Here is a 110,967-nt window from a genome sequence, read left to right on the forward strand (position 1 = left end):
TGCTACAAGCAGGCAGTTGTCAATTGCCTTTTATCTCTATTGTGGCTTGCTTTTTTTTTGGGGGGGGGGGGGGATTTACCCACCACGGCTGCATTTCATTCGGCGTTTTGTCAGTGCTCAGTCTACAGTGATTTCTCCAGTCGAGAAGGCAGTCCCACAACCTCCAGCACGCGCATTACGCACATTGATATATATTAGCTGTGTGATGGTGTATTGCTGTGTTCTGTATTACAATCCCCGTTCGGGGCAAAACACTGGGTGTTTCTTATCACCAATTTCCAAACAATACTGAGCTGTGGGTCAAGTGACTAAAGAATATTGCGAGAGACAACCTCATCATCAAATACAAGTCTGCATCGACTGTCGTATATGCAGCAGACACTTGCGCGATGAAGACTATGGGCTTGCGTTCCACATCAGAAAAGTTATTCTGACTCCGGGCCTACTAGCTTTTTTCGAGGATTACCTTTTCTACTTTATTTCAAGTGCATAGAAGCCTCGCAAAGATCCTGCTTCACGAGCTTCGCCCTTACGTCAAACATCAAGGAAGCGAGAAGCGGAGACAAACGAAACAGATCTGGAGGTTTCAACTTCACAAGACGCTTTCATTAAACAAGAAGCAGTAAGTGTTTGCACGCAAACAATAAACAGCGACGCTCTTCGCGTGGGCATATACCAGACTACGATAGGACGATTGCGCTCCCAAGTGTCGCACCAATGTTCAAAATGCGAGAAGGTGCAGCATTGCTGAAAGAAGCACTACGTAAGCACTACGCATGTGTTCAAAAAGTCGCAACAGATCCACAGAACGGAGAGCAAAAGGCCGTGTTTCTTTTGCATCAAATAGAATGTGACGGAAGAAAGCATTCAGCGTACTCAAACGAACTTGTAAGGGGTGTGTGATATGGCACTTTCTGTCACAAAGAGGGTATACGATCATGCGCGCACTTCGAGGCTCGTGACCCTGCCAGCAAAGTGCACTCTTCAGAGGTATATAGGTTCCAGCCCAGCATCATGAGGTATGAGCAATGCCATAAACCATTTGTGCGCCTTCAATGATTAAGCAACTTGTTTTTCTGCGCGCGTTGAGTGGAGAAGCGCGCCCGAACTCGTGCTGGCGTTGCGCGCGCTGTACGGAGTGGTGGAAAAGGGCCAGGGCCGCAGCGCTCTCTTCAAAGGAGTGGCGAGAGGCATAAACTACAATCAATGAGAACATGACCTTTGAGATTGCAAACGCGCGATGCCGCACGTTTACAATTTCGAAGGCTATAAATGCAAAGGCCGTTAGAAGCGAGCGCACAGGCAAGTGCAATCTAGCCCGGCCATGACTAAACTAGAGCTATTCTATTTACAGTAACATATACAGCAACTCTAGGCTAAACTAGAGTCACTAAAATGTTTCCAGTGACTTTAGACAATGAGGTTGATGATAATAACAATGAATTGTGGTTCTGCCTAAACATGTAGCGACATCTTTTGGGATTTTTATCAAACTTTTGAAAAGCAACTTCAACCTCCGAGACCCAACAACGCACGTTTACGTATCTCGAAGGCTACATCTGCCACCTCAAAAATAAAGGAACCATTTACAATGTTGCAGCAACAAATAAAATAACAAAAGTTTCTTATCATTTATTGGAACATTTGCGCGTAGTATTTGTCTACATTATAGAGTTGTCTTCAATTTATGTAGTTGTGTCCACACTTGTTGTCAAGAAAGGTAACGCGCAAAAGTGAGGAGTAACAATACAGCATAAGCGTTCACAAAACGTATTTGTCTATCAATTCATATACACAACAACATAGAGTTTCTCAAAAATAACTAGAGGCATAGCCTCCAATATTTTCTGTGCCCGCTCGAAGGAGGCAGAGCCTCCGTCCGCGCTATCCCACCGGCTGACGCCGTTCCCCAAGAGATGGCGCCACCAGCCCTGGGGAGCGTGAAGGCAGTTCGTCTTGGATCGCCGCAGGCCGCAGTCGACGTGCGCGTTGTGTTCCCGCGATTGAAGAACTTGTGCGTGTTCTCGTGATTCCATGGCCTACTGCTGTGTTCCAAAGTGCAAATCTGATGCGAAACGTAAGGTACCGGGGATTTCGTTTCATGAAATTCCTAGTGACAGTGAAGCGAGGGCAGCCTGGTTGAAAGCCATCGCTAGGAAAGACTGGATGCCGAACACGACATCACGCTACTCCGTTGTGTGCAGCCGACATTTTCTCCTGACGGACTACATAGAAGGATGTAAAACTCGAAGACTCAAGAGGAGTGCAACTGCCAGCGTGTTCGACGACTACCCGGAGTACATGCAGCCGAAGCCGAAGAAACCGCGGAGTGATGCGGCTGCGAGGAAACGAGCGCTTGCTACTGACAACGCTGCTGCGCGGCCTCTCGAGACAAGGACTGCAACAGGCCTTTTTGTTGGAGCCGATGAAGACACCGTGCCTGCGGATGGACTTACCTCAAGTTTTAGCTCTCCGGGTCTCGCAGAAGTTCCGTGATTCACCGTACCACTACAAGTTGAGGTGGATGCTCCTTCTGAACCTACCTCAAAGCACGAAGCCACCCAGGTAGATGTTCGCAGTAGTATTTCTGTTTTAGAACGTCAGAAATTCAGACGAAAGGAGCGCGATTTAAAGACGCAAATACAACGGCTTCGTCAAACAATTGACAAATATAAAGAAGAACTGAAGCAATTAAAAGAAGATTGCAATTTGACTGCTTTTGCCAAGGTAGTTGAAGCTGCGCGAGAAAAGCACGTAGGAGCCTGCATCTTCGTTGACCAGGTGAACAATTTCGCCAAAATCAGACCTACTTACTCCGAGGTTACTGTTCGTAATTACATTGTGTTGAGAAATTTGTCAACAAAGGCCTATGAATTTATAGGAACTAGAAAATCCTATAGGAACTAGAAAATCTGAGCCCCCAGCAAGCGAAAGTGTGTTCTCTGGTTGTTGACGAAATGAGAATACGGCAACGCCTGCAATACAACAAGCAGAGAGATGTCTTCATTGGAGAGGTGGACTTGGGTAAGGATTGTGGAACACCAACAAAAGGGGAACCAGTTCTAGCAAATTCACTGTTGTGTTTTATTTTGTCAGGGCTCTATGTGCGCATTTCCCGTGGGGTATTTTTTCAACAAGAACTGCACTGGACAGCAACTGTTCATGCTGATGAAATATGTGCTAAAAGAAGTGGAGACAGCTGGCTTCATTGTAATGCGCATTGTGACGGACAATCACAAAATTAATGTCCTTGCTTTGGAAATGCTTTGCAGTGGGAAACTGCAGCATTCTATAAAGCATCCCCAAGATCCCGACTGAAAGTTGTTCATCGCCTTTGATCAATGCCATCTGATAAAGAATATCAGGTCGCAGTTCCTGGCCCGAGACATGGGAAAAAACGGTGAAGTTACATCCTCTCATGTGAAGAGCCTGTACAAGATGCAAAATGCGAAAATGTTAAAAATGCGAAAAGATGCGAAACCAACCCGCAGCGTTGTGCTTCGCAACGTAATGCCGCTAAAGTAAGGAGCCGTCATGTGGTGCTGTTATGTTGCTTTCTTATATCTTTTTAAAGCGGTGAGGCAGCGACAAGTATTGTGGATTCACCTATGAAGCTCTAGGGTACCGGGGACTTAATATACTTGGGGACAAGTATGAGTTTAGCGCATCAGTTTATCGTGAACACGACGCAGCGCGTGCACAGACAACGCGATACGCAATCCGCATTCATACGCTTATGTTTACTTGTATGATGCGTTTCTACTCACGGTAATGCCTGCTGACGATGGTAAAGTTGTCCAGGATGAAAATAATGGTGCGTTTTTACATTTGCGTCGAAGATATTTATGCGTTCTGGGATGCTCACTGAGTAAGCAGAAAGACTACGCGTCGTCTGCACTCCCCAGGGCTGCCGGCGCCCCCTGTCGGCTCGTCTCGAGCTAGACGCGACGGTGCAATAAAATGGAAAGCGCGGGGATCGAGCGGGCACAGAAAGTATATAGGAGGCTATGCTAGAGGGCACTCTGACGCTGCGATCGATCTTTCCTCCGTGATGGGAATGATGGGTAATACACACATTTGCCTAGTCTTCGTACTTGCGGGCGGCGAATCGTACTTGCGGCTTCGTTTATTACTGGTTACGGTTTTGTTTTGAAAGAAAAAACAAACCCTTTTGAACTTAAGGACTTGATTCAAAATAGTAAGCTTAAAAAAATAGGGTTGTGAAGCGCGAACGGTGAACATTTGCTAATTTATGTTTTCGTGAAAACACAGCTCCAAGCCACTTGAACACACACGGAGCCAGAAGCAGGCCAGAAGTATGAATATTTAGACAAATGTGTGTACTACCCATCATTCCATGCTCACTGAAGCGCCGTGTGTTGCAACTCTCATAGACACTAGCGCCAGAATTCCCTCTAGCAAGTATTGTGGGAAACTCTATGCACAACAACACGCATAGAGGAATGAAGACACGTGGGGCCCGTCCAGTGAGCGAATGCAGAAAACCAGAGAACACAGGTGTTCCGTGAGAACACTTACTTAGTACTATTCGGCGCCGTCGACGCTTCGTTGCGTTGTCTGGTGTGGTTGGTTAAGTGCGTTTTTTCGTGGATGATTATTCCGCTGCCTACGTCTGGTACTCAGTAGTGTCGCCATTTCCTCTGTGCAGTTTTACCAACAATGTGCCTACTTTGTAAACGTACTGTCGCGTGAGGATTGTGAAAAAGTCTTGACTGTTAAAGTATGAATGCCGCACGGGTGTCTCCTCAAAAGAAAAGGAAGATGCGTTCTCCCGTTGAAGGCGAGTGGGAGAGTTCTGCAAGTAAGAAATGCAAACGTCCACGTTTTGCTGACAAGCGTCCTCAAATGGCAGAAGCTAGTCATGATCGTGACGTTACGAGCCCGAAGCCACCTCGGAAACGGAAAGGATTCAACCGGGCGAGTGAAATCGTCCAGAAGAAAAAGAAAGAAAGCCGAGATACTAGCGTTGAAGGTGCCGCCGCTGTGCAGCCGTGCAGGCGTAAGAAAAGAGTAGCCTGCCAGTCAAAAAGGCTAGCGAGAGACGACGTAGATGAGTCCCAGTTAATCGAAGAGCTTAGAAGTGGTGTCACGTCAATCTTGAGTGGCTTCGAACCAGACGGGATGGATACCGGCTCGTCTCGAGTCGCCAAGTGTCCGTCACGGGACAGCGCCAGCGGGGTTACGGAAAGCGATAAACGAAAGAAGAAAAGAAAAAAGAAGAAAAGGAAGTCGTCAGAAGAAGGTGAAACTTCGACTCGAGAAAAGCCTGATACATACTCTAAGAATATATCGTCAACTAACGAACACAAAATTATAAATCGAAATGCGAAGCAAAAGATCAAGGAACCATCGTCAGCAGAAGAAGAAGCACGAAAGTCCTTCAGTAACTTCACATTAGAAGAGATGGATGATCATGCACAAAACATTGACATTGGTTCACAGAGAAAAGTTTCACAACGACCACAAAGAGTTGGCATGTTAACCGGCCCAAGTTTGACCCCTGGGAAAGCTAAAAGTAAAAAGAGACGGGCATTTGCTCTAGCATCATCTTCTGATGTTCGCGAGTGGGCACTGTCAAAAATAAGAGCGGCGCAGTTTCGTATGCTGAATGAAGAACTCTACACGACAGCAAGTGACGACGCAGTTGAGTCGTTAAAAAGTGATCCTCAGGCATTCCAGGCTTACCATGAAGGCTTTGAGCGACAAGTATCAAAGTGGCCAGTGAATCCTGTGGATGTCATCATTGACAGCTTGCGTAGCATGTAGGTTGCATTCCACTTCCTTTATGTTGCATCTCTTGGGCTGCATTCGGTTTAGAATGACAGCGAAATATAGCTTGGGGCAAGTTTGATGTTCACTGTAGTTGTAAATAGTGTGCTAAACTCGTAACAGAGGATGTCGATTGAAGACATGCTATTGTTTGCCTTTATAGTATGTATTCACGGGACCTCATGTGTGAGAGTCGCTAGTGCAACAGTTGCCGTACTCGTGGTCATGCATGCTATCATCATCTTGGAACTACAACCAAGGTGCTTGGCTGGATGTGTTTCCCAGTCTATACACTCGCTGGGGCCACCTGTTGTTCATAGTTCGGTGAATACCTTCTATAGCCAGGGTACTTTGTTTCAAGTTTAAACATTGCTACCAGCTAATGAAATCCTGAATGACAGACATGCATTTCAATATAACCATCAGTTGGCTAACAAAAGAAATCTCAACTGAGAGTAAAAACTTTGATAGTTCCCAAGACAAGTCCCTTGTAAGAATGTTGGCTTTTAGTTTACGGGGTTTTTCTTAACATGCTGTCCATCAATTCAAACCTACATTTTTCCGTGTTCAATATCTCTTGCTAGGTATTCATAATGTCCTGGGTGAATTTTTGAACTGTTGTTTGTAGTGTTGCCAGAAAGCTTTTTAATGGTGCAGAACTGCACTTTGGTGCATGAATTAACACGTGAAATGCTCTACCAAAGTAAGCCCACAAGGCTGCATCACTTCTGATTGATTGATTTGTGGGGTTTAACGTCCCAAAACCACCATTTGATTATGAGAGACACCGTAGTGGAAGGCTCCGGAAATTTCGACCACCTGGGGTTCTTTAACGTGCACCCAAATCTGAGCACACGGGCCTACAACATTTCCGCCTCCATCGGAAATGCAGCCGCCGCTGCCGGGATTTGAACCCGCGACCTGCGGGTCAGCAGCCGAGTTCCTTAGCCACTAGACCACCGCGGCGGGGCGCTGCATCACTTCTGAATAGTAGACTTCTTACTCACACTCACACATTATTACTCACACATTTATGCCATTGTTTATCCTAAGCTAATCTGGTATATGCTTTATAAGTTAACCTAGACACCAAGTGCTTCTATAGCATGATTCTAGTGTGTTGATTGTCAAGGATGAATTCAACTTGCCACTTATATTTTAAACATGCATCATGTAGTTAAGCTAATAACACTGATTATTGTTATGATGTGTGTAAAAAGTCAGTGTTATTTAATAAACGTGCTGTCGTGAAACTAGTTGCTCATTTCAATGCTTTCTGCAGGCCGAAGTCAACTGTCATTGCTGATCTAGGCTGTGGTGAAGCAAAAATAGCTCAAGAGCTCACAAGAAACAAGGTCCATTCCTTTGATATTGTTGCTTTGAATGAACATGTCACAGTCTGTGACATGAGTAAGGTAAGTGCATTGGCATACCAACTATGCAGCAAGCAGGATCGACAGGCATTGGCCACCATGCATGTGTGAACCAGAAGTGTCCACCATGTTTAAAAAAAAATCTATAAATGAAATTTGTGATTTGGGGCATAGTCAATTTAGGGTTGTGAATCGTTCTTTGCCATCCCCATGCATTGCTTCCTGAGCACTCGTGGTGATAAGAGGAGAAAGAAAGGGATCATCTTGTACATAACTTCAATCATACTAGGTGAATTCAAAAAATTTTGTGGCGAGAGAATAATGAAGTGGCAGGTTCCAAAAGTAAGGTATTCAAAACATAGAGGTGTGTTGCAGGGTCTCTAATGTCATGAAAGCTAATGATGCCTTAATCATGATACTGCACCAACTTTTCTAAAATACTCTATCTTTAAAGAGCTTTTGCTAGCAATGTTCAATCAGCCATGTTTATTAAATGTGTTTTTAAGGATACGTTTTGGCGGCTTTTACTTTCCCAGTTCTGCAGTAGTCCAGGCTCGGCAGAAAATGCATGTATAGGGAAAGTGAGAGGGAGAATATAGAAATTTAGTCTCCCAAATAAGTGATTATACCACATTAGTAAACTTCAAGTACATAACGTTCTACAGTACAGTAAACATCATTAGTGTTCCTGTTTGTATCTATTGTGGCTGAAGATTCGTGCATTTATTATCCATCTGTGTTTGTGACAGTGTGTAAGAAATTGTTGTATGGAGTTATTGAATTTATAGAGTAGGCCTGACATGATATAAAGAACAACATATAAAACACTAAATATAATACAAGTGTAATATCTTAAGCTTTTTTTCTGTTTAACTGTAGTTAAACAAAAAGGTTTCATGTGTTAAAAGTTGGAGACTGCAAGCTGCACAGCACACAGAAAAAGCAAGTTTTATGAAAGATGCAATAGAAATGCAAAATAATTCAAGAAGGCTGCACTACTTTGAATATGCAAAAGAGCTTTTAAAAACACCTCTTAAAAATAAGCTCAATTTGATGGTTACGCATATTTGTGGCTACTGTGTAGACTTTCTTAAAGTTTTCTTGTGGTCAAGTGTGCCAAAATGCAGGTCATTAAAATACTGCTTTGTTGAATTGTTGTCACGTTAGCAAAATCGTCTTGTGCACATTCGTGTTATGAGGTTTATGCAGGTCTGTGTAATAGGTTTATGAACAACATCTGCAGGCAATCAAAATCTTTTTAATTTTGTCTTTCCAGCTTCCACTGCCCAGTCAAACTGTTGATGTTGCTGTGTTTTGCCTTTCATTGATGGGAACAAATTTGAACATGTTTGTTCTGGAGGCAAACCGCATATTAAAAAAGGGGTAAGTGCAAAGTAGTAGCTTAGTCTTGATGCTTGCATTAGTCACTCATTAATTTAGTCCGAATAGATACCTTCTGATGCAAAGCATTGCAAAAGGGGGTGGGTTAAATATAAGGCTTCATGTCAGTTTATTATTACTGGGCAACAGAAACTGATGTCAAAGTCTGTACTTGTACTGAATTAATCAAAACCGATTTCTAGCACCGAAAGATGCCGTAGACACCATGTTTGGATGAAGAATCTCGATCTCGGAGGTTGCATTTGTGGTGGTAGAATTTTAAAGTGCATCATGGATGTTGCCTTGGCCACCTCTGGCAGACAATGTGGTTGTCAAGCCACCAAGCGGATCAAGCCAAGCGACATGAAAAGTCAACATGGACACTTGGGCCATCTCAGATGGTCGGTTTGCAACATACGTTGCGGGAAGGTTCCCTCAGTTATAATGTGACTGCAAGGTATTGATGCACTGGATCCTGTAGGAGCTATGCTGGGGCTGCCGAAAATAACCCAGCAGCCAAAAAAACGTAGAATTCGATAATGGGAAAGGGGGTTGTGCAGTGTATTCGGAATCTGGTCATCATTAAAAAAAGATAATTAAAAGTAAATGTTGAAAGGCCACTAATTTTTTAATGGAGCTATGTATGATGTAATCTTCATTTTAGTGCTAAAAAGACCTTCGAGACAACAGGAGAAACACTGCTAACGACTGGTATATTTTGCAATGGGCTGAAATAAAATATTTACCACGGTGATGCACTGACAAACCCAGCGCATATCTAGACAAGACTACTTGTCAGGCTGAGGACATGGTGCATCATAAAACGATATTCTTTGTAGTTTACTGGTGAGCTTTGACATATGCAATAGTTCGATTATGCTATAAGACTCTGTACGCAAAAGGGACACAAGAAAAAAATTCACAGCATACCCATGGAGTGAATGATGAGGAGTGGGGCGAAGCTTCGGAGGGTTGTATCAGTAAACTGTGAATTGTCCGTCCGTCCGTCTGTCCGCACCTGCTGAGTCAGTCATCGAACTAGGCAGTCGTGTATTAGGACAAGCTAGGAGGGACAGACCCTTGCCATTAGGAGCTTCATCCCTAAAAAGTCAGGCCAACACAAATAATGGTGTTTGTGTGCTCCTGACTTCTCTGTTGTTTTCATGTCCTGTCTTTGAACACGAATCCCTGTGAGCTAGCCCAGCCCTCTGTTATTTCAAGACTAATATGTCCAGTGATGATTAACTTTTACCCAGCTTGACTCGGCAGGTATGTGTTGTGTCATTGATTCTAATGTGGACAACTAACTGCATTTCCTATAACCTTGTTTCTCCTCTTGCACAGTCGTAATGGCAGTGCAAATTTGTAAATATATGGCTGAATTGCTAATGTGCAATCCTTGTTTTTTCTTGCAGTGGTATCTTAAAGATTGCAGAGGTGAAGAGCAGGTTTTCAACAACTGAAGGATTTGCAAAGACCATGAAAAAGTTTGGGTTTGAACTGGCACATCTGGTAAACCTTTTTCTATACTCTTTCATTTTCTTGTCCCATTAGATTGTGTAGTCTTGTGCATGTGACATCTCCTTTAATATTTGTGAGAGGAGTAGGTACGTGTGTTGTAGCTTTGCAGTTGGGTATAATTGGCTCAAATAACAGAGGTGCTTATGCATGTGTGTTGTTTGTTATAGTGTACAGTTACAACACGTACCTCAAAAAACACTTTTTTTAACCGTCCAGCTCTTATTCCAACTGTGCATTGTAATCCCCATGTAATGCCTCAGCTTCAGGTTGTCTATTCAAGGCGTGGTCACTAGGCATGCAAGCAGAATATTTGTGCAGATGCCTGAACAGAATTACAAAAGCTTATCGAGAGGTCAAATCAAGCTATGGCAATGAAATAATAAAATGTTAGGCATCTGAAAAGTAATTTATAGGCAATGTTATGCACAATAGATGTTTGCAGAGTTTATGGAAATTTGAAGAGTATAGATAGACAAAGCAAGAAGAGAAATGTAGGTAAAAGAAATGTAAAAAATGTAGGGAGGTCAACTGGCACTGGAAACAAGGGAATTGGTTCTACAAAGAGAATGAGACAGAAGGCTAGCACTGTGTACACAAAGGAGTACTATTGGTCACTGAGGTCAAAAAATTTCTATGACATGCGCAACTTACGCACTCTAATATTCAATTAAGAAGGGTTGGTCTTTCCGACTTCAGTGCCTGCTGCTTTCCTTGACTTCCCTTTCCAATTAGTTTTGGGACACTGAAACTGCAACTGAGCACCACCAAAGCAGCTTGAAATATTTTAATGACACATGCTAAAGTAAACAAGGCTTTTAGCTGTTGTAAATGGGTCATTAGCTATCCACGGCAGTAGAATAACACCATATTAAATTTTTGTGTCAGTACTTTAAAAGGCCCACCCTCACCACCCTACGTTCAATGACAAAGGAGTGGTTCCTCCTTGCCCTTGCTACTTTTCACACTGAAGATCTATCCACTTCGCCACTTATTTCTTAAGAATGTGTGAACAATGTCAGCACTAAGCGCTCGAGCCTCAGGACTTTGCGCTGTTATCGCCGCTTGCGCAGTCATGAACACACAAAATGAGGTGAACTAAGGTGATCGTGCATGATAGTCATGCTAGACAAGGAAGAACAGTTGGGCAGATCCATGTTCACATCTGATATTTCGCGTGTATGGACCAATCGAGAGCATGTACACTATAAACGTCATAAGAATCACTCTTTGCATCACAAAGTGTGCAAGAAAGATGGGGAATTCCGGAAGAGCGCTCGTTTTTTGTGTTATGAGAGGCTGGTGGGGGGCCCTGTACTGCTGTGCCAACTGTGCCGAAGTGCACCAAATCAGATTTATTATGCCATCCTGATAATATCAACGGAAATTGCACCAAACTGCACCAAAGCTGGATTTGAGAGCGTCTATCACTGGCAACAGCCACGGCAGTGAGTCAAAACGTGTGCAGTTTGTTCTTAGGGCCAACACACTCACAACCACATACCTAGAATTATTCCACTGAATAAACAGTGGCCGTGCGTGTGTTCGAGGTAATTGACGATGCTATGCTTGGTGCTGACGCAACTGCTGTTGCTCTGGTCAGCTAAACAGCAAACACCAAAACGCGCTCTCTGCGGCCAGGGACTCGTTACGTCTATTCCGATAGGTAGCGTGTAACTGCGGCGCGGATTCATCAGCGGACGTCATCTTTTTAAACAGTGCTGGTTATAGCTTGTTAGAATAGCTGCACTGCATGTAGCTGAAGCAATTTTCACTAATAACTGCACATGTGTACCGCCAGAATGTCTGTTTCGTCTATTTCTGGACATCGCTATCTAATTTTCCTTGCTTCAAGTCTACAGAAGAACACTTGAAAGGTGGGAACACGTTGACACTTTTCCTCGAGTATAGCTTATCCATGAATATTCATCCTAAAATGCTTTTTCAGAATTCCTTCTATCAGCACATCCCCGTTCGTAATCGCTCCTCTGGTAAATGCCCCTAAAACCTACCCTTTCGAGCTCGTCAGGGCTAGGGTCCGAATTCAAAATTTCATCTCATTAATGAAAATGTCATCTGAATGAAATGAATAAAATTTCATCTCAATAATGAAAATGTCATCTCATTAATGAAAAGCATACTTCCTTGTCGGAGCTGCCGCAATTCAGTTTTAATACACACAGCTTTCTTTAGTACTTAGGCCCATCGCTGTTGGCCCTGGTGTTGAAAGGCTCACTTTGGAACAGCTATGCCATGTTACACATCTGCGCCTCACTTTCCAGGGTCAATAGCTGACAGTTAAGAAACAAAATCACATTATCTAATTCATTGCTTCACGTTTCTTCATTTTGGAGGGTTGGAGGCTGCACCGCTCGAAGGGCACAGTTGCTGGCGCTTGCTATCTTCAGGCATCCCGAGACTGCCCATAAACATTCTGGGCTATCAATGTCTGCTTCAATTTTAGGTAATTGACAATAAGAAAACCGCGTCTGCACCTGGAGTGACCATAATCTCTTCAAGCTCAAAAGATACAATTCGACGTCATTTTCGAGGAGCTTTAGCGGTGGGCTTGCCATTTCGAAGGACTACGCACTATCGCCACGCCCAAAATACTTTCTGCACGCTCAGTGTTCGATATCCGTATGGAGATTTGAATGACTAGTATCTGCACGCTCAGTGTTCGATATCCGTATGGAGATTTGAATGACTAGATACTTTCAGAACACCTCTTGTACGCCAGTGCACGTACAGCATGAATGGTGCGTACGAATGTACCTCCAAAATGCCGCGACGATGGTGTGGCCGCCTTGCCATCAAGACTAATTGCTTGCCCCCAGTAAAACTCAACCTTCTACCCACTCCCTCTGTTCCCTTGAGCAGAGCTCTCTCAGCCATGTAGCTGCTGTTGCTATAGAAGGGAGTGGAAGGTTGGTTGCTTGGTGTCCGTTTCGTCTCATTGTGGCTTCTGCTACTTGTTCAGGGATAGGGACCAGCACCTTTCGATACGTTGCAACAACTCGACTTTATGTACAGGAACCTATGTACATATTTACAAGACTCTTCACCGTTGGAACCGTCGCACGTTGCCTCGGCAGAGCCGATAGTGCAGAGCACCGTTTGCTGCGACCAGAGCGACCGTGAGAAAACGGGAGCCAGATTTTAACCCCTCGGCTGCCCCTCCCAATTCTCCTCACGGCCAACCAAAACAATTCAGTCCGTTTATTGGATATACTGAAACACACTTGTTGCAGTCCTCTCCTCTCCCTCTCTTATTCAAGCACTTGACCTCTTGGTCGGAGAGAGAGACGAAAGGACAGGCCTGCACACTACGTTCCGCGAACTGTGCGAACGCACACAATGGCGGCACCGTCCGGCTGCGGGCCCCCTGCCATTACTGCGAGATGACTACGCTGTCCAGCGTGACAGCCGTTCCGCGGACTCTAATCTAGATGGAGGGGTGCCGATACACCGGATGTCCTCATGTCGGCCGCCGGTACTTCGCTGGCCAGGGACTACCTAGCTGGTTGTCAAAAGCGGCGACCGACCACAATCTTCTTACCAGAACGGACGTCCTTACTCCGGGATTATCGTCTCCCGAGAATCGGCTCTTTGGGAAGCGCACCCTTCTGCGACAAAGAAGACTCACCCCCCTGGCCTGCGACGCCAGACCTCACAGCCCCTATATGACCCCTCCAGAAAGCAAAGCACTTTTCACACAACCTGTTTGCTTAGCGATGAAACGTCCCCCTCTATGCCACCGATTACCAAAGAGAGGGAAGACCACTCAACCCCTTGTCTATCTGGTTCCCTCTTGGCTATGTGTCTCAGTCACTTCCCACATACATGCTGAGGCCGGGAAGTAAGAGACGCTACGACCTGTTCTTGTTTACTGATTCATTTAATTTATTACTAACTGCAAACATCGTATACCCGCGTACATCAACCACTACACAAAATTATAACACATGATTTAAACACTCGCGACGTTCGACACAAGGCAGGCACACAAAGAAAGTAACTACAACAATACATGGGTATGCATATATAAAGAAAACACACGACGACATAAATGATGAAGTTATAAAACCACGCAATGTCTCAACGCGCCGCTTCCCTGCTTGCAAAGCTCGTCTAAATAGGGTGCGTAAAGTTCGTCTCACAAATGGTCCGTGTTGTCAGTCTTGATCGCCTTCGTCGTCTTCGTTGTCTCTCTCAGCGATTCCCATCTTAATCTTCTTTCATAACGTCCCGCAATCACTCGCTTCCTCGTTTCCCATCTCTAACTTTCATTCCTCGTCATATCATCTCTGCCTCAGTCATCATCTCATCGACTCTCATTGCTATCTCTTCACACCGTTATCTTCCTTTCCCATTCCGTCTCTCTACCATTTCGAGCTCATCGCATCGTATCTCCGACTCTCCTCGCATCGTCTCGTAGTCCCTTTTCGTAGGACCCGACTCCGCCCCTCCGTGGCACCTAACCAATTGCCACTGTTGACACGACACATTTCTCGGTCAGTCGGTGGGTGTCATCTTCGACGGCCGTCCCAGCGGCCCGCACCAGTGGAAACCCCTTTCCCAAGCAAAGCCAAGCAAGTAAATATGTACGAACTCAAGCCTCAGAGAGAGAGATGGGCGAGCTGTCTGAAGACATGTCAATTACGGGCGAACAATGGTCTCAATGCTCCGACAAAGAGCGTCGTCTGTAATGGCCATCGTCCGGAGTTTCCAGTAGTGTTGTCCCGAAATGTTTTAGGCCGAACCAATTGCCCCGGTTTCTGGTACCCGATGACCCGTTGTCCAGACCAAGTCTCAACGTCTCCATGCAGCTTGGTGTCTCCCGCGAAATTTTCCGCAGCTACCGCTTCTTCGTCATTCAATGCCGCGGGGGGGGGGGCATCCGCGCAGAACGGAGTAATTAGCCCTGGAGCCACGGTGGCTGACGGAAAGTCATGCCGGACCTGGCAGAGGCGCTGCAGCAGGGTCGCATTCACCGAACCAACAAAAGGTGCTGACAACAAGGCGCCGCCCGGTCCTCGTGTTTGTACTGTGGGGCCCGCGAGAACAGTAGAAATAATCCTTCCAGGTACTCCACTCCGGAATGCCTAATCGTTACCCCAAAGGTTTTCTTTTTCTTTTTTTTAATGCGTGGGTTTAAGAAACGAGCGTAAACATCTTGGAAGGACCGGGGTTCAGTCCGTGTTTGCGGGGACGTCACAATCTCTTCATCTTGCAGAAGAATTTTCCCAGCGGGGAAATTCAAACACGAGAAATGCGGGCGCATGGCGCCTTCGGGTTGCGCAGCGAAATTGAGACATTGCGGCAGTCTTAGAAGTACAATATGCGAACACAGCACACTTGTGGTTCAACTCTGGCGGCAGCGCGTCACTGAGAGGAACCACTCTGTGATTGTCGCTGAATCATCACCCACCACGAAGCACTTTGATTCCGTGCTTCTACCGTGCACAACACACTTGAAACCTTCAGAATCACCGCAGAAACTCGTGGATGACGCATGGACAAAACGCACACTGGTCACAGCTGCTCGTCGGATGGTTTAGCACGCAACGTTCAGTCATGTGTGCGGAAGCTTCACTACCATGCCAGCACATCACACACTTCGCCTGCACTGTCCACTCTCGGCACAACCAAACAGAGGATACACACATTTCAATACGCTTTCATTCCAAACATGCACAAAATTTTAAGATCTTATCGAACATCTCAAACCAAACGAAAAGCGGGATGGCGGGAGAACATAGGTCATACAGGCAGCAACACTGAATTACCCTCGCGTACCATCTCTTTCCCAGCCTCTGCTGCACCTGTCGGTGAAGGAAAGGGACCTTCAACGTGAATACCGTGTTTGGATGGGCTGAGGAAGTAGCGTATATGCTGTCCTATACAACTGTGACATTGGGCGTTGTACATCAATACCGATCACGACGCTCCCTGCCTCCTAACAAGGTGCGGCGCTTCCGTGCGGGGAGACGCCATGAACCTATTTCAATTTGAACTTTCTAAACTTTCTCGTTTCTTAAAACAGTCCCTTTTTCACCTTCCTTTCCGACAAGTGGCGAGATCTCGGTAACTTCACAATCACTGACTATATGTTCTTCCCCCATCATTAGGTGTTAATCGATTCCAGGTGGTACCACTCACTCAGTGATCAACATCAGATGCCGCAAACAACACAAAACCACAATAACCGAGTGAACTACCTGCCTCATCTCAAAACACAATCAACAAAATAAAACAAGTGTACAAGCCAAAGCAAAACAAAATAAAAAAAACTTGAACTTCGATACAAGGTCTCCACTAAAGTAACAAGCACAATGACCGAACAAAAATCATAGAACATAAAATGGCATACAACATTGCGGACTCTTATGACCCTACCCGATCTCCGAGCGCTCAGCGTCTACCTGTATGCAGACCTCTTCCCCGACTCCGAGTCCCGGACCCTGGTTGGATGGTCCGAACTTCCACCTACTCAACTCAGTCGCGGACTGGGGCATATGTGAAGCTATTTTATAAGACCACCGCTGCGCATGCCTGGATTTGCTGCGGTGTACATCGAGTGTGCTGCAGTTCCCCTTTGGCCCCACAAAAACCACCCCGTTGCGATCTAGGCATTTCTCAATCTCATCTACTCTCTCTAACGTTCGGTCTACCACCGTGTCGACCAAGACTCGGACAACTGCATCCTCAAAAAACCCATTCTCATCCAACTCCATACCTGCTACTCCTACTGGTAATGCCTCATCGTCTCGTGGGACCTTCGAGGTAGAAACCGCAGCTAAACCGTCTGTATCCGCTCCAGCAACCTCGACAGCTTTTGTTTCACCCAGTGGCACCGGCGTGCAAGCGTTCCCCCCAAACACACACTCACTCAATGGCGGAACATCCTCTTCGATCACGGAAATTACATTAACCAGATCCGCACACGGTGAACCGCGACTCGTTTTTATAGAGCTTGTTTCCTCGCGAATATTTACGACCGCGAGTGACCTCTGCGCGTTAACGTCATGAGGAGGAGTTGCGTCTAGGTTTCCAGGTTCGAATTTTCCCATCATCTCCTTCCCTTTGTGAATGCGACTGCCACACGTCCAATTCCACTTTCGTCGTCGGTACCGGTGGCATTCTCGCAAAACGTGACAAAACTTGCCACAGTTATAGCACCCGCCGGGATAAGAGAGCTGCTTCAAGGATTCCTGCCAATTCTGTTTTTTACCTTATTGCGTACTGCCAAGCTCTCCACAAATTTTTCGAGGCGGTCAAGGCGGCTACGCATCTCATGAATATCCGTGTTCTCTTCTATGTATCGAACGGGTAATGTATGGCTCCACGACACTTTCTCATTCTGTTCCTTTTTGACCGCTATGGCAATGGCCTCGTCACACGTTTTCGGGTCCCGAGAGAGAACAAATCTGCGGACCGGATCCCTCAGGCCTAATAAAAATTGCGAGAGCAATTGTTCGGCTCGAATTTCACGGCACAGTGAAACTTTCACCGGATTCTGATTATCGGGGCTTGCCAGGGTGGCAATCCCGAGCATGCGCAAGCGACTCGCAAATGCCCGCACCTCCTCATCTGCCCTCTGCCTCGCGTTTAAAAACCTTTCTATTTTAAAGATAAGTGGCTCTGTATCGAACCTCTTGAGGGCCAAATATTTGAACTGAGAAAAAGTTGCAGCCGCAGGAACGCCAGCATCCCACCAAGCAAAAACCTGCGCCACGCCTACCATTTTGCATCGTGCTATGCAGACAAGCTCACTATCCCACCATCCGCCCAAGCGACCAACCTGCTCCAAAATTTTCAAGAAAATCCCAATATCCGGACCCGTATCGCCTCCCGTAAACGATGGAACCATGCCCGCTAACATTAACGCGCTCATTTCTAGTGGGTCGTCTCTGTCGGTCATTTTGGTAGCCTGTTCATTTATTACGCCGCCTCTCCTTCCCTAGTACGAGGCTGAAATCTCGCACCGTTGCCCCAGCAGTAATCCCTCTGCTGCCACCACTTGAGACATCCCCCACTACGCCACCGATTACCAAAGAGAGGGAAGACCACTCAACCCCTTGTCTATCTGGTTCCCTCTTGGCTATGTGTCTCAATCACTTCCCACATACAGGGATTTGTGCTGGTGCCAGGAAGTAAGAGACACTACGACCTGTTCCTGTTTACTGATTAATTTAATTTATTACTAACTGCAAACATTATATACCCGCATACATCAACCACTACACAAAATTATAACACATAATTTATACACTCGCGACGTTCGACACAAGGCAGGCACATAAAGAAAGTAACTACAACAATACATGGGTATGCATATATAAAGAAAACACACGACGACATAAATGATGAAGTTATAAAACCACGCAATGTCTCAACGCGCCGCTTCCCTGCCTGCAAAGCTCGTCTAAATAGGGTGCGTAAAGTTCGTCTCACGAATGGTCCGTGTTGTCAGTCTTGATAGTCTTCGTCGTCTTCGTTGTCTCTCTCAGCGATTTCCATCTTAATCTTCTTTCATAACGTCCCGCAATCACTCGCTTCCTCGTTTCCCATCTCTAACTTCCATTCCTCGTCATATCATCTCTGCCTCAGTCATCATCTCATCGACTCTCATTGCTATCTCTTCACACCGTTATCTTCCTTTCCCATTCCGTCTCTCTACCATCTCGAGCTCATCGCACCGTATCTCCTACTCTCCTCGCATCGTCTCGTAGTCCTTTTTCGTAGGACCCGACTTCGCCCCTCCGTGGCACCTTACCGATTGCTACTGTTCACACGGCACATTTCTCGGTCAGTCAGTGTGTGTCATCTTCGACGGCCGTCCCAGCGGCCCGCACCAGTGCAAAACCCTCTCCCAAGCAAAGCCAAGCAAGTAACTATGTACAAACTCAAGCCTCAGAGAGAGAAATGGGCGAGCTGTCCGAAGACTCGTGAATTACGGGCAAACAATGGTCTCAATGCTCTGACAAAGAGCGTCGTCTGTAATGGCCATCGTCCGGAGTTTCCAGTGTTAGGCCGAAATGTTTTCGGTCGAACCGATTGCCTCGGTTTCTGGTACCTGATGACCCGTTGTCCAGACCAAGTCTCAACGTCTCCATGCAGCTTGGTGTCTCCCGCGAAATTCTCTGCAGCCGCCGCTTCTTCGTCATTCTTCGCCCTGGGGGGGGAGGGGGGGGGGCATCTGCGCAGAACGCAGTAATGAGCCCTGGAGCCACGGAGGCTGACAGAAAGTCAGGCCGGGCCCGGCAGAGGCGCTGCTGCAGGGTCGCATTCACCGAACCAACAAAAGGTGCTCTGCTGCTCCTCCATGCCACAAATCTGAAGGGTGCGCGCGGATTATTGCCACCGTACACTGTCACACTGTCTGTAGACAACAAGGCGCCGCCCGGTCCTCGTGTTTGCGCGGTGGGGCCCGCGAGAACAGTAGAGATAATCCTTCCAGGTACTCCACTTCGGAATGCCTATTCGTTACCCCGAAGGTTTTCTTTTTCTTTTTTTTAATGCGTGGGTTTAAGAAACAAGCGTAAACATCTTGGAAGGACCGGGGTTCAGTCCGTGTTTGTGGGGACGCCACAGAGAGTGCAACAGGTAGAATGGTATACAAGCTGTCTGTAATGCCTGCCGACATAGCGCACGCATCAGCAATCATGCCCTTAAAGTCAACGTTAGGTCCCCTGCCCCCCCTCTGAAAGGTTACCCTGTCTACGCCTATGCTCAACACAATGACAGCATTATTTTTCATCATCAAGTGAAATAAGGAGTGCTCCTAAGATCATTGGCTCCATGAGATCTGCAATGAATCAATATTTCTAGCTCTTCACAAGATCCTCAAAGTAATTATACATTTCCTTGAAAAATATAAATGTAACTTACTTCTCCGGTTTACTCCAGGATGTGACGTTAGCTGCTCCGGAGTGCTCCCATATTTGAAATTGCCGGCTCCAAAGTGCTCCAATATGGAAAATGTAGCTGCTTCAAAGTGCTTCAAAATTAAAGTTTTTATGCTCTAAAAATTGTTCTGAATCAGAAGACCTCGGTAGCATCACTGAAAGCATAAACAAATGATGTGTCGTGTCAAGTTATGCTAAGCAGGCTTGGCTTTTTAAATAACCATAATAAGCAGTGATTAAAAAACTGCAGCCATGTGATGTTCTTTCAGTCTCAGTTGTGCTACTTATGCAAATACTTTATTGCAGGATGAATCCAATAAGATGTTTGTATTGCTCGATTTCAAGAAGGCCAGGAGCACAACAGCACATCCACATCTTCCAACGCTCAAACTGATGCCTTGCCTCTACAAGAAGCGATGAACTGTTCATCTAGGAGGTTTGAATTTCTCACCACTGTGAGCAAAGCATAGAAAAAAACTATTTGTATTATGCACTAGCACTGCTTATGTCATTCAGTGTCAGAGTAAAAAAGGAGTCTGATGATGTGGTAAAAAAATGCTGATAATAAAAGGGAGTCCATCTCATCATCTTGTCCAGGTTTATTAACTCTGAGTGAGCAGTAGCTGAGAACACTGGCAATCATTGTGTTGCAACTTTTTCTTTGCAGTAACAAAATATATCAACAAGGTGCGAGCAATAAATCTCCACTGTGAATCACACTCGACAGATATCATGTTGCAATGTACAAAGCTAATAGTGCACCATCAAACCACACTGTATGTAAAGCAAAAACACTGCACAAAATACATGTAGCGCTTCTCAGAAATTAAAGATGAAAAACATCACATTTCTTGTTCATTATCTTTATATTTTTAGGAATAATGTACATTAATAATACACAACCACACAGTTTTGAGGGGGGCAAAATGCTTCTTTTCACAGGCCTATAGTATATATTAATGCCCATAGCTGGAGGCTACAGGTGAGCTCGCATATCTTGTATTATAAATAGGTCTGTCAGGAGTTCATGTGCCCATGGTGTAACCGAAATTCGCAATTGAAAGACGCCCTTAGCACTTCTATAATTTAACTCCTCTGCTGACTTTTTATAACAGGCATAGACTGGGATGACACAAATCACCTAAAACACCTAGACAAATTGTGCAGCCTTACATATAAAATATTCACAGCACCTATAAGCTCTCGTAGAGCATGTCAAGTCAGCTTTGAATACCTGCGATCTTTTATTAATAATTCATATATAGTTCTGTGTGCCACATATAGTGGTGACAGCAGTCACTAATCAAGCCTGGTTGACGTATCATCTTTGTGTTGTTTAATATTCTATTTGACCTTGTTTACTATTTGGCAGAGTCCTCAGAAATATGAAATTGGCTGTTATGCTTTTGCAAAGCATATTTTTTTACATTCTCACAAACTTGGAAAAAAGGCCAACTATATTTTATCCTTCCAACATAGGTCTTCCACAGCTGATTCAGTGATCTTTCATAATTGACAAAATATTTAGCGTCTCAGATGTGGGGTTGACTCTTTGCAGTAAAAAAATTATGTATTACCATATCTACTCGTACAATTTGTGCCCTCACATAGTTGCACCTAGAATATATAGGCAGTTTTACTTAAAAAGAATACACATTTGCTCGCATACTAAGCGCTCCCCGACCTGCCCGAGCCAGCTTGCTGATGCACGCACAAGGAGACTTTAGATGCTTTGGACGATTTTGAAGTGTATCACTTCCTTTCAAATTTTCTGCTTTTTAACTGGATCAAATGTATTAAAATTTGGATAATCTGAATTTTTGGTAATTTTTTGCCGCTAGGGCCTCACTATTGTGTTTGAGTTAATTGGCATCTATGAAAATTTGTACCACTATACCGTAAGGTGCATAATTTCAATTCTGCTTCAGTAGCTGTGTGCATTGATGTAGAATATAAGAAAAAATGTTAAACTGGTTGTCTTGAAATACATAGTACGTAATGGTACGTAAGTAATAAAAAGAACATGGTATAGAGATGATTAAGTTTAAAGTTAAAAAAATGGCTGAAAAGCAGTCACACTTTGTCACAAAACACTATTCAACTGTTTTGTTTAGCTACAAGCTTTGTAATCACTGCCAAAGTTAATTTTGAAATTTAGAGCCTCTCGTAATGCTTGTTTTCATTCTTTTGCGAGACACCATGCAGCTCTATCCACAAGCTATCGTCGAGTGTGGTCAACGCTTCCCAGCAAATTGACTGTAGTTTGGCCAGGATTCAATCTTAACCATTTCGGAATTTCGGCTTGGGTGATACTACCATCATCAAATGCAAGAACAATATCCAGTTTCGCAACTCTTAAAGGGGCCCTGCAACACTTTTTGAGTATGATCAGAAAACGCTACCGATTGGTAGTAGAGGCTCCCGACAACACGCAAGCCAAATATTGTAGCACCGCATGCGGCCTGGAATTCACAATAAACTATCAAAGTCAGCTCAAAATTGCTTTCTCTTCTCTCGACAAATGACGTAAGACGCTCAAAAATCGCTCGTAGAAAGCCCATCTATCAGCCATTGGCTGATTTGAACATCGAGCGCTCTGTCCTTACAGAGATCGCAGCAGGAGGCCGCGACTTGCCCTTGCTTGCGTGCACGATCACACTGAAAAATCCGCACATTCGAAAAAAAAAAGAACGAAAGTGCTCAAGGCAACGAAACACAGATGACGTATTTTTTCCAATCCTGCCATCCCTTCCTGCTTAAGTACCAGCGCTTTCGTCGGGCTGAAAGACGAGAGAATGCAATTGCAGCATGCGACAAGTCTTTGCAACTCCACTTGCACTGGACGGATTCTTAAAGTTATTGCGGCATTGAATTTGTGAGGCAGTAAGCTCTTCCAGTGAATTCATTCCATGGTTACTTGAAAAAGTGTTTCAGGGCCCCTTTAGAACTCTGAACCTAAACAAAGGGAGCAAAGACTCTGACTGTTCCCATTAACTCAACACTTACATAGGGTCATTCTTAGGCATTATTCACTGTGATTGCATCACATAAATAGTCATGTCCATTAGAGCATGCCCATTCTCACCATGCAGACGATTCGCTGCAAAGTACAATAAAAAGGCTGAGAGGTTCAACAATGAAGAGCTTGCTGGTTCAGTGTTCAGCGCCTCAGTATGTCACTGACATTTATTCACATTAAAGAGAGAACTGTGTGGGTTGTCATGAAATTTACACTTGCTGAAGACCTTCTTTGCCCCAAACTTCTAAGCGTATCGACAAGCACACCAAACACAAGGTGCACCGAAACTATGAGCTTAAAGTGTTCGAACTAGTGCATTCTGAATATTTAAGTGTGAATATAAAAGGGCACAGTGTCTTTGGACTGTTCTAGAAGTTACCTGAAAAGTTTAAATACACACCTGACGCTCGACAAGCGTTTTGCCTCATTACTGACCACTCTTGGATTCAGTTTGAGAGAGTTCCGAAAATGTCAATCTGGCGAGTGCAACTGTCGCCAACTAGCATGTGCAACACTCGACCAGGTCAACACTCAGAACTGTGGTGCACTTCCACATGTTATGCATCAAGAAGTCCATTTGAGCAGGAAACGAAGCAGCAGTGTTGCCAAACACCAATTTTTCAATGCGTGCACAGCATTCAGGAACTTGCGAGCAGCTACTGAGTAATAGTCTGATGGAGCAAACACGGCGAAAAGAAAAACGGCAGCTATCGCATCGTCATTACTTGTTGTGTTGTCTGAAGCTTGGTGATGTGAGGGAAGTCGGGGAGTCACGATGGGTCACTTTTGAAGGGGTGGTGCTCAATCATGCAAGCAAACTTCAAAATTCGTGTAAAATACCGTTCAAGGTTACTTCACTGTTGATATTTTGCTGTTGATATATGCATATTCACTGGAATCAGTCCCGCAGGCTAACTTCGCCGTGAAATTTTTCGTGCCAATACTCTTTTAACAAAATTTCTTGCATCAACATTGCTTGTATGGAAGCATAGTGTTTAACATAGTTTTGACTAGCTGCTGTGATGCCCTGATGATTGTCACTAAAAACATCACAATCTGCCTAATGCAGTTATTTTAACTTTCCCTTGCAGTAAGTGCTGTACAGGCCACTTCGCAGCTGTGTCACTCACTCACAAAACACCATGCTCGTAAACTTGTTTGTACATGCATTTAATCCAAAAGTAATGCCCACATTTCTATATAATGAATGTGGCATTGTGTACAAGATGCGACAGAAAATAAATGTGGGCCTTATGTAAGTGGCTTAAGTCTGCTTGTCAGTGGTCTGCTTGTAAGTCTGCTTGTCAGTGGTCATGCTACTTTAGCCACTGCAAATTTACTTAACTATAAGTAAGTAAACGTTTACCAAAAGAAAAGTTTGACTCACTATCATTTCATGATGTGACCTTAGTATTTTAACATTACGCATTACAAGGGGAAAACATTGTTGCAATGTAAATGCCATGCCAAAAATGCAGTGCTCAGAATTGAATGTATCCAGCATGGAAGAGTCTTCATAAGGATGTGCATTGACTGAGCACTACGGTCAATAATTTTTAATGCTTGTTGACTGGTACCATAATATATTTATGTATACTTATGCATGCATGCTTGCACAAATGAATAAACAAGTTAACCGGTTTATGCTTGATTGATATGTGGGGTTTAACGTCCCAAAACTACCATATGCTTATGAGAGACGCCGTAGTGGAGGGCTCCAGAAATTTGTACCACCTGGGGTTCTTTAACGTGCACCCAAATCTGAGCACACGGGCCTACAACATTTCCGCCGCCATTGGAAATGGAGCCGCCGCAGCCGGGTTTCGATCCTGCGACCTGCGGGTCAGCAGCCGAGTACCTTAGCCACTAGACCAATGCGGCGGGGCAACCAGGATATGCTGAATGCAAAAATAGTCTTGTTCACTGGAGTGGTAATTCAATGCAAGGAACTTAAGCACCAAGTAGCAAGATTTACTGCACACGAAGTAGTTCTTTCTGTTATTAGCATGCTTGACTGCAGTACAGGGTTGTGGTACAGCAAATTGGCTGTTATGTAGTGCATATGGGGCAGGTAGTATACAAGCCATTCATATATGTATTGTGGCAAGCAGCTTGCTCATTCTTCTTGCATGGCATGTAGTAATTGATTCAGCTCCTATGCCAAATCATACCATTTAGAGGCTAAATTTTTAATTGCTAGAATTGGATCTGTCATATATGTTATTTCCTTTTATATTTCACAAGTAATAGTGATGTTCAGAGGCCAGATAGAAGTAGCAGTCAGAATGGGCAATGTCGGTTGAGAATTTCGGTCATGTTATTTTAGTCTTCAGGAAAATGAATTCACACACAAGGAAATACAACTTAGCTATGCAGAAAAAAGATTAGTCAATGATTACATTATTGCTTAACTGTGAGTGCAGCATTGTGTTGGGACAAAGCCAACTGTGTCTAAAGTTCTGGCTTTCTGCAGAAAGCCAAAAACAGTGTAAATAATTTTTTTCTAGTAGGTCAGCACCAACTACGCCATTATTTGTCTTTCCGTGGATGAGCAAGGTACCCGCTAGACATCTGTGAAATATGAGCACTTTCTTGATGCATGTGGCTGATGATGATGAATTATGATTGAGTGCTTTGCAGTGGGTGGGAGGCATCAAACCACACACATGTTGCACTATTAGCATTGTGTGATGACTGGTTGTTATTTTACTCTTCTGCCATGCTATATTACATGGACGAATGGCCTGTGTAGGGTCTTTTGGGAAATGTCCTTAGAGAACCACCGTGACCGTGTAGTAGAATACTCAACTGCCACTCAGAGGGCCAGGTTTCAAATACCATGTTTATCAGTTACGCCACCGGCGGCAACCACAACGGCGCTCAACACAGGAAGGGGTGCCTAAGAGCTACACTCTTAAACAGAGGGTGCCCTTTCATAGATTGTTACAGGCATGAATGTCATTTTTTTTTAGACAAACTACTAGTGTGTCATTGACATATCTTCTGTGCACATATATATGGGTGCTAGTCAAATGACAATTAAAACCAGTTTGTCTTTTTAGTGCTTGGCCTATTCCATTCCAGAGACATCGAGCAAGTTCGGTGTTGCTTTGTTTTGGAGTGAGGTGCTCACAATAGTGTTTCTAACGATAATGTTGAATAGTGGAATGTTGGCATTTGGGCTATTTACACTGTAAAAGTACTCCCTGAACACATTAGGCAACACTGAAAATGTTGGAATTGTTTAGACGCATGATGCAAGGTTTGTTTCTACCACCTGGGATGCCTTGGTGAGTTCAAATATAACAGGATGGCACTCTGGCATGCTAGTACACCATTGAAATGCAGTGAATACTATAGGCAACATTGTCCTTGTGCATCCACACATATTCCATTGATTGTGAGTGTGGAAGTCTATAAACAATGTGCTTCCATTGCAGTTGGCAGGCCATCAAAATGGCACAAAGATAATTGCATTTACAATAGCAAGTTTCTAGTTTAAAGTAACATGCACTGTATTCACAAGGCATCATAGTAAGTGCAAAGAGTGTTTGCCACCTTTGGTTTACAGCTTCTTTTACTAATTCACCACATAGCCACATTTGTAAGACTTAGATTTTGTTCTTTTTAACTTGACTGGAATCTTTGCATTACATCTGCCACGGGTCTTGCAATAATCTCAATTCAAGGTTGGGAGGAAAGTTTCGTGAGAGCATACAGATATGAGATGCTTGTAGGCATGCTTGTAGCTCGCTACAAGAATGCTTTTTTAGATTTTGTATGCACGATGTTCAGAAATGTTTGAGAATGCTAGCCTGAACACTTCTGGCTGGTTCTTTTCCTGAACATGTTCTCCTAAAGTGCCCTGTATATATATATATATATTTATATTTATAATGTGATCTAATGTGTGAAGAAAAAAAAGTAGGGGAAAAGATAACTTGCCGTGGGCTGGAACTGAACCTGCGACCTTCGAATAATGTGTTCAATGCTTCAAACGAGTCATTCGAATGGGTTATTCGAACGCATTATTCGAGGGTCGCAGGTTATTTTCATCCAGTTTTCTGTCATCACATTTACATTACACTTCGGTCTAAGAACTTCCCCTATACGTTCGTTGGCATTATTGTCTGTTAGATCTCATCAATATTGTGTCAAAACACGAAAAAACGAGCCCTTAAGTATAGACTTCTTTTCCTTATATATATATATATACATATATATATATCTTGGAGGGAATGTACACAACATGATTTATCATGTAGGAGACCTCACATTAGTCAGCCTTCTAGTACATGAAGAAACACTTTGCTAGAAAGTTGATGATTTGATTTGTGGGGTTTAACTTCCCAAAACCATCATACGATTATGAGAAACACCGTAGTAGGGGGCTACGGAAATTTTGACCTCCTGTGGTTCAACCTGCACTCAAATCTCAGCACACGGGCCTGCAGCATTTTTGCCTCCAGCTGCTAGAAATTTGTTATACTCGGCTTTCAAAGGACATTTTTCAGAAATGATATATCAGCAGAGGTAGATCAGGTGAGTATAGTGTTAAAAATTCACTCACAATTTCTTTTGACAGATTACAAATAAAGATTACTGCTTGAATTTTGTGCTGTATGACTATGGCAAAGATTGTTTCTTTGGCATATAACTTTTTATTCAATTTCTTATGTTATCCAAAATGCTGTGCAATTTAAATGTGTTGTAAATAATGCAGCAATTCTAAGCAGTTCTTTATGTTTTGTGTTTTCATTGCTTTGAACGTATCACAATTTGTCTTTTGTTCAAGGCCTTTTGTTTAAGTGTGGCAAGTAAGCCTGCTTAGTCACTAGACAGAACTGTCGCAAGCAACTGTACTTTTAAACGGGAAGCGCACCTTCATTTGCAAGGCTGCAACACAATCCTTGATTGAAACACCAGACAATATTGTGCATATGCCTGCTGACGTTTAAATGTGGTGGCCAATGCCTATGTTTTGTCCAGGTTTATGGATAAGCAGTAAGATTGAAAAATTGAAGAAAATTGAAGAAATGTCTTCACTAGCAAACAGTAACGAAGAGCAGTACCATAGCACTGCTGATAAGCAATCTTCAATATTGGGCAGAGCTCCCTGGTAGACTTAACTGCATAAAGCATGGACATAGAAAGGACCGCACGAACACAGTGGAATACTTTGTCCCCGTATTTTGTGCTAAAGTCTACGGTGATGCCGAACCAACTTGCCTGAAGGTAGACCTATATAGGGATGAGCCACGCAGTGTTAAAGTTGGGTCAATTAATAATGGGGCTGTGATTGATAGGTGTCATTTTGTGTGGGCACTGTCACCGCACCGTTCAAAAGGAAAAAATTAGGAGGGCATGCTGCCAGTACCCATGTCATCTGATGCACTCGTACCCTAAATCTAATGCACTCACCAGGTAAAGCTTTCTTTTTTCTTTTCTGTTGACATAATGAATTCTATTGGCGGTAATAAATCACTTTCGTTTGATGAAAGTAAAAGCGCATGAAGTTAAAACTGGTCAAAGTAACCTCGGGTAAAAATTGCCGCAGGTTTCATGCTGCTTTTTAACAGCATTGCCCCAGAAAAAGTTCGCCATTCAGCTACGGACAGCCCCACCAGTTGCAAACTTGTGAACCGAGGCACTGTGTGCATGTGCTGGCACTCGAGGTGTTTTGTACTGTTCAAGCATCCATGAGGATGACCGTGTTTCGGCGGCGCCTCTTGATGCTCGTTGCGTTCCTCTGGAGCGAGGCCGTGGCAAAGGGAATCCAAGCGACGGTTCTGAATGAGGTGCTTTCGTAGCAGCTCCCTGTGGGTGGTACGGGCGGTGCTGCCCGGTCCTCTTGTCATTCTTCGCGAGTCAGTGACAGCTTGCGCCGGAGTGGCTGAGTGGCACCGGCCGTGGCTTCACCAGCACCGTTGGCTGCCGTCGTGGTGGCTGCGCTGCCTGTCTGTGAAGCCGTAGCTCCCGAACCGCCCAGAAGTCTGTCCTGAAGGGTGGCCACCTTGGACATCATGTGCGACAGTAACTGCCGCTCCTGCATTCACGCAGTGGCTGAATCTTATGAACTGTGCTGCAAAATGTAGTAACGTGCGAGCACAAGGAGCACATGGCATTAATGCCATTTGTAAAATTATTTCTAGTGTAGCTTCTGAGTACAACGAGAGAACTCTTTCCAAAAATTCTTCCTGGGAGCATAGATGTGTGCAAATAAGTTCTTCATTAGCGGGGCCAAGTCTTACTGTAGACTTACTGTGTATGCTACCTTACTGTTACGACGTCTTTTCTCTTTTTTTTAGCTGGTTCGAAATGTTGAAACCCAGAACCAACCACTGGTTCTAGATATGTGAGGTTTAACGTCCCAAATCCACCATATGATTATGAGAAACACCGTAGTGGAGGGCTCCAAAAATATCGATTACCTGGTGTTCGTTAACGTGCGCCCAATTTTGTGAACACGGGCCCACAGCATTTTTGCCTCCATGGAAAATACAGCTGCCACAGCGGGGATTCGATCCCGCGACCTGCGGGTCAGCAGCCGAGTGCCTCAGCCACTAGAACATCGGTTCTACACTTCACTAAATAACACCAGTGTCGATGCCCGATGCCAACTCACTGGGGCGGCCGGAATCTGCAATGTGTTAGCATTGCCTGCAAACGGTCGGCTTCTCCGCAGCGTACAGGAGCCATCTCTGATCGCGTGATGGCGATCGGCGAATAGTGGCGCTGGCACTTCAGTAGATGGAGTGAGCGGCGCCCGAAAAACAATGACGCAACTCTGCTACCTAAAGGCAGCTTCTATCTTACTGCAGCTTCCCCCTCCCATTGGTCGAGTCCGAAAAAAAAGGAAGCATCGCAATGGATGAACAAATCAAAACCGAACGGCCACATGCTCCGCACAAAGCCGGTCATTTTTCCCCTGCTTCCTGTAGTTAAGGTGAGAAGTATACAGTTACAGCCATACATCGGGTGCCCTTGGTAGCCATTATCGTTTAACCCTGCGTCGTAAAATACTATGGACCATCTCCCCGTAGGGAACCCTGATGGCATGTGGAGCACCAGTGGTGCGCATGGCGTCAACGCGTTTGAAAAGGATGTGGACGCGGGTGCTGGAAGAAGGGTTTGAAGAGAAACTCGGGGTCGAGTTTGCTCGAGTAAACGTTAGTTTGAAACGCAAATACACTGGAGGCGGGACGCGTTGAAGGCACTTGCACTCGGCTTAATTGGCTCGCGTCTCGTCGGTGCTTCCCGCGCGCCGTCTGTATTCTCGAATGCGATCTGTGTTTTTGACTAGCAACGCGTTGGTGTTGCTGGTCTTCCACTGATGACGCTTGCGCTCGGCTTCCCTGGCTCGCGCATCGTCTGTGTTCACGTCGCCATTCGCGAACGCGATCGGATTTGCCAACCCTCGCAAGGCCGGCAAAAGGTACGCGCATACTAGCGGGAAGCATTCTGCGATGGCGTCCCGCCCGACGTAGGAATCGCGCGGCAAGAAGCGGTACAGTGTACTAAAAGGTACACTCTAGGAGCCGCGCGCAGCCGCCGGCTCACGGCTTCTCGCCGACAGATGGAGAGAGGTGGCGCGGGTGGGATTATGCCCACGTGAGGAGTGAGCTCGAGCGTTGCGAGTGGTGGAGAGGGTGAAGCGAGACAGAGCGTACCGGTGGCGAGCGCAGGGCAGGCGTGGGAGAGAGACCTCGACCCCGCACTGCTAGGAGGGCGTGAGCTAGGTGCCACCGCTCCAACATCTGCGGCGAGAGGTGTGGTGTGGACGGAGGGACAGTGTTACACAGGCTAGTACACTTGTGAAACTCAAGTCAGCAGCGGTTGCAATAAAGTCAAAGTCATCCCTCCGCGCTCCCGTTCTTTTTTTACTTTGTTAGCGGGGTCGCAAAGCTTGCGTTTGCGCAACGATCAGTTTGTTTTTCCTAAAAATGTGATTCCTCTAACGTGTAACCGCATTACTCGTAAACTGTACGCAACTCAAGCCCGAAGCCAGGGGGGGGGGGGGGGGGGGGGCCTTGTGGTCCGGGCCCTCTTGAAATGTTCGTATGGAGGCGGATGTTTTACAGAAGACAGATAATAAAAATAAGTTTTTCAAGACCTTCCAGATGTCCCCCCCCCTCCCTTGAATGAAAAATCTGGCTTCGAGCCTGCCGGAGCTGATCGTGTTTTAATGTGCATTTATTGCACTTTGTCTTCCTTCTTTCCCCTCTTGTGAAACTGAGCTATGACATATTCTTTATGGAAAGCATGCACAACACAACAATTGCATTGCGATTCATTATAATCCATCCACCCAAAGTTTGTGTAGTGAAGAACCTATTTTTTAAAGTGCATACCGATTTGCATCTTAGGTGCGCTCTTAGTAAATGTCTTACCTTTGTTTTGGCGTTTTTCACAGCCGCTGGAGTGTCGGGTATGGCAAGGGTGAGGATGAACTTCACGCCAAACACTAGGTGCTGCACAAACCCACAGAAGTTGCATCACTTTAAACACACAGCAGACACATTTATCATTCCTTTTTGAGTGATGCAAAAACCAAATAATCTACAAGTGTCGAAGGCGCTCCAAGTCCGCGTTTCTGTGCCTGTGCACGTCTAGTTATTTGTAATTTGAGAAAAGATGAATATGTACAGTTAAAGCTCGATCTAGTGAAAATCTATTTGCACTAAGTCCCTGATATCACGAAGAAACTTGCATTTGTGGGTGGGCCGCCTGAGGTCTCAATGCTGTCATCAATCCCAGTTAATGAAATTAATTTGGTCATCACACACGATTTGACGAAGTGAATTTTTTTTTCCCCAGGCAGCTGCTGCTTCAAAAAGTGCCCAGCTGCTGACTCGAAGGTCACGGGATCGAATAACTGTCGCGGCACAGGCATTTTTGATGCAGGCACTAATGGTCGAGGCTCGTGTAGGTGTTTTCTACCCGTTTATATCCTGAGGTGGTCGAAATTTCAGGAGCTTACTACTACGGCGCCCCTCGTAAGATTTGTGCTGTGATGATATCACATCCAAACATCAACGTTCCCTAGTCACGGGTGTAGCTTTGTTGTGACGAGGCTGCACGCACTGCCAATGCCTGGAACAACTTACGAGGCCGTCTGTAATGCTCTTTAGTATTAGATAGTGCTAGTGGCAGTGGTGGTCGCTTTCGTCATTTCATTCTTGATGTGGCTGATTTGCTTTGATCTTCTCTTCGTAAATTTCTGAATCGACCTTCTCGCACAACCGCTGCATTCGTTCTCCGTATTTTTGCATGTCGGCCACTTGCCATGGCTTCACGTAAACCTCAACCTGGCTTGCATCGTCCGGTCGTGGAACCTGCTGTGTTAATACGTCATGGGTGGCTCCATGTCCGAGCCGTTCTCGTGGGCTTTTCACACTTGCAGATGTCTAGACTGTACAGCAGAGAATATAATTCCGAGGTAGCTTTAGGGTGTCTCTACGCAACAATTTTAAATATGGGTTTGATTGATTGATATTTGGGGTTTGACGTCCCAAAACCACCATATTATTATGAGAGACACCGTAGTGGAGGGCTCAGAAAATTTCGACCACCTGGGGTTCTTTAACGTGCACCCAAATCTGAGCACACGGGCCTACAACATTTTCGCCTCCATCAGAAATGCAGCCGCCGCAGCCGGGATTCGATTCCGCGGCGGGGCAATTTTAAATATGGGTTGACGGAAATATTATTTTCTCTGTGTCACATCTCGATTTTATGAACTTTCAGTTGTAATGAAATGTTTTGACCATTGTGATCACTTCGCTAAATCGAGTTTTAACTATATATCTTGCATCCCAGAGAAATGCAAGACCTGACCTAAAAAGTCTGAGGAACTTTTCGAGCTCCAATGTGCCCTAATTGGAGGAATATTGTGAAGCTTGTGGTGTCGCACTGACGCACCGTCGTCGAAGTTTCGACACAGAACACAGATTCGACACAGAACGACACAGAGCAAGGATACCATTTCCTACCAAATGACCTAAAGCCTGATACTGCAACCATGGGCCATGGCTGGGGCCCGAAGCTATGGTGCAACAACTGTCCTCTTTGTGTGTCAGGTGCAAAGCTTGAGAAGTTGTCTTTTTTAAGGTTATGTGCGCAGCTCCCCTCTTCCCCAAAAAACCTATATGTTCACCAGAGCGTGATCTACATCAGTCTTTGTTGATTTAGGACCATTCAGGGTCATTAATATGCTGCAAGAGGGAAGTTAACACTGCATGAATTCACAAGTTACTTATTGAAGTAACAATTGTTCATCTCATAAAATTTACATTAAACAATGAAATTAATAATTAAAAGCATTGCATGAAAATATATTGTATGTGTCATTGTGTGCTTGTGTCTGCGACAATTTTCTTGTCTACCCGTGCAAAGAATGTGTGGCCACCTGCAATAGGTATTTTTCGAGAGGAATGGAAATTATTGTTCACATCGTACCTCGAATGCAATGACGAACATGAACCGTCTGTAGTCACTCTTGAGGTTCCTCCCGAAAGTGGAGGTGAAGGCTATGAGGAACGCGTTGCTGACCACTCCACACACATTGATGAAGCCGAACAGGTGGAACCACATACCTGTGGGTACATGAGGCTCAAGTTTCTGAATGCTTCAAAGCATAGGTATGTGTTATGTAACTGCAATAGCAGCCTATTTGTGATTTTTGCGACAATGATCTCAAAGCGACAGGATCATATATCTTGGCGAGTAAATAAAAATAGCAATAAATTTGCTCAATATAATCTTCTATGCCACGTAGTGTTGATTGGCAATTACTATAGTCATTATTCAACTAAAGTTTAATACATTTTGATCAATGTTGTTAAATATTACTTCACAATAACAAAAATTATAAACTATGGCATTTTGACCAAAACCACATTTATTAGGCCAAGTACTCGGCAGCGAAGAGGCAGCCAGAGGCAGAGCACCTACACACCATAGAGTTTCCTCATTATTTTATGAAACTATGCCACACACAACCGATAATGATGATCACTACGACACACGATGACGATAAGGATGGGTAGAAAGACGAATGATTATGACTAGGATAATGCAGACATGAAGAAGCAGCGCATAACAAACGCCCACAGTACCTACCTCACATTTTTGAGCACTCGGTACGTCCAGGGTGAGATTTTAACATATGAATTTGTCCATCTGTAATATGGTACAGGGGACGTGTTTTATGTGCATGCTACCCCTGTAAGTTAGTAAAACTTGTTGGGCTATTTCGTACATGCTTACTGGAATACAAAAAAAAGATACCCCTTTTCTGTTCTGTCCCAGCTCCTTGCTTGATGGTTAGGCATCTCTTGTATATCAGTAACCCTGAACGACCGTGCAATATCATGTGACGTCGCCAAATTCACGCCGATCAGGAAAACTTGCGCACAGTGTCACTAGAAACTTGCGATAGTCTTGCTAAACAGAGGGAAGTGGACAAAACATCATTGAAAAGTCCATTGACACTTTGCAAAAATGTTAATGCGCATGCACGAGCGCATGTACAGTCTCGGCAGAAAACGATTAGCACAAGGGACTCGTGCCAGGAGCAGCGAAAATGCGGCACATGGCGTTGTTCACCAGCTCACCGACAGCGAAATGGCCAAGCACATTCCATTTTCCTAACCAGGGGTGGACGGCGGAAAGCAGCCCACCCGAAAGACCAATCCTTAAAGAAACGCTTGTCCATTGCTTATCGGTATATGCATCTCTGCACATGATTTATTTCTTTATTTCTGCGTTGAAGTTGCGAGCAACCGTATATTTATCGCAGTTGCTTCGAAAAAAGTTGTCTTTTCTTACTTCCGTCCCGCATCCCCTCATACGTGTGCGCCATGAAACTTGCTACGAGCTGTTACACATGTGTCGTATTAGATAAATCCGAAAGAATAATGCTAAAATTTGTGTGCTGTAGCGTCCAGAGTATCAAACATCCACGGTCGCTATGTAACTGCGTTTCCTAGCTCTACCTTCACAAAAGTGAAGCTTTGGTAAGGTTTTGATGTAAAATTAATGGGCGCGAAAAGAGTGTGTTTTATGGATGAATGCGCGCATGATAACGCCCCTATCGCCAAAACGCGGAAGTCATTAACGACGTCATCGAGAACCACTTCCTCATTTAAACGACTTCCTCGCTCTGCTGAAATCCTCAAAGAAGGGTTGCCTCTTGATCAGACAGCTCAACCGGGTCACCATGTCTGCTGGTCGTGGTCGTTTCTTTTGAACTGCTTCCTGCAGACTTTCACAATACATCGGAGTCCTGCCGTGACCATGCAAGCAATGTAGGCGCGCCGTACCGTACGTATTTGCTCATGCAGCTGGCGTCGCGCGATCTCTCAAAGGAGACGGGCCCACGAGGCAAACAATGGCTTTCCCCACGGAGACGCGTCAAATCGATACCTTTCTTATCGGTGCCGTCGGCTTTGTCTCAATAGCGCTGCAGAGGTCGTTACGGTGGACGGCCGAGACCTAACCGAGGGCACGCAAGCCACCCCAATGACGTTACCATGACGACTGATTAAGTTATGCCGTGCATTCTTCCTAATTATTGTTATTTTTCAGACGAATATTTTTTTTCTCTGTGCATTGCTCGTTTTCCTGTTGACTGGCCTTATGCGTATACCTCTGGAAGAACGTAGTTGCTACAGGTACTTGCGTCTACTTGCGTGGCGGCGACGCGAATATATCGCGCAATCGTGGCTATACAGGGGTGCAATTTCTACTTATTTATTTATTATGTTGCTAAATTTATACGGATTTGCGGATTCGGTGGCTCTTTATAATCGACGTTGCGTGTTTAACATTTCTTTTAGGCACGGTGTTGCTGTTGGCTCGTGGTGGTACCATGCCAATGAGATATACTATACTTACGCGAGTTGTTTAAACTCGCCGAATTGCTTTCCTATAGGGCCTGAAAACTGCGATCTGACCGTTCTATGCAAGAGTGATCCTTTTATTTCTCACCTGTCACTATGGCTAGCACATTATTACGCTGAATTCTTATGGTGTGTATTCCTTGTCTTCGCAGTGCTAAGGTAGCGGCTTTTCAAAATGCACCAACTAGCCCACAACGCTACGCTTGTAGTCTGGAGTTCGCTCGTATTAGTAGTGCATCAAATATGTGTTATTCAGGTTGCGTGTGGTTTGTTACCCGGCACATTAATCATCCAGATGTTTCAAAATTAAAAGTGAGATGTGAAACTACGCTCTGTTGCGACTGGCCCTTGCGGCACCGGATATCCGGGATGAAGACGCTGAAGCAGAAGGAAGGGAGACATGAAGAGAGTTTATTTTCATTGTAGACATTTCGAGAGCCTCCTCGAAGGCGCTGGGGGAACTCATTATATAGAGTACTTTCTCCCCAGATCCATAGATCGGGGAATGGGTCCGGACTTCGCTGTCCAATAACAAGTCTTACAGTCCTTCCTAGCGTCATCATGCCGACACCAACCTCAACATACACACATACACAACACAAACGCGCATATGGTCCAGGCGGTATACTGCCTCCTCCAGCGAAGCTTGCTTCAAGCAAGCGGGGTGCTCGGGTAGACCACCCATGCTTTCTGGGACGGCGGTCGCGGACTCGGCGTGTCCGAGGGCCATTGCATAGACATCTGGTGCTGATTTGAGCGTCGGCGGCCCATCGGCCAGAGACGCATAGCGTGGTGGTCCAACTTTCGTCTTCGGCGGAAACGCGGTGTTGTGGCCTTACGCCTCGCCCTCTCCTTCCTCTCTCTCAATCTCTCTACCTTTTAATCCTATCCTTTTAATCCCTTCTCTCTCCCCATCCCTCGTGAACTACTGTTGAGGTGTCCTACCCCTGAGAGACAGTTACGGGGCTCACTTTTCTTTTCATTTAAAATCACTCCCCCCCCCTCGCCGCGTAAAGGGGAAGTGCTCGTCGAACGCAACAGTTCACATGACGCGTCAACAATGGAGTTCGTGTATTCGTGTCAGTACATTTAAGATGTTATGAGTCACTCTTCGGCGTTTGCTGTGAAAACACATATTAAGTATAACAGGCATTGCTGTGAACATCAGCTAAACCTCGCAGTAGTGTGTGAGAAAGAGTGTTCAGAAGCGGAGCTCGAAATTGGGAAGTAGAAACAGCGCAAAAATATATACAAGGACAGAGGAAAAGACGACACCGCGCTGAAGTTGCCATTTTTCCAGGCGCCTTCTTTTCACACAGAGGCTGGTGCTCTCTTTTTTCAGAGTTGTCGGTGCCTGCTGTTTGACGTCTAATAACAGACAACATACCATCGGCCTATAGTCGGCATTAAGAACGGTGTCATAATCAAAATGTCTTACCACAAGGTGGCGCCAGCTGCCGGGGCCATGCGCCAAAGTGTGTTAACATCACACAGTGAACCACACTCGAGCACAGGAATCTCAATACCCGCGTTTATTCACGCGTGCTCAAGGTCATGACGCGCGTTGACGTAACTTCTTTCCCCCGCGCCATCCCTCCGCGTGTAGCTTCCAGCGCACCCATCAAGACGAGAGGAGGTGAGCTCCTGTGACTCCGTTCTCCGTGACGTTTTCGAGAAATTTGGCGGCACTTGATTTGCGAGGCTATAAATTCTGATACAGAGGTCATTCGATGATAACTTGGAATGTATAGAGGGAGAATCAATATAGGAAAGGTGAAGAGGTAAACTAAACTACGTCCAGCTTGCTACCCTACATATGGGGAGGGGAATCCGGGAGCAAAAGAGTTAGGGAAAAAGAGAGAGAAGGAGAGACACACTTCGCACCACACACACAGTGCACGGGTTTCACAGGTGGTCGCTCATAAATGTTGCCTTCAAGTACTGCAGGAGGACTCGTGTGGCTCTCTGCGCTGATGTTCTTCGAGACATGCTCCCAAGATCTATGCTTGATTTAAAGCAGCCGATCATCGAGACTCCTTAATGCACATTGAAGGATCCGGTGATTTTGTTCATATTGGAGCATTTACCAACTCATTCAGCCATCGCGTTGGCATGGCTGGCTCATCGAAGTGCGATAACTGCAACTGTATATGAGCTATTGACCATTCAGTTGCAAAAGTGGTTCATGGCTCATTTCATGAGCCCACCAACACGTTTACAAGTGGCCATCAAACAGGTGCATAAAATGTGTCTCACTAATTGACTGCCACAATTTCTTAGAATCTGTCAAGTACGAGTGGAATTAGAGATTTGTCGCACACTATTATTGCTTTCTCTCTTGTCCCGACATCTGCGCTGGAAGCCAAATCTGGAGGGATGGCACGGAGGAATGAAGTGACGTCACGAACATGCCATGACCTTGAGCACCTGTAATTTTTTCTTCGAACGAGCGCATGACTCTAGGTGTGATCACCAGCGAACGCTTGGGCATGTGACGGCCTCCCGCGGTGACCTCGGCAACTACACATCTCGCGATGCTCAAGTCAGCCAATGACCGTAAATTTGGGTGTATGAAATCATTTGTGGAAAATATGGTTTTTTGCTGACCCTGAAAATTAATTGGACATTCCAGGCAGCGAACTGCGCTATAATATTTAGCTCGTGTGTTCTCGAATGCTTTGACTGCTGATGGGCAATGTTTTCTGGCCATACTGAAAAAAAAATGTCGCAGGGTCTTTTCAAGGCCAAGTACGTTTCAGCACATCGTTTGACTGCCAACTCACCTATGTCATCGTCCCTGAACGGTACGGGCCTTCGGTTGAGCCATAGAAGCCTGTTGCCGTCTATTCGGAGATCGAACATGTTGTACAGGAGTGCCAGGAGGGGTGCCAGCGGGAACGAAGCTGCAAACAGCTGTCATGCAAGTAAACGTCGGGGGCAAGTGTTTACGTTTGTAGCTTTTGTTCACAAGGTCTTGTCATAGAGATATGGCATTGCAAAAAGGGAGGGTATCGGTTTAGAAAGATACGAGCGCTTGACATTTGCTTTTCGTCGTGTGAAATGTGCACAAATACTCAGGAGACGACTTTTGCGATAGTCGCGGTTGAAAACTTCTAAACACGCATACGATACTGGAAGAAAGCCTGTACAACTATTATAATCAATACCACACAAAAAATTTGCGCACTATAAATCTAAACACCTATACTTAAGAGGCGCTCGAGCATAGTGCATAATGTAGTGGTACTTCTATTATTACTTTCGAGAAACAACACTCAAAATACACCTGCTACAGTGTCTCCGTGGTCATGACAATGTTCTGCCAAACAGGATACCTCTAGGGTACAAACAAAAAGCTTGTGTTCTCCTTGGTGCATGGTAAAGAGGTAGTTATTACGAAGTCATCGTCTACGACGTCCCACACAGCCCACCGTATGTGCCACACGTAATATTCGAAGTTACGCTAGTCTATAGCCATGCGGCTCAGAGACTTCAAATCACAAAATGTGAATTTCAAAATACAAGATATATGTCGCGCAAAAATAAATGTCGCCCTTGATGAAGCGTTTTATATTGTTTAGATTGAATAAGACATATCATTTCTCTCTCTCTCTCTTATCGCCATGGAAACGCACTGCTTGTATTGTATCAGGCCACCCTTCTTTTGTAAATATATTTTCGCTCACGCTGTGAAATTACTATGACAGGGCCGAATGGCTTTACATGGTTCAATAACGGGGATGATCACTTTCAGAGAACTTGTATACATAGGTGTGTTCAGGGTTTCATATTAGGGGGGGGGGGCAAAGCTTTTACACAGCCCCCCTCTTCCCCGCCGCGTTGGTCGAGACCAATTGACAACATATGTCTCGCAATGGATAAGAAATCCACTTTTTTCTTCACATTTACATTACCATTTAATCTGTTAGCTTCTCTTTGCTTTACTTGGCATTATTGTGTGTTAGATATCATTAATATTGTGTTAAAACACGAAAAAACGAGCCCTTAAGTATACACTTCTTTCCTTTATTCATTAACGAGGGTCTCGTACTGGCAGACTTGGTGCCTTTAGGTTGTATACGAGAGACTATTGGTCAGCTGCCAGCTCGTAATAAGTTCACGTGCAACGTGACGCCAAACAGGCTCAAAGAGTGTGCTACACTCGCCGCCATGGCTACTGGTGGCGCTGACTGACACTCCCACGTTTAAATTCACATATATACCCGATAAAGTGGCTGGGGGGATAGCTGCCGTGGTAGCTCAGTGGTAGAGCATCGAACGCGTTATTCGAAAATCGCCGGTTCGGTTCCTGCCCACGGCAAGTTATCTTTTCACCCACTTTTCTTTCTTCACATTTACATTACCATTCGGTCTGATAGCTTCCCCTACACTTTCCTTGGCATTGTTGTCTGTTGGATCATATCTCTATTCTACTACTGATCTCTGCGTTCGGCACTATTATTGCTTTACATCGCACGGTGATTCCCGCAAATCTCACGCATGCAGCAAGACCTTCGTTAGTATTGCGGTGTCAAGGAAGCCCTGACAACCATCCCTGGAATGCAAAAGAAGAAAAATTTGGCCCTGAAAAAAAAAACAGCATTACTGTTTCTGCACGAGAAACACAGTGGACGCATTTACATGGATGGGTCGGTTACTTCAGCAAGCTCAACTGGCGCAGTGGTAACTCCGGAGAAATACGTCCCGATAAAGTTCAGGACATCGCATCTGACATCATCCATGGCTGTATAACTCGCCGCCATTCGTATCGCTCTGGAGTTTATAGTTGAAGAACCGGCAGCAGACATGGTCAATCTTCTCCGACTCCAAAGCAGCCCTCCAGGGCATTGCCTCACCATATTGTCATGAACCAAATGAACAGCTACTCCCTGAAATAAGACTGCTTCATCACCAGTCTATAGGGAAACAACATTACATAGCGTATCAATGGATACCGGGCCACTGCGGCATCGATGGAAACGATCATGCAGATGAAGCAGCCCGATCTGCTCGTGATGATGCCCCTTGTGCAGCTATGTCATTATCAAGAACGGACGCCGCTGCAAGGCTTTGATCACTTGCACGAGAACTGACACTCGCTCAGTGGAATTCACCGGCTTTCACCAACGTCCGCCTTCATAAATTGGACCCACACCTACAGCTCCGTCTTCCATCCTTAATAACCAGTGCTGAGGAGACACTTTTGTGCTGTCTGTGGATTGGGGTGGCCTTTACGAATGCTTATTCGTTTCGAATCGGAATGGCCAGCAGCCCGACATGCGACAACTGTGGCTGCGCGGAGACTTTCTCCCGTCTTCTCTGCGAGTGCCCTCGCTTCAGTGCGCCAAGAAAAGAACTGTCGAAAGTTTTAGATAGAGTAGACAATCGCCACTTGTCGGAAGAAAGGTTATTAGGACACTGACCGAGACCGTCCTCGGCTCGCAAGGCGTTGAGAGCGTTGTTGCGCTTGTTGCTGGCAAGTGGTCTTAGAGACAGACTGTAAGCAGCGTCGTGGATAGTCTGTTGTCCTGCGCCTTTTTTTCCTCTCCTTCATCGTCTCTTTTCTCACATCTTTTATTCCCCTTACCCCTTTTTCCGGCACAAGGTAACCAATCGGTCTGAGAACTGCCCAACCTCCCTGTCCTTCAATCCTCCTCCTCCCCTTCCTCCTCTTCCTCCTGCCGGTGCTTGGAAGTGGTTCCCAAACTGGTCTTAGGCAGGCTTCAGGAAAGGAGTCGCGTTAATATGAGTAATAAAGCGTTTTAGAACAGCATCGGAATAACCAGGCGTCACAAAATGTTGATTGTGCAACGGGTGGGTCGTCCAATGCTCCAACCCATTCCGAATGCTTGTTCTTGATCACCTATTTTAGGCATAATTCTTCATCGTCGTCAGCCACTGCATAAAAAAATCTTTTTAATTCCTAGCAAGCCTGTAGCGGATACCGCGCTTCTCCGAAGAATAATGAAGAATAGCATAGTGAATACCTGCCTACTACACAAAAATTATGATTTACGGCGTAATGGGTACCCATCAAGTGTGCTTGTAGCAGTTACCCAAGGAGTGTTTAGAAAAGGCTCTGAAAGCAACCTCTTCTACCTTGCGCTGTGACTGTGCTGCGCGTTCCACGCAGGCGTGGCGTTTTTTTAGGGGCGAAGCTTCTTATGGCGTGGCTTGGGCGGCCCTCGTTGTAGTGCGTAACCACCGGTGGCACATACCCGAAATGGCGATTTTTAGAATGTCCGCTGGATGGCGGCACTTGTATATGATGAATACATATTGAAAAGATGTGAGGTGGCTGTACTCGGACTGTTCATTAGATAGACGGACGGACGGATGAACATACAGATGGACGGACAGACTGATGGACGCATGCACATACAGAGGGGCGGACGCGCAGGCGGACGGACGGATGGATGGACGGACAGAGGGACGGCTGCACGAACAGACGCACGGACGGATGGACAGACAGGCAGACGAACGAAACAGACGGACGCATGGACGGACGGATGGACGCATTGACGGTCAAATGGACGGACGCATGGATGGACGGGAGCAAGGACGAATTGACGGACGGAAGCACAGACAGACTGACGAACGCTTCGCCCCACCAATTATCATTCACTCCGTGGATATGCTGTGATTTTTTTGTGTGTGCGAACAGTTGTCAGTGTCCATCGACCGCATTGTTTGCTGTGGCGCGCATGCACTGCTAGCAGGCTGGTTATTTTCCCTCCGGTTTCTCCGCTTGGCTTGACCTGGCCGACAGAAATCGCCCAGCGGGAGCAGCCTCCTCCGCCCACGATGCGCCCGAGCCACTCGCAAGCGGTGATCAGTGCAGCGCGAAGTGGAGGGCGTCATCCGCTGCTTGCATGACTGCATGAAACACTCAGGTGGTCGATGCGAATGTTGGTCGTGGCTGTCGTCATGACGATCCACGGCCATTCATTGATTGCTCCCCTCCCCGGCCTTCACTTGGCCTCACCAATCTCGTACCAGAGAGTGGAGAGAGGAGCTGCCGGTAATGCCAACACACCCGGACGCCGCACCACAATCACTGTTTCCAATCGAACTAAACTGGGCTCTCGAGCGAAGGGGGCAGGAATGAGCTGTGATGGCCAAGGTCTCGTAAACGTTGGAAGGCATGCCATGCCCCGGAAAATGATTATGTGCGACAGGGGTGCGCCTTGAAATTGTGTTATATATATATATATATATATATATATATATATATATAGGAAGAGAGAGGAGAGAGAGTCCAGTGTTGTGGTAACTGCACGAACGTAAACTAGTAGAAATGGGGTAACCTTGGTAGTCTTGTCTTGTACGGCGGTGTTGTAGGTAAAGGTGACGTGTGACAAAGTTTCGTCCCACTTTTTGTGCTCGACATTCACATATAGATTATCATGTCAGCTAGAGTTCTGGTAAGACGTTCCGTTTGGCTATTGCTTTGAGGGTGATGTGCAGTGGTTTTTCTGTGTACAGTGCAAGTCATATTCAGCTGGCATTTCATAAGTTTCGCAGTGAAAGCAGTCCGGCGATCGGCGATAATATCAGCTGGATCGCCATGCTGAAGAACTATGTTGTGTACAAAGAATTTGGCTTTTTCAGCCGCCATTTCCCGCTCCAAGAAGTTTGTTTCGGCGTATCTCGTTAAGTAATCAGTCGCGACAACGATCCATTTCTTGCCGAGTGAAGACGTCGGGAAGGGTACAAGAAAGTCCATTCCACCTTGTTGGAAAGGAGCTTTCACTGGGTCTATAGGTCGTAGAAGGCCCGCTGGTTTAGCACAAGGTGTTTTTCGTCTTTGAAATTCGCGGCATGTCCTAACATAGTGCCGTACTGAAGCTAATAGCTTGGACCAATAGTAAAGCAAACTTAATTTTGCAAGCGCTTGAGTCGCATCCAAATGTCCAAATGTGGGCTCATCATCACACACTCGTTATTTCTTGCCGCATAGTTTCAGAAACAATGAGGAGAACTTTTTATGGTTCATCTTAAGGTTTCTCTTCTAGATAACATTTCTTCGGAGGCATAACGATGCGAGGATTCGAGAAAGCATACGGGGTATTTGTACGTTGACTCTTCCCAGGTCTTTCATGAGTGGGAGCAATTCTTCGTCTGCAAGTCGCAATTCGGCTATTTCTCGACAATAACTACTAACAGAAAGACCTCTTCTGAATATGCTATGTCTGCAGGCGCCCGTGAAAAGAACTGGCATCGGTATGCTTCCTCCCAGATCGGTATATTATGGTTATATCATATTCTTGCAGTCTGAAGCGCCACCTAGCTTGTCGTATGGATGGATGCTTGATGTTAGGCAGCCAGCAAAGATCATGATGATCGCTGACTGCCTTGGTCTACCGTTTATATAGGTACGGCCGAAATTTACTTATGGCCCAGATAAAGGCAAGGCATTCTTTCTCTGTGGCCGAATAGTTGATCTCCGTTTCTGAGAGTACGGCTGGCTCAAGCTATCACCTTTTCTTTGCCATTCTTCCACTGTATTAGAACGCATCTTGGCCTGATGTCACTGGCATTTGTGGGTATTTCATTCTCAGCTGACTCGTCAAAATGAGAAAGAATTGGAGGCTGTTCCAACCGTTCTCTTAATTTGTAGAAGGAGATTTGTTGGTGTTTTTGCCACTGAAAAGCCACATCTTCACTCGTAAGTTTCGCTAAGGGTTCTGCGATGTTAGAGAAATTTCTGACAAATCGTCTGTAGTAAGCATATAAACCTAGAAATCTCTGTATACCGACTTTTTGTCAGTTGGCACCAGAAATCTTGTTACGGCGGCTGTCTTATCGGGATCAGGGTGACCACCTTAAGTGCTAACGACGTGGCCAAAAAATCGAAGGTCTTCGAAGTCGAATTGGCACTTCTCTTTCTTGATTATCAAGTCTACCGAACGGATTGCCTCTAATTAGCACTGGCCGCCGGCGCTTGAGCCTCGAATGTTGCGGCGAAGATGACCATGTCGTGTAGGTACACTAAGCAACACTGCCACTTTAGTTTGGAAAGTACAGTGGCCATCATGCGTTAGAACGTTGACGGCGGGCAACATAGACCAAAAGGGGAAGCGTTAAATTCATACAGTCTGTCCGGGGTAACAAACGCAGTCTTTTTGCGATCGCGTTCATCAACTCCAAATTGCAAGTATCCACTTTTCAGATCTAGTGATGAGAAGAACTTCGCACACCGAAGTCGATCGAATGTTCCGTCGATGAGCGAAAGGGGGTTCCGCGCATCCCTTTTAGTCCCAGCATTCAGTTTTCGGTAGACGACACAAAAGCGTAGCGCGTTATCCTTCTTTTTGGAAAGCACCACGAAAGATGCCCACGGACTGCTAGAAGGCTGGATAACATCATCTTGAAGCATCTTCTGTACCCGATTCTTGGATAACTGTCCTTTGCTTTGGTGAAACACGATACGAGTAATGACATATATGCCATTACCCGTATTGTATTCTGGTTGTCGCGTCCGTTATGACCCTGTGTTTGGTAATGCTCGTGTGCCGTACCTTTCAACTATCGAAGAAACTGCTGAAAGGTTAGGATTGACAGATATTACGCAGCTGACATCAGATGTTCGTTTCATATCTGTTTGCGTTGTTTCAAGACTGCTTATGTCTGTCGCTTCACAGAACTCATAAATAAAGGCTACGGCTGTTCCCGAAGCGATGTGCTGAAATTCGTTCCCGAAGTTTGTCAGGAGGATGTCTGCGCACCCGTTTCGCAGCTTGATAATTCCTCGTGGCACAAAAAGCCTCTCTTCAAGAAAACATCCACGTTGCTGTCTGCCACATATTCGTAGTCGCTAAATGTATCATTTCTGACAAGAACCATTACCTTGCTTCGTAGCGGTACAGTTATATCATCATCGACGACTCGCAGTAAAGTTTACCGCTCATCGGCTCGTGCTACCTTTATAGCTTCTTCCGTGGAAAATGACACACTTGATCTTTGGAAAAGAGTCCAGCGAACAGCTCTTGCTTTACCACATGCATGAAGTAACGCACCTTCTTGTCTCCCGTCATGCCGGAATCGGCTCGCTTTAAAAGGCGGGACATGTCTTTTATGTACATTACGACAGCTTTGTTCAAATGTTGATTCCGTGTACGAAAACCTGCTTCTGCCTTTTCCCGACGATCACTGTTGCCTATCCTACTCAGTAGCTGCCGCCGAAACTCTTGCCACGACGTCAGTGATGCCTCGTGGTTTTCATACCACACTATAGCGCAGGGTCTTCCGACGCAATGTAGACGTTGCGCAGCTTGCCTTCCTCGTTCGACTAATTTAGCTTTCCCACTCTCTCGAAATGTTCTAAGCAGTCTTCGGCGTCCTCGTAAGTCACCATGGAACACTTTTTAAATGACTGGTTGGCTTAAGATGAGCTGTGTCGGCGTTACTTGGCTGGTCGTAGTGGCCGTGTCGCTTGTCTTCGTCGCCGATGCCCTTGACACAGAGGGAAGTGGTCCAAATTCTGGCGAGTCCCCTCGGATGCGGCGGGTGACCCATTGGTGCACAGGTGTAAGCTCCACAACTTCCGGCTGGTCAGTGCATGTACTTAGATCTTTGTGGCGCTCGGAATCATCTACCCAGCACCTCCAACAACGTAACAAATGTAACGACCTCACAACAAGGATGCTCTATTCACTCGGTTTATTGAAAGCGAACTTGTGTCTAAAGCCAAAAAGCACAGCAGTAAGGAAAAGAACGGAAGGTCCGTTGTCCTCGCGAGCCTCTGCCTCGAACATCGACGTTTTCGTTTTCACGCTGCTCTGTCAAAGCTCGTGCGCATGCAGGGCCCGCTCATGCATTGCGGCTGGCTTCGTCTGTTGTAGCGGTCTCGTCAGCGTTTCTTTTGTTTACGACGTCTGCGTTATATTGAGCGTTGGCAGTTACCCGTGGGAATATATGAAAACCTGTTCTTTATTTTGGGGCCACTACTCTGAGGCACAGCCACAGGGATGTTCTATTTGCCGTTCAGCAATATATCAATGCGACTAAATGAACCCCTTGGTAAATTGTGCGTGCGATGCATATTTCATTACTGGAAAGTAGCCATTCAAGTCATCAATTAGCTAGCACACCTAGGAATGAAACAACGAAGAAAGTATAGGGAATATTCACTTTATACTCGGCCAATGTCCTCCATTTGGTATGAGCCATGTCCCGAAGAGAACAACGACAACAACAGTGGTCAGTATATTGCATCTACCCCATTTCTGTGGCACGTACCTGTTTGTGACGATTATTGCTTCTGGTACAGAGGCACATACTCGTTGAGATTATTATAGTTTTGTGCGATCGACTCGCAAGGAAAGATTTGCTAAGCGGCTTCACTGTTAATAGAGAGGAAACGCAAGACTGCTAGAAAATGTGCTTATTTGTAACCACTTTATGGCCATGGGTGTTCTGGTGCACTGTTCATTAGATCTAACAGACAATCGTGCCAAGGGAAGTATAGGGGATGTTTTTACAAGTAATTGTAATGTGAATGTTAAGAAAGAAGATGGGAGGGACGAAAAAAATAACTTGCCGTGGGCAGGGCCGAACCTGTTATCTCAGTCATTTCCACTTGATGCCTTCAGGGAGCATGCGAGGGATTATGGGTCAGCTGCCAGCTCCCAATAAATTCACGTACTACGTGACGTCAAAGAGACAGATAAAAAGTATTCCACACTCGTCGTCATGGATACACGCGGCGCTGACTGACACTCCCATGTTTAATTAGCATATATGTCCCATGAAGTGGATAGGGGGATATCCGCCGTGGTAGCTCAGTTGGTAGAGCATCGGACGCGTTATTCGAAAGTCGCAGGTTCGGTCCTTGTCCACAGAAAGCCTTTTTTTGTCGACGTTTTGTTCTTCATATTAACATTAAATTTAAAATAACACCCCCTATACATTCCTTGATTTATATAAATGTGTGGTTTAGCATCCCAAAACCACCATATAATTATGAGAGACGCCGTAGTGGAGGGCTACGGAAATTTTTCCCACCTGGGGTTCTTTACCGTGCATCCAAATCTGAGCACACGGGCCTACAGCATTTTTGCTCCCATGCAAAATGCAGCCGCCGCAGTCGGGATTTGATCCCGCGACCTGCGGGTCAGCAGCCGAGTACCTTAGCCACTAGACCACGGCGGCGGGGCCCCTATACTTTCCTTGGCATGACTGTGTTATATTTCAACAATATTGTGTCCAACGAAGAAAAGGGACTCCTAAATGTACACTTCTTTTCTGTCGCACTGTTAATTACGAGGCAATATTAACTCGGTCATTCTAATGCACTGCGAGATATGAAATGTCTGTCTGCTTTTGGATGATATATGGGTGCTGTACTTTCCTATGGATAAAAATGGCGTTCTGTGCCCCTCGATAATTATTTGATAGTGTTCATTGAGCTCTTTTCACTCTCTCCGAACACTTAGAATGTAAACTTTCTTTCGCACAAAGCACTGACAAACAATGGCATGGCTCCTATAGGAGTGTACGGATTACTCTAAACATTTCCCGTGGCCTCCGCGATTAGCTCCAACAACGTGCCATTGTTCAACGACGCGTTGCCGGAGCTAATCGTGGAGGTCAAACCGTTCCAATGATTTGGTTTCGTCTGTTGTCAACGGTTACCATGCATGGCAAAAAACTTAGGCTCAACTCCTCTAACGAGTCGAAGTAAGAAAATTTGGCCTTCCGATGAGCCCTAATGATGAAGATAGTTGGAGTAAAAATTTACCGCCTTTTTCGTTTCCCTCAGCTGTCCTTTGCCGTGGTCGTTGGGCTTCGGCAGGGGCCGAGACAAGTGGTATGGTCAGAAAGAATGCCTCTAATATGAAGAAACGTTTTGCGACATTTTCGCTAGGGGAAGGACGCATGCGCCAGGGGCACCGTGAAACAACTTAAACGGTGACGGAGGGGCCAGTACGCGCAAAATGTTACCGGACGTTCCCATTTGGAAGAGGGCCTTCTCTACATCTCATACAAGGGTCACTTGTGGGGGGGGGGGGAGAGTTGACGTCTGGCTTTGAGAAACATAAACATTGTTCGCCAGAATGACTGAAATAAGGACGTCAATTTCGAAGCAAGATGTTTTAGTTCTACTGTTCTGTTTAACCGCATGATGACCAGATGGTGTGCTTCACGAAAGAATGCTGAGGACCAGTCATGTCTGTGTAGCTAATCAACATACTTATTAGGAAAAGAAAGATAACGGATATATGACGACGACAGTCGCGGGCCGCGTCGCTTGTTTGAGACCCTGACGTACGCTATCCTGTCGTTATCAAAAGCCCTTTTGGATGAAACCACAGCGCGAGGATTAGTTAACGCAGCAGAGGCTCAGGCAAGTTAAAGATTGCGATTGGAAAGTTTTGTGATCCTCTATATGCACTGTATGCACACAGTTGACGGCTCTCACCATCAGGTATCCGTACTGGATGATTTTCTCGGCGAACTCATCCCGACGGAACTCGGGGTCGTCCTGCTTGTACAGCTCACGCAGCAGGAAGTGCTGGTCGGAGACCTTCTCATCCGCCACCCTGTACATGATGCCCCACTTGCGGAGCACCTTCTTCAACAGCCTGCGCAGAGTATAGTTGTGTGCACACTTACTGCGAGATATTCAACGGTGTCGCTGCAAGCAGTCATTGATCTAGCTTTTTTCCTCCAGATACTTTAGCATGCATACACATAGTTGTCCTCTTACGCCGTACTTCATGTCTTCTAAGGCGTCCGATGAAAGAGGTAGTACATCACAGGCATTTACTGTCTAGGAAGGCTTCTGAGGTAGTAAAAACTAAATTTTTTAAGAATATAAGCGAAAGGGCTCTCAAACAATGAGCCAAAAACAGCAAGGGGCCTATTTTATAGCTTATGGTCTTCTCAAAAACAACGTGAATCACACTAAAAGTGTTTAGGCCTCGTGTATATACTGCCTGAATCCTTGTGTCTGAAGTTTGTACCATGCTGCTGTTTCGAAGATTCCATACCTTAATAAAATATTTGTGGCGCAACTGATACTAGTAAAGAAAAAAAGAAGAATACAGGATAGGGCGCCATCATGTCACTTTTTTCTTTGCTAGTATCAGTTGCGCCACAAACATTTTATTAAGCTATGCGCCAACTCGTCCAACGTCACACTCTGCTGAAGATTCCATACACTGACCGTGTGCACACGTACGTCCGATGTGGTGCAGTGGTGCTGTCATATCAGTGCATGGGTGAGCGTAGCTGCACGTGGCAGCACGCTTTATGTCTTACGGCCAGAGGACGTCGTAGCAGAACTTGGGGAAGGGTTTGACGATCATCAGGATGAGCAATTGTAGCGACAGCAGGGACATGCACGTGTCCCTGCCAGGGTGGCCGCACCGGTCCTTGAAGTGGTCACCCAGCCCGAAAAGACCCGATCGGCCCTGAACGAGAACGGTATGGTCGCTCACTATTTCGAGAAAGCTTTGCAGGGACGAAAAAAGAGACTTTATGCTTAACTATGTCGTACTTGCGACCTGCAAGGGCTTGGGACTGCAACCAGAACCAAAAGGCTTCGTGTGCGGCTGGCTGCATTGGTTTTATAGGCGCGCGTCATGAACGTTTCGCGTAGAAATGCATGCATACTACGGAGCCAGAATTAGTTTTTGTTGTGATCTCATAACAGCTTTCGCAGTAAAAAAACTAAATAAATAAAGAAATACCGAGGACAGAACTGGCATCGAACCTGAGCCTTCTGCGTGGCAGTCCAGTACTTTACCACTGAGCTACCCTGCTTTTCTGTTCAGAGTATTTAATAAAATGTGTGTTACAATGAAAATAAAATTACACTAATAGTATGAAACCTAAAAAAATCGCACAGCGACTGCTTGAAACTCCTGTGCTAACTAACCATACGCAGGCTTCATGTCGGGTAAGAAATCGCTTTAAAACATGCAATAAAGCGTATTAAAACAGTAAAGTAACCCAGACGTTACTCAATCTGACTTGCGTGACGTTTCGTGGGTCATTCAATGTTCCAACATATTATATAAAAAAACTCTGGCGTAATTCTTCGTCGTCAGCCACAGCGCCAACAAAGTGCACATCATGCCTCACAAGCGTGTAGTGCGTATCACGCATTTCCGTATAATGACGAATCATGACATAGTGAGCGGTTTTCCACTACACAAAAATTGATTATTCATGACGTAGTGGGTACCATGCAAGGGTCTTGTAGTATAGTTGCCCCAAGACTGTTTAAGAAAGGCCGCTCTTCCAGCTTTCGCGGTGCCCGGCTGCTGTTGTAGGCCGAGTGGTCATGGGCTCGACTCCCAGTGACGGAACTTCTTTTTTTCTTTGCGATCTGATTGCGCGCATTTTAGACGTAATTTCCGTAACGGAAATGCGTCACCGAAGTCGTAAAGGACATCGGCATTAAACACTTTTGTATAAAAAAAACACTATCTACGTACGTACCAACAAACCTGCATTTGGCCACTTTGAGGGACATCTAACACTCTACAGCATTTCTTTTGGGACAACTGAACCGTCTGACCTCTTTGTTTTTCGTCCATAAAGTGCGTACAAGAAGAGAGAAAGAGCTGTGAACGATTCGAAGCAATCACTTGAAAACAGCTATTGCGCTTGTTTCACTTATACTCTTCATTCACAAAGCAACGCTGAACCACAGCAGTGGGTGAAACTTTCGTAGATTGTGCTAACACCGAAGGGTGAACCAAGTGCCGCAAGTGTGCGGGGCGGGTACAACGGGTCTGTAGAGCTTCTAGTGGTTTTATATCTCATTGCATGGGGTGCATGAAGAATCACTCGTTTCTGAAGTACATGCAATCCTGGCTAGCCGAATTTGCTTACCTCCCTGAAGAAGGCAGTGTAGAAAAGGGATGCGTATGTGTTAGTGAATTGGAAGGCAAACAGCTTGATGACCAATGCGTCATTGTACATACTTCTCGTTCTGTGATTTTCTGAAATGAGAAAGGCAAGCGGTCAAACTTATGTGTGAATTTGTGTATAATGTGAAAAATGGCATTAAGACTCACTCATATGAGTCGTAGAATAAGCGTTGTTCAATAACGTTTGCTATTGCATGTTTCCTAATCAGAGCGAACGTCTTATTTAGCACGAGAAATTACCATGTCCAAGACATAGGCGGCTAATATCACTCTTTTAAGCAGGCTTCAGGTCGACTTACCCCATTCGGTCAGCTGGATTGCAGCGTATGAATAAATCTGCGCAAAAAAAGCAGTAATAAATGAGAATTAGTAACAAATTTGCAGTAGTATAAGGCAATCTAATGACTCGGTTTTTCTTTTCTCTAGACATAACCTGAACCGCTTTTTTTCTTTCTGTCTTTCTTTATCTGTTTCTGTCTTTTCTTTCTTTATCTCTTTCTTTCTTTCTCTTTTAGCCAGCTCGCGTCAAAAAGCCAGTGATCTAGTTACGAGCAGGCAGCTGACCAATAAGCCCTCGCGTACTACTCTAAGGCGGCGTCAAGTCTCCCGGAAAGAGACCCTCGCTATGACTGAACGAATGAAGGAAAGCATTAAGGACTCGTGTTTCTTCGTCAGACGAGAATGAAGCCAACGAAGGAAGTCAAGAATAGAAGTCGGTTAGTGCGATTTTCGACCTTAATAATTCAGGGTTACGACCAGTTTTTGAAAACCTTGAAAAGCCCCGATTTTGGGGAGGAGGAAACTGAAAACGGCAAGACTGAGAAGCATGGGCTCCCTAGCCTAGGTGGTAGCCCTTGCGCTCTGGCGGCTTGCCGAAGCACTTTGAATTGCACTTCAGGGTTCGGGCTTTTCAGTGTGGTCTCCTACTGTTCTCCGTTAATGAAAAGTATATAGCTTTAAAACCCTCGAAAGACTTAAGTTTCCGGACCAGTGCAGTCCAAAGTCCACAGTACGACCTCCTTTCTGTTAGAGATCAGCGTCGATGCCGCAAGCTTTCCACTTCGGAATCAATACCGTGACCGTGCGAGTTTGCATTTTGTTGGTTCATGCCTGGTCGTATCGTTCATTCCACGCTTCACCCGTGAGTTCATTTTTCTCGCTTTCTCTCTTTTTCTACTCATCTCATAGCGACTTCAGTCTCGCCTCCTGCATTTATGGGACTTTTTTGCCTGTCAAGTGAGCGGTAAATGGTTTGTACACTGTAACGATGTCAGGTCATGCTATAATACTGGAGAAGTCGTATCATCTGTCCTATAAACATTTCTTGTGTGTTGAAAACTACTTCAGATGCCATCGAGGCTAGACTTTTGTATAGAACAATATTACCGTTAGAACTCGATCAAACAAAACCACATTTTATATACTACCCAGCAGAAGCAAAAAAGTTGAATTCCGTGGCAGGAACTCGTAACATGGTTGTGTACCAGAAATGACGAAACTAACTTGGAACTAAATTCGATTTAACAGATTTTTTTCCGAATTAGTGAAAATGAGCGTTGAGCTTTCTCCCTTATTTGCACCAATAGCTTTTTCTTCAAGCCATGACTTCGTTAAATAGAGTTCCAATTACATGTATAATGTTGTTAAATTTAGCGAGAATTATATAACAAAAATTTTAATTTGAGTACCGTTCATGGTACTTGAAAAAGTTGTGACAAGCCTTTGAAATTTCTTCAATATCCTTGAATTTTCAAACATCAACAAATCCTGAATAGAGTGCGTTGGAAATGTTATTCTTCGAAAAATGGCGTACACCGGCACACTCGAGTTGATTGAGTCAAACTGAATCACTCATAAAATGAAGCTTATAAAAGTAAAGTGCCCAGACTTCCGCGAGACGCATCAGATGGCGCTTCGCATTCGTACCTTTCCCAAGACCATGATGGAGATTGTGTTGAGCATCGGTGCGACGATGGAGCCGTGCACAACTTCGCAGGTTGTTTCGGCGTTGCAGTACGCATTGTACATGTACACTTGATACAAAGTGACGGCGAGCACGCTGATAAGTACCACGATAGACTGTAAAAGGAAGAACAGTGCAAGATGCTGACTGAGAAAGTTACTTTCTTTTAATATGGTCATTCGCCACGATATTTTCTATAAGGTTTCTTTTTTTAGAAGCAAAACTTCATTTTAAATAGAAAATATGAGAAAACTTGTACAACTGCGTTAATGAAGAATAAGTTTTAGGGGAAAAAAATAAGCTTTTCGAGTTTGCTGAAGCTTCGGAAGACCCTCACCGGCATATCTGGTGCTAGTCCTGTAATGCAGCATAATATACCATTTATTTATTTAATACTGTAAGCCTTTCTCAGGCTCATACAGGGTCCATACCATACCATATTACAGGACTCGCAAGTATGTAAAGAGTAATTAAAGGACATGCTGGTACGCATTTTCAAGCTTTTTCTTACTTTGAAGGTTTGAGGGCAGAAAGTTGAGATGAACATCAAACGTGTAAATATTTTCATATTTCACGTGGTAAGTATTAATAGTCTCCCAGTTGTCCTTACCGGGAACGATGCACGGTCGAATTGAAGTAAAGAACATTGCTTGATTCATTAAAAGAATCAGCAACATCGAAGAAATGTAAATATTTGTAATGCTGAAATGAGTCAATTAAACAAATAAATGTCGCTATTGAGCATCAGCAAAGTGAACCAAAGGTGACAAACTAATTGTTGCCCATAACTACAACAGCGCTAATTTATGTTCCAAACTTTTTCCGAACCCTCGAAAAAAAAGAACGAGTCGTTTAAGGACAAGGTATAAATTTGGCCGTAAAAGAACGTGACATCAGTCGGCCACGTGATGGGGCGCTGTGGACTTACCATCATGACGAAGAATCCCACCGAGCAGCAGTACTTAGCGATGCGGTGCGACATCGGGTAGTGCCAGGTGAGCTCGCCCGTGATGGGGTCGCGCACAGCGACGGTGCCGTAGAACTGTGGCGTCTCGGGCTCCTCCGCCGAGAAGTGGTCCACGTTCCAACGGTGGGCCAGCGACGCCTGGCGCCGCTTCCAGATCTCCAGGAACACAGTGCCTGTAGTCCGTTGGTTTGTGCGTGACAAGCTCATCCATTCACGAGGCACGACTTCTGGGGTTTATGCGTGCCTTCCACTCGATAAACGTTCAGCGTTGCATTGTTTATATACACGAGTTGATCAATTAGCGTAAGCGTGACGCTTTTCATTGCCGTCTCGGATATCACCTAGATTCATATTTTAACTGCAGCGTTTTTTTACAATTTCTGAGAATTAACATTCAGTTTATGAGAGGCGACCTGCATGTCGCAGGGATTGAATTCCGGCCGTGGCGGCCGCATTTTTGATGCAGGCGAAAATTCTATACGCCCGTGTGCTCAGATATGGGTGCACGTTAAAGAACCCCAGGTGGTCAAAATTAACGGAGCCGCCCTCCAGTATACGGCGTCAATCATAATCATATCGAGGTTTCTGGACGTTAAACCCCAACGAATATTATTAATATTAGTTTATTAGAGGTCTTCATCGCCTAAGATAAATGAGAACTATTCGTTGTACTCGTGTTGTTTCATCTAGGTAGTGAACCGTATCCTTCCTCTGGTTAACTGCGCTGTATTCCCTTTATCTCTCTCTCTCTGTCAGCAGACTACCATAAGCACTTCATATATGCTCCTGTGATGCAGGCATCACGTCGCATTAGTTGTTATTTGTATAGGTAAGCGCCTTCCACTGAAGCTGATCTACGTAGCAGTAGCCAAGGTTAATCGCTTGCACAAGCGCTACATATAAGGTTACCACAGCCACACCCTCGCGAGATTTCGAATGAAATAGCAGCCAGATATCAAAATATGGCACAAAACGTATTTGCGGGCTAGTTGGTAACGTAATACAGCTAATGGCAGGCTCACGATGTTACGCAAACAACACGCACTTTTGTGTCGTTCCTTTGTGCGTGTTCCTTGTGCAACCTAATGTGCGCTGCCGGTTATACGCTATAAGATGGCACAGAACGTAAAACCGTGGATCGAACGATTCGGTTTGACTTGGATGTCAGCGGACGGCCACTATCACACGATGAGGCTAAGAAGCACTCGAAAGCTGTTTCATTTCCCGAATGATACGTCTAGCTGAACAAAATAGATCCCGACGCAGTCGATACGGTAAAGTAAACGTGTTGTCGAGTGCATCGCTTGCAGCTTAAGCACCGCATCGTGCTCCGATTGTTGATTACTCCGAACGAACTTAATGTGCCTAATCGCACGCTGCGTTCGCAGAATTGCTGCGGACATTTAATTGAAGCTGTCTAACACCCGCGTGGTTGTTGGCATCGTTACACGACTTAAAACAACTGGTTGAATAAAAACGAATATTTGACTCTTCAAACGTATGGCTACCTTACAGGTTCGCAAAACACTTGTACACATCAGCGTTATTTCATACATTCGTTCAATTAAAGAAATTCCGCCACAGTCACTTTCCTTCCACATGCTTCGCATAACATCGATTGCTGCGGTACGTGAGATCTGTCGAATTTCTTTGTTTTTATTTTGGCTATATATATACGAAAGAAGGCTGCGCTTGTCACATTTCTTATTTTTTATGCAAGAAGGTCGATAGGGCGAGTTTGCACGTGACTGCATGCGGAATTGCCGGAAGCTTTAAGTGCTTGTTTTGCGCGATCAATTTTAGTTCATAGTCCCAGCTTCGTCCCGTCACCTTTTTCTGTCTCCGTTGTTCCTTGCCGTTTTTTCTTTCATTCCTTGACCTGCATGCAGGCTTTCATAGCGATTATGAAGATTTGCAGTAGTCATTACTCTTGAGGTAGCGCAAGGGTACATTTCTCTTCTTGACACACACACACACACACACATAAGCGCACACACATTTTTTTTATTTTTGTTTCCGCGTTGCTTTCTTGTTCTGTGCCTCGTATGTGCATATATGTGCGTTTCCGAGAAAAATAAGCTTTTCAGTCAGCTTCTTGTCGTCTTATTGTCGTAAAAATAATATAACTGCAAAGGAAAATGCTTTGACTATCATAGCCGTGAAAGGTCAGCACCATCCTATTAAGCAAACGATTATTTAAAGGCTCTAACTAGTAATTTGCTACAAGTTAGAACGACACAGCTTCACTTCCGCGCCCGAAGTTTGAAACGCGCTCTAGGCGACACAGTTCCTTTTCCCAAAATATAACGCCTCAATAACTACTTGTCATGTTCACATATACTATCAAGATATTTTTAACATGTTCGGAGACGAATGATAATCGGTATATATATATATATATATATATATATATATATATATATATATATATATATATATATATATATATATATATATATATATATATATATATATATATATATATATATATATATATATATTGTAACGCGGAGAAATAAGAGACAACGCCTTTTCTGCAGGCCGGCTGTTCTTATTCTGCTTTCTCCTCCTCGTCTTCCTCTCTAGCCAGCGAGTCTGTGCCAGAGAGAGTTCCAGTTTCGGTTTTCGTCATTACACTCGGCCATGACTGCTAGCATTGTCGTTGGGCCAAACGACAATGTTCTGGTAGGTAAGGCTAGCTGCAGCAGTTGACAGTGCTTCAGGTGGGCGAGGTTGGCTACATCGTCGTGGTCGGTCTCGACCATGGTGCAACGTTTCCTGACAACTCGTATATTGCAGTTCAGGTGGACGGCCCTGACTGTTCCGGCAAGGTCGCAGAGTAACCTGGAAACGCTGGTGTTTGTCCCACCGTCGCTGGTGGACTGAACTGCAGCGGGATGCTCTGCGAGGCAGCCATGATGACGTTTGGGCCATTTCTTGAAATGAGATGGGACGCAGCTCATGGTTGGGCATAAATACCACAGCAGAACTCCCAGACGTAGTCGAGCCGGTGGCTTCTGGCGAACTGTCATGTGCAAACATCGTATGCTGGGAGGAAACAGCAGGAGGGCTGGTCCTCGGCAAGTTCTCGATGGCAGTGGCCTCAGCGTAGCTAGGTATCTGGGCTTTCTCGAAGGAAACGTTCCTTGGTAGCCGAGTGTCTGCGTGGCTGAGCATGATCGTGGTCTGGTAGGGTTCAGTTGTGTCTAATACAATAGGATTGAGTGCCTCGATGTCCTCAGACGACGAGCGCGAGGGCCGTATCTCCGGACGAAGGTCTGGTGGCGGTATTTTCAGGTCGAATACCGATGCAGAGTCCGGGATCTGTAGTGTAGGATTCCAGCCACTTCGGTCAGGGTTAGCAGCAGGGAACTCCTGGCAGCATTCCGTTGACGAGCTGCAACGAACGATTGCAGCCTCGAGGCGGGGCGCTGCCTGGGCTCCATCCTCGGCCTCGGGGAAGATCGAGCTGGACTTGCTGGAGTCACAGGAAATCCGTCCGAAAGCGGCAATCAGGGCTGCACTCCATTCTGCCCAGGACTGCTGCCCGACGCCTTCGTACCTGTGCCATGCTGCGGCAGCATCCCGCAGGCGATCTATGGCCATGTCCCACTTCTGCTCTTCAGTCGTTCCGAGAGCGTTGACGGTTGCCACCCATTCCTCGGCGTCGTCCTGGAAGCCGCGAAATTCCGGTAGCGCGAAGGAAATCGGCGATGGCGGGACGGCGGGCAGAACTCCGAAATGTGCCCCCGCCAAGCAGTTCACTTGCTCCGATACCTCCGCGAGAGAACGCCGGAGATTGCGACGGTTCTCGGGCGAGCTTACCTCGAAGTTTTGCGCGGCGGCCGCAGCCAACATGGCATTGAGTGCGCACAATGTTGGCAAGATGGCAGGACATAGCTTGGAGCTCGACGCTATGAGGGCGTTGGTCGTGACGCGGAGTTGCGCGATGGTATGCTGCAGCTCCGCTGCGCTGTCGTGTGATCCGCACGAAGAGCCAAGGCCCGCCTCTGCGGAGGATACAGTGACTGCGGTACTCGAGGTGGTACAATTCCTGACCAAGGACGCGTGGACGGCGTCCCTTGGAAATCCAGCTGTGGTCGGATTCGTGGACATGGGTTCCAGGGCGCTGGAAGCGTCAACGACGTTCCCAGACAAGCGGAACCCGTGTGATGAGTTGTGACCTGGTACTGTGGCGTAGATGAAGCGGTGTTGCGCCGCCGGGTAGGCCTCGACGCCGTACACGGTGGGTGCTTGAAGCGCCGACAGGTTGCCAGGTATGGAGGAGGCATGTACGCCATCCCTAGGTGAGAGAGGCCCGTGCGCATGGTTGCCGTGACGTGTCGCGCCCCTGGGCAAGTTCCCCGAAACCACAACGGAGGCCTGGACGCCATCCGTCGGTGCTGGGATCGATGCTGGCCGCGACGGACGCCTTGCGGGTTCCATCAGCGAAGAAGCGTGACGGCGTTCCTTATCGTGAACTGGTACCGGGAACGGGTGCTGGAGTGGAATGGGTGCTGGAGCCGCCGAGGAGGCCTTGACGCCGTCCTCAAGCGACGCTTACCGCGGCTACACGTCGGCGGGTATCCTGGGTGACGAAGCCGGGACGTAAGACGTCTTCATCCTGTCGACTGCGCCATTGTAACGCGGAGAAATAAGAGACAACGCCTTTTCTGCAGGCCGGCTGTTCTTATTCTGCTTTCTCCTCCTCGTCTTCCTCTCTAGCCAGCGAGTCTGTGCCAGAGAGAGTTCCAGTTTCGGTTTTCGTCATTACAATATATATATATATACTACGTGCTGTCGCGTTTCCATCTACGTCCTTGAATGCTGCGTCGTTCTTCTTCGATTTTATTCATTCCTATTTATGGCTTCGATGTCAACTATGGCCGACGGCACTCTTTACACGGCCTCATTCTACGATGACATATTGATTGCAAACGAGCTGCAGAAATGGTGACCGTGTCTCAAAAGTCTCTCGTATACGTTTCGCTCATAAAGGGTGGCCGGCATGCGGCAGACTCAAATGGCGTGTCGCTGTCAACAGGAAGCACTGGCATTGAAGCTAGGCTGCTTATGGCGTCGACATTATTCGCAATATAGCGTCTCCAGTCATTAGTGAAAACGAGATTGCTGCTTGGTTTCACTGTGTGCTATCGTTTTCAAAATGAGAGTACACTTATATTCTTGTTAACGATACTTTTTCTGCCGTATTATTGCCCTGGACATTTCGGAATAACAGAAATCGACGAGTCGTTAAACACATGAAAACAGCTCAAAAATGTGGTGCTTGGCTCACTGGTAAGAGGGTCAGCATATGCAACAAATGAAGTTGCTGATTACGGGCAACTGAGTTTTTAGACGCTTGAATGTCGCTGTCACTGAAGACGGGTGTTTCTCCGCAGCGAGTGTTTATTGTCTCAGGCTTGCATCAGTTCGTGCACAGTGATCGCAGCATAAGCCATGTTATTGTTACACATATATGACATATGGTATTGGCGAACTTGCAGGGTGCTCTTTGATACACTGTTACATTGTATCGTCTCTCTCCCATGTGCATTGCCCTATTTACACATGATCCTGTTTTGAAAATGTAGGCGAATCAAACAGCCTACTTTATTTCTCGGAACAGTCTGATAAAGACGTAGAATACCTTATCCTTATGCAGTGTCGTACTCAGTTCGTCATGAGATGTCGAGACAATTGAATTCTTAATAGGATACCGCTGTCGTTTGAGGAACTCCTAAAAAGATGTTTTTTTTTTTTCAAACACTCATTTGGTCGTAAAGCGGACACTCCGTAATTTTCAAAGCGTATTCATTATGATTTCACAGATGTTCCGTTGAGTGCGTCCACTGCATGTTACCTCACTACAGTACGAACATTGCATATTGTTATGATCGTTCCGTGTATTGTTCTTACTTTTTGCATAGACTTACTCGACCTGAAGTGCTTTGATAGGTTTACTTCGGTTGATAACTTGAAGCTTGGAATACATGAATGAACTCTTGGGTGATTTTACGTTTGCTCTTTCCAGAGTGTTTCCACTTACATTGCACTTGGGAGCAAAGGAAAAACTGGCACGTCATTACCTCCTCAAAAAATCATGGCAAATCCAAAAAGTGAATGATGATGAGTGGGCGAAGCAGTAGGATCATTTGGTGTTACCGTAAATCACCCGTGACATGAACCACTCACTCATGTAAACGAGCGACAAAGTGGTGCACAGTTATATGAAATGTTTATTAGTAAAAAATGGTGAGTTGTGTTCAGTTGTTAATTTCGTTTTGCCGTCCTTATTACTGTTTTGTGGTATGGGATCTAGCCTGAATTTGGCAAAGACGGGGTCTGTGCACGTTCCCCTGGTGGTTGTTTCTAGTTATACGAAATCCATCGTAAGGCATATCGAGACGTCATCCCCTGCACAAGCCGGACTGATCATCATCATCAGCGTCGTCGTCATCTCGTATAGTGGGTACTTGCATGCGCTTTGACGGCAGAAAGATAACGTATGTGTGTGGTATGGAACGCGCTTGTTCTTCATCGTCATCAACATCATCGCCAGAGGCGGCTGTGGCGCACAACACCAATGCCAACTGACAAGCCTCGACCTTAACGAGCTTCGCCCCTAAAACATTAAAAAAAAGCGCAGATGCTCACAATCTCATTGCGTGCGTGTATATGCGCGCCTGTCAGCGCATTCATGCCTGAAAGCCTTGTGGAAGCGTGCGCGTTCACATTTTCTTGTTTCTGACAAAATACACTGAACACATGGCGTATCATCATCATCATGAGCCTGACTACGCCCACTGACGACAAAGGCTTCTGCCATGTTCCGCCAATCAACCCGGTATTCTTGTGCTTTCTGCTGCCACGTTATACCCGCAAACTTCTTAGTCTCATCTGCCCACCTAGTTTTCCGTCTCCTTCTCACGCATTTGCCTTTTCTTGGAATCCAGTCAGTTACCCAGTGAGTTATCCTGCCTACGCGCTGTGTCCAACCAATGTCCATTTCGTCTTTTCGATTTCAACTATGATATCCTTAACCACAGTTAGTTCCCTTACCCACTCTGCTGTCTTCCTGTCTCTTAAGATTACATTTTTCATTTTCCTTTCCATCGCTCTCTGCATCGTCCTCAATTTAAGCGGAACCCTCGTTGTTATCTTCCAGCTTCCTGCTCCGTAGGTAAGCACCAGTAAGACGCAGCAGTTATATACGTTCCTCTTGAGGGATACTGGCAACCTACCAGTCATGATTTGAGAACGCTTGCCGAATGTGCTACACTCCACCCTTAGTCTCCTAGTTGCCCCGCCGCGGTAGTCTTGTGGCTATAAGGAACCCGCGACCTGCTGACCCGCAGGTCGCGGGTTCGGATCCCGACTGCGGCAGCTGCATTTCCGATGGAGGCGGAAACGTTGTATGCCCGTGTGCTCAGATTTGGATGCACGGTAAAGAACCCCACGCGGTCGAAATTTCCGGAGCCCTTTACATACGGCGTCTCTCATAATTATATGGTGATTTCGAGACGTTAAACCCCACATATCAATCATTAGTCTTCAAGTTATTTCGCTCTAATGGTTTGGGCCCACGGTTACTACCTGTCATAAGTAGACATATTCGTTTACAACTTTCAGTCTCGCCACCTATCCAATGTCTCGCCACCACATGGCGTTTATCGCTATAATCGATTTTGATGTCGTGTGGTAGCTTCGCTCGATCACATGACTATATTCACGTACCATTCACGTACCATGCCACGATAAACACTTTTTCGCCGCTGCTGAGTATGCAAAGGCGCACATTCAATCAGAGTAACAAGGTATACTTGTACTGAGGCAAGCTGCTTCAGAAGGCACGTGTAGTAGCCTTCCTATGGTTTTTCCGGGTGTAGGCGATCACGCTCGCTAGCAATTGACAGTGCTGCGCAGATAACAGCTAGAGCCCCGGAAGTGATTACAAAAGTGACTTAAAGCTGTCGTTCACGCAAACTCACGCTGCCAAGAGTAAATAACAGTGGGATTCGTCAATGGAGCCGAACGCGTTCTTTAGCTCATGAGTGAATTTAATCAGGCTGTCCAAGAACAGCTACAGTTTCGCCGAGGCACTTACTGTCGCATGACAATAAGCCGAGTGTCGTAATAGGTCTACGACACGTTAAAAATGACGTAAACAAACGTTTCGCGTTCGCCGCTAAGATGTCTGCGGGGGAGTCATAACAGCGCCACCTCAACGACCGGCTCGCACTGGCTACTTTCCTTTGGCTCGCATTCGACAAACGGTTGACAGAATCGGTCGATGCAGAGCTCCGGTAATGGACTCGACGCACGGCGGCATTGAGAGAGAGAGAAGGGGTGAAAGGAAGCAACAAACACCATATAGCCACTCACCCCAAAGGCAGACCGTGAAAGCGAAGAAGGGTGTAAGGAAAGTGTCACCGGCTGCCTTGATGACGTCAACGGCGTAGATGATAGCATTCACGTCTCTGGAAGGCAATCCACGGAATGAACGTCAGTGCATCGGCAACGTGCATGCCGGCGGCTTTTTTTTATTGATCCTTTCTCATTTACATTTGCTTCCGAGAATTAGCCTGCATCTCTCCGGCTCTATGTCGTTGGTTTACCGTTCTATTAACACAATTAGAGTGTCGTTAATGGTTGTACTGAATCATGTTCATGTGATCGTACCTTTTTTTATTATTTACTTGTAAATGCACTTGATTCTATACTTTCAGCGTATCTGAATTTTCGAAGCCCATGCAGCTGAGCTTTCCCTCCGACGTGTTGTTTTACAGCGAAAGCTGTTATGAGATTAAAACTCGGGTCACGCACGGCACCGTAGTTGTCCGCCGCCGCTGCCGGTGTCTGTAACCACTATTGCACGAAATAACAATAACAAGGGCACAGTGGAGCTTCAGGCCGGGTCCACTGCGTGCCAGTCCAGTATTCTACCACCGAGCCACGCCGGTGCTTGGGACGTGTTCGCAAACTTGCCTTAGGCAGGCTTGATGTCGGGAAAGTAATCGCGTTAATATCAGTAATAAAGCGTTTTATAACAGCAATGAACAACCAGGCGTCACACAAAGTGAATCAAGTAACGAGTCGTCCAATGTTCCAACACATTACAAAAGCTTGCTCTTCATCACCTGTGGCACATACCCACTTGAGGCGTAATACTTCACCCTCGTCAGCCACCGAATGCCACGCAAAACTCGCACAATATTCTTTGTAACCGTTTAGCGGATACCACGTTTCTTAAAAGAATGACGAAGGGTATATCACAGGGAATGCGGGTCATACTACACATAAATTCTGATTATGGCGTAGGAAGTACCCAGAATTTAGAATTCTAGAATTTCTAGAATTTACCCAAAGAGTGTTTAGATAATGTTCTGAAAGGCCGCTCTTCATGTTGTCGCTGTGACTGTGCTGTGCGTTCCGCGCAGGCTTGGCAATTTTTCACATATCTACTCGCTAGAAATGGTTTTAGACGTTTAGGTACTGTTGATTAGAAAGGAAAAGGAAGTTAAGCATGAAACGCGTGATATAAACCGCACACACACAAAATCTAATGGAGACTATAGGGTGTTGCCATTGCTCACTCACGTGTAATTTGCGGCGTTGGTGTCGTTCTTAAGGACGTCTTTGTCACTTGTCACTCTGGAAGTTTAAGAAGGGTTAACATTAGGCAAAACAGGTTTACATTCTCAGTCCATAAAAAAAAAAGCTGCGTCCTTCGAGAATATAATGACACCAGTCAGGTAAATGGTGCTAAACAAACCAAAATAAAGACAGAAATCGTAAATAGCATATGCTGACCAAGTCTGGGTTCAATATGCGATACCTTGCTTATTCTTGTTCGCCCGCACAAATGTGACAAACGCCACCCAAATTGAATGAATTGCAATAAAATGAATAAATAAACATACAAATATTAATTTCTGTGTTTTGCGTGTAAAAAGAATGCTATTTTACCATAAGACACGCCTTTGGAAATTTAGTCACATCGGAGTTCTATAACGCGCACATAAGTGTACAAGGAGCTGAAGCGTTTCGCTTCAATCTAAATGCGACTGCCGCGGTGAAAGACTGAAAGGAAGAGATAAAGAAAGAATTTAAAGAAACCTGCCCAGACTCCTCCTCCCCCCCCCCCCTCTCCGCTGGAAAAGCGGCTGGGTCAGAGGTAGTGTTCGACGTAAAACCGCCACATGACACCGGAACAGCGTGGATGGTATAGCGTGCTCGTAGCCCGTACTTCAACTCACTTCTCGATGACGCCGAAGAAGAAGACGCCGAGGCCGATGACGGCGGGTACGACTAGGGACGCGATGAAGGTGCCTACCCAGGCGAAGTAGAAGGAGATCTTCTCTCCGAAGTAGTCGCGTATGCTGTCCAGCGGCTGGCCACCTACCAGCTTGCGCCACTGGCGATCCAGGGCGGCGCGCGTGTCCCCGGACGTGCCGGCGGCGGTCGGAGCCATGGGCGAGAAGCGGTCGTCGTCGAGGACGTGAACCGAGTCGGTCACCTTGAGGGCGGACAAAGGCTGCGGCCGAGAAGGCGGCCCCTCGCCTGGAACCCACACGGGCTCCAGCGCCGAGCGCTCGTGAACCACGAATGCGTCCAGGTACACGTTCTTCATCAGCAGGTACGAGAGCCCTGTCACGGAAGAACGTCGCGTCACACTCTGGCGGCCCTCCCCGAGTTTCTATCGGTGCCAGCTCCCTGGTTGTAGGATAAAATATGAATAAAACACTACATGATAAGCTTTGTTGCATTATTGTTGTATGTGTGTGATGATTGGATTATTGTATGTTGTGTGATGCTTGGCTTGATTGCCTTACTGCCTGTACCATTCCTGCTTGGGCTCCATGCCTGCAGTATCTTGTAAAAAAATAAAGGGTTAAGCGCGAAAATTGTCATTTGACAGAGGTGAGATCTAATTTATCTATTCGAAGTGTCGCTTGCACCGATGTTTCGACAGATGAACTTGTCTTCTTCAAGGCTGAAACATTAGTAATAATATCTGGGGGTTCGCGTTCCAAAGCCACCCTACGAGGGACGTCGTAGTGCAGGGCTTCGGAATTTTTGATCATCTGGTGTTTTCCAATGTGTATCAATTGATATCACACAGTACACGGGCCTCTACCTTTCGCCTCCATCGAAATGCGATCACCTCGGCCGGAATCGAACCCACGACCTTCGGGTCACCAGCCGAGCACCGTAACAACCGTTCCACCGCTAGGCGAAGGCCGAAACTTCAAGGCTGCAAGCAGCTCGAGCCTCAAAGAAGACAGATGCACTTGTCAAAAAGTCGGCGCCAGCGATTCCTGAGGTTCACGAATTCCCACCTCTTCAAGCGTCCTTTTTGCCCTAAACTTCCGCCTTTTTCATTTTATTTTCAATTTCGATAATGACGGACGCAGTATGAGTGGACTCGGGAATAAATTTGACCACCTCATGCTCTTTCAAGAACGTTGAAGTAAACCGATTCCCTCGTGTTTCGCCCCCATCGACATGCGGCCGCTGTGGTCGGTAATCGTATCCACATCATAAATAATAGTAGCGCAACACCTTAAGCGCCGAGCTACCCAGGCAACGTGCCGCTCACCTGCAAAGAACGTCAATGGCACACGTGCATGTGGACGACCTCTTGTGGTTAGTCGTTCAATTTACAGACTTCTCCATTCAAGAAGTAGTCCCACATTGTGTCACGACGAGGACGTGTGTTTCTTAAAACACCCTTTTTTTCGCGATGAGAAAATTGTGGTTTTTCTTCCCAATTCGTACTACGTGCAAGTAAGTCCCAATTTCATTTTAGAAGAACTGTGCTTACGGAACAGAGTTCATCACGCTTAATTTCAGCTCTAATTTATTTGTTGCTCAATGCTATATTCGTCCTAATCAAATCCAACAGACGTTTGAGCCGGCAAAAGCAGACATGACATTATTTGTGTTTTACTGTAATGTTCCAATTATTGCATATATAGGGGTGATCTAAAATAAACGCACCCTGCATTATGGGTCTTTGTTGCAGTACAATAACGCTTCGCGGCGAAGCATACAAAATGCTTTAAAAGCAGATTAAAAAATAGGTACGGTGATAAGTTCTGGCGCGTTTTATTCAATTAACCATGCCTGCGTGCGGATTTATCAGTAGAAGCGCAGACATTAGGATATCTCATAAGTGCAGAGTCAGACTTTCAAAGTTGCTTCTGACGTGGCTGCACCAACGTAAGATCTTGTTCAGAGCTTACGTCGTGACACATTGCGAGGCCAATCAGATTGTAACTATGACTGATACGCGGTGCATAATTGAAACGCACGCTCGTACCATCTCGCCTCGGAACAATTACGAAAATATGTAGCAGATGTAGTCTGAGAGGGTTGACGCTTGGACAAATGGGGGAGGGGGGGAGAGCTCATTTTCAAAAAGTTAACAGTGCATAGAACGAATACGAAAGGACGAAACAGCAGAGACAAAAAACGCTCACTTCGAACTAGTTTTTTATTTTCAATAAGAAGTAAATTTATACAATTCAAGAGAGAAAGAGAGAGAAAGTGCAAGACGAAAAAAATAACAAAAACAAACAGGAAAGGATGCACATGTGCGGCGGCAAGCATTGTTTGATAATTTCACTTACTTCGAGCATATCACCACTTGGGCCCTAAAACCCAGCCTGGTAATCAATTTCCTGATTTAAAAGTGCAATGGGTGGTGCATGCACTTATCACCAAGCTTATGTATCATATCTGCTTCGACAACTTCACGAGTTAGCTGAACCCAATACCTTGTCAGCATGTTGCTCTGATTGAAGCAGGGTGTACACTCACAGCCACGACAATGAATAGCGATATGACTATGCACAGTATTGAAAACGTTATCATGGTATGCACGCGAAGCAATGCTCGCGGCACATGTACATATTTTCCTGTTTCTTTTTCCTATTCTTTTTTTTTTGGTCTGGCACCGTCTCTCTTGCATTGTGTAAATGAACTTCTTATCGAAATTTTATCTTATCAGAACTAGTTGGAAGTCAGCACTCTTTGCATCTGTTGTCCCGTTGTTTCCTAATCGTTCTATGTGCCGTTAACACTTTTTGACAATCCAGCAGATGTACTTCTAGGCTTTCAAAGCTGTTTTTAACGTGGATGTGGTGATTCAAGTCGTTGCTTCGCTATGCCACCTTAGCGAACTGTGCGTTTTGTACACTGCAGGCGCATTCAGTATCCGCTAGTTTTCCGTACACGAGCCAGTGAGTTGTGTTGTATCTGTCGCCCATCTTTTGTCCAGTAAATGGCGCCAAAGTGCGTCGACTAATGATTCGCGCTCGTTCACTTCTCTACATAAATATACTATTTGTACGTTTCACTGCAACGCGAGCATGTATTGCAGTGAAACATACGTATTTAAGATTTTTGTTGGCATACATTTTGGGGGAAAACAGATCAAAACTTTCTGGGAATCATTTCAATCCGCTGCTTAGCTCTTGCAAGAAAGAAATGACACTATGAACTGGCCTGACACCCCTGTCGTATGACATTTGTAAAATCATCAGCCGCATTAGACAATCTAACATTACTCAATATAAGTTCTGACAATAGTGACTAAATTAAGATAATATGGAGGTACTAATAAAGTAAAGCTACCCAGCTGACAGCCATGTATGTTGCGTTCGTCCCGTTCTGTCACTGTCAAATATTTTTCGGCCCACGCTGGTGGTAATGCTACGTGACTTGTCGAAATAGTTACCTTTCTTTTTGTGATACTCCGCAGGGTTTGAAGTCTCGTCTTTGGCAATATCGATGTTTGTGAGTACGTGGTGAGTCTGAAAAATCAAAATAAACAATATGTAAATCAAGTACACTTGTTCATCGTGTTTGGTCTCGTACACGTACACGTACACACACACACACACACTCTCTCTCTCTCCTTGCGTGAATCCTTTTCTTGAAATATTCATCGTATCAAATTTGACTGGCTTCAAAGTATACATACATATGCATATCCAAGCATCATTGTCGTCGTCAGCCAATGTTATGTTCTCCTCAGGACGCAGACTCCTCTCTGTTGTTTTAGTTGTCTCTGATCCACCCTGTCCTATGAAAGCTTATTCCGCGTTATGCCTCCAAGTTTTTCTATTTTGTTGATCTACCGAATTTTCGGCCGTCTTCGGCCGCGCCTCCTATCCTTGTTAGTCTAGCTGGTGGCCAAATACCATTCCTACCAGGTGCGTTGGCAGAATATTTTTCGGGGCTGAGGTTTTTTCAACTATACTTAGCCGTTACAAAAAAAAAATAATACAAGGACAAGCTGGCTTTTTTGTAAAACTCAAAAGCAGTACAAAAAAAGCATGTCTCCATGGAGGGAAACGTTAAGCATCTTCCGTTTGGTTATCACTGCAGGCTACATCGTTCATTCTACAAAATGAAGCAGGCTAGACCACATGGTTTGTTCACTGATAATTGTAGTTCTGTATTCATATCCATGATCGCGTGAGCTTTTTTTTTTCAATGCTGTGTTCCTGCTCTATGCTAGGTGCCCCACGTAACTTGGGCTAACATTTTTGGGACAATGAAATATGTTCCACGTGGTTGGACAGAAGAAAAGTAATGTACCTTGTGGTCAGTGGGACCAAGTCAAACAAATATAGGCATTTCGTATATATACATCGTTTAATAATATTGTTTCATATCTTATAAGTTCAGCAAGTGGGACAATAAGAAGCTTGTCGGTCATTAGGAAAAAACCCCTGCTCTTTGCTCGGCGACCCCATGCCTTGACAGTGGAGCGAAGGTGATGGGCTCCTGCACATTAGTGTGCAAGTAGCACAGCATCTTGCAGTTTATTTCGGTTTTGCTCACTCGCATCGTTAACGGGTTTAGAATATTATGCACACAATAATGTTAATAGATGCAATTTTTTTATTGTTCTGTGTACATTTTAGTGTCATATTAAGGGTACCTTTTGCTTCGATAAATAAACAAAGTGACCGCAAACTGACCCGCCACACGTCATGGACGCCATATACAGTTCGGAGAATGTGCGTGCTAAAAATATGGTGCTGTTTAACAAATGAAAAGAGGGGGAAAGACATTCTTGCAAAGGAAACAATAATTTGCTTTCGGCTTTCCACATCTGAGTCTGGTAACAAACACAGCAGCATTTCTTTCAGCAAGAAAATAAAAGTAAAATTAAGTACTTTTTCCTGGTATGGTCGCAGGCATGTATTAAGGTTCTGTAGCTTCCACAGTGATGCCAAAAAGTTATGCAGCTGAGTAAACCTTTCTTTTGCTGTTTATGTGCTGTACACTAAGCTTATCATTACCAAATATAAAAGAGACCTGCAACGTACAGAAAACAAGTTGTTAGCCATGCTCGCCTTGAATGGACAACAAAATATTGCCCTGCCGCAGCTTCAAATCTGTGGTCTTCTCGCAGCGGTCACAGCAGCTGCAAGTAGGAAATACTATTTTCTGGTTTTAATAAGGGCATTAGAGCCAATATTATAATAATATCTGAGCTTCTGCTTATGGCGCACACCATACTGGAAAATCCGGGAATGCCAGGAATTCTTCACCAAGCGCCGACATCGCACAGCAGTCCACCGTGGTGGTTTAGTGGTTACGATGCTCGACTGCTGACCCAAAGGTCGTGGGTTCGAACCCCACCACGGCGGTCGCATTTCAGTGGAGGCAAGATGGTAGAGGACCGATCACTGTGTGATGTCAATGCACGCTGAAGAACACCAGATGGTCAACATTTCTGGAGCCCTGTACCCTCTTATACAATCACATCGTGGTTTCTGGAAGTGAATCCCCAGATATTGACAGCACACGGGCCACGGACACTTCGCCTTCGTCTAAATGCGACCATCGCAGCCGGGATTCAACTCGCGTATCTTTGGTCAGCAGCCCAGCACCGTAAACACCGACCCACTGCAGCGGCATCACGACTAGCGAGTCGCAAATGATTATGTAAGAGCTTGCGAAAAAATGGTCCACAAGAAGAGCCTTTATTTTCATTATGAGCGCAGCCTGTGACATCAACAGCCTAACCGGCACATTGTCACTTCACCTATTTCTGTAATGGAGACCACACTCACAATATTTACCTTTGTTGTAACTTTTAAAAATTAGTAAAATTGCACTTCATGCATAAGCCAATTAGTTTTAATTGAAACAATTTCTTTATAGTGGTTGAATGTGTAAGTCAGCGTATCTTCACTGTAGCATAATAAATATGCAGTAATAATTTTTTATGAACATTCTTGAGCTTCATTGCCTCCTTTTTTTTTTCGGCAACATATTCAATGTATCAAGTAAGACACAATGGGCATTAAGAAGTAAAGCGTCTTATAAAACGACTTTATCCCCGTGCCTCCAAGGTTACAGTAAGAAGGACAAGGTAAGGAAAGAGTGTGGGGGAGATAAGCAAATGCTGTTTTGAAACTCGGAAGAATGAACATTGAGCGGACGGAACAAAGGGAGTATGAGAAGCGGAGTGCTCAGTATATACAGGCGTCATACGTGTGCCTCGGTTGATGCTATATAGAGAATATGGCAATAAGGCTTGCAGCACACGTGGGCTATTTAAAGACTCAGCTCTCCTTTACATAGCAAGCGGCTTGTTTGAACCTCATGCAATCGCAGCGCTGACGTCGTGAAACGCACTTGAGCGAGTGCCTTTCGATGCGCCTCGTTCGCCCTTCCTTTCCAGGTGGCTCGCAAAGGGCGGTCGATCGGTTCGATCTACTGTCGTTACTACGTGTGCCTCATAAAGTATTATTTTTCTCATTTTCTGTAGATGGTGTTGCCTCGAGACGTAGCATGAACTTTGGCGCAAGGTTTCAAATTCGGTTCGGTTCTTTGTTTGCGCAAGCAAATATATTTCTTGTCGGTGCAGCCTATAGAGTATTCAGTAGGCACTCGAATGTTCCCATCATATATATATATATATATATATATATATATATATATATATATATATATATATATATATATATATATATATATATATATATATATATATATATATATATATATCGACGCCAGACAATGGCAGTAGGAATTAAGCAACAAATTTTATAGTTACCTACTACCTGCCCTTACTGCCCTTGCCCTTTCTGGCACACCAAGGTTTAAAACTGGGTACTGGACGTAAGCGTCAAAATCAAACAGATGCTACGGCTGGCCTTTATAGACTCGTTGTGGCTAAGTAGACAGGAAAGAGGCTTCGCATAATTTTGTTCTTTGGCTACACGAAATACGCAGATAGGAGTGGTACATCGGCTACTGAAATTCGGAAATGAATTCAATTCGAATTATTTTCTAGAAAAACGTTGGCATAGCTTGTTCAACTAACACTTTTGCAAAGAGCACAACCTGCAAAGAGCAGTATGGTGTCCGATTTTTTTATTATTATTTTGAGGGCAGCTATAGGGAAAACGCACGATATTCAACGTTAGCTTAATTTGGGCACTGAAACTATTTTAGGAAAAAAATTATTCAAAACAATGCAAATTGTTTCATTACGTGTGGTTCACAATATACGACCAACATTTTATTTTTACTACAAATTCTCTCCGTTAGAACTCCTTCCAATATGAGTAAGTACGTAGGTTTATCTTTATCAGAAGGCCCATTATGTTAGAAGACATTGCAGACATGCATGACGTGCACGCCCATATGTTACCGAAACTGTAAAATGTTTACAAAGCAGCACTAGGTTATTTTTATTCAGTTTTTTTATATATCGGAGCACGTATTTTTTATATACAAAAAAAACGCTTGCGAGTGAAATGACCAAGCAGTGATTCGATGTTTCAAAGAATATTTCTTTATCACATACCTGAGGATAGTCTTAAATTATAATAATGGCATACAACTTTTCAAAATTTATTCTTTTGACATAACACATCCCCAAATAAAATAGTATCCACCACTTGTTTCTCATTAGGGCATTAATGACTGAAGCTGTTAGTTGTTCTGTAAATACAACACACGACCCCCCCCCCCCCCACACACGCGCGCGCGCGCACGCACGCACGCTAGTGCACATATGAACACACATATTTTTGCCTTATCCACATTATCTGCATCAGCATAGCAGATTATTGCTAACACAGATATACGTATCAAATAAATGTATGTTCGTGTAAAACCTGATTACCTTATCAACGAACATTTGTTATCACTTACCAAAAGACACCGTATGGATGACCGGAAGTAGCTCGATCGGTCTTTTGTGCCAAAAAACCATTCTTTGCAGCGGCATTGAAAAGGGGCACTGATGGTCCGTGCTGTTGTAGAAGAAAAAAAAAACGCCCAGAGAAACACAAATAACATCGTGCAGTCGTGACCACCGGCATCCAATAAAACTTTAATATACATGAATTTAATTATTACCTGGGTTTAGCGCCCAAGAACTATCACAGAAATATGAGGGACGGCGCAGTGGAGGGCTCCATAAACTTCGACCATCAGATGTTCTTACCATGCACTGACATCAATCAGTACACTTCGCCTCCATCCACATTTCGACCACCTTGTAGGAATCGAACTTGTGACCTTTGCGTCAGCAGCCGAGCTACGCAACCACTACATACATCACCGCAGCAAAGTTATGAGAAAGTCCTCCGATGATCTGTAGTTGTCAGTGAACGTGTAAGACTGGGACAGAACAGCTTCGTTAAGTTTATTCCGCGACACAAGCTTACAGCCGTGAAGGCGAGCGAATAGATCTTCGGGCTTGAAGGGATCCATATATCGGAGGATTTCGTAGAGGACGAGTGAAAACACGTGACTTACATTACACAATGACAGATAACTAAAAGAGAAATACTCGCTAAAAGAACCAAGAAATTTCTGACGGTTAGCTTATAAACAGTACTTTTCAGCAAGAGTGAGAGCATTTCACACAACCCCAAAACTGGTGTGCTAATTCAGAGATAAAAAATATATGCAAACGTATTAGACCAACAAAACATATCGTTTAAATAATCGTGCTAATGCAATCTCGAGTTTGGTGAAATCGTGCCTACTGGAAGCCGAACATCAACACGAATGATTTGTTATAGGTTTTGTGACGGAACACGAAGAAAGCATGTAATTAAGTCCAAGGTAAACTATGTGCTTTACAATTCACCTATACAGGCTCTGCCAGTCTGCTTTTGACGCCCCGCCTGCCCATGAAAATAACTGACTTGTGAATGAACCATCTCGCACTTTTTTTTTTAGCTTTAAGGATATACGTAGTGGCATGGTCAAATGTGGTCACCTGCTTGCGTTTTTTTTTTTCGAATTTGCACTTGCATGACTGTCGCGCGGTTTCAATTCACGCATCGAACTCTTTGAAAAAATCTGTAAGCAAGGTTTGTGCACTCGAGCCAATGTGTGGACGAGTGAACTTGTCTTCTTCAAGACTGGAAGGGCTTCAAGAAGACGAGTACACTTGTCGAAACGTCGTTGCGAGCACGCAACCCCTGCTTACGGATTTTTTTCACTGCAAGCTTCCATCTTACCCTTCCTGCCGTTTTTCAGACTCGCTTTACAATGCATATAAGCGCATGTTATCAGGTGCTATGGTCTGATAAGTTGTTCGGTTCAAAAAATATTGATTAATTGATTGATTAATATGTAGGGTTTAACGTCCCAAAACCACCCTATGATTAAGAGAGACGCCGTAGTGGAGAGCGCCGGAAATTTCGACCACCCGAGGTTATTTAACGTGCACCCAAATCTGAGCACACGGGCGTACAGCATTTCCGCCTCCATCGGAAACGCAGCCGCCGCAGCCGGGAATCGAACCCACGACCTGCGGGTCAGTAGCCGAGTAACGTAGCCATTTGACCACCGCGGCGGAGCGTTCAAGAAATATTGCGGGTGCTGAATCAACGCTCAGGCCTCAGAGGAATCGGCTTTATCCTTGTTCTTTCAGGTTTTTAGTTTATGTTATTCTACTATTGGCGTCAAGTGAAACCCGAAACGGAGGCATGCACTCGCAATGGTGTAATGCGCCCACTTCAATAATTGACAGGGGCGCGCATTCGGTTCAGCGGTTTGGCATGCCCACTGCGCGCATGTCTACATTGACAACTGGACGCGCCGTGATTGATTATGAAACCGCGATGTGATTATGAGGCACGGGGTACTCTAGCATAATTTTCACCTCTGAGAAAATGAGTGGGTTAATACTATTATTATTATTATTATTATTATTATTATTATTATTATTATTATTATTATTATTATTATTATTATTATTATTATTATTATTAATTTCCCGAGATTTTACGTTCCAAAACCAATATATGTTTATGAGAGACGCCGTAATCAGGGCTCCGGAAATCTTGACCATCTGTTGTCCTTTAACATGCACCTAAATATCAGTGCACGGGCCTCTACAATATTCTCTCCATCGAAATGTGACCACCAGAGGCGGGATTCAAACTCGCGACCCTTGGGAAGTGTTAAACGGGTGCTTTGTCACCAAGGTATTAAGCGTGGAAGATAACCTTGATTACTTGTATACGGACGGTGTACGACATGCGAAATGTATCTATTTGCTTTTTTTACGCAGGCAATTAAAATCGTGCTGCTACGAGATGACAAAACACGAGCGCTGAATAACAGCTCAAGATATTCATCGCACAACCAAAACAAACGACAAAAGCAACAACACCAAGAAAAACAGAACGAAAATTGTGAAAATAGACGGTACACAATCGCCTCTACAAGAAATTTATTCTACAAGCTGGGCGATCGAAGGTGTGCCAATTCATTAAATGACAAATATAATAAACCCGCTCGACGGCAGTTAAGCCCTTGAATCGCTGGTACGAACCTCTGTCTTCTCTTTTTTTTTTTCACCTAAAAACGCTTTTTTTATTTTTACGTCGGGCATTCTATTAGGGACATCAAAGTGCATGTTTCTGTTAGTCTTGTTTGAGATTGCGATAAAAGGAAACTTACAATTCACACCCATGTCGAACATAGCTGCTACTTTCTCGTGTATCCACTGCTGTTCTTCGTCGTCTATGTTGTCTTCGATCAGAAGCTGCGTTAAAAAAAAAGAGTTCAGATTATTTTTTTTATGTTAATGCGTTCAAAAAGGTTGAGAATATCGCAGCATGATTTTAAATAAGTGCAACGGCGTTACGCGAAGCAAGCCGCGAGTGCACATTATTCATAGTGCACTGGAGTACTCACCGATATTTTGTTATCGAGGTTTAAATAATTAGTAACAATCATATTCATAACCTGAAAAGTACTAGTGTAATTATCTAAATGTCAATTAGGCATATGTAGTCACTATCAAATGACATATACCTGCTCTATTTGCAAAAATACACTGATTGCTCTTCATTTGTTCCGGCTCATAAAGGAAGCCCTCAAAATATTAAAAATATTCCATGACTATACGCTCCCACCCGCAAAAGAAAGCAGCGCCCTCAAATGAACTTACTGTAAGAAACCACTTTGCCTATTTTGTATTACCAGAGACAAGCGTTCCACATTTCGGCACAGCGCTTTCGTGGCACGTAATGTGCTGGTGCACTGAGAGCCTCAACGAAATTTCACAAATATTGTAGTCTATGTGTGTGTGGCTGTATGTGTTACGTGCTTATCAGTACATATATCATAATCATCACCTAGCAACTGGAGTAGCACGTCAGGCGAATAGCTTGGGAAACATATACAGCTCTTCATTAATATGTTTCTCTCTCGCATATTGGCAAGGTTGCAGGTCGGCTGCTAACACTGTGCGTCGCAAATGCGCAAGCTTGCCGGGATTCCACGCGCTAGATTGAACGCCACTATCCCTATCCAGATCTCAAGGCTAACTGCGCTCATTGACAACGTGAAAGGAGTGCTTTTGTGATTACCATCTCACTCTGTAAGATCGAAGCGTCGCGTTTCTTCGGTCGATAAATGACAGGTCAGGCGATCCATATTTTTTTCTTGGATACCTCACAGTGAGCCTGTTTGAAGGCGCAGCTTTTTGATACGCACGGTTGTAGTGGGTTTACGAATTTTAATTGATACCTGAGGTAGCCGTCACTTCACCGCCAATTACATTGTCGATTGAGACTTTTCTTCCGTAGATACATTTTCAGCCGTCGCCGCTTTCACATTTTCGCATTATATGTGTCATGCTTTTCTGTCACCCCAAGGTAAACAAATGCTGGGAGGAAGACGACCATCAGCGTTCAATATCGGAACCTGCGCAAGCTGAACAAGAACTTAACAGTACGTTATGTTGGGTTAGTTGGTACATATTAGACTGAAATACGTAGCGCAAGGTTGACAAAGAGAAAAAAGACGAGACAGAAAGAGCGGCAACCTTTTCTTAAACAATAACCAATAAACCTAGCACGGCAAGAAGCAGAAGCGATCAAGTGCACGTAATCCTGAGCCTGAGTAAGAAAAGGTTGGCGCTCTTTCTGTGTCGTCTTTTTTTCTCTTTGTCAAACTTGCGCCACGTATTTTAGCCTAATATGTACCAACTAGCCCAACATAACGTACTGTTAAGCTTCATTTCTTCTACAAGGGGCCCTTTCCAGTCTGTTTTACCTTCTACTCAGGCTCAGGATTACGTGCACTTGTTCGCTTCTGCTTCTTGCCGTGCTAGGTTTATTGGTTATTGTTTAAGAAAAGGTTGCCGCTCTTTCTGTGTCGTCTTTTTTTCTCTTTGTCAACCTTGCGCCACGTATTTCAGCTGAACAAGAGCGACGCACTGTATACTCCGAATATCGCCATTCCCGTAATGCGTTCACCGCATAGAACGTATTCCTACTTTCAGCGATATAATCGGGCGCAGCGAGCGACAGACCACGGCGTCTACGCAAATGTCACCGCGGCAGCGGGTCTGCGTGGCGAGAGAGCGTTCGATATAGACCTCGGGCCACAAGTGCGTCGGGCAAGGACGAGCATTCGAGGCATTGCTGGGAAGCCGGTTATGCGGGAAAGATGGTCGAGATGGCTCCGACGTCGACGTGGTGTGTCGTCTCAAACAGATCGATTCAAACGGCACGTGCTTAAACTGTTGTCTGGTTTCAAGTTTTCGTCGGTTGTTTTTTTTTTTGCGTGTTTACTCGCTTTCGCATAACGCTTCGCAAATACAACGGGCCACTCCCGGAAAGTCGAAGAACGCCGGCTTCGGTTGTCGCTTAAAATGAAGGTGGCCTCCACATTTTTATCCCTTCTCCCCCTCTTCCTGACCCTCGCCGTTCTTAGTGTGTGTTTGCGTGCGTGTTCGTGTGAGGGCCGTCTCAAAGAACGAACGAGGCTGTCTTTTGGCATATGCCAGATCAATATGTCGATTTGTGCTCTATCGTGGCTGCCTAACTGCAAGATGATGAGCAGAAAGACGATCAACGCGAAGTAGTGAGATATCTTAACTGATTTTTTTTTCGTGTCCCAGTACGTTCACATTACGATGGTAACAAAGAGAAGCGCAAGGTACCGAACATTCCCTTTTGCAAAGAAGGGATCAAACTCCGGCTTCTTTTTAGGGGTGAAGCTCCTTAAAGTGGCAACCGTTAGTCCCTCGTAGTAGTAGTAATAGTCGTAGTGTGTAACCAGTCTTACGTTTTGACCTCCAAGGTGGTGCCGGTGAGAGATTTCTTCTGCGCGTTGTTGAACAATAAAAAATTCGCAGCGTGCGCGTTATTAAAAGCCGAATTCTCCTGTCTCTCATTAACCCTTAGCAACCATTGGCATGTACATTGAGCACTATCTGACAAGAAAGGGTTGCTACGTTATACTCGCTGGGCGTAACCTCCTAGGTTTTAGAAAGGTTTAGCGAGCGTTGAGCCACAGTGCCACGAATACAGTGAACTAGTATATACCATGAACTCGAGATGGTTAAAGGTGGGACGTGGACCCGAAGCGCAAGCCGTAAGAAAGTGTGCGTGTGCCTTCTCTCGTTCATTCCTGGGAATGTCCGCTGTATGGTGGTGCTTCTATATGAGGAATATATGAGGAAAAGATTCGAGATGATGGTACTTGGAGTGTTGAATAGGTGGACGAACGGACACACAGACAGATGCATGAACGAACGCACGGATGGCTGCATGAACGGATAGACGCATGGAAGGATGGACGCGGGAACGGACGCAGAAGCGGATGCATGGACGAAAGCAGGGGCGGACGCACAGATGAACGTTCGGACGCACGAACAGACACACGCACGGACGGGCGGATGGACGCACGGGCGGCCACACAGACGCACGCATGGATGGACGGAAGCAAGAACGAATGGACGGACGGATGCTTCGCCCCACTCTTCATCAATCACTCCGTGGATATGCTGCCATTTTTTGTCGTTTATGGCATGGTGAGGTAACTTTTAATAGCACGTAAAAATGTTCCATTTTTTTTTCACTCGCTCATTTAGCTGATTTTATGATGGACGTTTTGTGTATGCTGAAGTACACACACGAGCGAATACATCTTCATAAGGAACAGACGTGTGTGATGCTATTTTTTTCCAGTTGGATCGAATGTTAACGAGGGACAATACCAGATACATAATTAGTTGACTTTCGAACACTTCCTTCATTGTGTTGGTGCTGTTAGATATGTGCGTATGAGTGTTTTTGCATGTGTGTGCTCGGGTGTTCTATTTTCTATGCACTGCTCTTTATGTTTTCCTTTAATATACGTGTTCAACTTTCACCCAAGGGCTAAGGAGTAGCCAGCTCTGTACTTGTGCGCTGACATCTCCTTATATATCATATTGTAGCGGCGAGAGAAGAGGAGACGCGAGATGACGTCGAAGGCGGCCGATGGGGCTGTGCCGATCTCGCCACTTTATTCTAGGCCTGAAGCGGAGCCACGTCGGCTACCAGCGTCCGCCACGCCAGGCGTGTCAGCTCGTTCTAAATCTCGCGCAGCTCGAGCTAGCGCCAGCTGCGCGAGAGACGCGGCGCGGTGATGGAAAAAATGATTATGGTGATGATGGCACTACAGGGCTCCCCCCCTAGCGCTTTGCGCGATTTGAAGGCATATGAAAAAAAGAAAGAGGGCGACAAATGCTATGTACATGAACGGCAGTCCATAAAGTGTTCCTTTGGCAAGTCCAGTTTGTCAACGTTGATGGGCCATCGGTAAGCAGCGGGTCTCTGGTGGGCGACTCTGGGAGTTGCGCAGAGGACGCAGGAGGAAGTGCCGGGTCGCTGTGGTAGCCGACAAGCGGGTCTCATGGTGACCTGGTCGGACAGGCCGAGAGTGGACCGTGTGTCGCGAGGTCATGACAGGATGGTGGGTGACAATGTTGGCGCTGGGTGCAGAGGACACTATACTGCCGCCTGTCGAGATTAGAGGTCCCGACAGGGCCCCATGATGGTGGTGGTGGTGGTGGTGGTGATGGTGGGCATGCGCCAGTATCTGCGGCTGGGTGAACGTCAGTATCTGCACCAGGGATTGGTGCTGGTCCGTCTGGAACGCACCGAGTGTGGGCTGGGCCAGCATGGTCTGCGTGGGCAGCATGGCCTGCAGCTGTTGCAGCGTCAGTGGCTGTCCCGGGACTATGGCAAACGAGGGGGGCGACATTATGCGTGGCGGTGCCAGAAAGATGTTGGGCCTTGGCCCCAGGTTCTGTGGAATGACAAGCGTCGGGGTGCCAGGCGGTCCTGGATGTTCCCCATGGGGCCTGGGCCCCGTCTGAGGTCCCAGGGTCAGGCCCGTGGCATGGGGTGGCCGCAGGGCCAGCTGGACCCCCTGTATCTGTCCCAGAGAGCTCTGGGTCTGCCCCAGTGTGCCTTGTATCAGAATCGGGCTGTGGCCCAGGCTCGGAATGTACTGGTTCAGCAGGAAAGTGCCGTGCGCAGGTCCAGCCGGAAACATGCCCGGCTGCGCTGCCGCGGGGTTCCCGATGAGCAGCGGACTCCCCGTGTTGAGCCCCATCGCGGCTCCGCGCTGCACCGTGGTCGCAGGCTGCGGCGCCGGTACAGGCGCGGGCCGCGGTGTGGCCTTGTGCTGGGCCGCCCGGGGAGACTGGGACCAGGTGGTCGCCGCTGCCGAAGGCGTCGTCATGTTCGCGCTGCCGCTCGACAGCTTGGGCACGATCTGTGGCTGTTTCGGCTGGATGAGCAGGGGGGCACCAGAGGTGCGAGGACTGGGGCTGGCCGAAACCACCTGTACGACGCCGGGTCTCGACGCAGGTGCCTGCTGCGGCGCCACGGGCAGAGGGGCGACGGTGGCAGTTGCTTTGGTGTTTGTCGGTGTCGACGCCGACGATGAGGGCAGGCTCTGGCTCCGCGAAGACACGGCGCTGGGGCCCGTCGTAGACCACGAAACAGAGACAGGGACAGGGGCGGGGAGCGGGGACGCCGAGGGTGGTCGGCTGCTGGCCGGGGAGGTGCGAGTGGAATGTGGCGAGGCACCCGGCAGGCCATTGCTGGCACCAGTGGCAGGTGGCGGAGCGGCAGGGGGCACCGTCGAGGAGCTGACCAGCAGCTGCGGCGAGGAGGAGGCCGAGACGTCTGAGCTGGTGGTCGCGGAAACGGCGAGGGCCACGGTGTCGCGTGGCGTCGCTTGCTCTGCGTGCGCTTGCGTGCGTACCTTGCTCTGCGACGCCGGGGAAACCTGCCTGGTGCGAGTAAACGGAAGCGGACGGTATGTGTTGCCGCTGCGGGCGAGCACTGCAGTGCAGAGGGCATCGTAAGGCTGCGGGCTGGTGCTTGAAGTGGTAGCGAGATGGCGCAACTCTACCGGAAGGGCGTCGAGAAGAATGGCGTGCATCTGCAGCTGGTCCGTGACGCCATTCAGCGCCAGAACAGCATCGAGCTGCATGAACCATACCTTGGGGTAGGTCGATTGGAATGGTGGCACTGGCGGGCAGAGTTGCGGGAACATGGCCGCGGCCGCTCGGTGAAGGGCGTGTTCTCCGGGTCACCAAATGTAGCGGCGAGAGAAGAGGAGACGCGAGATGACGTCGAAGGCGGCCGATGGGGCCGTGCCGATCTCGCCACTTTATTCTAGGCCTGAAGCGGAGCCACGTCGGCTACCAGCGTCGGCTATCAGCTCGTTCTAAATCTCGCGCAGCTCGAGCTAGCGCCAGCTGCGCGAGAGACGCGGCGCGGTGATGGAAAAAATGATTATGGTGATGATGGCACTACAATATCAACAAAAAAAAAACAGGAACGTTGTCATTGTGACCCTATATGTTCTTAAAATTAATTTCATTTACAGCAAAAACACTCAAAGAAAAGTACTATTTTGAAACGAAGCATGAACTTTATATTACTGACAGTCAGCCTTTATTCCAAGCATCCTTTTTACTTCAGTTGTGGGAGACAAGAAATATTGCCCGCGGAGTGTGTTAGTTATGAGTGACGCAATGTTGTTTGACGTTGACGTGGAATTCTCTTTTCGTCAAAGCACATACTGTGTGGACCAATGTAAGGGACACAAGAGTAATAATAAATGATTAAAATATCAGGTATCGCACTACAGTAACGACATTATGACAATGAAAATGGGCGTCTGATTGTTGTACATGACTGTGAAATACGCTGCTAGCTTTTGAATATAAACCATGCGAAACTTAAGAAATGATTTTGGAAATATTGCTGAAAAAAACATGGTGATCGGCAGTTTAACCTTTGGTTGTACCACCCACCAGGGCCAACTCATAAGCTGCTTGAATTCCTAGTAATATCTTGTGCAAAAAAGCTATGCGAGGAGTGACGATCACTCGAATACGACACAAGCGCGTGGCGCGACCACATACACTGAACGAGTGGACGTGGAAGACACCAGCATGTCACCTCTGCGAACGCGACCCGAGATATTTCTGTCCAAAACTTGTGAACGAAATAGTAGATAGTGACATTGTCTTATTGTTTAAACCATTCCGGCGGAATCTCGGCACGGAGTTAGCAACAGAGTGGCGCTTCTACGTTGAATTCTGCATAAAATGTCGACATATCCTGAGATAGCACCCTCTCCCCACGGTAAAACGTAATCCGACTAGATGCGAAGGGTGAAGGTGGTCATGGATCAAAATACAAGATGGCCGTGAAAAAGCCGAACGTGCTTCCAATAAAATGCTTTTTAATAAAAACAGTGAATGAAGTAGTAAAAGTGGCGGAGCACATGGAAGGACGCTTGGCCAGTCAGTCATTGGCGCATATTCGTAATCTCCCGAAAGGATATTAGGGCAAATAGTAGCGAAAACAGCGTTGAGCCGCTTACTTCTAGAGTTTTGGTTGATTGATTGATTGATTGATTGATTGATATGCGGGGTTTAACATCCGAAAACCACCATATGATTATGAGAGACGCCGTAGAGGAGGGCTCCGGAAATTTCGACCACCTGGGGTTCTTTAACGTGCACCCAAATCTGAGCACACGTGCCTATAACATTTCCGCCTCCATCGGGAATGCAGCCGCCGCAGCCGGGATTCGAACCCGCGACCTGCAAGTCTGACGATTTCATTTCACGTTCAGCCTGCGGCGTGGTTTCTCAACTCATCGAAAAACGCATAAGTACATGGCATGCCAGGTATTTCGTCATTCTTTAGTTTGGTACTTCGCATTTGTGAATAGCACTTGAAGCCGTGTACCGAAAAGGTAGTTACACTTCAAGTATTTAGCACGTGCATTCATCGCGAAAATCGAAGAGTCAGCTATCCTAGAACTTCTTGCTAATGCTTCTTGTAAATGCATATTCTGCAAATATATATGCTTTTCGTGATCCATGTTTAAGTTTCTGATATCGAAGCAACTTACTTTTGCGAAAATTGTAAATTCTTGCAATAGTTCAAAAGTGCATGTTTTGCCACAGAAATTGTTAGCGTTTGGCGCACATAAGCGTGGTATAAACTTCGCTTGCATTTCACTAAACACTCATCGCAAATTTCAGTGTCTTCTTTCAAAATTTCAAAGCACTTTAATTGCTGTGGTATGACCTCTGACAGGCCGTCATTGGAACTTGAACTTGGCAACGTTTAACGCTAGAACCTTATCTAGCGAGGCAAGTCTAGCTGTACTAATCGATGAGCTGGAGGGTGTTAAGTGGGGTGTAATAGGACTCAGTGAGGTTAGGAGGACAGATGAGACTTATACAGTGCTACAGAATGGGCACGTCCTTTGCTATCGGGGCTTGGCTGACAGAAGAAAACTGGGAGGGGGGTTTCTTACTCACAGAAACATCACTGGCAACATAGAGGAATACTATAGCATTAATGAAAGGGTGGTAGGTATTGTAATTAAACTCAATAAAAGATACAAGAAGGTGGCACAGCCTTACGCGCCTACATCCAGCCATGATGACGCGTCAGTTGAAAGCTTCTATAAAGACTTGGAATAGGCAGTAAGGTAAAAACACAGTATACTATACTGATAAGAGACTTTAATGCAAAGGTAGAGAAGAAGCAGGCTGGAGACAAGGCAGTGGGAGACTATGGCATCGGTACTAGAAACGCCAGAGGAGAGCTACTATTAGAATTCGCAGAACGATATAATTTATGGATTTTGAATACCTTCTACCGAAAACGAGGAAACCGCAAGTGGACATGAAGGAGCCCTAATGGTGAAAATAACAACGAAATAGACTTTATACTGAGTGCACACCTAGGCATCGTGCAGGATGTGGAAGTGCTTGGCAAGGTATAGGGTGCAGTGACTATAGAACGGTACATTCTCGAATTTGACTAGATTTGAAGTAGGAACAACAGAAACTGATACTCAAAAAGCCAATCAATGAGCAAGCACTGAAAGAGAAAGTACAGGAATTCATAGTCTCGCTTCAGAACAGGTACTCGGCTCTTAACGAGGAAACCAGCCTTAGCGTCGACGCAATGAATGATAATCAGACGAGTATCATTACGGAGTGTGCAGTGGAAGTTGGAGGTACGATAGTTAGACGAAACACCACCAAAAATGTCCCAGGAAACAAAGAATCTAATTAAAAAGAGTCAAAGTATCAAAGCCTCAAGTACAACAGACAAAATAAAGTTGGTAGAGCTTTCAAAGTTGACTAATAAACGTAACTTGAGTATGCTATGTGAAAAGGTACAACGTCGAGAGATTTGAACACGCTCTCAAGAACGGAGGAAGCGTCAAAGCAGGGAATACGAAACTTGGGATAGGCAAAAATCGGATGTATGCACTAAGAGACAAGGAAGGCAAAATAACTACCAACATGAATAGGATAGTTAAAATGCGCTTCGCCGATGACATTGCATCGCTGAGTAACTCAGGGGACGAATTGCAACTCATGGTTACGGAGTTAGACAAGCAATGAGAGCAGAAATGTAGGTCTTAAAATTAATCTGCAGAAAACGAAAGTAACGTACAACAAACAACCTCGGAAGAGAGCAGCGCTTCGAGGTCGGTAATAGTGCACTTGAAGTTGTAAAAGAATATTGTATAATAATATATAAGGGTATATTATTGATAATAATATGTGGTGCTTGACGTCCTAAAACCACGATAGTCGCCGTAGCAGGAGGGCCCTGAAAATTTTGACAATCTGGTGTTCTTTCACGAGTCTTGACATCGCACAGTACAGTAGCCTCTACCATTCTGTGTCCATCGAACTGTGACCGCCGTGATCGAACCTGTGGCTTTCAGGCCAGCAGCTCAGCACGGATCCACCGAGGTGGACTGATGGACCTAATTTTGTGTTATGTGAGATATCGGGGGCCCTGTTCAAGTCTGACTAATTTACCAGTGACAGTCAAGCAACAGGTGATGCCCGTCCTTGTAGCCTGGACTGCATGAACATGTTGTAGACGATACACACTGAATTCTGGATGAGAAGTGTTTTGTGAAAGCTGTTCCGAGTTGTATAAAATGTGCCAAAGTACCCATGCGTCATGGTTTATGTTGGTATTCAATAGTGGGGTCAGGTGCTGCTTGTTTTGTTCGTGATATATACGTCCGAAAGCGACTCATGTGGTATGTCTGTACGGGATGGGCATCTGAACCATGTATGTGCATATTCCACCTACTTATTTGAGTTCCCGATTATGTTATATTGTTACTCATAATTCTACGAGTCTCCTTTCTAATGACCTATATAGGCATAATAATGTTGATGATTGATTGATTGATATGTGGGGTTTAACGTCCCAAAACCACTATATGATTATGAGAGGGCATAATAATGTGTCTGCGATACCAAACGTGTATGTGATATGTCATGCATTTCTCAAAATCAGGGTGTTGTTTTCACAAATTTTTATATGTCATTTCTAGTAATGTACTTCGTATGCTTCGCCTGAAAAGAGCTAAGGAATAGCCGGCGCTTCATCTGTGAGCCATCTCCTTATATAAAAATAAGCAGACTTAAGAATTATCAGAAAAATGTTTTTTCTTTCTTTTCGCCGCTTTAACGCCTTATCGTTTTAAGTTAATAAGCTGCTAAAGCACTTCATATTCCAAGACGACATAGTAGGTTCCTCCTCGTCTTTTCTACTCTTCCTGCCAGCGATATCTCCTCCTCGTCACTTCTTCATAAAACATGCGGAAAACGTCAGCAATAAGCGTTGCGCCTATCAAGCCTTCACACTTTTTTGTTGCGCGTTATTATTTCTGCTTGCGCAGTCGAAGGCGTGTAAAATGAACTGAAATCAATTTATCGCACATGATAGCGAGACATGGAAGAGTAAGCACGCTACTTTATTGTAAAGCAAAATAGGGGGGAAAAACTCGCAACTGATATTCCGCGTATATGGACCAATCGATAGCATATTTTTGTAACAACAGACTGCTGACGTCGCGAATTGGGCTCTAAAGACGGTAGAATAACGCGCTCGTTCTTCGTATTTTCGGAGGTTGTTTAAAGCCTCTGAAAAAGCAAAAAAAAAAACGAGTGAATTATTCTCTCATGCCATTTTTCATGTGGCGCGGAGAATATATCTAAGAAGTACAGGGAATGCCAGTAAACCACTCCCTGCTTGGGTGGCGAGATGCACTTTAAATTCCTTGCTCTCACTCTTGGGATGTAAAAACAGCGAAAAAAATATAGACAAGGACAGAGGAAGAGACGACACCACGGTGTCGTCTCTTCCTCTGTTCTTGTCTATAATTTCCCAAGCATGAACATCCCAAGCATGAACACCAACTCCCATGAACATAACATCCCAAGCATGAACCACCAACTAGCCCGACTTTCGCTATTCTTGCTATCACTGTAGCACTTATATGAAAATACGCGAGTACCATTGCGAGAAGTGTATACTGAAACACTCACGCCTTCCAGGGGCAGGTCCAGGCGCACGTTCTCGGCCTCCTGGCAAAGCCTCTGCACGGGACAGTGCACCTTGAGGAAGACGTACTCGCCAATGTGTTCCTGGTCCATCTGCAGTCCCTCGCTGCGCATGGCGTCCTCGTAGAGCTCGCGGTAGCGACGATGCAGCTCCCACTCGGCCTCCTGGTAGCTGCGGCTCACATCGTCGCACTCGTACACCAGCACGTAGTCCACCTCTTTGGCGCTGCGCGACAGTGCACGCAGACGCGAATCTTCAGAAACGTGGGCCGCGTGTGCTAGAACGTTTGTTACGTTAGGAGTCACTGCGACGGACAAACGGACTTGACACGTTTCGTATAGTAGCAGGAGAGCGTTGGAAAGTGTACGGAAAGGCAAGGAGCAAAGCTGGCTAGTCTTGGCACCGCCTCGTTAACGTATTGAGCGGAAATGTTTACACGGTGTAAAAATTGATAAAGGGACCAAATGCGTGAAAGACGTATACAAGATGGCTCTCACACAAGCTACAGCGTAGTCGAGAGATAGACGGAATACCGTTTGGTCAGGCAAAGGCTTTGTTGGGAAAACATGTCACTGACCAATGCCAAAGAAAGCAAAATTACGTTTCATGATCCTAACGGAGCCCTTGTTCACTGTTGAATGACGGCTGACCAGCAGTTTCTTGTGCAACGTTGAGCGCATGACGCAAAGTATACGGGAGTGCACGTGGTTTAGTGTGCCAGATTATCTATTGATTGTGTTGCTCGTTGTTTGAATGATTAATGATTCAAGGTCCAGTCTCGTTATGAAATTCTTCAACGCGTGGCCATCATGCGTGCGTCGTCCTAGCTTATCTCATGGCCTGCCTCCTCGGCATTTTCCGCAAGTGCATTAGCCACTGTGTGGCCTGTGGCTACGTCATTTTTGTACTGCGTCAAACACTTGTAGAAATTTTCACTTTCGCGATCGGCGCTTATGATATTGTAGATGACACCGGGAAAGCGTTACCACGGGAGAAGATTATTCACATTAAGCAAGTCAGCCTTAAGCTTGTTTGCTGGCACATGCGCGATCTGCTCACCCCGTTTTCTAAACAAGCACGTGGGCTAGATGATGATTTGATTTGTGTGGTTTAACGTCCCAAAACCACCATATGATTATGAGAGACGCCGTTGTGGAGGGCTCCGGAAATTTTGACCACCTGGGGTTCTTTAACGTGCACCCAAATCTGAGCACATGGGGCTACAACATTTCCGCCTCCATCGGAAATGCAGCCGCCGCAGCCGGGATTCGAACCCGCGACCTGCGGGTCAGCAGCCGAGTACCTTAGCCACTAGACCACCGCGGCGGGGCCACGTGGGCTAGGGCTTCCCTTTCATCAAGCTTACCGTAGAACAAGAAAGAAGACGGTTGCCTCCTTTTCTTGGACGGGACTGTAAAACGTGCCTTGCCTGGGAGGTGTGCCAATAATAATAATAATAATAATAATAATAATAATAATAATAATAATAATAATAATAATAATAATAATAATAATAATAATAATAATAATAATAATAATAATAATAATAATAATAATAATAATAATAATAATAATAATATCTGGGGTTTAACGTCCTCCCAAAAAACTACATGATTATGGGAGACGCCGTAGTTGAGGTCTCAGGACATTTCGCCCACTTGGGGTTCCTTAACGTCACCTAAATCTAGGTACACTGACCTCCAACACTTTCGCCTCTATCGAAAATCCAGCCGCCACAGCCAGGATTCAATCCTGCAACCTTCACGTTAGTAGGCGAGTGCCATAACCTCTACACCACCGCGACGGAGCTCTGTACCGAAAGCCAACGCACTGTGGTAGAAAGCTCGACTATAATCAGCCCATCCGGTAGTCCACAAACACTCAGTGATTCGGTGTTTAGTTCAAAGAACCATTCGCACCTGTTCCGATGCCAGAAGCCTGCTGACGGAGCTGCGGACCATTTAAAATGACCTGCATCAGGAATGGACGCCCAACAATTTTATTAGAAAAACAACTAAATCCTACATGCGTAACCAGCAATCAGATAGTGGAACCGTGCACAACACAACGTCTGCGAACAAGCGCGCATCGATTCTTTACATTCGAGATGTACACGAAGCCCTAGCCCACGTGTGTAGAAAACGTGGTGTGCAGATCGCGCATGTGGCAGCAAGCAACCTTAAAGCTGACTTGCTTTTTTGCGGGTGTTTGAAGCAGCGCATGAAAGACGTCGCCAAAGGCCCCACAGCGACCAATGCGTTGGCAGAGCAGGCCGAGAAGACGGGCCATGAGATAAGCTTGAACAACGCTTGCATTATGGCCACAGGGAAAAAATTGACAGTGAGGCTCAACTTCGAATCATTAATCATTCATACAACGAGTAACACAATCAATAGATCATCTGGCACAGTAAACAACGTGTGCTTTGCGTCACGCGCGTAACGCTTTATATGAACCTACTGCTCAGCTGTCATTCTATTCTGGACAAGGGATTCGTACGGAGCGTTAAACATAATTTTGTTTTGTTTGGTATTGGTCAAAAACATGTTTTTTCAACAACACACCATAACGCCACGCATCGCTATGAAACTCTTACACTGCTCACACTGTGTGGTGAAATCTACAAATCCTTAAACAGTGCAGCCATGTGCTTAGAGCCCTTCATTTTGAACCATGTCTACACCAGCTTCGCAGGATTACGGCCAAGGACAGGACACTCTATTCTATATGAATATGTGGGGTTTCACGTCCCCAAACAACTATATGATTATGAGAGACTCCGTAAATTTCGACCACCTGGGGTTCTTAACGTGCACCCAAATATGAGCACACGGGCGACAATCTCTTCTGTCAAGCGACAATCCTCGAGACTACAAGTGACTGTAGGAAGTGTATCTTTTAGAGGGTGTCCTTACTCACTGTAACGGGAACAGACACAGGAGCCGACGCTTGACAATATCCTCGCAGCCGCAGTAGGCGTAAGCAGGACTTCCAGTCATCCCAATGTTCCACATTTCATGCTCCATAATAAACTTTGCATATGTCGTCAAGTTTTGTATTAAAATTTTTGCACTGATGCAGTCGTTTGTCTTAAAGAAACATCATGGATATTGCACGAATCAGTGTCTGAATTGTAATGCGAATCAGCGATCCAACTTTTTTTGCACTTCACTCTGATATGGTGGACCAGCCTGCTAGCTTCATGACATTTATGTAGAGCATTGCAGTGTTTTCCATTTGCAATACTGGCATTTTTTAGTGTGCCTGTTATTCAAATAAGATGAAGCGTGATTAAATAATAAGTACTGCTATTAAATACTACTTGTATCCGAATCAATCAATTTCGATCGTAATGTCTTGAATATTTTGTGACAGCACAAATTACAGGTGCAATAAGGCTGTTTTTTTATTATGTCAAGGCTTCAATTTACTATTATTATTGTTAGGGAAAGAGAGTGGACAGGGGCCAGTTTTACATCTAACCAGACGTATACGGAATCGCAGCTCCTGTAGACGTATCGTTATCCGTTGTTTGGCACAGTCAAATGCAGACGGCAATTTTGAAGCCACCGATATATCGCCTTTCGTTCTGTCTTCTACTCAGCGCATCAATAATTCGCATTTACCTAATCTTCTGCTGCTACATTAATTGTAATTGCTCTCAAAAGTACATTATGAAAAAATGGAATCGTTAATTCGTGTCATTGCCGCAAGGCATTGATTACGCTACACTGCGTAATGTAGCAAAACTTGTTGTGGGGCTAGTTGGAGCATGCTACATGAAAATTAGACGATATAAACTACCGAGAAAAGTAGGTTCAAGGAAAGAGGGTACTTTTTGTTTTCCTTATCTTTGTGGGATGCTTTTTCGTTTCGCCTACTCTTCTAGGCAATTTGCCTCGTGTAATTTTCTTGTAAACTGCATAATGGCTAGAACGGCAACTTGAGTGTGAAGGCGTCATCTATTGGTGAGTAGTTGGCACTAGAAGTCAAATACGGGGTGCAAAAATTATCGCCGTCATGCACGATTCAAGTGTTAAATACATTTAAGATTTTGTGACTTCAGGTGTTAACTTATCATCGCATCGTTGCCTCTTCCTTATTTCAATCTCTCAATATCGAAAGCTATGGTCTAAACCACTAGTATTGAACTTCTGCTGCTTGGTGGGATGGCTTCATGCTTGTTGCCATGAAGAACACTCCACGTTCTGGACGATCCAATCTTGTGGTATACACTAAATTCTAATGCAGCTGCTCTGAGTGAAATGCGCGACGGGCTGCAGGAATGTCGTTCTAACTACCCAAATTTGAATATTTCCTGCTTGAGATGCACGCAATACATTTCGTCTCAGGGGATCGCCAGTTTTCCCATAATCAGCCCAACAGATACAAAAGCCAGAAGTCACTGCATTACGTAATAATCCTGTTTGTTGCCTACGGGTGACGCTGAAGGCACGGTTACTCGCATATGGGGAGCCGGTGACAGCGTCATCTTTCGTAGGTCAGTTATATCAGATCATTGGAAGAGTAAATCAAAGGTCATTGGTTTGAATCCCATCGACAGAAAGGGCAATTTTTCGTCCACATTAGTTGAACTCAATTCACGTCCACTTATTGTACGAGTACTACAGTTAAATGCTACATATAATATTCTCTAGGCTTTTTATAGCCTAACTGTCTGTTGGACTCATTCGGTTGTGTCTAGCAAGGAAATGACATATCGGAAATGTACCCCTTCATTCGTTCAAGCCGTTGAATGTGCATGACAGTGAAAGAGAGACATACAAAGCACAGTATAGGAGAACGTGCCATCAACATGAGCACCATTTCCTACCACCGCAGTTCGAAAATTCCAGCACGTTCGTCTGTGAGTGCAACACGTTGGTTACCTATTGGGGAAAAAAAAAGCGGAACGCGTCGACGCTAAGCCAACAGGTTGTTTGACATGAGCGGGATGCTTTTACGGCGGCGATCGCTAATAGTATTCCGCCCAGAGCACACACCGCTTTTCACGGTTGCGTGCCTCGAGCCAGGCGTGCAGCTTTCGGGGCACTCATCGACCGACGATGAAGCGACGCAAATGTCACCTGTGGTTGAGAGCCACTTCTGCGTCGCGCAGCACGCTGGCCAGCGAGTTCTTGCGCTTGGCCGCAGGCAGCGTGACCTTGGAGCGCGCCTCCAGTGCCCACTGTGAGGTCTCTTCCCAGCACGTGGCGCCGCCGGCAGGCATCGAGGCTTTCGCCGGCACCCTGCACCGCCGCCAGCTTAGAGCAGCGGCCGCGTACGGGGCGCAACATCGATCTGACGACTGGCCGGTGGTCGGCTGGAAGCGCCGCACGGTCCTGACGACGCCGCAAGGGGCACTCCAGTCGCCAATGCTCGGGTTGAATCGGGGCGAGTGTTTACGTATATTCAAGAACGCACAACGGGGACATGTCAGCAATGTCAAATAGTAGTATTATCTGAGGTTTTACGTCCCAGAACTCCGATATGATTACGAGATGCCGTACAGGAGGGCTGCAAAAGTTATGGAGCGCACGGGCTTCTAGCATTTCACCTTTATCGAAACGCGACCACCGCAGCCAAGATAAAACCAGCGATCTTCGGTTCAGCAGCCGAGCACCATAAGCGCTACGGTGGCTGACTGCGTTCAATGTCTAACTTGCCCCACAAACACCGGTAAAGTGGTAATTTTCTATCATGAAAAAAACAAATTAAGGCGTTCGAAAACATGCGAAAAGAACAAAGCAACGCAAATGTGTCCAGCGACGTTCTTCTCGTCGGTACGTCTTTGCGTGGCCTTCCTCTGTGATTAATTTTTACCAGCAAGCACAGCGTTCCTTGATTGTCAGAGTAAATCTTGTTGCCGTGGCGCAACGTAACGTACTACTTACATCGCCCCTCTGCGTGCCGGCGGTGTTCTCGCTATTTTGCCGGCGTTACTATCCAGCCAGACATGTGGACGTCACGAAGAGGCCCGAGTGTCGCACCTGCCACTAACACCTAATTGGCCTCTACCGTGAAAACAAAGGATATACTTTGTTTGCACGGTTGTGACGCGGGAATTTTTAAACGAACTTGTAGCCAGATAGTGCTATCACCCTGATAGCCCCCAGCCACTAACACGTGACACTAACGTCACTGACTGCCCAATGTACTTATATCACCCACTTCACTGAATAAACGCTTTTCGTTAGCCGACTGCCAGTGAGTCACATGGTGGCAGCGGTGCACAGTTGAGATGTCGATGACGCAGCCCTCGACAACGCCCCTCTCGCCAACAGTGCTACCAGGACCATCAACACTACTGCCGGTGCCGAGGCCCATGGACACGTCAGTTGGCGCCTGGCTTGGCTGGGCAACGCGGAAGAGTGAGTTTGAACTGTTTGCCACAGCTACTCTATTGACCGGGCAGCCAAGTGACGTGCAGGCCACAACATTTCTCGTTAGCATTGGCGAAGAAGGCAGGAAAGCGTATAGATATTTCAAGTTTGAGGCGGAAGAGGACAAAAATGATGTCCGAGTTTTGAAAAAGAAAAAAAAAGAACTTGAACACTAGTGCAAGCCAGCAAAAAAAAAAGAAAACTTGATTCTTCATGAATGCCGTTTTGGATCAAGGGACCAGAAAGAAAGCGAGCCATTCAATGAATGGTTCATCAAGCTAAAGAAACTGGCAAAGAACTGCAAATTTGAACTTCTACAGAAGACCTAATGCTACGCAGTCGTAACATACCCGCGGGCTCACGAAGACAGTGGCGTCCATGCTGTACAGCAGCAGCTACGTCTAGAAGCGAGACTACTCCACGAACCTTGTCGATGCCTGATACCAGATTAAACTTCTAGACTGTATCAACACTAAAGGGGAGATATAGCCAGATTGTGCTATCATCCCGATAGCCCCAAAGCACTAACACGTGACGCAACGTCACTAACAGCCAATTGTATTTATATCAATATCTTCACTGAATAAATGCTTTTCGTTACCGCACCGCCACCGATTCACATAACTTTTCAAAGAAGGCTATTTTCGGAGAATGCATGTCCCGCACTTAAAAAACAAACAAAAAACACTGGTGTATCAGGATTCTGTGCACATGTTTCGTTCACTTACAAAATTATATCACGCGTGTCGCAATAAAGAAAGCATTTTATGTAAAAAAAGAATGCATCGAGATTTATGGTACGCAGTATTCTTGAATAGCAATTTTAGACAAAACGAGATAAGCAGGTAGCCTGCTTGGACTCAAAGGTTTATCAACACTCATTCACGACTTGCTTTGATCATTGTGCTTCTCACGGCATTCCTTTGAGACCTCTCTAAATCTCTTAGATGGTGCATTATAAAGAAAGATGTTTTATTGCGGAAGAGCAGCAGCGAGGCTGATCGAACACACGCGACTATATATATATATATATATATATATATATATATATATATATATATATATATATATATATATATATATATATATATATATATATATATATATATTACACGAACTCTCATGTAATTAAGCTCTGTGAACTATGTCCACGTTCCTTTAGCGCTCCAAATAAAAGGTGGTATATCGATTTCGGTGGCTTCTAGCTTCTAAACTGCCTTCTTCATTAAACTGTGCCGAACACTGGGGAATAATAAATTTGCAAAATATGTGTACACACATGTCCTACAGCATTTCACGTCTTGCAGTTTATTGCAGTTTTTTTGTTGTTAAACGGTGATGTCAAATATACACTTGATAAATAAAATGTGCCCCTGTCTGCTCTCTTCATTGAACAATATAAATTGGACATCGAAAGTCATCAAAGCTGTATATTGCAAGAAAATTGGACGAAAATAACCGCCGGGAAAAAATGGGTGAAAGTTAAGAGCGAAATTGGCGCTCTTTCCTTTCGCCTATATATTTTTCCCCGGTGATTTGCGTCATCTAATTTTCTTGTAACATGCACCAACTAGCCTATACAACAAATTGATAAAACTTGTTGGGCTGTTGTATATGTTTGTTTATGTGTGCTGTGTATACGCCTATTGGAGTGTTGCATTTATTAGTTGTTTCATTTTCTTAAAAGAACACAAACAAACTGGCTTGGTGTCACTAAACTAAGCAAGACCTAGAGAAGTAGTGGGAACATGTGAAAGCCTCCCCAAAAATGCCCGATTGAAAAAAAAATAAATAGGGTTCTTTGTATACGATGCATACAACATGGCGCATAGGCGTGAATGCTTGGCGTTCTAACGATATCAAAGGTATACTTTAACCCTTTCTCTCGCAGTACACATCTGTGATTAAGAGACTGGAAGAGAGGGAACTAACGGGTGTTAAGGACGTCATAGTTGAGATCAAGAAGAAGAAATAGACGTGGGCTGAGCACGTAGCACGTATACAGGCAGGATAACAGCTGGTCATTAGGGGTAACTGACTGCATTTCAAGGGAAGTCAAACGCACGAGGGAGGTATGCAGATGATATTGCGAAGTTTGCAGCTGTAACGCGGCAGCAGAAAGCACAGGACCGAGTTGATTGGCGGAACATGGCAGAGGCATTCACCCTAGAGTACCTAAGCGTAGTCAGGCTGATGGTGATTTCCTAGAAATCAAGAAACAAGCTAGTCATTCCTTCCTTTTTTTTTACTTTTGGGACTTTATGCATACAATTTTTTGACAAGATGACATCATGCGCATGTTAGTTCACGTTACTAGACGCTAAATAAATCCTAGCAATATAAAATTTTAACAAACGAGCTATATTGCTTGATTTTTCCGTTGGCATAATTACTAAGTGGAGTTGTGAATATCCTACCCCAAATCGCATGTCAGAACATCTGTTTTTAAATAATATTTTTGATTCGCAAGCCCAGTGTTGATCCTTGAAAAAAGCTCATGGAAATTCAACGTCTTGAACGCTGCCCTCGGGGAGCTTTTCACCTCGCTTTTATTCTGTTGGGACCGACGTATTAGAAGAACGCAGTCTCACAGTCTGTATAAATTGTGCAGGTGGGAACCAGCTCTAGTTGAGGAGCCAGACCAGCAAAACAGCGAATACCAATGATTAGATGAAATGAGCAGTCGATCAGTTCACCTTATGTGAGCAGTGAAACACTTACTGATTCGTACTATTTAAACGTTTGACCATTTTTCCATGACTCGCTCGCTGGATTCCGTGCCGACCGGTTGTGCCCTCGTGATCTCCGACGACAGCGTAGCTCTGACCTACTGGACTTGCTCTACGTCATCTCCTGACGCCGACAAGAGCTCTCGCAAGTGGTGCCCGTCTTCGGACTCCTGTGACGATGTTTCCATCTTTCCTATCTCTCCTATCCCCTCGATATGTCCTCGCTCGCTGGCTTGGTGCATCTCTTTCTCTCTCTCTACACCTTTATTCCTATCCTTTTAATCCATCCTCGCCCCCATTTCTTGTGAGCTACTGTTGAGGTGTCGCACCCTGATGCAGACAGTTCCGGGGCTCACTTTTCTTTTATTTTTTTTTCTTATAAACATAAACACTTCTCCACTCTCCCACTTGGGAGTTGGAAAGGGCTTTTAAACAGCGCTGGCGTGGTAGGTTAGGTTTAGAATATCTAATGATGAACATCTTCGTTCAATGCGTGTTTGTTGTTTTATACCCAACTTGTGAAGAAATCGTGACATTGATCGAAATGTTCCATTACTATTTTGAACGTTCATTTTCTCAGACACGAAAGCTTGTTCCGACTTTGACAGTCAACTTCGGACGTGTTACAGCATAATCAAACAGCGGCGCTGTGAATCGATACGGACTTTAATTATACGCCATGTCATGCACAGTTTCACGCAGTATTGAAACTGACGTGGCAAATTGGTGGCCCCGCTTCGCCGCTGTCATGATGGCACTGGCAAAATTGACTTGTGCTCGGGTAAACAGAGTGAAAGCTCCAATAACAGATTATTTTATTTTATACCTGTCATCGGTACCCAATCATGTATAGTACCTGTCTCTCTGTTTGTATTAGGAGCCGCTTGTTGAGTTGCTTCCCCGAGTTATACTTACAGAGCCACAACCAACTTCTAATCGCAGAGAAAGACGCAGCAAAAGGCTGAAAATATACTGCTTCGATTCGGGAACGAACCAGAAGTCTCTGCATATCCGGCCACCAAACATGTCGTTGTCGAAGAGTTCCGAGGCCGAGTGTAAATGCAGACATATAAGCGTATACAATGGGATTCCATAAACAGCATCTGTACAGCTGGATGTTCTACTGCGATTTTGTTATTCACCAATCATTCACCAAGTATTCAAGCCGTATCCTTTTCAAATATGACTACAACGACGCTACAACATTCCGCAATGGCAGGTTATTATTCGTTATGTTTTTTTTTCTTCCTTCCTCGACTGCTGCTCACTTAGAAGTGTGGCAGCTTGGGCTAGTTGGTATATGGCATGACGATAGTTATAGCGCGAGAGCAAAACGATGACACAGAGAAAAGAATGACAATGACGCTCGTGTCCTTCTTGTCTCTGTGTCGTCGTTTTGTTCTCGCGCTATAACTGTTGTCATGCTGCTCACTGTGTTGTTATTTTCCTTACTAGCTTCCCATGCGCTTTAATCATCATGTAGCCGAAGTATCCAAACAACAACCACCTTGTCGTCACAGATCCGAAACTATGCATATAAAGAACGATTTTGTTGTCTTTGAATTGTACATTAATATTCAGCAGCGACGAACGCTATGGGCATGTGCAGGGTTCCACTTCAGGAGGGGGGGTGCGAAGTTGGTCACAGCACCCCCACTATGTATGGGGCTTAGTCTCCTCCACCCCCCCCCCCCCAGGGTGACTAAGGAGGGGTGGCCGCATCCCAGCCCCCCTCCCCATGTGCATACCTATGATGACTCAAGATGGAACATGATTAGAAACAATGATTACTAATAACACAAATACTACTTGCATTTTGAAAGTGTATGGTAATTAGTACACATGCTATTTAAGATATGATGCATTAAAATTAACTGAAATTTTTGTAAAGCAACGCAGTACTGTATAAATAGTTTCTCGAAGTGCATTGATGATGAAACTATTGCCATCTATTACGCATGGCTAGATTTTGTTTTCCCTGCTTTACATGTGCTGCTATCACCGCTAACCTGAAGCTGTCTTCTCTTTTCTGTTCCCTCCCACAAGTTTTAGTTGATGCGGCGTCATCTTCGGCCATGAACGAGCCAAATTAAGTGGCATGACAGGGCTGCTGGAATGGGCTTTTACGGTGTTTCGATCATACGGCGTTACGTTCACATAGGTAATTAAACGCCGAAAATTTGAGTGTTACTGAGAAGAACTCTTCAGGAGTACAGAACATCAGAGTAAGACGGTACAGACTCAGGCAAACAATCGCCGTTAAAGCATCTACTTCTCCACTATTTCACTTGTAAGGCGATATCTTTGGAAGCTTCTTCAAACGCTAAAACTGACTGTTGGCGTCGGTGGCGTAAACAAGAGTGAAAATACGTCATCTGATGACATTAAAACAATACATTACGACGTCACACGTCATTAAGTATGTCATGTCATCACGACGTCGCTATGAGCCCATCACGAGGCCGCAGAACATACATAGGATGACCAAGTCGCTTGGGGAGATGATAGTTATAGCGCGAGAACGGAACGATGACACAGAGACAAGAAGGACGCGAAGTAAACCTTCTTGTCTCTGTGTCGTCGTTCTGTTCTCGCGCTATAACTATCGTCATGTCATACCAACTAGCCCAAGCTCCATGCTCGGGTAGAGGCACGCCAATCACGGAGGCAATGCAAAACAGGGTGAAGTACAGCAAACTTGTGATGCCTCCGATCACAGGAGCGATGCAAGAGCATGCTAGAATACATTGACTGATGAGATGTAGTTGATGGCTTTCGCCTTCGGGTCACCATACGCCAATTCATGAGGGAAGTTATGATTTTTTTCGACGTTGACCTGCCAAATAAAAAAAATACATTGGTGCATGGTTAGGTTAGATATATGAACCCCGAGCTTTGAATACTGAAAAGTAAGTTACAGTGTAAGAGTTCAACAGCAACAACATTCGTTGGTACATGGTTGGTACAGCGCGAAGCTGGATACCGTTATCCTACACATGGAGGAAGGAAAGATAGGAGAGGGCATGCCCAGCCGGTGCGCGGCGTGAAAAATGTGGCGGAAATGACGTCACGGCGGCCATATTCGCTGGATGGCGTTATTGTTTACACAGGGTTCTCCAGGCAGTTACTGTACTATCCCTTTGTCCATCACGGGGTTTCAACAGTGCGTAGAACGAGTGCATATCCATGTGTCGTGCGGCGGATGACGCGGATGAAGCAGTTAGTGTTCCCGTTCCATTAGTTTCGGATCGTCACGATACACGCGCTGCGCAGCCCACGAGCTTTTCGATCCGGAGGAAGAGTCGCGCCTTCTGCTTTACGTTCGGATGTAAACAAGAGAGGAGAATTTGCCCAGTCAATATGGCCGACTTCCGGCTTCATTGCGGCTTCACAACCAGTGACGTCAGGGCCTATCCTTCATTTCCTTCCTCCGTGATCCTACAGGACATGTCACGTGACAGCTGCAGAAAGAAGCGCCGATACATTCGTGAAGTTCACTTTTCGAAAATGGTGCTTCAAAACGCGTGAAATGCTTTTGCGCATATACACACGAGAGGAAAAGTGGCGCGTTTGGAAAACGCGAAACTACGCTGTCCAAGAAAAGCAACTAGCGGTTGTTTGACAACTAGCGCCATCTATCATACCAGTGTAAAAATCTTGCAGCGCGGAATATTCAAACATAAAATATTTTATTCACTATTTCAATACTTTTCGTCAGTTCAGTCACATTTTAAATCACTATATTAATCACAATTGGGGTCAGGCTTCAGTCTGGACACCCTCTTTAGATTAGTGTTGGTCACACGAAGCTTCCATATCCAGTGGATAGGTTTTAATGGGAAAATTTATCGCTGGTGGACGATCTTTCTTTTCCCGCAGTTACTATCTGTCGTTGCTTCCCCAACGATCCATTGCTTAACCGTAAAGAACAGTTCAGCGAACGTGGGGAATAAAGGATATATAAACGCACAATCATCAAGTCAAGTCGCCGTGACGCGTTACCTGACGCTAGTGCTTATGGTGCAATGAATTTCTTGTATAAAATTCTATTTTCCTTTTCGCCTTGTGCTATCCGTATCAAGTTTTTTGTATTCGTGACATCAAATGTTCTTTAGCACCAAATTCACTTTTTTTTCTGTTCCCGTTCGAGTTTTTCGTAGTGTACTGACGGTCAGTGGCCGTTGTAAGTTTGTATAACCACGTATTTTCACAATCTAAGGCGCGGACATGTTGTAATTTTTATTTGACAGTGTTAACTGTTTTATATTTGTGGTAACCTCAAAATAGGGGGCCATGGATGACGTCAAGCCTTGCTGGCTTCTGTTTCATGCTCAACATCGATTGTAAGTATGCTGAGCTAAAGTTTGCTATGATTTGGCGGAAAGGCGTGTAGTGGCCTGTTTCCCGTAATAGAGGCTGCAGGCTGTCGCAGGCGCATTGTTGGGTGCTATGTTACCACGGGCCCATAAAAGCTCATATGAACAACAAACATTCCCTGTAGGCAAGCGTATGATCAGGCAATGATCCAAACGTCTAATTACTGTATCTATGTCTTCCTGAAAAACCCAACTTCGCCCAAATCATTCTCTCCTTCCCCTAACCTCCTTCCTGCCTGCCTCTCGCCACAGACACGCGTGCCGTGCCAACACCACCTAGAACTCTAGTTCTAGGTGGTGTTGGCCGTGCACTGCAGAAACATGTGTTTGTTTGCTTGCTTGCTTGTTCCTTTCTTTTGTGGCTCTCACCCACTAAGGGGGATTGGCCAAGAAGCCGGTGGTTAATGCAAGTAAATACCTATAGATTTTCTAGATTAGGGGAATATGAATACTGTGTTTTGACTGTGAAATTAATTTGGCGCAATGTTAAAAAAAAGAAAAAAAAGGGGGGGGAGAAATAATAGAATTTGTTGAATATCTGTGGTGGAATCGTTATATGAAATTCTCCTGAAAGTTGAATCATTGCAGTGTATCAGCTAAATAATAAGTGGTAGTGTGACTAGTAAAATTCGAGAGCTGATGGCTGACTCAGCAAGGTAATCTTCTTGTGTTATATATGAATTCGCAGAGAGCTTCCCCCTCAACACCCGCTTCCTTTTCCTCGTGATGCCTGAGGACGTATTTCGTCTAGTTTTCTTTCTCTTCTCTCGTTTCCTCTCTCTCCCAAGAGGCGTTTTTAGGCAAGAGGGCAAAATCGCACTCTCATTCATTTATTCATTCATTCAAGCAAGAGAGAGAGAATAAAATGAGGGAAAGGCAGGGAGGTTAACCAGAAAACGGAGCATCCGGTTTGCTACCATGCACTAGGGGAAGGGGGAATGGGGAAGAAAGATTGGAAAGAAAGCGAAGAGGGAAATAGACGCGCGCGAAAAAAAAAAGGGGGGGGGAGCTGGGGTGCTACAGTCTATACAATAGGCCGCTGCCACGCAAAAGGTTCAGTAAGGCCTTCACTGATTTTCTGTGAGCACACAAATCATGTCGTCTTTCCAGCACTGATTGTTCAGACAAAGGTCTGTCGTCAAGGCGAGCTAACGCAGCAGCTAGTTGACGTCTTTGCACGCTGTAACGAGGGCAGTGACAGAGAACGTGCTCTATAGTTTCATCGCTGCCGCAATGACCGCAAGCAGCACTGTCTTCCTTGCCGATTCGGAAGGCGAAAGCTTTGGTGAAGGCGACACCAAGCTATAGTCGGCAAAGCACCGTTGTCTCGAGTCGAGAGAGTCCAGACGGAGGCCGGAGTCGACGAGACGTGTCCAGTCTACGCAGTCGCGTGTGCCGTAAGCACTCGGTGTTCCACAGGGATTTTAATTCTGCATTAGCGATTTTTCGGATGGTCATTTCAGCATCAGTCCTTGAAAAGGGTATAGATTTTTCTTCACCATCTTCGTGTGCTGATCGGGCAGCTGCATCGGCATGTTCGTTGCCCAATATGCCGCAGTGACTTGGAAGCCACTGAAACGTGATTCTGTGTCCTTCGTCGAAGAGGTGGTGAAGCAGCTCTCTAATTTCCAGCACTAGTTGTTCATGAGATCCCCGGCGTAAGGCGAATATCAAACACTGTAGTGCTGCCTTAGAGTCCGTGAACACGCTCCATTTCTTGGCTTCTTGGTGTTTAATGACTTGAATTGCGCTACGTAGAGCAGCAAGTTCCGCAGCTGTCGATGATGTCTGGTGGGATAAACGAAACTTCACCGTTGTCGCTGTTGCAGGAAAGATCACCGACCCTGCAGACCCATCCACTTTAGTTGAAGCGTCAGTATATAGATGAGTATGCTCACTGTATTTCTCATATAACAAGAGAAGGAAAAGCTGCTTTAGCGCTGGAGACGAGAGCCGGGCTTTTGACCCTATGCCTGGAACCGTGAGTTCAACATGTGCACAGGTCATACTCCATGGGGGAGTTGAAATCCTCGATGGAGCTGTATATCCCGCAGGAATGCGTGTGCGATATGACAAGACTGTCTGGCAAAATGAGGCACGAGGTCGGACTTATGGCGGTGAAGCTAGATGATGGGCAGGGGCACGAGTAAGATGCCTCACGTGTGCTCTGAGCACTTCCATCATGATATGCGTCTTTAGCGGGTAGTCATTAGCGATTTCGATTGTCTCAGCTGTTGATGAACATCGCGGTAGCCCTAGACAAACTAGCAGAGCCATAGCCTGGATGCTTTCGAGAGTCCGAATGTTGGTTCTACAGGTGTTGGTCAACACAGGCAAACTGTAGCGCAAATAGCCAAGAAAAAGCGTCTTGTGCAATTGCATCATTGCATTTACTGAAGTCCCCCAGGTTTTCCCTCCGAGATACTTGAATAAGTTAGCAATTTCTGTCATCCTCTTCTTCAAGTGGGCCACATGTGGGCCCCAGCAGAGGTCTCTATCAATGAATACGCCTAGAAATCTGTGCGTCCTGACATAAGGTATGACTTGGCCATCGATTGATATAGCGTATGGTCTCATTGGCTTTCGACTAAAAGCAATCAATACGCATTTCGATGGCGAGATTTTCAGACCCTGGTCCTTGAGGTACACTGATACCAACGTCACAACTTTCTGAAGTCTTGCGCATACCTGAGGTCTTGTCACGCCAGATGTCCAGACGCAGATGTCGTCAGCGTACTTAGATAAGTTGACCACACTTGGTAGTCGTTCTGCAAGACCATTGAGAACGAGGTTGAAGAGGGTTGGATTCAAGACGCAACCTTGCGGGACTCCACGATGCGTTGGGTGTTGGGAGGTTGGACCATCTGCAGTGTTCACAAACAAGGTCCGCCCTTGTAAATAACTGCGTGTCCAACAATACAGTTGCCCGCCTAGGCCCACTGACTCAATGGCTTCGAGGATGGCGTCATGTATAACGTTGTCGTATGCTCCTTTTACGTCAAGGAACATGGCTGCAGATAGTCGTTTACCTGCCTTTTGTTGCTGGACATATGTGACGAGATCTATAACATTGTCGATCGAACATCGGTGACGGCGAAAACCAGCCATGGCGTTCGGATATATCTCATAGTATTCCAGGTACCATTCAAGCCTGGCCAAGATCATTCTCTCCAATACCTTTCCTATACGCAACTTGAGAGTGCGATCGCTCGGTAAGAGGCAATGTCCAGGGGAGATTTGCCAGGCTTAAGGATCGGTACCAAGCGGCTAATCTTCCAATCTTGTGGGACGACGCCAGCTTGCCAGGAATCGTTGAAGATGTTAAGGAGGGCTTCTCGTGCCCGTTTACCAAGGTTGCACAGCATCCTGTATGAGATGTCATCCGGGCCAGTTGACAACTTATTACATAAGACGAGCGCCTCATCGAGCTCCTGTGATGTAAACGGTAGATCCATGCGTGGGTCCCGTGAGTGAGGGATATGATTCACTGTATGTAGGCTTGTGTACGCTGTCTGGCCCACGGTCATAGCGCAGAAATCTTCTGCTACCTCAATTTCATGCCGGCGATGAAAAAGTGCAAGGGCTTTGAGGGGAAAACGCTGCTCTGGAACAGAACGTAGGCCTCGCACAATTCTCCATATCTGAGACAGTGGTTTATGAGGATCTAGCGACGCACAAAATTTCCTTCATCGTTGGGTGTCTAATTTGTCAAGGTGCCGCTGTATCTTCTTTTGGATGCGCCGGGCTGTCCGTAGATCGTCTGTGGAATTGGTGCGTCGGTATCGTCTTTCGGCACGACGGCGTATCGCACGAAGTCGCTCCAGCTCGAGGTCACATTCAGAGTACTTTGAAGAGCATATTATTGTGCGCATAACCGCATGTGCAGTTTCCTTAATAGCTTGCTGAAGATTATTGGACAGGCCTTCTTCACAAGCATCCTCAAGTTGAGTTTTGAACACGCTCCAATCTATTCTTTGTGTTGTGGTAGAAGAGTACGTGTTCGAAATACCTTTAATCTTCAGGTAAGTGGGGATGTGGTCGCTTCCGTGTGTTTCAATGTCCAAAAACCACTTTACCCGTGTAGCAAATCGGCGTGAAACAAAGGACAAATCAAGGCAGCTGCTATATGTAGTGCCTCGTAAAAACGTAGGACTGGCGTCATTCAGAAGGACGAGACCATGGCTAGAAACCAATGATGCTAGATGTCGTCCCGTTGAATTAAGCCTTGAGCTTCCCCAGATGGGATGATGTGCATTGAAATCCCCGGTGATAACCCATGGACCCGGATGTGCCCTTAATATGCCGTCTAGTTTGTTGGCGTCGAAATGACTTGATGGGGATATATACACGCCTAGAAGTGCGAATGTCACCTTTCCTTTTTTAACAGACAAGCACACATACTGATTGCCGTCGTGAGGTTGCACTGGCTGGACGACGTAAGTAAGCTCCCGGCGAATAAACACAACAACCTTGCTACTTTCGATGTCACTTGAAGAGAAAAATGACTCGTAGCCGGTTAATCTGATTGGGTGCGATAATTTCGGTTCACATATAATTATGATAGAAAATCAGTACAGATGAACAAACTGGCGAAGATCAGATATGCGAGATCTCAGACCTCTTGCGTTCCAATGAAAAATAGACGCTTCTCTGACCTCCTGACGGAACGACTTGTGATTGTCGGCCATGGCTTTACTGGAGGCTTGCAAGGACCGGACTCAACGCGTCCAGCACCTGTAAGCCGCTCCTAGCAGTTGGCGTATCGATGCTTGTCAGAAGACTTCTGATGACACTCACAATGGATCGCAGCATAGGAATAATTTGACGATCTGCTGTTGGAGCCTCGTCATCAGCAGCATTAGCTTTCACTGGGAGCAGAGAGCGGGAAGGCTGCTTGGAAGGCCGTGCGTTCGCAAGCACCGGCCAGTCTTCAGGGCAGAGAGGCTTCGCCGGTTGAGGTATTCTTGTACTCTCTGGCTTTCTACTGGATGTTGATGGTGGTGTAGACCGAAGTGGTGCATGAATATCACCATGACTGGAGCGCTTCCGTCGGTGGCGACGTCGACGCCGGATTTTCTGTGAAGCTTCTCTATGGGTGGAGTTATCCCTGACCATTTCTTTCAGGAAACCCATTTCTTTCTTGAGTCTTGGGCATTCCTTAGACGTGGCTTCATGCGTACCTCGACAATTGCCGCACATATAAGTTGTTGCACAACAGGTGTCTACCGTGTGCGCCTCCGCGCACTGGGGGCATACGGTAGAGTTCGCACATACGCCCTTGACATGACCGATCTCGAAACACTTGTGGCACTGACGCGGCTTTGGGACAAAATGCCATATCACATGCCGGAAATGTCCCACCTTGACGTGCGTAGGGATTGAGTCGCCCTTAAAGACTATCTTAACGCAGCGCCTGTTCCCTAGGTGGCTTATATGCTTAATGACTACTCCTTCGTACGCCGGTTTTATCAGAATGGATAGATCCGTGTTTGGGATTGCCAAGTCAATGTCGTAAATGACACCTGCAGTGCAGGTCCCAGTCATCGGTACGACCGCTCGTACTTTGACATCTCCAAACTCTGTCATCATTCGAAGCTTCTCCAGCGTGTCTGCATGTGTTGTGTCAACAGCTAAAACGTTCTTACGTGTGTTTAGCCGGACCTCTTTGATTTCATTCTGTGCTATTCCCTCAAGAACATTAGAAATGGCTTGCCTGTTCAATTTTCGAAGGCTGGCGGAAGGATCCACGGGCATGAAGAGAATGGTATGCGGCCAGCGTTCACTCCTTGCCTTCACGGTTGACGTGCTTGCTGTTGATGACGTCTTGATGAGCCTTCTTTTGGCCTTGCGGCTCATCACAGACACGAAGCTGCCATCTGATGAGTCGTCGCCGTCGACTGAGTAGATGTCCGTGTCTTCACTGGAGCTGCATCAAGAGCCTCGTTTCCTTGCGGAGCTTACAAATGTTGAGCTGTAGCCAGACGGGCCAGCAGTTGGTTCTTCGTCCATGGGCACGAGAGCAGGAGCATCTCTTGAGCCGTCGCTGGGGATGGACCATGAGCCTTGAGCCACAGAAGAGCTTGAGGGCGCTGAGCTTGAGGGCGCTGACATTTGACCACGTGGGCCTGTAGAAGTCGCCGCTGCCATCGCCACAAGGCGGGACGCAGAGAGCGTCCCAGGAATCGTGGAAAATATAACGAAAAACAGTTAGTAGTGACAGACGCGTTCTATCACTAAGTAACTTCGTCGTTGGGCAAAACGTTGGACAGTTAGGCGAGCTGGTACGCTTATTTTATGAAAAGAAAGGGCGCAAAACAGAGAAGATGGTTTTATGCCAACGTATGAAAAGCTTTAGGTAGCCCCACGCTCTTCAATGCGGAGGCGGTATGAAGACGCCAACAAAAGTCTCTTACGCGCTCTTCATACCACTACAAATCTGTTTTTTTTTTCTAATAAAGAGCCTCTCTCCGTATATCTTCGGAAAGTCATAGGGTGTTTTTAATTATTGTTAATATTGCTACATAAAAAAACATTCATTCGGGCTGCACATGCACTCGGAGAGAAGGGTAGTCTTCAAATGATGAGCGGTTTAACACTGGGTACTTTCCAGCTCAATGAAAAATCAGTGCAATACCGTAGTTCGGTGTAAACCCACAAAATCGTGCAGTGAAGTTAGCAATCTCGTTCCGCTCGGCTCTGAACAGAAATTTTTTTGTTAGGGCGCATATATTGACACAATGTTAGCGAAATATTTCCTTACGTTGCGATATGATGGTACCATGTTATCGGCGCTCGCGAAGTCACAGCCGCGGATTAATTGTTGCACATTACATGAAGTTGCATTGATCCAACTATTTTACTACTTATTTTATCACATTCATACCTCTATAAATATTTGCACGCTTAACCACCCGTGTTTTCTTGGCTCACTTATATGTTGTCTTCACCTGGTTGTGATTATAAAAAAGCAATAAAAATACGATACGTGGCACACCTCCGCCATGCTGTATTGCACACCATGTTCAAATCGGACACCGGGGTGCTAATTAATACCTATGTTACACAGGCAAAGCAAGCGCGGTCACGACCAACAACGATTGACCGCGTTGAACCAAAGGAGGTTCTATACTATGTCTTCTGGAGTGGAGGTGCGCCCCGATAAGTGACGCCGGTCGCCGCCATATTGGAAAAGGAAAGACTCGGAAGCAGACGACAAAGTGCGCTTCGTAGCTCTGCCAGCTCCGCTCTCGCAGTGACCTTTGGGGACTTTGACATGCTTTTGTAAAGCAGTCAGATTTTACAAAGATTTTACAAGGCCATGGTGACTTCGTACGTCGCTTATGGCTGCACAAATCGCATCAAGAAGACGCCTGGAATCACTTTTCGCGTGTAAGTATTCTCGCTTCGTTCGCTGGCGATCGCCTGTTTTTTCGCGTATGCTGTTAAATTAGAAACAATATCAAAAGTACGCATGCGTGTAATACATGCGTATTGCTGTATGGAAGATAACTTGAAGCTTTAAATGCTCGCGGACACAACGTTATCCACGAGTTTTAAGTTTATGGACGAAGCACTTGCGGTCTATAGCTGCACGTATCAAACATTGGAACGAGTAGGACGTCTGAATGCCCGGTTAATTCCAAGTTTTCTGGTGTTGTCTTACAAGGCAAGACTGACAGCGTGCATGCATATTTTTTTGACAAGTGAATATCGAATTTGGTGCATGTTTATCGAGGGATTCGCAAGCGCAGAAAAGAATTCCATGCCGTGATTATCTGTGTTACAGGTTTCCGAAAGGCAGGGCGCTGCGTTCTGCCTGTGAACGTGCTGTTCTAAGGAATAGTTGGAGGGCTACGGACGGTGACCACCTCTATTCTGTTCACTTCGAAGAATGCTGCTTCGACAGAACGGGCAGACAACTAGACTGCGGCCTGGCAGTGCACCTTCGATTTTTCCTGCTTTCCAAGCGCATCCTGCTTTCCTGCTTTCCGAGTTCATTTGGGGTACGTCTCGTCCTGGAGTTTTACAACAGTGCTTCGGTTTTGGTTCCGCCTGTGAATTGGTTAGAAGGTTAGAATTCGATAAGTCTATAAGAATTACTGGTGACTCCCAGATTACTTAATTACCCCTTTTCCAACGTTAGCTTCAATTATTTCAACTTCTTTATATATATTCTCTGGTAATCTGCCGACACACACGCAAGCACGTATATTAAAAAGGCGAGAAAATGTTGCATTTCCCTTGATCTTGAGCATCTGCAGGCACATTTCCTAAAACACATATACTACAACCCTTTTGTACCACAATAGTGCGCCGGCGAGCTCGATATGCGAAGCATCCCTCTACAACATATTGATCTGAAAGCGTGCAGTTGACAATGGGTGCATGAAATAATTTTTCATAAACAAGAACGGGCATTTATTCGTTCGTGTAACCTAAAAGTGGTTTCCATCTCATTTTTTTTATTATTGTGTAACTGCAAACGAACGCGCGCAACGCGCGTGTTTCATTGCGTTCTATGGTGGTTCCGCCCGGTTTTTCCTCTAGCAATATGGCCACCGGTGGCTTCACTTGCTCCTGTTGGCGACGGCCGGGATTGCCACTCCAGAGGTTCTATAGAACCTCCTGGGTTGAACCGCGGTAAGCGCCAACCACGGTTCGCCGATGTTACACAGCGCGAAAGCATCCTCGGTTAAGGTGGATAGCGCCATCTGGCGTAGAACAATCGACGGAGCCACTTCCTTGCGTATAATGCTCCGAATACATTCAGCAGCAACCAGGCGAAAATGTCATATCTGCCCCCTAGTATATTCATGTACTTACAGGTACTTCTTGTTCAAATTGTCTATCTGCTTCCGGATTTTGGCGTGAGTCGCTCTGCGTCAGACGGAAGTTGGGCGTTCAACTCGGCTGTAGTTACCGCGTACACCTTTGCATTGCGTGACGTGCTCCGCATATCACTCAAATGATTTTTCCACAGACTTATCAGGCTTTACGCGTGGTTCGTGCCGTCCAGCTCGTCCGTTTTTCACGAGCGCTCGCCGGCATGCACTCATCGGTGGTGAGCACCGCCATTTTCTGGGTTATCTGCCTAACCGAGGTTGCAGAGCGTGGTTTCTTAAAACCACAATTAGTGGCATAACCGTGGTTTTGTGTGCCGTGTAACATCAGCGAACCACGGTTAACGTAACCGTCGTTAGCGTAACCGTGGTTTAGGCTGCCTGGGTAACAAGGATATAAGTTTTATGTTCTAAAGGCAGACTAGACAGACTCGAGGAACAGTCTTCTCCTTCATGGATTTAGCGGAAAGATAAATCTATACACACAGCGATAAGTTCCTGAACATATTTCAAACAATAGCTCGGCAAACTCGCCCATGAGTCGACTTTCCGAGACTGACCCCGTATTCACAAATGCTCCTTGACTCGACCTCACCCTTCGCTTGACAGAGTTGAGCACTGCGTCATCGCTCGGCTGAAAATGACGCTGCGCTACTCAAGAATCGCAGCAGACTACTGCTGATATGCAGTGACTTGCCGTGCCTAGAGATGACACTCCTATCGGCTTTCTCAAGTCAAGGCGAAGCGTCGAGTGAAGGGAGGTTCTAGAATACGGGGGTGAGAACCAGCCGTGGGTCTTGAGTGAGTGCGCGCGAGCAATGTTTCAGGTGGCGGATATTTCCGGAGCCCTCCTCTACGGCTTCTCTCATATTCATACGGTGGTTTTGGGACGTTAAACCCCACATATCAATCAATCAGCGAGCAATGTTCCGGTGAGTTCGAATAGAGTGAGACCCGAGAAAAAAAATAATCATGAATTCGAGTGAGTAGACTTGAGAAAAACGTAGGCGAGACTAAGAGAGCCAAAATATATATCTTAAATCTGAGTGAGTTGCAAATTTCTTGCCAAACTATGCCGCAACCTTCCACTCAAGTGTATGTTTCAAAGGTTACGTTTAGGCTACTCGCTCCATGAACTCTCCACCATAACTAATAAATATCACTGCAGGTGTCTCATTGGAAACACAGCATACTTCCCCCTGAAAAGCAGCCTGGCACATTTCAGTGCGATATCCGAAACAGGCCAGAATCAGAGCTCTGAAAGCTTGAAAGCTAAAACTATGTTCATAAGTAAGTATGTCTGCTCTTCCTCCCATATTCTGATTTGCTATCTCAAGCACTTCCTTCTACGTGTATTCACGTGATGCAACTTGGAAAAGCTAACTTGCGCTAAGTGGTATTCCAGTACGCCCCAATTTTATTAATCACACCACTTATGTGTGCAAAAAATATTTTAACGAAATATCTGTCAACATCCTGGAGAATAGCGTTCTTATAGGCAACGGACGACGTCCTGTCTTTCGAATATTTTCGATAAATAGGAAAGTATATATACGTGACGACGGTAAAATCTGACGTAACATGAGTCCGCGTATACTGTCGCCTAATACCAACTTGCACAGCTACAGCCATAGTGCGCACATTATCCCGAGTTCTGACTTTAACTGACACAAATATGCACCACGAATAATTGACCTTTCTCTTCATTTCTTTCAT

General features: G+C 45.6%; 3 protein-coding genes across 3 annotated transcripts; 2 read left to right on the forward strand and 1 right to left on the reverse strand.

The window, feature by feature from the left end:
* The first annotated feature begins 2,034 nt into the window (after positions 1–2,034).
* Positions 2,035–2,496, forward strand: LOC142795298 (THAP domain-containing protein 6-like). The gene has a single exon (XM_075886034.1). The coding sequence runs from the start codon at positions 2,035–2,037 to the stop codon at positions 2,494–2,496; it is 462 nt and encodes a 153-aa protein (XP_075742149.1).
* A 1,950-nt stretch (positions 2,497–4,446) lies between these two features.
* On the forward strand, positions 4,447–20,556 carry LOC119177440 (uncharacterized). The gene is made up of 5 exons (XM_037428891.2): positions 4,447–5,783; positions 7,073–7,205; positions 8,440–8,546; positions 9,959–10,055; positions 20,279–20,556. Exons 1-5 carry the CDS (start codon positions 4,744–4,746, stop codon positions 20,390–20,392), a joined length of 1,491 nt encoding a protein of 496 aa, XP_037284788.2. The 5' UTR covers positions 4,447–4,743; the 3' UTR covers positions 20,393–20,556.
* Positions 20,554–92,212, reverse strand: LOC119162340 (anoctamin-7-like). Its single transcript, XM_075882197.1, has 18 exons — positions 92,011–92,212; positions 86,908–87,148; positions 75,672–75,756; positions 72,900–73,000; positions 68,452–68,527; positions 64,967–65,357; positions 64,308–64,361; positions 63,093–63,187; positions 54,669–54,880; positions 53,704–53,856; positions 52,077–52,113; positions 51,740–51,849; positions 50,159–50,310; positions 49,317–49,479; positions 38,677–38,806; positions 33,450–33,586; positions 31,382–31,462; positions 20,554–29,037 (listed from the first exon to the last, which is right to left on the reverse strand). The coding sequence occupies exons 1-18, from the start codon at positions 92,151–92,153 to the stop codon at positions 28,846–28,848; spliced, it is 2,553 nt and encodes an 850-aa protein (XP_075738312.1). The 5' UTR covers positions 92,154–92,212; the 3' UTR covers positions 20,554–28,845.
* Between the last annotated feature and the right edge of the window lie 18,755 nt (positions 92,213–110,967).

This window comes from Rhipicephalus microplus, chromosome 2 (assembly GCF_043290135.1).
Source record: "Rhipicephalus microplus isolate Deutch F79 chromosome 2, USDA_Rmic, whole genome shotgun sequence".
NCBI classification, from domain to species: domain Eukaryota; kingdom Metazoa; phylum Arthropoda; class Arachnida; order Ixodida; family Ixodidae; genus Rhipicephalus; species Rhipicephalus microplus.

What these genes read in the sequence shown, in the direction of transcription:
- LOC142795298 (XM_075886034.1), top strand. Translation starts at nt 2,035, where the DNA reads ATGGCCTACTGCTGTGTTCCAAAGTGCAAATCTGATGCGAAACGTAAG.
- LOC119177440 (XM_037428891.2), top strand. Translation starts at nt 4,744, where the DNA reads ATGAATGCCGCACGGGTGTCTCCTCAAAAGAAAAGGAAGATGCGTTCT. An exon ending in ATTGACAGCTTGCGTAGCAT is followed by an intron (nt 5,784 to 7,072) that starts GTAGGTTGCATT and finishes TGCTTTCTGCAG; the next exon opens with GCCGAAGTCAACTGTCATTG. An exon ending in CAGTCTGTGACATGAGTAAG is followed by an intron (nt 7,206 to 8,439) that starts GTAAGTGCATTG and finishes TTGTCTTTCCAG; the next exon opens with CTTCCACTGCCCAGTCAAAC.
- LOC119162340 (XM_075882197.1), bottom strand. Translation starts at nt 92,153, where the DNA reads ATGCCTGCCGGCGGCGCCACGTGCTGGGAAGAGACCTCACAGTGGGCA. An exon ending in TTTCACGGTCTGCCTTTGGG is followed by an intron (nt 54,881 to 63,092) that starts GTGAGTGGCTAT and finishes AACGGACTACAG; the next exon opens with GCACTGTGTTCCTGGAGATC. An exon ending in CCATCATGGTCTTGGGAAAG is followed by an intron (nt 52,114 to 53,703) that starts GTACGAATGCGA and finishes TTTTTTGCGCAG; the next exon opens with ATTTATTCATACGCTGCAAT.